Below are 144179 nucleotides of genomic sequence, written 5' to 3'. Positions count from 1 at the left end.
AGTTACAACAACTTCTTCGTTCATCGATAAATGCTCAAAATGGCCACTACGCCACGCCCACACCATTTGATGAAAAGTTTTTCCTTTTAATAACTTTTCATCTTTAAGGTGTTGAGATGGTACAGACCAAATTTGAAGTCCATCGGATTAAATCTCTAGGAGGAGTTCATTAAAGTATAGCACCTTGACTTTTAGGTCTACTTCCCGTTGCCACTAGGGGGCGCTATGACTTTGAGCCAATATCGGCCTGGAAATGTCATCAGGGTGGGACTCTTATGAATCCTGAAAAGTTTCGAGCCAATTGGACAATGTACACTCAAGTTACACCCACTTCCTGTTTCGCTGACAAAACGCACAAAATGGCCACCCTGCCACGGCCATGCCCTATGACGAAAAGTTTTTCTTTTAATAACTTTTCATCTTTAATGTCTTAAGATGGCACAGACCGAATTTGAAGTTGATCGGATGAAATCTCTAGGAGGAGTTCGTTAAAATACGACGTGGAAATGGCCAAAATCACACTCATTTCGAACTTTCAATTCAAAATGGCAGACTTCCTGTTGGGTTTAGGGTATGGCTCCAATGAGCATTTTTGTACATCTTGACATGCTACATATGTGTACCACGTTTTGTTAGTTTACGTTAAACGCACTGCAGGGGCTCAATTTTTGTAACTTTGTAGGGGGCGCTAGCGAGCCATTTGTGTGTGACTATTCCCGAAACCCTTAAAATATGTAGATTTTCACCAGGCTTGATGCAACCGCCACTTTTGGTGAATTTTTGAGTATGGTAAGCCCCTCAAAAAGGCAATTAATTTGCCAGGAAAATAATGCCTTCAGTTTCAATAGGGCCTTCGCCGCTGTCGGCACTCGGGCCCTAAATATGTCGAAACATCACATCTCAGCCACCTAGTGAAATGTCTTCAACATATTACTGATGTGATCTCTGTCCATCTGGTCAAAAGTATGTGGTCCACATACTTTAGGTTACTTATGGTTGTTTTTCATATTTTGGGCTAAACTGCTTAGATTCAATTAAGGCTAATTCCAATGCCACAGCATACAGTGATAAAAAATGGTTCACATGTTGTCATTACTGGTTAGTTTAATATTAGTAGCAAATTGCACATATTGGTCCATGGCCATGATTGTAATACAAACAATTAATAAAACATGTTTTCTTCGTAGCTGTAGACTTACATCTGATCCACCTGGTGTCCGTTATCACAATAAGAGCTTAGCATGTTTGTAATGATTACAGTGTCAAGTACCCTTTTTTAGCAAAAGATGCTTCAAATTGATTTTATATATTCGCTAAGCAACAACAAAAGCCAAAACCATCCCTTTCCACATACAACCTATTAGCACTACTGGCTAAAAAGTGGCCCCTGTTGGCACAATTGTTCTATGAGGGGCTGTGTTAGGTCAAGGCCACATTTAGCACTGCAATTAATAAGTGTTCTATAAATTGTATGGAAGGGTGAAGGGTAAAGGGAAGGAGAGAAGGATGATGCAGGAGGGAGATAGATAGACAGACAGACAGAGTGTTAATCATTTGCTGTGTGCTCTGTATTACCCTCTTCATAATCATGCTTTTCATTCAGGGCCGCATTACTATGGCACACACCCTACAGGCTGTCTGATTTCTCAAAGGGCCTTTGCATATTGAATCAAATCAAGTGAAACAGAGCCAGCACAACATAATGGGAAATGTTGCTCCTCCCGACAGGCAGAAAGGCGCTGTCATCATTTTAGCACATCAGAGAGTCTTCTGTATGACCACAAAACACATTCAATCACTCAATCCGAATTGACTAAACATGCAGACAAATGTTATTCCTGATTTAAATATAAAAGCAGATGAAATTGATTATGAAGTGGTTTTCACAGGAGTCATTTTAGAAGAGAGGCATTTGGAGTTCTCGACATCCTTCTGATTCTTTGTGCTCTTAGATGGTGTCGCTGACCGCGACAGCGACCCTAACCCTAACTCTAAGCCTAAGCCTAAACCTAAGCCTAAGCCTAACCCTAACCCTCTTCAGATAAGCAGGCTTTATTCCACTTTCTCAATTGTTATCTAACTATTTGAAAAACAAACCATCTTAGTTGCCTAGCATCGGTTAAACACCTCACTCTTGGATACTTTTAGGCTTTACAGGTTTGTGTGTGTTCCCTCTTCCCCTCAACTTGCTAATGATTTCCTGCTGCTACCAGTATTTAACTGTGGCCTATATGTTTCAGAGAGGAGTGTAAAATGCAACACGTCTTTTCGATGCATTCTGGTCTATTGAGGCTTCTGATGGTCTCTTTTAATCTATTTTTCTCTTTGTGTTTGACTTGCTCAGTGCAATATGATGAGTTGTCAGTACAAAGATGTGCTTACTCTTTGTCACCAATATTGCCCATTGCTGTTTTTCAAGTGTCTTATGAGAAAGTTTTCCTTCACAAAACAACAAAAGACTTAAATTGACCAAAGTGAAGATAGATTTGTATTCATTCAGACAGTGTGTAGGAGCTCTCCTGACATGTAAAGACTTTCAGCAAGGCCCATCAGTTACAAGAGCTGAATACAAAATGTGAGATATGAAACAATAATGATGCCTTTTATGGCGATATTTCTCACTTGCTTCTATGAAACACTGTCAATACTAATGATGTTTTTCCTGACAGAAAGGCAGCCGGCAACAGTGACCATAATTTGTTTAGCTGGAATCAAATCAATGAAGCAATTAATCCAGTAAGTGTATTATTTATGGGCAGAATAATACAATTAAATTCAACAGGGAAGTGGGATGATACTTCTGTAGAACCCAGCACAGCAAAAATCAATAGAATAAGTTATTTAAGGTGGCTGTAAGTCTTAAAAATCATAATTATCTCACCCGCGATAACATCTTAGCACTATTTAAAGTGCCCATATTATGAAAAAAAATCACTTATTCTGGGATTTAGGGTGTTATTTTGTGTCTCTGGCGCTTCCACACACATACAAACTTGGAAAAAAACATCCATGCTGTTTTGAGTAAGATACGGGTTTCTGAATGTATCCTGCCTTCAGTCTCCGGGTGAGCTGGTCAAAATCGGCAGGGCCGTCGACGTCATCGGCCGAAACATTCGGTGTGGGCTAACCACTTTAGCTAATACCACATCAGCTAGCTGTTTCTCCATCTTCGGTCAGTACAAGGCAGGATTAGCCGGGAGACTTCTTCTAAACGAGGGCGCACTTCCAACTTTGCGTGGAATACCTGCAGACGAGGGACATGTAAGTAGTTCTAGTGTTGTAGCAGTGTTTTGCCATTGAAAACGAGGTGGCTAACCGCTAGCAGCGCTAGCTTCTAGCTAGTAGTCCTTACCTAGCTACTGCGCATGTGCGACTCCCAACAAAGATGGGATAGAAGTGTGATGCCTTACTCTGTAGCTAAAACAGAGAGCTCAACACACAGGGTCAAAAGAGGAGCTGCAGCAATGTGCAGTACAACAAAAATATGGTGTTTTTTTTTAATTTAAACCATGTAAACCTATTCTGGTACAACCTCAAAATACAATTATGAACCTGAAAATGAGCATAATATGGGCACTTTAAAGATTTTGAATCCAAGTATAAATAAACGACTTTCTGAGATTCATGCTGCTTTGGTGCTCACAACCCTGTTTTAGTTATCCCTTTCTTATTGGGTCATACCCTTTGCATCCCCAGCTACCGGTCGATTAAACAAGAGACAGAAAGTACTAGACCCCCATGCATGGACATAAAATATTTAATAGTTTCAATGTGTTTATACAACATTATTTCAATCATGCTCTTTGTATTTAGCTTGTACATTCGTTGGCAGACATTACATCACCAGCTGGCATAGTAACAGCACTAATAGCATGTTAAGTTTCCAATTGTGGTTCATGGTGGCATTTACTAGTCACGTTGCAGAATGCATTTGCCACGCGAGGCGAACATCAGGATAGAAGAACATCCACCACGCTCTTACGTGAACTGAAATGTTGTCCTTTACGCAGGCACCGGTGTTTTCTTTTTTCTTTTGCTGGCTTGCCTCCACCTTCTTCGCTCCTTCAATTCCAATGTGCGACGTCAAATGTGTTTGTGTGTGGGGGAGTCAAAAATCCATACCACGTTCAGAACCGCAAATGTGGTTTGGTTGTAGTCTTGAAAGATTGTATTCCAAACAACCTCTCTCTTGTTTTAGCAACTCATGTTGTATGTGTGGTAAATGTTGGATGCCTGTCCTAAAATGGTGTTTCTTAGTTAACTATCTGAAGTGGTTTATGGCTCATCTAAATTCAAATTCTTAAAAGACGGGTATTAAATTGTTCTCTATCACTCCTTCCCTCTCTGGCACTGCTTATCTTCCCCCCTCTGCTGCTCCCTGCTGGGTTCTTAAACATTGGCATCTGTGTTTCTGTGGCAGGGTCGGTGGATCAGCTCAGCCGCCGCGGTGGCGGTCACAGCAAAGCTGCTAGCTCCATGTCAATAAGACCTAAGCTCAGCTTCTAGGCCCCCAGGCTGTCAGAGCGCAAGTCTCATCAGACTACATTGGGACCAGAGAAAACCTCAGCAGCTCATGCAAATGTGCTCTGGTTTGGATTTCTTCTGCAGTTATGTGGTTTGTGTGCAAAAACAGACCCATTATGAGGATGCTCATTGCACCAGGGTGTTCCCACAGAATCATATCATTACATGCTGACAAAATGACGACAAACAGTGGTCTGTTATATGATGTAAGGGGTGATTTTTAGACAACAATCAGAAAGACAGAGGGTCTGTTTGCCTTCCAGACCTGTTTATGGTGCAGACACAGCTCACAAAAAGACAAATCGATGCAGAGCTACTCACCGACTCCTATTACCCTAACAGGAGAATGATGATAGGGGATCATCTCCTGAGCCATACAAACCCCAGTGAGTTGTGCCTGAAGGCCACATTGTTCACTTATTTTCTCATTTTTCAGGGTTTTCTCAGGGTCTCATATATTCCAAACTGCTACAAAAGATGAGTAACTAAGCAATTACGTTGGTTTCTTGTTGGTCTGTGTTTGTTTATTGCACATGATCATTTGATGTGTGTAGAGAAGCTGCTTGACTACAATGGATGCAGAACCATTTTTTTTATTAAATGGTGAGAAAACAGACATTTTATTAATTGGTCGACAGACAAAAAGAGACCTAGTTCTCGCACATGTTAAATCAGAAGTCACAACTATGGGCATTATTCTAGACTCTGACCTAAATTTTAAATCCTACATAAAAAAGGTCACCAAAGCAGTTTTCTTTCATCTAAGAAAAATTGCAAAGGTATGAACCAGCCTACATTAATAATTATTTGTTGTTTTTCTAAGCCTTCATGGCCTCTTAGATCCTCTGCTGCCTGTTTTTTAAATGCAAACTATCACACAAATAAAAAAAATCAGCAGCTCAGCCTTTTTTTTAACACTACAACTATGGAACTCCCTATCCAAGGCTATAAGAGATGCAAGCTCCGTGGACATTTTTAAGCGACAATTGAAAAAAACGTATTTATTCAGCACTGCTTATAACTAATTGTCACTCTTCGTTCGCTTCATTATCATAGTTCACATGTTTTGTTGTTACTAAGCTTTCCCCTGTTTTATTTTGATCTTTCACATAGTCAACAGTTCTTGGCATATCTGGTCTGGATATTTGCTGCCTCTCATTACACATTCATTTGCTTGGTTTTATCACACAAGTGTCTGCAATTGTTTTACTTTGCGTGATTTTGTTTGTTTTGTGGTTTCTTAGGAATTACATGAATGACGACCACAGCCAAATCTACTACACCTCCTGTTTGCTTCACCCAAAGCATGACTGTGGTGCCCAAAACTCAGAAGCTATCAAAAATAAGAAACAAGAAAAATACACTGTCAAAACATTTTTTTGACAGCACTGATACTAGACCGTCTCATCATCATCATGGTTGTTATATTCCTAAATAACTGACTTTCTTCACTATCTCTTATTATTTTACTGATGTGTTTTGTTTAAAAAGGCATGCAGAGACCTACATGAAAAATAACAATCTCAAATTGCACAGCTTTTTTTTCTAATACAAACAAATAGTGCCTCTCATAAACCAAACTATGAATTTTCTGTGTAGCCTAACTCATCCTGAAATGACAATATAAGGTTAGCCAAGACATGTAACAATACCATAAACCGGGCAAAAAGAAGTGTACAAAGTCAAAACTGTATTTTTCAGTATTTCATAAAGTTGCATGTTTGGAGCCTCTCTTTACTGTGAGAACAAAAACACTCACAGTACGTACTTTTTTCTCCTTAAAAGCAGAAGCCAATAGAGAAGCAAGCCAGTATTAAAAAGGCCGAACAAAAATACAGGCATTAGCAAGATTGGAGACAAGAGCCAAAATGCTGTGTGGAGCAAAGCAAGAGGAGACTTCTTGATTTAACAAACTGTAAACACAGCAGCTTGTTGCTTCTGTGTTCTGGCATGAGATGACATCTATCAGTAGGAGATGAATTAATAGAACAATTCCACAGAGAATCTGCACTCATTTAGAGCCATCCTACTGAGTTCAATGCATGTGTCCCTGTAGCGCACGCGCGCGCGCGCGCACACACACACACACACACACACACACACATTTTGTGTGAGCAATGTCGTAGGTCATGGGGGTAAGAAGCTTTCTGATTTACTTTGGTAATCCCAGCTGTAAGTCCCCTTATGACTGCCAGTGTGCACTCCTAATGATAAATAAGAGAACAGAGTGGTAAAAATGCAATTACTCTAAATCTTTATTTCGTTTGAGGTAATTAGCAATGTGACATTACAGCCTTGGGAAGATTTGTTTTCATGCCACCATTTCGAAATGAAGTGATATTTACTGTACATTTACGGTCTTAGCAGTGCCTGCTAACCATAACCAATTACACGTGATTAGCAGTTTTGTGCTTGCGATATAAATGCCACTGTTACTGCTTCTGAGCAATCTAATTACCGTATAACTTTTAAAAAATGTGTCTTTTTTTCTTGTCTTTTGCCCTTGGATGTGTTTGGATATTTTCATTTTTTAAATGAAAAACAAAAAATGTTCATGCATATTAAATCTTGATAATAAATACAGATCCTCTGTTCTCAAAGAACATGGATGCTAACAGATTAATGATTATGAAGAAGGGAACATACTGTAGTTACAACCTCTTCCCTGGAAGGGACGATCAGGCTTGGCTTGCATGTAGGAAATTGTAACTCTGAGGTTGAGTTGAACATAATGCACTACAGCTATGTGCTGCACAGTAGTGAGAAAAAAAACGACTTTCATTAAGTTACACTGAAGTTAATACATCAGTGATGATAAGCTCTCTGAGGGGCCAGCCATTTCACCAGCCACAGGATTGAAGTGTCCCATCTCCCACAATATGAGGAACGAAATGAAATATTCTATTCCTTTTCTGCAGATGCATATGTAAAAGCAAATTAAATAAGAAGGTAAAGAAAAGGCAAAGTGACAGGCGAGTACAGGAATTTATTATGTTGTGCATCAAATGCAATAAGCACATAGTATACTGGGATAGAAACACAAGGATGCAGGTGCTTGGACAGTCTGCTCATCGCCTACACAGTGGAGCTTAATAATGAGTGTTATTACAAAGACCAGATGTTCAGTTCGTAATCCATCCTCTATTTTGATTAGCAAATTGTCAATACAAAGGCAGGCTCTTTAGGGAGACTGGATCGAGTTGCATCAAGCTCTAATTTAGCTGTCTGGTAACCAATGCAGCTTGTAGCAGCGGGGGGCACTGGGTCATGTGCATTTGCCAGCTTGTTCACCCTTTTACAGCAAATTTCAAGCATATGCCATACAGTGGTGCTCTTGTCATCCAAATATTGGAAGAGAGGTGTCATTACTTCTGTAGTCAGCATGCAAACCCATGCAGACAATGAATGGCAGTTACCCTGGATGCTTGTGAGTGTGACTGTCCCGCCATCAATTACAATTATTTACAGAGAGAAAGAAATGCCACAATGAAAGCAGGAGCGCCGTGCAATGATGGTTACACAGTTGATTTCTAACCAATTAAATCAAATTGCCTTTGCTCCGGTTTGATTGTCAGTTACACAGCTTGCATTTGATCTTCATCAACAGTAATTGCACTGCAAAAAGGGTAAAAGAGTGGAGGATCCGCCGTGACAGCTCAGGACACGGGTAATAGGCATATATGCAAAACAGTAGTAGTGGGGAGCAAAAATGGAAAAAAGATGAACAGCATGGCTGCAAGATGAAGCTAAAAATCTGGTTTCACACTTGCTCGCGTTCATCATCAGAGAGAGAAAGAGGCATATCTGACAGTTAAAGCAATCTGAAGAAACCAGCTTTCAGAAAAAAAATTACAAAATGTTAAGAATTAGAAGCATCTCAATTACATTCTCAAGCTCTGCAAAAGAATAGATGGATGTATCCAAAAGCTTTATGACTCAGTTTTGCAGTTTCAAGGGATAACAGGGTCCTTTTTGTGTCAGGAAAACACACTGTTTCCTATCCAAGTTTGTTGTCCCCATAGTGGCTTCGCATAAACCACATCTGACTGGAGAAGGCTGAGTTGATTTGATAGAGCTGAGGGTATTTATCGGTCAAGATTCATGACCTGCCATCTGTGGATCACTTTTCAGGGTGAAAGTGTTGTCAGTTAGACCGGACTGAGCTCCCTTAATTTACACTGCATCAGCACACTGTGTTACAGAAGAGAAATGTTACCAATAGTCCTGATGTGTTGTAAATCCTAAAAGTTCTTAAGGATGTGGTCACAGTTCTCCAGGGCCACAACAGCATTCAAAACTTAACTTGTGTGACTAAGGAAGTAAACAAGTGGACCTAATCTATGCAACCTGCATGTTATAGGCTATATTAGCCCTCCTACACAATCTGGAATGTGGCCAAAACATCTACATCTTATAACTTATTCCCTGTTATATATTATTCTTAAGGTCCATCCATCCATCCATCTTCGTCCGCTTATCCGGTCTCGGGTCGCGGGGGTAGCAGCTCCAGCAGGGGACCCCAAACTTCCCTTTCCCGAGCCACATTAACTAGCTCCGACTGGGGGATCCCAGGCCAGGTTGGAGATATAATCCTTCCACCTAGTCCTGGGTCTTCCCCGAGGCCTCCTCCCAGCTGGACGTGCCTGGAACACCTCCCTAGGGAGGCGCCCAGGGGGCATCCTTACCAGATGCCCGAACCACCTCAACTGGCTCCTTTCGATGCAAAGGAGCAGCGGCTCTACTCCGAGCTCCTCACGGATGACTGAGCTTCTCACCCTATCTCTAAGGGAGACACCAGCCACCCTCCTGAGGAAACCCATTTCGGCCGCTTGTACCCTGGATCTCGTTCTTTCGGTCATGACCCAACCTTCATGACCATAGGTGAGGGTAGGAACGAAAACTGACCGGTAGATCGAGAGCTTTGCCTTCTGGCTCAGCTCTCTTTTCGTCACAACGGTGCGATAAATTGAATGTAATACCGCACCCGCTGCGCCGATTCTCCGACCAATCTCCCGCTCCATTGTTCCCTCACTCGCGAACAAGACTCCAAGGTACTTGAACTCCTTCACTTGGGGTAAGGACTCATTCCCTACCTGGAGAAGGCACTCCATCGGTTTCCTGCTGAGAACCATGGCCTCCGATTTAGAGGTGCTGATCCTCATCCCAGCCGCTTCACACTCGGCTGCGAACCGATCCAGTGAGTGCTGAAGGTCACAGACCGATGATGCCATCAGGACCACATCATCTGCAAAGAGCAGCGATGAGATCCCCAGCCCACCGAACTGCAACCCCTCTCCACCCCGACTACGCCTCGATATCCTGTCCATAAATACTACAAACAGGATTGGTGACAAAGCGCAGCCCTGGCGGAGGCCAACTCTCACCTGAAACGAGTCCGACTTACTGCCGAGAACCCGGACACAGCTCTCGCTTTGGTTGTACAGAGATTGGATGGCCCTGAGAAGGGACCCCCTCACCCCATACTCCCGCAGCACCTCCCACAGTATCTCCCGGGGGACCCGGTCATAGGCCTTCTCCAGATCCACAAAGCACATGTAGACCGGTTGGGCATACTCCCAGGCTCCCTCCAGGATCCTTGCGAGAGTAAAGATCTGGTCCGTTGTTCCACGACCAGGACGGAATCCGCATTGTTCCTCTTCAACCTGAGGTTCGACTATCGACCGAACCCTCCTTTCCAGCACCTTGGAGAAGACTTTACCAGGGAGGCTGAGAAGTGTGATACCCCTATAATTGGCACACACCCTCTGGTCCCCCTTTTTGAAAAGGGGAACCACCACCCCGGTCTGCCACTCCTTAGGCACCGTCCCAGACTTCCACGCAATGTTGAAGAGGCGTGTCAACCAAGACAACCCCTCCACACCCAGAGCTTTAAGCATTTCTGGACGGATCTCATCAATCCCTGGGGCTTTGCCACTGTGGAGTTGTTTAACTACCTCAGCAACTTCCACCCGGGAAATTGACGACAATCCCCCATCATCCTCCAGCTCTGCCTCTACCATAGAGGGCATATTAGTCGGATTTAGGAGTTCCTCAAAGTCCTCCTTCCACCGCCCTATTACCTCCTCAGTTGAGGTCAACAGCGTCCCATCCTTACTGTACACAGCTTGGATGGTTCCCCGCTTCCCCCTCCTGAGGTGGCGAACGGTTTTCCAGAAGCACCTTGGTGCCGACCGAAAGTCCTTCTCCATGTCTTCTCCGAACTTTTCCCACACCCGCTGCTTTGCCTCTTTCACGGCAGAGGCTGCAGCCCTTCGGGCCCTTCGGTACCTTGCCACTGCCTCCGGAGTCCTCTGGGATAACATATCCCGGAAAGACTCCTTCTTCAGTCGGACGGCTTCCCTGACCACCGGTGTCCACCACGGTGTTCGTGGGTTACCGCCCCTTGAGGCACCTAAGACCCTAAGACCACAGCTCCTCGCCGCAGCTTCAGCAATGGAACATTGTCCACTCGGGTTCAATGCCCCCAGCCTCCACAGGGATGCACGAAAAGCTCCACCGGAGGTGTGAGTTGAAAGTCTGTCGGACAGGGGCCTTTGGGCTTACCAGGTCTGTCCAGAATCTTCCCCCACCCCCTGACCCAACTCACCACCAGATGGTGATCGGTTGACAGCTCTGCCCCTCTCTTCACCAGAGTGTCCAAAACATACGGCCTCAGATCAGATGAAACGATTATAAAATCGATCATTGACCTTTGGCCTAGGGTGCTCTGGTACCAAGTACACTTATGAGCATCCCTATGTTCGAACATGGTGTTCGTTATAGACAATCCATGACTAGCACAGAAGTCCAACAACAAACAACCACTCTGGTTTAGATCAGGGAGGCCGTTCCTCCCAATCACGCCTCTCCATGTGTCTCCATCATTGCCCACGTGCGCGTTGAAGTCCCCCAGCAGAACTATGGAGTCCCCCACTGGAGCCCCATATAGGACTCCACTCAAGGTCTCCAAGAAGGCCGAATACTCCAAACTCTTGTTTGGTGCATATGCACAAACAACAGTCAGAGTTTTCCCCCCCACAACCCGCAGGCGTAGGGAGGCGACCCTCTCATCCACCGGGGTAAACTCCAACGTAGCGGCGCTCAGCCGGGGGCTTGTGAGTATCCCCACACCCGCCCGGCGCCTCACACCCTGGGCAACTCCGGAGAAGAAAAGAGTCCAACCCCTATCCAGGAGTATGGTTCCAGAACCGAGACTGTGCGTAGAGGTAAGCCCCACCAGATCTAACCGGTAGCGCTCCACCTCCCGCACCAGTTCCGGCTCCTTCCCCCACAGAGAGGTGACATTCCACATCCCCAGAGCCAGCGTCTGCTGCCCGGGTCTGGTCCGTCGAGGCCCCTGACCTTCACTGCCACCCATGTGGCAGCGCACCCGACCCCAGCGGTTCCTCCCACAGGTGGTGGGCCCATGGGATGGAGAGATGGATGCCACGTAGCTTTTTCGGGCTGTGCCCGGCCGGGCTCCGTGGCAAACCCGGCCACCAGACGCTCGCTGACGAGCCCTCCATCTGGGCCTGGCTCCAGAAGGGGGCCCCGGGCTTCCTCCGGGCAGGGTCACTCCATCTCTTCCTCGGTCACTCATAGGGTTTTTGAACCATTCTTTGTCTGGCCCCTCACCTGAGACCACTTTGCCTTGGGAGACCCTACCAGGAGCACAAAGCTCCAGACAACACAGCCCTCAGGTTCATAGGGACACACAAACCTCTCCACCACGATAAGGTGATGGTTCCAGGAGAGGTTGTTCTTAAGGTATATTATTTATTTTCTTGTTTATCAAGCAATTCTATTATGTTTACATTTTTGTCTTTTCGTAGTTAATATTTAATAATAAGCTATTGCAGTGTTCAATCCCTGCACTGTTCACTTTTGCAATATCACCATTGCACACACTCTACCATAGCACCTTATCATGGTCATTGCATCACATGGTCAGTCCATACCAGACCTTAAATTGTTAACTCTTTAAATTTCTGTGAGTGATTTTTATGTATGTGAGATATATGTTTTCCCTCGGGAAGAATAAAGTATCTATCTATCTATCTATCTATCTATCTATGAGTATCAATCTTAGGTGTTAAAGTTAATGTACATTACTGTTTTGTAGTGAGTATGTATGCAAATGTATCAGTCAGCCTTTAGTTATGCAGGGAAGTGTGAATTTGAAGACAAATAGTCGTTGAAGAAAATTGGAAAGAGTTTGCCCAAAGTGTGACCCTTATCTTTGCTCAGAAACTTATTTCAGCTGTCTTATCAACATCCTTTTCATTCCTTCATCATTTCCTGTGTAAGCTGTTCTCACATTTGGAATACCAGTTCAAAGGAGGATAAGTTTACCCGGTACCTACGTTTGATAATGTGCGGCAGTTCACGGAGGGGGGTATTCATTTTGCACGGAATCTATTAGAAAGGCATCATATTGGATTGTGCGAATATGGATGGAAAAAAGAATAAATCTTTATTTCCATTTACCTAGCAGCCCGGACATAACAGACTGTTTCATAAGTTAATGTGGGAAATGACTTTGTTGAGGCTGACAGCTCTGATCACTAATGAGGATTTGGCTTTGTTCTGATTGAGGCACCCCCATTCTGAGTCAAACAATCGCAGATCAAATGGATGATGTTGTTTGCATTTGTTGCTTCCCCTGATGAGGGGGCAGGAAAACAAAATCTGTGTTTGAGTCATTTAACAACAAATTAGTCATAAAGCTTAGGCTTTAAGCACAATTCAAATGGACCAAATGAAAGCTCACAGTCCTCCCCACCAGGCTCTAATAAAAGAGCTGTCTTACTTCTGAGGCTCTTATTTTCACGCCACAATTTCATTAGCATCAGGTATAAAAAGACTCAACTCCTCCCATAGGAGCAAAGTGGTCATTATCAATGGTTAACACATTATAAGCAGCATGCTTGTCAGTTCTCTAAGGAACAGGTTGTTCTTCTGAATGCAAGACGCTCATCAGGGAGCCCATGATTCAGTTTCTATTTCAGAGTCAATGTGACATGACTTATACTCCCTTGTCATCTGCCTGTGAGGATTACGTGTTATGGCTGTCATACCAAATTGCAACTTTGTAGAGAGAAAAGGAGCATGAGCAACGCTTAGGTGACGGAGAGAAATAAGTCAGTTCAACTCGCTTTTGTGGCAGAGGCAGCCTCTGTGTAACTCAAGTAAATGTTGCTGAAACAGCTAGACGGATCTGTTGTGACCTGACACTGAGCAGAGACAAACACTAAAGCAAGGAAATAACAATAATCAAAGAAGAGTTAAGTTGGGTGTTTTGCTGTGAAGATAATTGTTGAAAGAAGTGGCTGCAAGAAAATGCTTTTTTTGAAAATTACTTTTTTAAGTTGATTTCTTTTGTCACAGTAAATGACATTGGTTTCTGTAGACTCAACAACACACATCTCATTTGTCTCTCTATCATCTCTTTCCCTCTCCTTTAACAGTACCTGACAGTTGTTTATTCATGCCTTAGTAAGACTTGCTGATGTAAGGCATGCAACACCAGCCACAAAGAGCATTTAAGAGCTGCTATACAAATACAGATGCTAAAGATGGTAATGGTTTCCTTATTATGACCACACAAATGTTTTGATGGCTTTGAGAGAAACAGAATGTTGAGATCATTTTTGATTCAAAGCTGCTCAATGAATGCAAGGCCAAACAACAGGGCTGTTTCAGGAGTAACCTTGGTGTAATGTGCTGTGATTTTACAGCCCCCTCTCTATGATATCTTAGCACAAAGTTCCTGCTTTCATTAAAATAGCTGCCATTTTCATCACAGCAGATGCCCCTGCACTCAGCATACGTGCAAGGTCATAAATCCAGATTACCTACTTCTTGTGTCGCTTCTTGGGCCATCTGGTGTGATTTAAGCAGTGGGCTACACTGTTTTCAACAACAGCTCCTCCCCGACCAAAGAAAAGGATGGCAACGGCTCAGAAATGACTTGGCCACAACTTCAGTCAATTAAAAAAAGAGCAAAACGCCATTAGTGAATTAATATGGTCCCTAGATTTTTCTTTTATTTATTTATTTGTGGAGTGTGTGTTGTGAATTGAAAATGTTAATATTGCACCAAAGACATTTTAAGAATATTCTTTTGATTATATTATATTGCAGAGTATATTCTTTTCCTATATTGAAAAGATTTTGGTACAGTAAAAGAGGATTCACTGGATTGCTGTAAATCAAGCGAGTGACATTTTGCCACAGGAAGAGTATTAAGAGCATTCATTGTTGTAGTAGTAGTAGCAGTCGTCGTAGTAGTAGTAGAGTTAAGACAAGGACATTTCACTGGGATGTGTGTGCTCCTATTGAATTTTCCATTAATGTCATGATATCATAGAGGATGCACTTTGAGGAAATCTATCAACAGAGATTTGAAATGTGCTTTTGGTTGAAATATCTTCAGGTGTAGTTTTTAACCAGTAACTTTTTTGAAGGATATAATTTGGACGGCCTATATACGGTTGCTGGAGTTCCTGTATTGAAATGTACCCCCTGGCTACTCTGTCTCATGATGAGCCAATGAAATCAAAAAGAAAAACAATGGCACCATATCAAACAGCCTGTAATGCTGGCTCAACCCAAAATGGAATCTAATCTTCTGTCTCTCCCTGTCTGGACAGATAACTGGCCTTGTGTTAGCAGAAACTTTATTTCCAGTTGTCAAGTCACTAGAAGATGAGAGACAAACCTGCCACATTGTGAGTGAGAATCAAAAAGTTTTAAATGCCAGCTCGAACGTCAATACACCAAATAAATCTAGTTTGGTGGGTCCATCTCTCTCTAGATGGAACATATGCTCACTGCACCTCAGGAAATGTGGGAGACTTTGTATTTCACGCTTAAAGGGATAGATTTTTTGAAGTGGGGCTGTGTGAGGTACTTATCCACAGTCAGTGTGTTACCTACAGTAGATGGTGGTCAGCACGCCCCCAGTTTAGAGAAGCAGGCAAGAGTACAGTCATGGAAGCTATGAAGTGTACTGCTGTGGACGGGGGGCAGCAGCAAAACATATTTTAGCCACCGAAAAACAATAGTAACAGTTTAAGTGTACACTTTATTTAGAATAATTTTAACGCTATACCTTGGTGTAAGAAAGTGTTTTCCGACAGGGGACTAAAGTCGTTATATACATCCATGCTCTCCTTAAAGCTACACTAAAGAACTTTTCCCGCTTTGGTCCCCCTACAGGTTGGAAGCGGAATTGTCCACTACATTACATTAAGCAAGTTTGCCAGATTGGGTAGTGGATCTGTAGTTCGAATGAACTGGACAATGTAAGCCATCAGTCTCTTTGACAAAAACAGCAATTTTACCTCGCAGAACACAGAGTTACTGGTCTTCCGCTGCCTCCATCGGTTACTTTGTTATAGTTATATTTATTGGTGAATCTAAATGAACTCTTTTACAAAAAACGAAGTCTACTTACTATGTTACATGCAGGCTCAGTAAAATACACTGTCCCCCAATCTGTGTAACTCCATGCATGGCTTAAAAACTGCATTTGCAAAGGTGCATGCCAATCAGAGCAGACTGGGCTTTTTGGTAGGGAGGCTTAAAGAGACAGGTGTCAAAACTGAGTGTTTTCGACAGAGGGTAACTACAAGTATAATCAAACAGGCATTTTGAGAAAAAATATTGTGTGTTTTGAACATTAAAGCATGTAAACATGTTGTGGTAGAAACCCTGGGTGGCTGAGGCTCAGGTGGTAGAACGGTCGTCTACCAATCGGAAGGACGGTGGTTCAATCCCTGGCCCTTCAGTACTATGTTGAATTGTCCTTGGGCCACCAGTGTATGAATGTGCGTGAATTGTGAAAGGTTCCTGTACAAAGTAAAAGCGCTTTTAGTGGTAATTAAGTCTAGGAAAGCACTACATAAATACAGTCCATTAACAAAATACAAGTATGAACCTGAATATGAGCATGATATGTCATCTTTAATATTTAGACTTGTACCCCCTAAGCAATGCTTCTTGGCACGGAGATAATCTGGTTGGGATCATTTTCCTTCTTTCTGCCAATATCCACAAACATTGTCAGACCACGGAAAATGAAATCCTATCAACCAAGTTAAAACCTGAACACACCTACATAGACCCATAAACCCAGGTCCAGAATGTACAGTATATTTTCAAGGTGCTAGCACTGCACCTCTCCTGGGCCTGGTTTCAGGTGCTTCACAGCATGACACTGTGTGTCCTTGTTACATAATGTTCTTGCTTAGAGCAGCTTTAATTTTGGTCACTGAGTTTAGAATAAAATCACACATTCCAGTCAGTGCAGGCAGCAGCGATAACTGTGCCAGAAGGTCTTCAGTATCTGCCAGGGACCATTGAGGATATGGCACTTCTTCAGTGTAGCGGACAGGGAGAGCTACTGACACCTTAGTAACCCTGGGCCCTGTGATGGAGCATCTCGCCTTGCCAGGTGGACATACTCATTGTCCGGCTGCCTTATCTCTTCAGGGCCATTCCTCCTGAAGATCACTGGGACTGACAGAGCAGAAGTGTTCCTGCATTCCTACAGATTTCTTTGGAGCAGGCAAAGCCCTGGGGAGAGTGTTGGCGATGCAAGCGGGGAAAATCTAAGGCATTTGGACTAAACAGTCTTCATGAGATTCAAAATCTAGTTTGTTAGTTACCATCATTGGGATATACTGTATTAGGGATGTTTTACTGATAAGGACAGTGAATGGAGGCTCTCAGCTGGACCATACACACATATAGGGAGGCTTAAAATTTAATAGATCAGCAATAAAAATTGTATTTGTACATTCATTATATCTGTTAAATAGGTTTTGACAGCAGGATTTGATGCTAATTATGTTTAAAGACAAATTGACAAAAACTAATTATTATTTCTAAAATAGATTATTTAACAATTAAATGAGTGGAGGGTTCAACATCAAACATTTAGCCACAGTTTTATGTGATTATGTTGCTGGAGAAACCCCCATTGTCTTGGCAGTGAATGACAATGACTAAACTCTAAAGTTACCCTGAGGCTTTCATCATGTATGTACGTTTTTTTTGTTTGATTTTTAAATTGTTCAAGCTGATAGCACAACAAAGTTACCTGAGAGACTGCCCAGTAATCAGCAGATTAGAGTGTACATTTCTTAAAGTGCTCATATTGTGCTTTTTGGCTTTTTCCCTTTCCTTTATTGTGTTATGTATCTTTTTTGTGCATGTTATAGGTTTCCAAAGTGAAAAGCCCAAAGTCCACCCCAAAGGGACTTACCATCTTCCAGAGAAAACACTGTTCACAAACTGCTCCAAACAGCTCTATTGTAGTCCAGCGTTTACTTCAGAGACAAACGTGCGTCACTTTGTAACACACCTTATAATGCTCGCCTAGCTGCTAGCGTGGCACTCCCTCATACGCAACTGACTAGCTAGCAGTACTTACTGCACATGTGCAACTCCCAACAAAGATGGTACAGAAGTGAGATGCCTCACTCTGTAGCTAAAACAGAGAGCTCAACACACAGGGTGAAAAGAGGAGCTGCAGCAATGTGCAGTAATGTGCAACAAATATGGTGTTTTTTGAAAATTAAACCACAGAAACCTATTCTGGTACAACCTCTAAATACAATTATGAACCTGAAAATGAGCATAATATGAGCACTTTAATATTAAATTTAAGGTTGTTCATACAAAAAAAGATATGTTAGGAATTATGAAAATGCATGTGTTTATATCCCTAAATTGATAACAGGGGTTATTCAGGTATTAATAGGAAGCCCTGGTAAAAGTGCATGGTCTTACAGACACTTCACACTGCCTGTTGATTTCCACATAACAAGCCTGCTGCTGCTGCTACTGCTGCTGCCCATGTGGGATTTTACCATCACCGCTACAGACTCCGAAGTCAACGCTTTCCGCTTCTGTGCCTGGAATGGGAATTTTATTGCACATTATACAGCTTAATGAGGTAAGAGATTAAGATGTTGCCCTCACATTGCAAAGGCTGTATTAGCACACTGGATTGAAAATGACTCTGCTCTGCGGCTACCTCCCGCGGCATTGTTTGGGGTGAGAGTGATGGAGTAGTTGGTGATTAGTCCACAAATCTCTAATTTGGATATAATTTCTAGCTGTGGAATTTGGAGTTAGTGGACAGGAATTTCTGTTGGCCTCATAAGTCGGCCAGACAGCTTTCATTTGATTTAAGTCAGAGGTTATTGCATGATGTAATTATACTATGATGATGTGCTGGTACTTTCAAAAGAATCTGTATATAACCTTTTATGTAGTGCTAAGGAGTTTTCTTCTTAAAAAGATGTCAAAAGTTTATTTATGTATTCATATACATCTTTTCTTGAACTAAAACTACACAATTCACACAATTCATGTTACAATTCCACAAAAATGAAATATTTTTGATACTATTTATGGTTGCATGTTTTTTTACATTCTGTAATTACCTTTCTACAACGTTTTCATTGACAGTGGCGGAGTCCGCCATACTTGCCCTGGATTCAAATTGCCTACATACGCATACCCACAACATTTTAGTTGCATTGTTAGCACATACTTCATACAATGCTTAAGGAGTTTTGGTGTGCACAGGTGTCGCAAACTCAACTAGGACTGAAATCGTAAGGAATACAACTTTTAAAGACCTCGAATGACAACAGTGACAATGACATTTGGGACTTTCAAATATTTCATCATCATTTCATTAAAATTAGACCTTGCATCTTGGAGAGAGCATTGTCTTTTCTTGGCCCAGTTGAAAGCTCAGAGGTGTTTTGAGCAGAAAGCTTCCCCAGAGCTGTGGCTGCAGACTGAAGAAAAGGAGGATGGTTTTCTGCTGCTATATTAACCTGGGAGGTAAAGGCCTCCTCCTCCTTGGGTCAGGATGCAATCGAGTGCCTGTGTTACATTGCAAGGCTGCAGGGATGCTATGGGTATGAAGTATTGATCGGGCTGGGTGTAAAGGCAACTGGCATGGAGTTCACAACTAATATACTGTAATTCTCTAATCTTGATCGGTATGCGCTTAGTATAGAGCCTCCAGTGTTTAAGTGTGATGTCAGGAGGTGTGAGTTTCTTGGAGTGGGGGGTGGGGGTGGGGGGGGGGGGGTAGCGTGACACTCCCTTGGGTGAGATGTTGACTCTTGATCTTTCTGGCAGTTTGAAGAGAGTGGCCTTTTGGAATCTGAGTTTGGAAGAGCTGCTCTCTTTTGTGTAGAGAGATCAGCAGGGGCGGCGTTTGACCTCATAAACCCTTGCATTGATTACATGTTGTTAAATGTTTACAGCCCTCGTGAGTGAAGCACTTATGTTTAGATTTATGGAATTCCCAAAGGGTTGACTGGAAATGTAAAGGTTTGGAGAGGAGAATGCACTATTAACACTTTGAAGATATTCATAAATCTACTGGTGGACCGCCCAACAAGGCCAGATTCAGTGACCTGACTTACAAACACTGCTTGTTAGGGTGGGTGAGAAGCTTATCCCACCGGATTCTCCCTGTCATTCTGCAGCACGCCGGCTGGAGGCCATATTTAGCAGCAGACGCTGACATGCTTGACCTCTGCTGGCAAGACACAGAAGCTGGATTACCTGGTGATTCGCTCCTGATTCTCTAATCCCAGATCTGTGTCTCAAAGATTAGCACAGGGGAAATCAACCACATGCAAGGCTAGGAAGTGACAAGCCTTAAGTGCCCAACACCCCCTACCATACTGTTTGTTAGTCTAATATTTTTTTCTTTCTTAAACCACACTGAAACTAGCTCATAGTAAATAGCTGCTGGAGTCAGTGGCATTCAAATATTCATTAAGCTATTTCCATCTTTCCCAAACATTGCTCTCATTAGATGATGATTTTTCCCACAAGCAGGAGAAGGCGGGAAGTTGTTTTTGTTGGGTTTCATCAAAACAAAAACATCAAGGAGATGTCACTTTTACATCTTTTTAGCAGCTGGTGGAACACTTTGATCTATGCCTAGACAGTGTATTTTACTTTAAAGTAAGTGAGTTTAAAAAATATATTTCAATTGGCATATATTATTGCCATTACTTGGCAGAGAGACATACCAGACTGCACGTTGGACCCCGGACACTGTCCTTCCCCCATAAAAGCTACTCGTCGTTTGTACAATCAGCAGTTACGTTTTATAGTGGCCATAGTAATTGAGACAGAAGCAAAGCAGGAAGTATAAGAGCGCCAAACCTCCGCATAAGGAGATACGTTGGGATGGCGGATGGGTTAAACAAAGACAGGACTATCACCCAGGAGGCTGGGGTCAGTGTTCTGTTTAAAAATCTAAGTGCAATGTACCTTTTTGTTAGCCTGGTCCGACCAGACTCTCGTACATTTCATTTGTACACAGAGTCTGGCCACTCTCCATTGACAAGTGTTGGATCTGCCCAGAGCCACTCTGGATCTGCCATAACCAATCGCTAACGTTTGGTCTAGACGTACCTAGCGTTCGCCTTAGGCACCTCCTTCACCACTGGAGCGAGCTGGAAAATAAAACTTTTCTTGAAGGGCCACAACATCATGGCCACCAACAAAACTCAGCAAAGATTGTTCTTGCCCGGGCTTTAACTTCTGGATATTCGGCAGCGTTGCCACAACGGACCGAATGGCTTCGCTCGCATCTTTCTCCGCCGCCATTACGGAACTACAACTCAAACTAGTGCAGGACCTCAACGTCATCGTTCTCAGCCACTCCCTCTGTTCAATGATTGGACAAGTAAAGATTGGCCGGAGAAAACCCCCAAATATACCACAAACCCAGACGACGTACTGAAGGAAAATGAAAATTGAGCGGAAGTACGTAGGAGGGCGGAGCCTGGCTACCTTTTTGTAACTTTTCAGAACAAATGGAACTCCGCCATGTTCTGCGTCAAGGGGTATAATTCAGATGTGAAGTATCTTAACAAATGTACTGAATTGAACCCAAATCAGGATATTTTTCTAAACTTAACTAAGCAGTTTTGTTGGCTAAACCTAACCAAACTGCGACCGTTACGTTTTGATATGACGACAAAAAACGCTCCTGTGGGTTGTATGTCCTGCCAATGCTAGGGGTGCTAATTTGTTTGACTTTAAATATAAATACACTATGTACAGTATTATTAACATTGTCTAAAATGTATAGTTACATTGTCTTTTGATGTTTTCCTAGATACCACACAGTCACAGTAATGTTCAGTATGTGCTTGTAAATGTGAGACATTTTCAATGCATTTAGAGTGTACTTTGGTGTTATATAGAACATAATGAGTGCTGCCTCCAGAGGAACATGCTGTGTGGGAGACGAGAACTAAAGCCGGACTCGCACAGATCAGGAAGCTTGAAACATTTGTGAACAGTCTCACTTCTCAGTGGGAGAGCATCTTGTTGCTCCAAGATTATGGAGCCTTATTCTCAAAGGAAAAGAGTGTGTATTGTGCCAAAGCAGCCATGACTGAAAGAGAAAAGGATTCTTTGTATAGTTGCATTTATATTGCCGATTTAAACCACGCCTGATCTGCACACTAAATGTTGCAGATGGAAGTAAACTTTTTTTTAAGATAACTTTTGTTCATGATGTCTTTTTGGAACCAGACTTTTGCTCAAAATGCTTATTTGTCTTTACTGAATATGAAAACAGGTATATATATATATATATATAAAAATGGGATCCAGTATGTAAAAATGCCCTTTTCTTTGCATTTGGTGTAATTGCGTGCTGACCAAATTCAGTCTCTAATCTGCAGAGTACTCAGGGCCAGATGTACGTACATTTGCGAAAGTAGCGTTATCAGCGTCACGGCCAACCCGCAGAAAGCGCATGCTGTGATACATCAACTTACGTCGTATTTACCAAACCTGCAGTTCATCAATCAGCGCCTTTCTCCGCCCACTATACCGTAAATTGGATGCATTTAAAAGCGCAATTGAATGGGCGATGTCAAAGAAATCCTGCTTGATGCGTGTTATTTCGGCATTAGTGGTGGGGAAATGTATGTATTGACTAGTGTGCTGTAGCAAAGCATTAAGTACTTGTGCTATGATACAGCTGAGTGCAGACTGCGATATTCCCACTGCTGATGCTATGACTGTTTGAAATGATCCTGATGCCAATATTTGTAATGTAACGAGGAGTTTAACAACTGCTGGAATGGAATGTGAACGCTGAGTTGGAGATTTGATGTCATCTTTGATTTCTTCCAGTAACTGTAATATTGCATGGATGCTTACTCTGTAACGCTTAATGATTTTGTGTTCACTCAACTGAAAAAGTGTGATCCTTGTGGCAAAAATCTTTGCAGCTCGTCTCCTTGGCCTATGTCTTGCAGCTGGTTTACACCTGCTTTTAAGAGACGGAGAATTTTCACCGCAAAATAGAGGCATGCTTTCACAGGCGTTTTTTGTACATACCGCGGAATACATAATTAGGCGCACTTTACGCTTCCCCTCCCATCTCTTTATGGGAAACTCCCACTTTCCCCTTCACCCTCCCATGAAGGCATATGCATGACACGGAAAAGCGCAATTTGCCATTTTCAGGCAGTCTGCACTTTTACCTCAGTGCGGCCTGTTTGTACATACCTCGCCATGCTTTTGCGCGCACGATGCGAAACAATTAGCCTGAAGTGGGCGCAAAAGCGTTAGTACATCTGGCCCTCAGTATCATTTACATTTACACACACTGTTGATAATATTGGTAATATAGGTCAGCAGAGCCAGATATTCCACCTAAAGTAGATTTTTGTTGTAACTCTCATTTAGCTTTGTGTTGTTGGGCGCTATAGGGATAATCATATAGAAGGCACAAGGTCAGAAAACACAGCTGATCCTAATGCTGCATGTGTTGTGGGCTTCTGGGTGTTTCACACTTGTGCCATAACGCCAAGGACAAGCCAATTCTCACACAAAAAGCCTTTGGCAGTGGGGGGAAGGAGGTGTGGATTGGCAGACAGTGTGATAAATGTATGGAGAAGTGAAGATGTGTTCTATACCAGTCTATACAGTCGTTGCCACTGGTGGGACATCATTATTTCTGACATCTGAACTTCTTATATCTATTCTGTAGCTTCACTATACTCATTCCTCAGCTCATTATTTTTTTTGTTTTCAGCTTTGTATTTTAGAGGGCATTTTTAAGCTTTTCGTGTTTTGTTTTGTTTATAATTGTGTGAATCTGATTTTTAAAATGTAATTTGCAGAAACACTATCTCTATCATTTATGGTTTTATTAATAACTTTGCTAATGAGTCTGGGCTTACAGGTCATTTCTACTTCCTATTTTTGCCTTTGCTCTCTGTTACCAGAAGCTATTTCCAAACTGTTGCCATTACAAGCGGAGCCTGATTACTGTAAACGTCTGTGGAAAGTTAGAATTGTTTAATCCGTGGGGACATATAATTGGGGTGTACATTTATCGCTGTCAAAGTTTTGTTAAATCTAGGCTTTTTCTTGTGTGAAAACAAGTTAAAAACTAACAATAATGAGCCTTCATTGTGTGCGCCAAACCTTTTGGGTTCTGTAAAACAAAAACCTGTCCCACTTCCTTCCTGTTTATTTCTGTTCATGGTCATGGGTGGGCTCGAGTCTATCCCAGCAGACAAAAGGTAAAGAAACTCACCCATTTTCTGTTAACAACAACAATGCAGTTCTTTTTAAATAACTCAAGGTTATACAATGTGTACTCCAAATGAGGCAGACTGGAATAATATGAACATTTAATAGAGGCAGAGCTGCTCTGTTGGCGCAAGTAATCTAATTAGTTGAGTTTGTTATTCAACAAAATTGAAAGCAGGAATTCTCAGAAACATATTCATTAGAGTAGAAATGGGTATGCCTTTTTTCTTTCATTCATGACCTACAGCAGCTATGGATCAAACAGAGAACTCCCCAGCAAACTTAAAGGATTACTTCAGCCTTCAAAATGACCATTTGTATTACAATTACTCATCTAGTGTTGCCTTGAAAAAAAGCTGTAATCGGGCCTTAAAAGTTCGGCCCGACAAGGCCCGAGCCCGATAGAATTCGGCCCGAGCCCGACAAGTACATTTTGATTGACAGCTTTTTAAAAGCCCAAACCCGTTTACAGCTCGACATTATTCAAATGTGCGCACGCACACAGCTATTTTGCCTTTTGTCAAGAATGAGTCATTTATACTTTTTTTTAACATAATTTATTCATGACTAACGTAGGCTATATGCCATTTGGAAGTTACAACAAAGAAATAAAATAAGTCCTCCAGAAGCCAGCCTCCGTTTCACCTCCTCAGCAGCCATTTTCGCGCTAATCGAAACACAAAACGCGCAACCTGTAGTGCAAGCCCGAGCCCGGCCCGAGCCCGTGTAAAATGATAGAAATAAGACCGAACCCAATGGAACCCATCGGGTCCCGTCGGCAAAGATCACCAGTTCTACTTGAAATAATTTACTTGTTTTGATTCTCCATTCACCGCTCCATGGGGAATAGAGAATAACAAACTGGAGAGGTTTTGTTGCATTGAAGAAATAGGGGTCCATGTTTAACAACAGCAAAACTATATCAGCCCTTTGACCCTTATTTTTTCAATGCATCAAGATGTTTCTCTGTTTCTTTGATTCTCCGTTGAGTCATACATAAATAACAAAGATTTCTTCATGAATTCAAGGCAACGCTTGGTGAGCAATTGATATACAAATGGCCATTTTAAGGGTGAAGTATTCCTTTGATATATGGCATTTTTTCTTGCTATATTTAGCAAGAAAAGTGTGGGTCTTCAAAATGAAACTTTGTATAGTGTTTGTATACCTAAAACTCCAGTCTGTTGAAAGGAATGCAGTGCTTTCCCTTTGTTATGTGACTTCTGTGTTATTACTTTCGGTCAACATTTCCTGTCTGCGGACTCTAGTCCTGGGGTCTAAGACAATTTGAGTGACGCAGGTGTCTCTACATTGCCTCCTCTTTATGTGAATGACATCTGACAGTGTCGATTTCCACAGAAAAATTTGATTCAGGCTTCAGGCACCTTTCTTCTCGTCTCGTCTACAGCAATTCCCTTTCAGACGTTTAGGTGGTGTTGCTGTAGAAAACATGCTTGTCACTTCATGTTTTATCAAATGCTCTTGATGCAGCATAATAAGAGAAGCTCTTAAAGCCACTACCAATATGTAACCTGTATCCATGCCAGTGATGCCCAGTAACTGTGTTCAACCATATAAGAGGCTGTAAAAGATACTGAAAGTTATCCTCAGGCCTATCAGCGTTAGTTTCTGTTTGTGAGACACAAGCTGAGACGGAGGCTGACTGGGACTTCAACGGTAAAAGGTTGGTCCTTTGAATGTTCCCCATGTATCCCTGCAATTCTAAGAAAATATTGCAATTTCAACTGTCACTAACTATTACTCTCATTTATTTTATGGTACACAATACCCACTAAAAGCTTCAGAGTGCTTATTTAGCAAGGGGATATCCTTTTCGAAAGTACCCTATATTCTGACAAATATGAGAAAGTACTATTTTCTGCATGTCCTCCCATCTAAAAGGTAGCACACTATGTTTTATTGTAAAGATCTGTACAGTAAGTGTTTGATATATGTTTCATGATTTCCTGAAAACTCCATTGCTATACTATTTTATTGAGTTAAACCATGTTTCACAAACAGTAAAACATGTTAGCTGCAGTATACGATCTATTTCACCAACCTTATATATCTATCAAGCCTAGTAAAGCTGATCTGCAGACAGAGACTGTGGCGAACACTGTCTGCCAGAGAGTGAAACCTTTTGACCCATGACCATTCGCCATCCATAAATCCAGCCATAAATATTACTGGACCTCTTTCTCACATAGGTCCCTGAAGCTCTTTCTTCTTCCCTAATAAAAGTCTAAAAGATCTAGGACATTTATTTAACATTTATGGTCTGGAATCCTGAAAGCCTGAAATCTTAAATAGAATTTGAGGTACTTTGAATTCACACATACAGTACAAAATACAGTTAACAGTTAACTTTTTTTTTTAAAGTGCCCATATTATGAAATAATCACTTACAAACAATCACAAAAAAACATCCATTCTGTTTTGAATGATATACGGGTTTCTTAATGTGTCCTGCCTTCAGTCTCCGGGTGAGCTGATAAAAATCTGTACGGCTTTCTACGTAACTAGCCGAGACGAGGGGCCTAGGGGGCTAACCGTTAGCATGCTAGCGCTAGAATGCTAGCTCGTTCTCAATGGCAAAACACTGCTACAACACACACAAATTCACCCTAATCTACAAAATAAATTGTATAGAATACTTACATGTCCCTGTTCTGCAGGTATTTCACACAAAGTTGGAAGTGCGCCCTCGTTTAGAAGAAGTCTCCCAGCTAATCCTGCCTTGTACAGGCCGAAGTTGCAGAAACAGCTAGTGAGCTCATGTAATCTTTACCTAGCTACTGCGCATGTGCAACTGACAACAAAGATGTTACAGAAGTTGTGAGGTCTCACTCTGTAGCTAAAACAGATACCTGACACAGGGTGAAAAGAGGAGCTGCAGCAATGCGCAGTACAACAAAAATATGTTTTTTTTTTTTTTTTAATTAAACCATGTAAACCTATTCTGATACAATCTCAAATTACAATTATGAACCTGAAAATGAGCATAATATGGCCACTTTAATTTGGTAACCCTTTTTCCCTTCATTTTTAACAGTACAAGTTGAGAAAATGAAAGGAAAGAGAAAAAAGAAGGTGACATGCAACAATAGTCCTCGGCTAGGTTTGGAACGGATGTTGCAGAGAATAGGATGTGTCTTAGGTCATTGTGACACTCTTAAAATACAGTAGACTCTGATCTGTTTCTACACATGTGGCCTATAGCTGATTCTCCAAATTTTCTTTCCATGTAGCCAAATTGTAAGCATAGTTAAATCATAACTAGCTACCTTTGAAGACTTAAACATGACATCCTCATTTACTATTGTGTGGCAGCATAATTTTTTTGCAGTCCCTAATTACAGAAAGTGTTTTATAAAAGTCTTCAATAAAATGTATTACAAGTTGTACTTTATGTGATACTTCAACCAAATCAAATCTAATCAATAACCCATTATGGAAGAGAAAACAATTCTAAACTTTCACAGAAACTTGTCAACCAATCAGCTAATAATCCACTTGTCCACTTATTAGCTATGTTCCTAATACGTCCCAAACACAAAATTTCATCAAAATATGACTAAATAGTTGTCACACATTCTCACTCCTAGCGCGTCAAAAAGCAACGCTTGGTCAGGTGCATTTTGGCATTAGTTACTGACGCAAAAAGTCTCCTTTAGCGTCCAGCCCTTTGGCATAATTTTTAGATGCGCTTAGTTGGGACTCTTGCCGTCACTTTTTGGCGCTTTGGGTCGGGACGTACGTTTAACTGACATGCAGCACAAGAACGGGACAGTTCAGGTTTAGGAAAAGATCATGGTTGGGGTTACAAAATGTACGTTTTAATGACACACAGGACAAGAGCGAAACACGGTCAGCGGTCTCCCGGTGTTGTTTGACTTCCTGCTTTGCTCACGTATTTTTATTACTTACTGCGGCCACTAGAGAGCGCTGCCGCTTCAAACGCAAGGATGGGTCGTGACTGCTGCTTGAACAAAAGACTTACGGGGTCGTTTTTTGGGGGAGGACAGTCTCGTTTAAGCACGGTATAGTACATGTTGCATAGTTAATGTACGAGTTTATGATTCTGATGTCTAATATCAATCCCTTGAGCAAGCGTATTTTTATGGTTGTTTGGTCAGAAGCGCTTTTTTCAACCCTGCTCATTGGCTAGCACTAACCTAGTGCTCCAATTTGTAATAGAAGTGCAGCGTCAATAAGTGAACTATGACAGAGCTTTTCTCTACACAAACAGTAATGCATGTTTGGAGTCACCTCTCGTTCATGTGCATTTCAACAATGTAGAGTCACTTAGTCATTGATATCCTCTATTATTGGCTGCACCACAAGGTTGTTGACCCTAAAGATAAAATTAATGAATCCTAATGCATTAGATGTTGACCATCATCTGCCATGCAATCTGTCATCCAGCTATTATTATGGAGGATTCAATGCCTTGTGGTCACTGTGCCTGCCCTGATATTAAAAATCCGACTTGGATTTCATCCACAGCTGCTGTACTTGGACTCAGTATTGATCACATCAGTGATTCAAAGGGCAAAGTCAGTCACCAGCAGCCATGAAATGACAATAACAAACACACATACTATTGTTAATAGAATTTAAATTTAGGGAGCCATTTTATTTCTATTTGGAGCTGTCAGCAAGGACAAAATACCTATAAACGGTCTTACTTACTCCACAAAAGGACTAATTAAGTGGAGTGAAGTGGATCATTTCAAAGGCCAAATGTGGTTTTGTGCTGTTTACTTCTCAGGAAAGTCTTTGTACAAACAGCAAGTTTTTCTAATTCCATCATTCCTCAAATAACTAAGGCACCGTGTCAACAGTCCTCCAGTTTATCAAGTAAGTTCTGTGTGTTTTTGGAAGGCGACTGACCTTAAAACCACTACCCACAATATTTGAGATGACGGAGGTGTAAGCCCTTTAATCCTGCTAAATGAGCTCTATCTCTTTCACTGTAATGAGCACAAAGCAGGCAGTTGTACTGCACAGCAATTTATATAAGAAAAAAAAACATGTTTATTTGGATTAGAAAACATTTATGTCATTCATTATTTAATATTTCAAATCCGATCTAGAGGCTATGTTTATAGGTTTCACTGGATAAACTGTAAAACATATGATTAAGCATTTATCTTTCTAAAGTTTAGTGTATAAGTAATCCCATACAGTTTTATTAACAATATATATCCTGAGATTTGAAAATGTATCAAAATATATATTTTAAGCTCACCACTGGGACTTTATGAGCTTGTTAACAGACATTAACAGACTGTCAGGTATTTACTGTAGGTTAACATATTTATAACACATGGGGACGCTGTGAGGCGGCACTGTTTGCACAATGGGGTACTTATGTTGTGTAAAAATGGTCTCATATTCTGTGGTTGCCACGCTGTGATACTGTGGTTGGGTACTGACTCATTACTTTGAATATAATGAGGGCCACACCAATACAAGCAGCTGTGTTCATGTACATGTTAGCAGCAGAGATTAAGTGGATTTTTGTGTCATAGCTTATGTCTTGTAAAGATAATTTATAGCAAAAAAGGGTTACTTATCAAACATGTTTATCCCCAATTGTTCAGAAGTCAAGTTTTTCATACATAATATAGGGAGTTCCCTATTAATTGCGTTTTTGTCTTTAGAGGTCGACCGATATGGGTTTTCTCTGGCCGATGCCGATCTTTAGAAATCAGGGTCAGCCGATGGCTGTGTTGAAGGTGTGTCACCGACTGTTGATTACATTTTTGGTTGTTTATAAGCCCATTGTTTTGTCTTTTGACCTCTGTGTCTTTTTGCAAAGAAATACAATTTTGTATGTACAAATAACATAAAGCCATTTAGAGGTGAGTGACATACCCTGATACAAGGGTGTGATTAGATGTTTAGCATTGCAATATTAACACTTAGTATTTATTATTTAATTGTTATTCTTATGAAGTGGGTTAGCTGAGTACATGCTCTTTTACAGCGCCCTGTAACACTTAAACACAATAACAGGAACACAATAAGAAGAACAGACAGTGGTTAATTATAGAGAAAACAGACAATAAACAAGGTACAAGCTCAGTGAAAGCAGCTAGATGGAGAACAGATCAAATGTGTTTCATATAGCAAACATCATCTGGACATTCAATTGAAAAATCATTTACAGCTTAAAAAACCCCAGATGCTTTCTCTTTTAGGCTAATCCAGTGAATTAAATACCTGCCAAACAAAGGTACTCCGTCACATTGATGCAAAAATCCTTTAAATCCACTGTTGCTATAAGTTATTAAATGTACAAGTACGAAAACTAAGTATTCAGGTCATTTAGTCAAATAATCACATAAATTGACATCTGTCATCTAAAACTTTTCAGAATTTGATTCATTTTTCTTTTTTTACAAATAATTCTCACTTTTTGTCTAAGCGGGAAACATAACTCTTTGAGTCAGACCTGATACTCTGGGTCTCTAAATGAGCTCTCTGTGCATGGGAGAACAGGGATCCTCGGGGCGCTGCCAGAGGCAGGAGCACACAGTAGTGCAGAGTTTACAACATTAACCTGCAAAACATGTATACTTTGTGACATACAGTTATCATTTCATCATCTGGCTGCAAATGTACCATTATTCACTCTAATGTAAGAACAACTGCAAGAAAAAAAAACGTCTGCCTACAATGTCACACAAACATGTATCACACAACATAGCATATCTAATGCTGTATACCTCAACATGTGAAATGTTAAATAATTCAATCACAGCTACATTTCAGTCTTATCAGACATCTTATCAGGATCGGCTATGTTTTTCTAACAAATCAATGGGTAAGGGTTTAGGATGCCATGTTACAGAAATAACAATGTGACCTTTCAATTGGAGTAAGACACAAAACAATACCACAATTGCATTTACATGTTTTCATGAGACAGAATCAAACTAATCTATAAAGTAGTATTTACATCCTTTACTTTGGTAAACGTACAACTACTTTTGTAGTACCACAATGGAAATATGCTTAAGTAAAAGGCCCACGTTTAAAATTTTAATTAGGTGAAAGAGTGTCATTTTAATTATTACTTGGGCATTAGTGAGAAGCATTTTAGTGCTGCATGCAGTGGCATAAGGTAGTTATGAGGGGCCCCAGTGCACACTATTATGAGGAGCCCTGTTCTGTTTGAAAGACATGGCTGCTCGCTCAACAGATCTGCTCATCTAGTCTTGAGATATGCGCCTAACTAGCTACTTATTTTATATCATTTCGTCACATGATCAAATAGAGACTTGACATTGGACAACATCAACATACGTATTACCCAGCAATCATCACTGCATATCTGTATGACAAAAATACCAAAGAAAATAAGAAATTATTGATCTAATTGACTATTTTACCAAAATAAATTAAAGCCATGCATTTGCCTCCTCAAGGGCAAATAAAGTAAATTGTATTGTTTTTAAGTTAACGTGACTTCTTCTTTGAACAGAGGCATATATATCGAGGTGGCAATCTTGATTATTTGCAATGGCCCATTCTCCGCCGAACACATTGTCGGTAGGGCCCCTCTCTATATTTACGCCCCTGCTTGCATGCTCAAGGTGGAGCACGGATGTGCTCCCATTCAGCCAGCCACAAGTACTTTAATGAAGTCTGCCACTGCTGCTGCGCGATAAGGTCTGGCTCACAGTCAGCTTTCCAGTTCATGTTCGATGGAGTTGAGGTCAAAGTTCTGTGTAAGCCAGTAAAGTTCTTCAACATCACAGGAAAACAATGGCATCAGTTTGGGGAAGGCCCAAGTACAAAGCCAGATCCATAGAGAATATGATTTTTCTTCATTGGAATCATAAAATTAGCTTAAGACCAAAAGCATGTGGATAGGGGTGTCCACATATGTTTGGCCATGTTTATCAAATTAATGTATTTGAGAAAAAGTATTAAGTAGCATAAAGTACATCACATTTGTATTTATGTAAATGTGAACATAGAGTATCCTTTTATATTCCTGCAGCCCCTCATTGTAGTACTGTAGATGTCTTCACATGTCAGTTTTTGTACAAAGTGTCAACTGATTGGAGCTTCATAAGATGTGAAAGCACCCACTGGAGAAGGTGAACATGGGTTGGAGGACAAAACCAGTATTCCAGGAATATCTGCTGTTATTTCACAGCTCAAAGACAATCATCAAGGTTGCCAGGTTGCCTTAGTATTTCTGAGGTTAGGATGAGAGTATCCCGTGGAGTTAAGCCTTCAGGTACAGTAGGATGGGAATGAGAGCGCTGGAGCCCGACTTATTATTGTGCATTATAGAGGTTTTCAAGGTCATTTCCTTCTCCTCTCTGCTTCATGTATATTTCACTTATCGACTGTGAAGTATCACCACTTTAGTAAATGAACAATGTATCTTTGACATACATAAATGAATCATAATGAATCACTTATTGACTAATCTCCGCCAGGGAGGTTATGTTTTCGGTTTGGTTTGTCCGTTTGTTTGGGTGTTGGTTTGTTTGCTTGTTAGCAAGATTACAGATAAACTACTGGCCCAATTGTATTGGAACTTGGTGGAAGGTTGTAGCATGGGCCAAGGAAGAATCCATTTTATTTTGGAGCGGATGTGAATCACTAGGTGGATACACTACTTATTTTTCACTTTTGTCAACATTGCCACATAGGGTATCTGTGCTGCATTCATGTGGTGTCGGAATAATTGGAAAATCAAGGAAAATTCACACTATATTAACATTGTGAGAGGGGCATGCCTTGGCGGACGTCTGCGCTCCCCAAGTGCACTTCTAGATCGTAAAAGTGATATCTCTGGGCATTGTGCTCTCGGACTGCAGACCATTCAATATTTTACATTATTCATTCAAGCAGTTTATGATGCAAACATGCTAAATGTTTGCCACTTCCATAAATGTGAGCATTTGCTGATTTACTTAGTTTCATATCCTTGTAAATTGATTATCTTTGGGTATTGGACTAGTGGTTAGACAAAACAAACAATTTGAAGGTGCCACCTTAGATTCTGGGAAATTTTGTTGGGTACTTTTTAATCTTTTATCATAAAAATAATAATTTTATTATAATGATTATATTATTATTATAAGTATTACATATTCCGTAGGGTTGGTGGTGGTCACGAATGGTGGCCATGTAAAGCACAGGACTTTGACGCCAGGTTAACACGGGTTAACCCTATGAGCCCGAGCTTGTCGTATACAACAAAAAACTGCATCGTTTTTTTGGGGTCTTTGTGCAACAAATCCAAACTGTTACATCCAAGATTGATACACTTTATGTACACAATTTATGAATTTGCGGTCGTTTATCGCTGTTAGCTTTGATGCTAACCGACATTTGGATTTTCCCATAATGCTCTGGGAGACCATTATGACCAATCAAAAGCTTGTTTACGTCTTGTGAACCAATGGAAGGCTGGTCCGTCATTGCAGATGACACAAAGATCGTATATAGTGAAGAGGAATCAGCTGAGGGTAGAATAGTTGGATATGACCATAATTTGTCAAAAATACCTTAAGGCTCAGAGGGTTAAGGTTAGGACGAAATCTTGGTTTTGGTGATTTATTAAAAACATGTCCTTTCTTGTTTCATTGTCGACTTTTTCAGTATTCAACTAAGATCACCATCTTCCCTGAACCTTATTCACGAGATTTGAATAAAATGATTTTTTTAAATTTTGCCTGAATGCTGATTAGGATTCAGTTGCCAGGAGCCAGAGTGAAAACTAATTAAATACATTGTCAGTTAATGTTTTGCAGATACTTTTAGTAAAGGAGTTTGTGACAGACACAGAAAACATTTCCTCATGTTGATTGGTGATATGTTTTTTTCACTATGTTTTGAAATTGTATGAATAGAAAAATCAACAGATTCATCAATAATGAAAAGGCATCATTAGTTGAAGCAGTTTATTTGGACGAGTTCTCCATACTTTGATAAGGAATTGAATGTCTTGACCCACTTCTATAAATGATAGCTCTTTTTTTCATTAGCAGTAGCTCCATTGTTCAGTCACGAGTGCACTCGGCCCATTAGTTATAACTCTTGACAGAGTCTCCCTACTCACACCATTTCCTGTGTTTAGTCATCACTAAGAGCAACAGAGCTGAGCCAATGCTGCCTCTCGATACATGAGTGCAAAGAAACTCAAATTTGAAAGTCAATGACTCTGCTCTGTCATAGGATTGCTTTTTTTCGTTCATTTCTTGTTCCAGTTGTTATATTTTCAATTATACGGCTATTATTTTGTGTCAAATGTGATTTGCAGTTACTGTCAGTTACTCCAACAGTTGCACTCTATCCATATGAGCTGAATGTAAATAAGGTGCGTGTAAACTTCCCCCTGTGTAAAACAGATTGACTCTTGACATACTCCCCTCCTTCTCACCCAGCAGTGCCTGTGTTTGTATTGTAAATCAGATCTTGTGAATTCATAATTAATGGCAGTATAAAATGTGGGTTGGGAATATGAAACCCTTGTGTTTTAAAGACAATACAATATATTCATCTGCTGTTTTAATTTGTGTGTTCGGTTCGAAAAAACAAGTTAAATATTCAAAGTTATGTCTTCACCAATGTCTGTGTTCTTTTAAAATGCTGTATATCCTTTACCTACTCGCAGCACATTTCCTGAAATGTTAACTGTACACATACTCAGTGTTCATATCTAACTGTAACCAGCCCATAAACCATTGTGCATGATTACCTGCCTCTAAAAGGCTGCATATTTTTCAGCAAGACATTTGATGCATTCAGTAATAGCAAAACCAACTATTTGTTTGATTCCTGAGCAGTAATTTGTTAAGGCTGGGAAAGAGCTCATGGGTAATAGTAATGACAGTATTCTCCACTGAGGGAAGAGTTGTATTTGGATTTTTAACGGCGAGGTAAGGGGTAACCTTGATGCTCGTCAACCACATATAAATTAGATGCGTTGCGGGAGGCAAACAAATTCCCAGTCATACCCTGCTGATATGTGTCTCCCAGCTCCAGCGGAGCTCGCTGCCTCTGCCATTTGTCTGTGTCCACAGCAGTTCCCGTGCACACACCTACCCGAACCAGCAGCTTGAAATGAGATTCACTCAAGTGCGTAATCCCTCAATTCTGCCTAGCTGAAAATTAATTGACCAAATATCTCTTATATATGGGAGCGTCCACAGAATCAGCTTGCACCATTTTAAAACAACAACATACACTGGCTATTTGGTACACCACAAAAATGTGCTCGCAAGTTAAACCGCTTGCAGACTTGTCCAGAGAACACATTGTAATTTCAGTTTATTGTGAAAAGTTCTTCAGCAATTAGCCCCCACGGCAAAATGATTTAACGACCTGTCATTAAAAACATGTCAAGGAAATAGACATCATGCAGAGAAATGGCCCTTTGGATCGATACCTGAGTAAGCCTTAGAGCACTGTGCAGCATGTTGTTAGGGAGAGGCATTTGTGTTTACAGAGTTTCACACTCATATATGTTAAAGGAAGCTCTTCCTCATTAATAAACCATCACTGAAAGCACTTTGCATTAGTGTCACACAGGTTTTTAGTCTGCTTACTACTATTCTTTTCCTCAAATCATTTTTGTCCATCCATACACTATGTTTTAACCTAACAACATCAAACCCAGACTGAAATGAAATGCTGCTGTAAGGTGATAGTGGCAGGTAATTGACAGGAAGTTGAGTGTGATGCACAAAGGATGTCAGCTATTAGTACAAGGTTTTGTTTCCTACCTATATGGGATGTTCCGCTATGACACATACATCTCATAGTCTGACTAACGCATTGTGCCTGCATGTTGTGCATAGTCTGGTAAACCTTCTTTGATCAACAGACGGTATTAAAAGGAATAAAGAAAGTGGCTGTGGCCTGATACCTTAATGTGAGATTCTTGGCAGAGATTTTTGAATTTAAATAAACAGTATGTGCCTCACTTATGTGCTGGTAACAACAGGGAAGAAGTGTTCAAATATGAGAACCAATCAAAACTCTTGCACAATGGCTGGTTAGATACTAATTGTGGCAGACAGATAGAAGAAGATAGAAGATACAGCTTGCTTTACCAGTCAGAGTTAGTAACACACCCTAACTTTGCTTATCCAATCAAAGATTTTACAGTATTTTATGAGTCAATGAGATGTTTCTGAACGCATGCACTGGTAAGAAAATTAATCTTAAACAATGATAAGATAAAAACCTGACAAAATCAAGTGAAAGTGAAAAAGGATCTTGCTCACAATGTCAAGCTAGCAGTACACATTTTGTTTTAGACAGAACAATCAGGGGTCGGACTGGGGGTAAAACCAATGCTGATTACCAGGGCCTAAGGGGAGAGAGGGCCCTTGAAAGTCCAGGTGAAAAGTTTCACCTGGATATTTTCATTTTCTAATTAAATTTCATAATGCATGTCAGATGAAATGTAAAGTTAGTGTATTGGCTGAATAACTTGGTTGATTGACTGACTACATTGTGTATAAAAAAAAAAAACTATCTAAGGTATCACCCACCAAATGGTTTAGTCCATCTGCACGCATTTTGTTTATGTTAGTTCAGTTGAGCATCTGGTGGAGCGCAAACTTCTGCTGTAGAAATGTCTTTCTCAAAGAAAGCCAAATCAGGTTACCAATAAGAAAGGAAAGACAGGAGAAGGAGAGAAAACTAAATGAGGAGAAACAATTGGTAACTGACTTCTTTTCAAAGAAAGGTGAGCACAAACTAGAAAACCAAATCCATGGTGCTAAACTGCTTGAATATCTCCGCGACCATTAGTGCTAAAAACGGACTGAGACAACCCATTGAAAGAGCAGAACATACACTTTCAAATGATAATTTAGTTATACATGTAATCTGAGGTAAAGGCTAAATAAATAAACTACACTAACAATGCTGTTTGCATATAACACCATTATAATACCCTAATTTAAAACATGTTTAATTTAAAATGAATAGCCTATAATGTCTATAATTAGCAATAATAGGCTAATCAGTGTCATAGGTAGCTTGGTAGCTCATCGGTAAATACATATCATGTCAACATTATAGTTATGTCAGATTCAGTAGAAGCAGATGTTAACATTGTGAAACACATGGCCCTCAGTTTCAGAAACTGTCCCACCAGGGAGTGGAGTAGCAACAGACCCCTCATCCTCCTCTTTGGATTTGAGACAAGGTGAGCTTATATCAATATTAAAGCAAACCATGTTTAGCCATTTTGACTGAAAGGTGTTAAGTAACACTAACATCTTAGTGTGTTTAATTATATATTAGGTTACAATTAGGATAAGAGGTTAATATCAAATGTATCCTTCATAGAGAAAGATGATAGAGACGATCTGATTGAGGATGATGGGAGTGACGACAACAGGGATGCATGAGTGTTGTTCTGAGCACAGTGTGGAAATGAGAGATGAGGAACTGGAAAGTAGGCAGAGCAGTGCAGACCAGTTTTTGCCAGAGGATCCAGGACTATGGCCAGATAAATTAACAGATGATCAGAGAGACACCATAGTACGCAGGCTGGCAAGTAAAGGTACAGAGAAAACAAACAAAATGTAGTAGTAACCACAGTAAAGTAGGCTAGAGAATGTTGAGAAAGGAGGTTTGAAATGTGTGCTATCAGGCTACTCTAAGCATTACAGTTAATAGTTATTAGCCTATGAACATCTAGGCCTACAGATTCATGTGTACAGAGGCCCGATTATTATTTTTTTTATTTTTTTTTGGGTGGGGGGGGCATGTTGAGGAACATGGGGGCCCATCAGGACTGCCTATGCATAGGGCCCAGGGTCTTGTGCTACGCCCCTGAGAACAATGATAAAGAATGTTTCGTCAGCCCTGCATAACATTAAATGATTATGTTTTGGTAAGTTTAATTAATCTTACATTATTGGCATTGCACCTGCATTTTGGCTAAGGGCTAAGGCTAGGCAGTAACTGGTTAAGATTTGAGAAAGATCATGGTCATGTTTTCAAAAAGCCAACCTAGATTGTTGGTCTGAGATGTGACACAGACTTTGAACAGAACATGGTACATGGTACATGCCCATCTACCACTTTACAATCACACCCTGACATTCAGCAGTAATGTAAAATTGGAATATCATAAAGTGTGATTCTTCTTTTTCTTCGGGTGCTGAGAATGAAAATACCTGTCTGCAGTTTCAAGGAGAGTCATTACATTTTTTGTTTTAATACACTGAGCACATCCACTTTAGAGCATGTTTGAAGCTGTGTGCCAACTGTGGATGAGCACCAGAGAGACAGTTGTGTTGGCAGGAAGAACTAGGCCTGGATGATAGATGAAGCTGGAGGCAGTGTGCTTAGGAGCTTCTGACGTCTTCAAGACCCCTGCCTCTCCATGTCCACTTCCTTCTTACTCTCATCCCGCCTCGTCTCCGATGCCTAATCTGTCTCCTCAGCAGGCACACTCTTTAGTTTATAGACCTAGCCCCCCCCCCGCCCCCCCCCTCCCCTCCCCTGGTCCATGACGCATCACCCTCCATTCTCTTCATGTCTCCTCTGTGGCCTAATTGATGGGTGAACACTAACAAGTCGCCCTTCCTCCATCCCTCCGTCGTGTCCTAGTCCTGAAGGGCCTCCCTCTCTCTCTCTCTCTCTCTCTCTCTCTCTCTCTCTCTCTCTCTCTCTCGTGCTGTCCATCTCCTCATCCTACACCCCCACCCTCCACTTCCACTGCTCTGTTCATTATTCATTAAGTTTCCCTTTGGATCCAGAGTGAGCAACAGCACAGCTGAATTCACGGGCAGACTCAACAGCCGGCCCAAGGGTACCTGAGTGAAATGAGAGAGAGAGAGAGAGAGAGAGTGTGTGTGTGTGTGTGTGTGTGTGTGCGTGTATGCGAGTGGAAGAGTGGGAGGAGGAGAGAGAAGTTGAACGAGAATGACTGACTGACTGACAGACAGACTAATCGATTGACAGAAACGAAGAGAAAACTGAAGAGTGAAAGTCAAAGAATAAGAGCGTCCTGAAAAAACTAAAAGGACTGTAATTGGGCTTAAAAATCAGGAAACGTAGTGCAGCCAAGCTGAGAAGTGCTGGTTGCAATAGGTGATTGCATTTTGAAATAAAAAAAGCAGTTGACCTGAACAGGAGAACTGACGGTAAGAAGGGTCTGCGACTAAAAATTTGAATGTGTTTAAAAAGCAATGTTTTGTGGAAGACTGGATAAGTGTGCCATATCTGAGTTTGATAGATTTGCTGTAGAATATTGCTGCATCAAATGAGGTTTCCTAAAATATATTGGATTTTGTAATTATTCTGAAAAGTGGATAATGAAGGGTTAAAATGCTACATGAAGTCATCCATTCTAGACATTAAGTACGTGATACTGAACACATTAGATGTCCATGATTGCTCAAGATGCAATCATTATTCCATCATGTCATCAAAACATCATCTATTGTTTTGATTTGTTTATTTGTAGTCAGTTTAAACAATGGTGTCTTTGTTTTACTGTTAGAGATAACTTGTAATGTAGCATAAAGATACACTTTGAGGTGTCCTGCTAGCCATCAAATATTTTTCAAAGCCATGTTTTTATAGAAGCAATTCAAATATTCAGATGCTTAATATTGTGCCTGAATATCAGGAGGCAATTGTATGTATGTAGTCATGCAATACGAGTGAAAAGTGAAATTAAAATGTTGAACCGAAAACATCAAAAATTATTGCCACGTGCATTATAAGTTGGGAAACATTTAGCTCAAATGACAACAAGTCAGTGGATATTGTGGCAGTAATATATTTAATTTTGAATTATAAATGTAGTTATATGAGATCTATACTGCAAAACCAAGATGATGTGACAAAAGCAGGTATGCCTGACACAGGGTAGATGGTTCTTTAGAGAACTTTGTGGGTTTACAGAACAATAAGTGGAACATGTTATTGTGGATCACATCTTTATGCAGCTTTATGTGTTGGTCTGCAGAAGAACAATGTGTGCCAGGGGCAATTCTAGGATCAGACCTTTAGGGGGGCTCAGCCTCTAATGAGAATGTGACACGTAGGGCTGGGCGATATGGAGAAAATCAAATATCACGATATTTTTGACCAAACACCTCGATATCGATACGGCAACGATATTGTACTGTGGACTATTGGTGCTTTCACAAAATATTTACACAATGAGATTTTTGATAAATAATCATCAGTAATGTGGATATAATGACTAAGTGGGTAAAGGCAAATAATATAACAGTTACAACGGTCTGGTAAGTTCAGAAAATGACATAACTTTACTGTAATGCAGCCTTTAAAACCAGGAATAGACAACACTTATGCCATATTACGATATCCAAAATCTAAGACGATATCTAGTCTCATATCACGATATCGATATGATATCGATATATTGCCCAGCTCTAGTGACACGGATACAGTTCCTTGCAAAAGTGTTAAACCCCCCTGCTAAATCAGTAATTTCATTATCTAATAATCTCTGCGCTAGCTACTAAACAACAATTTTAGCTAACGCTTTTTGACACTATGTAAACTATGATGGAACTAAACCTGACACTTTATAAGTCACAGTAATAATGACCAATTTGACACAATGTTTTAACATTCAGCAATTTTTGTTGCTTAAATTTCAATTTGGGTTCTAATTTGCACCATGAAATGACCAACTTCTTCTTTCTCTGGGGACTACCAACATTAAACGTCACCACCGCACTCCTGTTCTCCCTCTGACAGATCAGATAGAGTGAGACTCAGCCAAAGGCGGGAGTCTGGCACCACAACCTCCGATTGGCCAGAAATACGTTTCTGTTCTTGACGGGGTTACAGGTGCATAGCATCAGCTACAGCGACACAGGATATTAAACCTCTTTCAAGCCCTTTTAACCTGTAATTGTTTGTCCTAACAGACAAGTTTGCAAACTCTAACTTGAAGACTAAAATATTGGGGGGCTGAGGTGTGTGTGCTGTTAAAATCATGGTTTGAAAATTCTGTGTTATTGCTTGTCCATCACCATTGTGTGTCTGTGCATTCAATCCCCGGTCAGATTATGGTCATACATCGAACATCGTAATGGCGCACCCATATCACTCCTCTACTCTGCTCCCTTCACTGGCCAGCTGTAACCTACAGGATCCAATTAAAAATTCTCACCATAACCCATATGGCTCTACATGGTCAGGCCCCTGCTTATCTTGCCAACATAATTCACCTACACACCCCCTCCCGGTCTCTCAGGTCTATCAAACAAAATCTGCTATCTACGCCACGCACTCATCTGAAGACATGTGGGGATAGAGCCTTTGCCGCTATGGCACCCAGACTCTGGAATGCTCTGCCAACCAGCATTAGGTTTGCTGAGAATGTGGACTGTTTTAAGGGACAAGTGAAGACTCACTTGTTCAGGCTAGCTTTTGGGTAACCGATGTCTTTTAGTTATTGATAATTGTATCTGTTGTATTTGTACTTTATTCTATTCTTAGACTATTTTTCTACTATGTTTTATCGTCTATGCACATTGTAAAGCACTTTGTGACCCTGTCTGTGAAAAGCGCTGTATAAATAAATGTTACTTATTTAATAATACAGTCAAATATATTTTTCTTTTTCTGATTAACTAAAATCATGTCAATCAACTATAGATGTCTGGACCCTGATGTGATTGTCATTCTCCAGTGTGGCCCTTAGTAAAATTGATTTTGCTTTCTTATCTTTGTTTTAGTAAATGTTTCATAAAAACATTTGCATAGCAATTTATATTAATAGACACAAATGAAAGACTTGTTAACATCCAGCTGAAATACAGTAGATTGATCAATGCATGTGCTCCACTAGCATCCCTATGTTGTATGTCTTCACAGTATGAGTGTTAAGTTTGACTTCACAAAGAGCCTTTTGTGCTTAAAACTTTTCTGATTAAGTTGTGTTGGAGCATGTGGACATACTCTTTCCTTTTTCGAAGAATCAAAAGCCCCAAATAGTTTGCAAAATTGTTGTCTTAACTATCGAAAGCTAAACCTTTTCTTCTTCTTGGGCAAGGCTAGACAATCAAATTCAACTTTCTGAATCTTCAGACTATTTTTCCTGAATTCCACTGTTCACCTCACTCTTCTAAGTCTTCTCAACTCACAGGAGTAATTGGTAGCCGTGCTTTGCTTATGGCACTATTAAGATTCTCTGGGATGAAAGTAACTCAAGTCTTCAGGACAACAAAATAAATAAATCTAAACCAGATAACTGAAAGACACTTCATGTTTTGAAGAAATATAGGATTGTTAGACTATTTATGTCTTGATATGTTTATAGCTTTCAAGATTCCCAGATTTCCATCTTGGTAGGGATACAGAATAAAAAATAATCATTGTCATTGGGAGGAAGAATTATCTTGGCAAAATTATTTTTTTTTTTGTATCTGGACCTTTTAAAAGGATAATACTGGAACACAACATCCTATCACCTTACAAAAGTGGAGGTCTTCCCCTTGCTCCTTCCTTATTTCACTCTATAGCCACACTCACAGGTTGCATCTCATAGCCCTTAAATTGCCTTCCACTTGCCTCCCTTCCTGGCATGTCAGTCCCTCCCACCTAGGAGGTATGGGAGAGACGCGAGGATATCATGGGAGGAGAGAGGCAACCAGCAAATGTGTTTTAGAGGGATGAGACGTGCTTTCCTCTGAAGCGTCACATAAATTCGTCAGCTGTATGGGCGGAATTAGCAACTCCTTCAGCTGCACGGCTTCAGGAAAGGCAGCGCTCGTGTTTCCTCGGCTATAGCTCCTCGATGATCCCTCCTCTATGCTCGCTCCTCTGGGACGGCCTTCACTGAGGAGGTACATAACGACTTCCGGTTCAGCAGAGGACAGAGAAGTTGAGAAGCTATCAAATAAGGCTTATGAGATGAAGCCACACATGTCTACACAACTGCACTATATATTTAACCCTCAGTCCCTCTTCTTAAGTAAGGCTTGCACATGATCTAATTGGTGCATATCTCTGTCAGTCAGTATACTTCTTACAACATAATCCTTATAAGCAAAATAAGCTATCACACTTGGTTAAATCTCCTCCTTGTGTGTTGTTATGGAGATCCATTCACCAACACAACACCGTAATGAGTTCACTAAAGCCTATGATAGCCTATTGTTTTAGTGCTTTATTGACACCCCAGATTTAAAGAGAGGTTGACATGACATCATGAGTCTGAAATGCAATAATTCACATCGACTATTTTTTCATTTTAAAGCAGTCCATGTTATTCTAACGTTTAGTTTTTGGCATGGTTAAAGGGTTTTAAACACTTCATTTGTAGTTTTAAAATGAGAACAAATCTATGAAACATTAAGTCTGCAGCTCACACAGTTCTGAGCTGCTGCCCAGACTTTGAGCCACCATACATGCAGCGTTTTTTCCAATCTCTTTCCAATTGGGACAGTCAGGGAAGGTAGAAAATGGGATAGGGATAACGTATCTTCCTGATCACTATCTTATATAATCACATGTTAACAGAGAAAGAGAGGTGCCGAGGAGGAGAGGGAGATAATGGAGAGAGAGGTAAGGGGGAGGCCGGTCCGAGCCTGATAGCCATTGATTGATCTGGAAACCAACCAATCGGGAGCCTTTCTCGGCCTGAGCCGCCGCAGTACCCGGGCAGGATTGGAGGATGCTTTGGAGGAGAGATGCGCACACATTCACCGGCTCGGCTCGCTCGTCCCGTCGCCTGCACACACGGAGAGAGGGAGAGTCTCGGCTCTCCGCAAGCCGTGCAGTCAAGCTCTGCCCTGGAGAAGGATGGCAGCGTTACTTTGCAACTGAAGGAGAGGCGGAGGGAAAGAATAATGAGGGACAAACCCAAACACCTTTTTTTTTGCCGTTAATCAGCTGCCGTGTGTGTTCAGGGGAGTTCACGCGGACAGGTAAGAGAGAGAAAGAAGTTTGCCTGGCTTTCGGCTGTTATGTGTATTAGAGTGTTAAGTTTTGCGTTTGCACCTGTGCGCGTGACAGAGGCGCGGACGTGTGCCCCCGCCTATACTGTGTTGTGGTTGACAGAGCTGGCAAATGAATAGGAGTATTGTGCGTGAGAGCATGTGCGCGCGCCCGTAAGCGGTGAGTTTGACTCTGAGCGCATTTGTAATTGTGCCCCGTGAAATCAGGCACTAATAGATAGAAGTAGACAGGCGAAAAGAAGCAGAGGAGTGCGCACTTTCTCTTACTCATTTTCTCGGCTATAATGAGTGGATTTGGCTCACGCGCGCGCCTCCGTCTTTCCCCCTGGGGTGTTGTTGCACCCAGCGCCTCGGTGGAGTATGAATGATAGACAGGCTGCTATGAGAGAGTGGGAGTTGGAGGCTATCCGATACCTCTGATGCGTGTGCCGCACCAGACTGAAATTTACGCGCACTGCAGGAAACAGAGTCCACTCTGACTGCAGACTCTCTCTCTCCAAAAGTCGAGCTTTCTCTGTCTCCGCAACCAGATCCAATCTCTCTGTAGAGGGAGAGGCTTTGAGTTGAAAGCCTCAGTCATCTGAATGCTTTTACAGTCGGCGTGAGCCAAGTGCCAGATGCTTAGCTGTCCCTTTTAATGTTGCATTGATTGGCTTCTTGTGACCACAGAGGGAATTGCACTTTTAATAGTTAAATTTTTTTGCAAGGTGATCACCTCTCTGGTGTGTTTGCAAATGTTTAGGAAAAAGATGGCAAGTGCCATGTAATTCAGCAGCATGTTGTTGTGTGGAGGAAAAAAAAAAAGCTGTGGATGATATGTTTTTCCCATAATAGCTAGTAGTTTACAGAATGGCTCTGCTATAGGAATCATTTGGCTGCAATGGGCTCTGACCTCGATGCAGACAACGTGTAAATGTTATTTACATGTATGATCAGAAACACTGTGCCGAAGTAGAAGTTTAAATGATTTTATTTTCTTGGGGCCTAGGGGCATTGGTAGCAGTTCTTGTTAAGCCATTCGACTATAGGGCTATAGTACATTGTTATATTCATTAACACTTAATCTGTTGATTATCTTTTAGATAATTGGTTAATTGCTGAGTCTATACCATGTCTGAAATTAATTTTAAAAAAAGTCAATCAAATGTTGCAGGATCCATTGAAAATATAAACAGCAAAAATATAGATTTGAGAAGCTTTATTCTGCAAATGTTTGCATTTTCACTCGATAAATGTCTTAAAGAATATTCAGTCGTTAGTAATTGGTGATTTTGCAACAGAATGACATACCATATGTAATATCACATAGGCTTGTGTAGCATGTGCTTAAGGAATCAGCCTCACGCCCCCTGCTTAACATCCATCCTTTCACTGGTAATTTATTCCCATGTAAAAGTCATTACCACCCACTTTTCCCACATTTGAAATGTGCAAAGTTGGAAGATGTAACACCTGCAATACATAATTACTGACCTAAACTTTACATTAACCATCACAACTGCTAACACATTTACAGAGGTGAGTCATGTGAAGTTGAAAGCCATAATGCAGTGTGTGTTAGCTTTGGAAGCAGTCTGACCATCATCACTTCAATAGATGTTAAAGCAAATAGGGAAGCTCAATGAGTTCCAAAGAAGCCTAATAGTTGGTGCTTTAATTTGAGATTCACTGCTCACAAAAGGTAATCTGGCGAGTGGAGCAGTCTGGAATTGCATGACAACATATGAAAAACATAGCCCATCAGCTGAACTGGCAAAAGAAATGACTATGTTTAAATGCACTTAATATTCTGGTTTTTGCCCTTGTTCCGAAAAAGACGATATTCTGACTAAGCTGTTTACATTGCTAATGAAAGAGAGTAGTCCACTAATATTCCTGTTTACATGCAGCCGTACATAATAGGTTTTTGGAAGTTTTCCACCAGTGGCGGACTTGTACGACCATTCAAACACAGCCTCCCTCTTTTATTCCTTTAACCACCTTCTTGAAAAGGTCGCTGTTGCGATGTTTGCGCCTTTATAAAAAACCTGTTGATATCCAAGTCTTTCATAATGTTGAAAAGTAGGTGTTTTTCTGCTTTTCTTTTGGGAATCCTTCTCTACTGCAGCCTTGCAAACTGTTGGCTAGCTGGTTTGTGTACAACAACCATAGCAACGCACAGAGCTGACCGTAAGTCGTAAACTGGCCGCAAACTGTGGTAAAAACCCAGATTGAGACTCATATTCCGGATGTACTGTATACATGTCTGAAGAATGCTTCTAAAACCAGAATAATACCTGCATATCCCACATGTCTCAAACGGAAAATGCTAAATGTGGAAAAAAGGCCATATTCAGGATATCCAAACGGAATATGCTATTTACATGACCTGTATTAAATTCGGAACGTTGTCTTATTCGGAATAAAAGTGGAATGTTAGTGTACATGTAAACATACTCAATGTTTAGGCTTAGAGGAACAGGAATATATGAAGACTCAATAGCAACTGTGAGTAATGCTCCCTTTCATTGTTAATTGGTCTGATTTTTATAAACATGACAAAATCCAACAAGTTAGTAGAGCCAAAAGAGAGGCCTTCAAATTGCATAGGCAGTCTGACCAAACAAGAAAAAAAAACTTCAACAAGATCAACGAGAAAACTAGGGGTGTGCAATAAAGTTGATTCATATTCAAATCGCGATTCAAGCTCTACCTATTCAATATCGGTTCATTCCAAAAATCGATTCATATAAAAAAAATATTTTTTTTTTAAATTGCATGTCTACTGCAAGTACATGGGAAAAGTAACTACATTTACATACTGTGAATAATTTTTTTGAATCCAGAATCGTTTTTGAATCGAATTGTGAGCCTAAAAATCGATTTTGAATCGAATCGTGACATTTTCTGAATCGTGCACCCCTAGAGAAAACCCTCACAAAGCTGGTAATTTTTACTTGATAAATGACATATATATTAAATTATAGAAATTGTGTTTGACAGATTTTCTGGATAATCAGTAAATCAAATGATTAACTAGTTCTACAGTTAGGTGGGTTTGCTTAACACCACAACACATGGTGAATGTCCTCAATCAACAGACCAAATGATTATTTAACCTATGGAATGTTTTGATTCTTGCATTAGTGACTTGTAGGCTATCCCACTAGAATATCCCACTATACACAGGTCAGCAACTGCCTGAAAGCAATCCAGAGCGAACTACAAATGTTCTAAAAGGACAAAGGTGGCCTCACTACCCTTTATTAGATACTCTTTGTTGATATAATCGTGTGTTTCCCGAGCCTGTGGATGTTTCCTTGTTTGTAAAGGGCACTGAGCTAATTACACCATCATTAATCAAACTGAAGACAGCAGGGAAATGTCAGTTTTACCTACAAACAGACTCCAGTGTTTAACTATGTGTTGTCAATAACATGATAACTGCATTTAAGGTGCTGTAGGTAGGATTGTGAAGGACTTAGCCAAAAAATGTCAACATCGACAACTTCTCAGTCCCTCCCCCCTTTCCACTAAAGCCCAAAACGGTCTCCTAAGCCCCTCCCCCCACAAGAGAGAGCTGTGCAAGATGGAGCGCGTGTGAAGAGGGGGGAAGGGGAGGAAACCTATCTGCAGCTCGTGTGCAGGGAAAGGGGAGGGGAGGACGCTATGATATGTGTGTGCCTGAGCAGTCATTGACTCGCAGTTAGACACCCCCCCCCCCCTGGCCCTGATTGGTGCATCTGAACAGGGAGCGGTGGATTTTTGCGAATTGCACTACAGGCTGTAGGTGGTGCCAGAGGAGCCAGATTTTTTCATGTAGTTCTACTCGAACATAGGATCAGTTTCAGCAAATATGACAGAAATTTAATTTTATAAGACTTACCTACAGCATCTTTAAGGCCAAAGTGTACGTGTCACTTGAATCCCTCACTGCAGCTGTAAAAACAATCAATAAAGACAATCAGTCTTCGCGATGCACTGCGTATGGACACAACCCATCTATTATAGCACCTGAAAAATAGTCACATTGACCAAAAACGCATCTAATCTAATAAGTCTTACCCTCTTTCTTCTCGATCGACTTAGAGCTGAACTCTTCACAGCTTCCGCCTGCGGTGCAAGATCTGGTTGTTTATACCTGAAGCTCCTGCGTACTGTCTCGTAATATGTCTTACAGGGTGACTGCACAGATAACAAAAAGAGTATAATGTCTACAAAGAGATACACATACCTGCAGAAGACAATATCACATTAATTGGCTTCTGGTCTACGGTTTCCTTCTATCTGCACCTCTGCTCCTAAACATTAAATAACAGAATTTACACACTCAAAATGGTCTGCAGAGCCTCCGTTATTTACATTGCACAGAAACAGCGCAAAAAGAAAAAGAGTTAAACAAAGCATCGTTAAAACTTATATTTAACCCTAAAAACGGGACAAAATAGCTAGTTAATATCATATTAACTTTAAGGCAATAAATATTGAAGGGTCACAACACATTTTTAAAGAAAACAATAAAATAGCGCAGCAGCATTTTACACGCAACCTACCTCAGCAATACAAGACAGTGAGGAGGAAACGGGGAGCTCTGAATAACAGCAACTTAGGAGGTACAATAGAGGCGCAGTGCAGCAAAAACATCTCCGCAGGAAACAATAGCAATATGATAAATAAATTAAACTCAATAATATAAAATTCACAAATACCCAACAAATCATTAAATGATTAATTGGAAATTAGAATTAATAAAGTGCATTTTTAACTTATGCTTCTGCTCCAGAGTCATATCCATCAATAGACTGGAAGTAGCAGATGGATACCTGCAGACATTTCTCTCAAAATTTGGCGAACTGTTTGGCCCATTGCACTGCACCCCCAACATCCATCTACATCTTCATTACACACACAGAAAGAGTGCATGTTGGATTACGGACCAGTTTATTCTTTTTGGTGTTTTTCATTTGAGCGTTTTAATGGAATACTGGGAAAGTTTAATAATAGGACAATTGAAGTCCAGATTATGAGGCAATTTCAGCAGAGACAACTGCTTCATATGCCATGGACATGTGAATATGGTGCTGAATTTGCCAGTATTTTAGGAAGACAAACGGTTGGGACTTTGTCATACAATGACATAGCTGATATGCTTTATGTGAAGCACAGTGTTTTGGTGTCAGCAGAAAGACTTCTTAGAAAACCGTCCAGTATTGCCTCTGTCTCCATTCTACCAGACAATCTTGGATGAGCCTGACTAATTGTTTAAATAAATTGTTTTGTGTATTTTTTTATGTAACATTGGCCATTGCTAATGACATACACAGTAATTAATCTAGCATACTTTCATTAAATAAATCAATTCAAGCTAAAATTTAAGAGTCTATAATTAGGCTATACTGAGCCTGATCTATTTAGACCAGAGATTTTCTTAAAATGAAGTTAATACCTTTTAGAAAAATCTCACCTGGGGTAAAACTCCCCCTGCTACCCTGATTTGCATTTGTATAGCTCACAGCATTTTCATTTTCATGTTAAAGCCTCCCCTAGAATTAGGGGGAGGGGGGTCATGAGGGGACAACTGCCAAGCAAGGCCCACGTCAATTTCTGACAAGTCACGGCAGTTTTCAGTGTTGCCTGCAAATTGCCGTGTGCAGTCGTAAACCTGAATTTCCACGACAATCTACAGTGCCGCTTACTGACGAAAATCCCACTTTTCATGCAGTGCCTCATTTGATGCCAGTTACACAAACCCTACCCTGAAGTGTTGAGACAACTTAAGTGTGGACAATTGTGCAATTATCAAGTCGCTTATTTGCAGCCATCTTAAAAACGGTGTGTATTGCACTGCATGGTGGCAAGTTGCAATACCATAAAATAATTATTTGTCAAACTTTGCTCGATTTTAGATCACACGTTAACAATCCTTGTGAAAACTAGGGCTGCAACTATGATTTCCACTGTTGATTAATCTGTCGAATATTTTCTCTTTTTAATCGATTAGATGTTTGGTCTATAAAATGTCAGAAAATGGTGAAAAATGTTGATCAGTATTTTCCAAAGCCCAAGATGACGTCCTCAAATGTCTTGTTTTGTCCATAACTCAAGGATATTTAGTTAACTGTCATAGAGGAGTGAAGAAACAAAAAAATATTCACATTTAATAAGCAGTAATCAGATAATTTATTTATTATTTTTCATTAAATAAATGACTCAAACCGATGAATCAAAGATATCAAAATAGTTGTTGATTAATTGAATAGTTGACAACTAATCGATTAATCTTTGCAGCTGTAGTGAAAACCTCTACATTTAGTCACATACAGCTACTGTTTGGATCCTGAAAGGCTAATGTTGGAAGGTTTTTGATCAGAAGTTTGCTTGAAGTTGACTTGGTTATCAAGGCTTAAAATGGACACAGGATCATATTAACATGGATTTAAAGGTGCACTCCACCAGTTTTACAAAGATCAGTTTCTGTGGCTCTAGAGGAGTTGTAACCCTGATCATTAGGGATATCTTCTATTTTCCATTAGTGCCTAACAGAAATCCTCCATTGCAAAGTGGAGGTGTGGAGTTGAGCTTGACACATACTAGGGTTTAAATGTCAGGGCATCTCTGCATCTTATGCTTGGATTCCTCTCACAAGTACCCCAACATCATCAAAGTGCAATACTAAATTGCTGAAGCACCCCTGATAGTAACACATTCTCTAGATCGTGCCAAATCAATCTTAAAAGCAAGAAAGATGCATCAATAAGTCATGGTCCATGCAGAAATGATTCACCCCAGGATTGCTACAGTGTGATGGCCGCCATAGTGTTTTCAATCATATCACTAGCAGACTAGACAGGAAAAACAACAGTGGATTATGGTTCCAACAGTGCGGTTGGAGGGCCATTCAAAAGATGAATCATGCTTTTCTCCAAACATTAACAGTCTCTTCATAGATAGCAAACAAAGAGTGGTTGTTCACTGCCTCTGTCTGCCAACCAAGACTGGCAATGTAGGGGCTTTTGGCAAGTAAGCATTATAGCTTTGAAAAGGCAAGTGTTGAGCAGTCTTGTCAGTCATTTCATCATCTTTTAAATCCAGGATGAGACAAGGTAAACTAATCCCCTGCTTTTAATGCTGCAGTGTGATGTTATTGTGTGCTTTAAAAAGATAAATGATGGATACATTTTGTCATTCAATTTCTTATCAGACCAGCTTCCCTGATGGGAATGTTTACACACACATACTCACAAAAATAAGTTCTCACAGTGAGCATTAAACATGCACAAAATATTGTATTTTAGATCTCCGGCAGGGATTGTTAAAATTTAAGAGAATAAAGCCTAACGTGAGCAGGGCTGATTGAGGGGGGAAAAAAAGAGTGCCACGTTGTGAAGTTACTTAGTTATTTCTATGATTGTTTTGCATTATCGATCACACTGTGATTCTCTCAGATTTCAACTTTCATCTACCTGTGTTTCTGGTTCAATCTACAGTAAAACAGCTTCTCAGACAATATATGACTATCGGTATAAATGGATAAAAGCTGCTGTGCCTTTGCCATTTAACACGTTAATATTCAATGTTAGCAAAAAAAAAAAATAGAAAAGGGGTTGACTTTCCACGTTAAGAGTCACAGTATAAAAAAGCTTTGTTCGTAGGACCGTCATCGGCACAACTTACAGAGCATGTGGTTCTAGAGGCTTTAATAGGCCTCAGACAAACATGTCAATCAGGTAGAAGGTGTTTTCCATAAGCTCATCAGCTAGGTAAATGTGGCCAAAAGACCTACATGGCAATCATGCAGAAAGTGAGAACACCTTGGAGGCATTTGGCTTATCATGCTAGAGTTTTTTTCTTGATGGAAGCCAAACATTGAAACCTGGCTCATCAATACCATTATAAAAGGAAAAAACAGCACAACCTGTATGTCAAACTCGCCATTTCGTGGCCCGTTGTCATCTTGCTTTTCCTTTTTTTGATTTACTTTCCTTTTGTTATTGTGGGACACAGAGCAGACTGCATCATGCTGACATTATTGCACTGTGGTTTTCTTGGAATGGGTGAAAGCAACATTAGAATGATTCATCTCCTGCTCACACTGTCAGTGGCGAATGGGCAGCAAAGCATTTCCTTAAAAAACACTCAGCACTGTGAGAGGAAGTCTGAGTTTGATTGTGGCAGAGCATATTTATAAGACCATGGCAGTAGGGTGTTGTAATTTTGAACTTAGGAAAAACGATAGCTGTCTCTAATTGTCTAAAATAAATTAACTAATACATAGTGAATGGGCTTACTATTTTTGCGGCTTGCCTTTTCATGATATGATATAGAGTTGATGTGGTTTTTCAAGACTTTAGGATATATTTATTAATATATGTTATCCATGCTAAGTGGACGCTGAAAAAATAAATCTTCTTAACTTCCTGAAATTAACACTTATCCAGCCATTAAAAAAAAACAAAAAAACAATGTCTTACACGTCAACAAAGTCTGCAAGACATCACTGTTTAAGTAAGCAGAAAGGCTTTGGGTTGAGTGCCATTTAGCAGTGTTGAGAGTTACGTTTACATATAAAGTAAGAAATTAACACCTCCAATCAGTTTTTGCAGGATGTTTGATTAAAATGTAGACAACAAACAGCAGCAAAAGCTTCAAAGTGTGATGTAGCAACAAAAGAGAAAGGAAACGCAGCTGCAGAGAGATGTAGATTCTGTCTGCATATTTGTCCACTGTTTCATGGGAAGAATGTCTTTGAAAACCATGAAAGTCATTTTATTGCCAACATGCTGAATAAATAGTTAATGTACTATTCAGGGATCTGGTTTCCAACTCACATTTGCGAGTGTTTGCTCAGAGACTTTCCCTTTTTTAAATAGCTCTTTAAAATGAAATGTCATTATGTAATGGCTGCGCGTTTCTGCCTGGAATCCTCGGGGCTGCCTCTGAGTATTTTATTTTGTTCTCTGTTCAAAAGCATCAGGGTGGAGGGTATGCCTTTCGGTCACATTCGGTAGGTTTCAGCTTCTTCAAGGGAAAGCCTGTGTTTTATTCACCTGGGCACATCCTTTATCTTACGTATCCCCCTCTAGATTTACATTCTAAGCTTTAGGCATTTCGCTAACACGTTTATACTCAACAGTGTACACAAAATAAACTGGTAGACTTTCGGCATCTTGCTCAGGGAGCTAAGCAGAATATAACCGTGCTAGTAGAAAATATTCAGTGTTTTCTCTATAATTATAAAGGCCCACCATGCCTCGCCAGGCCAAAAGCAACGCCAAATATCCATCGTGTTTCCCATATATTCATTCTGCAGGTGCGCAGTGCCATGCACTGCAGCGATGCACTGCCGGGAGTCACTGAATGAGCCAACTGTCTGTGGTTAGTTCACGTCTGTAACAGCAGGACAGTCAAGTGTGTTATCTAAACTACCAAAGTCAGTTAAACAGGTGAAATTAAGCATTGCATTAGTTCATGCAGAACACAGAAGTCATATGCCCACTAATCACAACCAATCACAGCCATTTTTCACCGCCATAATGCCGTCCATTTAAATGTCTCCCAATTCCTCTCTGCTTCCTGCTACTCCAGTGCCGCTTCACACCGCTGCTGCTGGCAAAGCTTGCCTCCACCACCCCAGCCCCCACCTTCCTTGTTTAGAGTGTCATCATAACTTAAAGGTGCAGTAGGTAAGCCTTATAAAACTAACTTTCTGTCATATTTGTTGAAACTGACCCTATGTTCGAGTAGTAGCAGGTAATTTAAAAAAAATCCAGCTCCACTGGCACCTCCTACAGCCTGTAGTGCGATTTGCAAAAATCCACCGCTCCCTGTTCAGATGCACCAATCAGGGCCAGGGAAGGTGTCTAACTGCATGTCAATCACTGCTCATGCACACGCATTTCATAGCATCCTCCCCTCCCCCGCTCTATCGTGCACAGCTCTCCCTTGTGGGGGGAGGGGCTTAGGAGACCGTTTTGGGCTTTAGCGGAAAGGGGGGATGGACTGAGAAGTTGTGGATGTTCAAATTTTTTGGCTAAGTCCTGGATATTCGCAATCCTACCTACGGCATCTTTAGGTCTGAAATTGTTTTAATGTCTTGGATTGGGCCCACTCTTGTGTACAGGGGGGTCTCAGCAGCGTGCTCCCTGTTTCAGCTTAGCCTGCTGCTTGGCTGATCCAGGGAGCATCATTAGAACAGAGCCTTCATCGCCAAGTATAACTGTATTTCCATTTGTTGCAATAAATGGTTACATCTATGACAAGAGTGTTCCTGACTGAAGTGACGATAACGTTGTCAGTAACATTAGCCTGGAACATGTTCCGGCACCTCCAACGTTGGATCCGGAACCTTTTTTATTGGATCCGGCACCTCGTGTCACTATGAAAAATTAATCGCCTAAATGAAAAAAGTAAATTACTGTTTGTGTAGTGTTCAATGTTGTTATCTGTCTTGTTAGTCTTTATTCCCCATTGACGTTCCACAAAAATCTTGTGTTTGCATTTTCGATGCGTTTTGAGGTGAATTTTCAGGGTAAGACAGAGGGGGGAGAGGGACGGAGGGAGGGGAGGCACTTCAAGTGACACAAGCGCTTGTGCTGGTTGAAATTGCCTCACTTCACTCAGGGGAAAAATGTCAAAAAGACAACAAAGTTTGCTTAATTTTTTCAAATACGCTGGCCAGTCAGATCCCAAACAAGCAAAAACCGTTTCTGCCGATCAAGAAATGTGGAGACCACGGTGGGTTTTTTGATTTTTGACGATTGTTGCAGTGTATTTTTTTTTTTTTTACATTTCGCACCGATGCAGTGCATGTTCTGAAATAAAAATAAACATTGCCCTGATGTACACACAGCTTTGTTTAGGTTTTTGTAGTCAGAGAAGCTACGTAGGCGGTGTCATTTCTTTTTTTTTTTTTTTGTTCCGTTACCTCCAACCCTCGTTTTGAGTCGCCGGATGACAAAATGAAAAACAAAACAAAAACACAATAAAATTAAAATAAGAAAGATTTAAATATCAAGACAGCAGTATGCAGGCATAATTGGAAAACATGTATACAATACATACAAATAAGTTGTATGATGTCAGCACTGCCAAGATGGCAACAGCAGGGCGGCACGCTATGAGCCTCATTTTGGCTCTTCAGAAACCAATGGGTGACGTCAGACAATCTGTCCATAGTTTTGTACACTCTATGGGAAATAATGGGAGTAACAGGTGAACAAGCTTTAAGAGTGACATATTTCTGCTGATGTGAAAGGTTGTTCATGGGGATTTCGAAAAGTACCTGATACATATTTAAAGAAGTGTTACGTTGAGAACAGAATTTGGTGCGGTGGTATCAGCGTACCACCCCCATCCGCCAGGCTAAAGCAGCCAACCTAGTGGAAACACTGATATTGAGGTAACGGGCCAGTTTCAACTAGTTTTACCCCAATATGTTACAAAAAATTGAAAAAAGTAACCCATAGTGTGCAACATATTTAAAAGTATGAGACTAAAACAAATAAATCTATACATAATTTTCCTAATGAGAAAATAATATCACATTTCTCTTTAGCTTTTTCAAACCAAGTGGGTTGTGTAAAACAATTTTTAGCTGAAAGCTCTGAAGTATTGTTCATATTGTACTCTATCAGTATTGCAGAATATTTCCTTCTTTTTTTATATTATGTTTTTTGGCAATTCCGCCTTTAATCATCAGGAAAGGTTAGATATGAAAGGGGAGAGAGAGGGGGAAGACATGCAGGGAATTGCCACAGGTTGGATTCGAGCCCTGGGCCTCTGCATCGAGGAATAAACCTCCATACATGGGCACGCTCTACCAACTGAGCTATCCGGGCGCCCAGAATATTCCCTTTTAGCACCTGAAAATATTGCTTTTGGTGGATTTTGGACTCTAAGTTAAAAACCATGTAGTATCGTGATGGAGAGGAAAGGCCAGTCACGTCAGTTAGATGTCAGTGTCACAGTGCAATGGAAAACCCTGATGTGTGGCACTGGTAAAACATTAGTGTGCTGTGCGCCTGTCAGACCTGCTCACCCTTCACGGGAAGCGTTGAGATGTTTAAATGTGAGAGAGATGTTAATTGGACCAACGCTTTATGAGAGTGAGTCAGAGAGGGGGAAGAGATGGGCAGGGCGTCCCCACTGATTCACAGATCTGAGGTGGTTAAAAGGCGAGCTGCGGGGTAGGGGGCTGTCCACCAGAGCGAAGACGGCAACTGGAATTTAAATGCTGCTTGAATACATCTGCAAACAAATTAGTTCAGTGCTGTGTTTTATAAACACGCAATAGTTAACCTAGCTATATTCATGAAGTTTAAAATATTACACCATCTCGTACATGTGCGTGGTGTGTATAAGAATGGACACAGGAGCAAGAATAGTCAAAAAGTCGTTCCCTTTTTCCCCGTTTTCTATTTTGAGCTAGGAGCGCACGCCTTTGCTTAACTTTTGATACATTAACACACTATTTCTAAAGTAATGGAAAATAATGCCTAATTCATCAAACTGTCAGTCAACACTGACGATACTCGGTCGCTACCATTGCAGTTGAAGTAGTGTGTAAGCAGATTTTCTTCGAACTGTCTCCAGCACAGTGATTGAACCATTCACTTTGTAGCAACATCTGCCTGCTTCCTTGCCCCAAGGAATGTGCATGTAAGCTAGTGCACTGTTGCCAAACTGTCAAAGCACGTGTCAGACAGCTCTCCATGTATTGAAATAAATCTGCCAGGAGCCCAATTATCAGAACTAGCATTTATTTAAATTAGTTTCGCTATGGATCGGCACAGATTGTATAAAAAAAGTGAAGTGAAGTGAATTTAGTGTTATGCTTAAAGTCCGATCAAGAAATGACAATGACTTGCATATGCACAGGCACACTGAGCAAAAATGAAACGTATCTTTCAAATCTTCCAGCTGTCACTAACACAGTGAATAAAAAATAAAACAAAAACAAAAACCACATGAGTCAGAATCAGGGAAACCCCACTGGTGATTTAGATAAAAATGTAATACATTGTGAGAGAATCATAATCTTAATTCTACTAAGGAAGTCTTAATTCCCATGTGGCCTATAAATGTGCTCTTTTTCCTTATTTTCTTTCTTTTTCATAGTGCAGTAGATTCAGCTTTTAACAGCATTTGTAATGATGGAGAAGAAAAAGCGTGACAAAACTGTACACCCTCCTCACACGACCCTCCAACTCTGCAGTCATCGCCAACTTATTCTTTATTTGGACGATGAGGTGGCATAGTTGTCTGTTGCGGCTCCTAACACCCCCCCACAAGTCTCTGTGGGCACTTGAAAAGCAGTCTGGCGAGCATCTGCGAAACCCCCAAATCTCCTGCACTTCATCCTCTCACGAGGGAATTTACCTGGCAGCGAGAAAGCAAGCTTATCTGTGTATGAAATGCTAATGTGAATAGCCTCAGCTCTACTTTGTGGATGAGAACACGCGGTGCTCTCTCCTTGTTGTAAAACCCACCTGCTCTGTGTGTGTTAGCATGTGTGAAACGGTGAAACCTGCCAAACTCCGGTAGCCTCAGCCTGAATTTAGACTTCTCAGACACGAAGAGAACCAAGTGCTGGAGGTGAAATGAATATATTTCCATTCCGAATCTACTCTTGTGTCTTTTTCTCTAGTTCTATTTGGCAGAGGATGACTTAAATCCCAAACATATTAGACGCTCAACCAAGTAGTGCTGAAATGATTAGCCAATTCATGGATTAGTCAACTTAATAAATATTTATCAAAACCTATTATAACTGATTAATCATGCAAGTCATTTATCAAGCCGATATGCTAAACAATTAATCGGTTTGTTGTTAGGATAAATCAATCGTCAACAGATGAATCAATAAATAACGAACAGTCATGAGTTGGAGCCCCACAGCCAAACTTTTGCCAGGTTCCTGTATCTTATATGCATAATGCTGATGGACCCTTGTCTGGATATTGTGCTGCAGTGAGAGAAGAGCGAAATGATGATGAGGAGGCAAGTTGAAAAACTGCAGGTCTTTTTTCTTGCAGTGGCCAGCAGATGGGTGCTGTCTGCTCCATCCTGGCACTCCCGCTGTATGATTAGATCCCAAGAATCCAGCCATTAAACACACAACAGATGGGACATTTTCCATCTTCCACCCAGCTATCATTAAGCAGCTACACATCATATAGTTGGGTTGACGAGTGCAGGCATGTTTTTTTAATTTGACACCAACAAAAAACCCAGACAAAGAACTCCTCCTTTACGGATATAATAAAGGTTGTTTAACTTGGCATGTAAACATGAGGAATGAAACCATCAGAGGCTTCCCGCTCTCATCTCGGCAACCTTTGCCTTGCCGAGCCGTGTGAGGAGCAGTGCGTTTGGATTCGAGGTAATCAAAGCTGAGGGTTAGGACAGATGGTGTTTGGAGGGTAGCGTGCTGGAAGGACAAGTCGCTGTTGACTTTGGGAGACATGGTGGGAGGAGGTGACTGACACACCATCCAGCCCACATGACTCAGTGGGAGTCATTACTGCAATGGGCCTAATTACCTTCAGGCCTAATCTGTGTTTAAAAACCTGCTGCTTATTGCTTTATTGCCACAAGTGTTGGAAAAAGATTGAAATGCAAGGTTGGAGCATTTGTTTGTTTTGTTTTCTACATTTGTATGCACATGAGGGAGAGGAGAGACAGGAACTGTTAGAATATTTTATATTTTCCAGCTTCAGATGGCTAATTGTAGCATCAGTGTAGTCCTGTATTTTCTGGACTGTTTACACAGAGGGCTTTAACTGTCCTTGTACTATACAGCACAATTGTGTTTGTTTTTTTTTTAACTTTAAAATGTTACTCAGCTGTTGTAATGTCTGCAGCCTGAAAACTAGATTACTCTCAGCATTATCACTTTAGGCAAGAAGAAAGAGAGTTGATTCTCAGATCTTCAGATTTCGGTTTGACAAGAAGACAAGTTGAGGGAAGTGTTATAGAGCTGGGTCATGATTATTATTAGATTCTTTTAACGTTGTCTTTTGACGAACATGCTTGGCTTATGCAATGTGGTCAAAGCTCTATTCTCGCAAGTGTTTGAAAATGTGCTCAAATGAACTTGCAGAAGAAAATATCAATCATTCGCTTGTGGAAAAGTCAAACTGGCCGAATTTTCATTACAAGCAAGTATTCTAGTGAAGATGCGAGCAATAATTTTTGGGCTTGGGAAGCAGGAAGGTTGGGAAAACTGTGGCCATACCATGTGGGTTGCTCGTCTGAATCACAAGACATATTTCTGGCTCACTAAATACTCTTAAGGTGGGAAGAGAAAATGTGATATTCCAGATAGCTTACATCTGTTGTGTGGCTGTGTGGACAAAACTGTCATCACATCAATAGTGGGTGATGCTAATTTGCCAAAAAAGACAGAATGGAAAAGAATCCGGATATTACTAAAACATGTATCTCACAAACCCTAAACTAGACCAATAGTTGAAAAGTGCTCACTTGCTAAACAGTTTTTGTAGAAAAACAAACCACTAGAACAACTCATTCAACCAGGATGTCCTGTGTGTTTTCCAGTATGATGACATTGTGGAAATACTACAGTCTGGTTGGCTAAACCCCTAAACTGCTGGCACAATCTCTCCAACCTATTTGTCTCCTCCAATTTCGTGGAACCTCCAGGGTGTGCTGCACATTCAGAGGATTGCCCCGCTTGTGAAGCTGATCGTACTAATCTGCTTCCTTTCACAAACAATGAGCTCGGTCAAGTCATCCAATAGACTCAGGGCAAAAAGCCTTTTATTTTTAGAACAGGTCGAGATCAATCAAATGCATTATTGTAGTTTTGACACATGTGGCGTTATCACTAGGGTTGGGCATCGTTTGGATTTTAACAATTCTGATTCCAATTCTGATTCTTCCTTTCGATTACGGTTATTTGAGGGGTGGATTATTTATTTCACAAATAGGAACAGGAACGTTTTATTTTGATTCAATGGTGGTTTGCAGTTTTACAGGGCTTTTTCAATGTAAAATAAAGCCACACTAGAGCGCCGCTTACTGTGCTCCAAGGCTGCAACACAACAAGCGCCTGTCTGCTACAGAAACCAAAACTTGTGCATGTTAAATTCGGAACCGATGATCAGATTTGAAACCAAATTCTCCAAACGAATCCAATAAAGAAACGATTCCAATGGATTTGTCATTTTTGGAAGGATTCCAAGTAGGAATCGGTTCTCGATGCCCAAACCTAGTTATCACTTGGCATTGTCTCTGAACATAGTTTTATACAGCATTTAGCGCAAACATTCTGTGATGCATGCAGTCCATGAGGGATTATATTCGCACTTCAGCACTTGAGGTATATGATAGGTAAAGCTGCTTTTAATGTATATGTAATGGATTGTATAATAGTATAACACTTTTTGATGCTACAAAGAGCCAAACCGAGATGGACATTTTGATTTATATGGTCCTAATATGAAATAGAAATGAAGAAATAAATAAAATGTAAAACTACATATAATCTAAATATTAGTAGCAATGCAGTGCCATCGGGGTTGGAGTTGGATGAAGTGAAACATCTTCAGGTAAATACAGACAGTCTGGGCTGACAATGGATGCTGTAAGAAAGGCAACAAGACATTGCTTAGAAACAGGAAACCAAAATACATTTGTCAAAATAAATTCAAAGTCATTGTTTAGGTCAATGCAGAATGCTGAAATGCTTTTACACAGAAACAAAAAGAGATTTTAAACAATAGAAGAAAGGAAAAACTTTATAGACAAACACATTTGTTCTTTTGTTTCTGTGAACAGAAGTGACTCCCTTCGGACTCATTTTATGACTCAGCCTCAGACTCGACTGGCTCTTATAAAACAACGCTCAATCTATTGAGATTTCCAATTGAACCCAAGAGCACTTGCCTCTGCAGATAAACTTGCATAACTCTTAACTCAAAACAGTGCCTTCCAGGAGTGGGTTATATGGATGAAAGCCGCTTAAAGGCATGTCCAATTTTATATTGAGATTTTTTTCTTTAGGCTAATCCTGAAACACACCTGGAAATGTAAGTGACTTCATCACATTGATGCAGAAATCATATCAAAATCGATTGTTCCCATAAAACAATCCTTCTCATTGATTTGCAACATTGCAATAACAAAATACATCTAGAAATAATAAAAGATGATTGCGGTAGAACATTCTAGTACTTTCCATATGCGTTATATCATATAAGAATGGAATAACAGGATATCAGATGGGAACATGATTACTAAGAGGTCAGGTTGACCTGGACAAGCCAGTCCTTCATTTCCCATAATTTCTTTTTAAAGAATTATGTTGCAATAACAAGGGCTGTATGTGACTTTTGAGAGGGGATAACATCAGGCAGGTGGGATTTGATGATTTAATACTCTTCACAGTTTATAATAACTTGTATCTTGCACTTTTGGGGCAGTTGCTCTGCAGACTAACTCAGGTGTTTTCAAGATTCAAGAGGTTTATTGTCATATGCACAGTAAAGACCACTTACACCATGCAATGAAAATATTGCTTTTCCAGTCTTCCTTACACAATGAATAAAAAAGGATAATAAAATAAAGCTAAAACAAACAATACAAAAATTTTAATAAATAGTTTTGAAAAAAGATTAAAAAAAGATTTGTTCCTAAAATAAAGATCTCTATATTGCACCATCTCTGCCTCCTTGAATAAGTCGTCAACTTGGGAACGTCCAACAATAGTCGCCACTATTTGATCCAGACAAATGTATATTGTCTAACTGTTAGGGATTGACCAATTATCGGCCTGGCCGATTATCGGGTCCGATATTTGGCAATTTGCAGATTATGTGCATCGGGGTTTTATTTCACTGTTAACCGATAAGGTTAATTAATAAAAAAGTGCGCTACTTTATCTCCGCTTCAGTCTGCAACACTTGCAAACTTGAAAAACTTCAGGAAGCTATTTTTTTTACTGTGGTATTAGGTTTAAAGTTTCAGTTTTATGAAATAATTGCTTAAGGCATTTAAACAAACTAAAAAAGATTGGTTCCAAATATTTGTTATTGGTTTCATTAACTACTAATAATTGTATTGGTATTGGCCCTGAAATAACAGTATGGGTCGACCTCTACTTACTATTTATTGTTGAATCATCCCAATGACACAGTTGCATTTATTCCAATGCAGCCAAATTCAGTTGCCTTTCCCTGTTACAGTACAGTCTGTATAAAGCTACAGGCTATAAGGTAAAAAAAAAAAAACAATGTATTAATGGTTTTAGATCAGATGCTAGAGCACACATTGTATCTATTGGTGCATATGATGTTCTTAAGCTTGCCATCCATTACAGCAGGTTCATAGAGAGCTCCTTCTGATTCAGCAGAAACAACAAAAAAGAAAAATAAATTCACGTTCAGGCCTCAGGAACACTTCGCAGCTGTGTTACAGTCTGATTTCACACAAGCACATTTTGCTGTGTCACTAATTTTCTCCTGTGCTGTTTGTGTCTTCCTGTACTTACTTTAACACTCTTGTTTGTTTACCTCAGCTCAGTGTAACATAGCCGGAGAGTATAAAGGCAACACGCAGGCCCTTTAAATGGGTGAAAATGTTTGTTTTTCTTCCTTTTTCAGGTGTGGTGAAAAGTCAAGAGTCTCTTTCAGTGTGGTCTCTTTCTGACTGAGGATAGAACAGTGGTTCAGTGATATGTGTTTTGACCGGCCCCAGTCTTCTGCTATCTGGTGTTTGACACCGGCAGAAAGCGGATGCTGTGAAATCGAATGCAGTGGGTGAGCTCCCAGCAGGAGCCCTGAAACATTAGCTATAATCGGCAGGTGACAGGAGCCTGTACTCCCTCTCTGCCAGACTGAATTTAGGTGTCTCTCTGTTGCTCTCTCAACATCTCTCCCTCTCTGGCTGTCTTTCATTTTATTTTATCTTTCTGCCTTTTTAAGCATTTTGTCACCTGTGGTGTCATCAGTGGCTGCGGTGACATACAAGAGCTGTTGGATGTACTCCGGCTAAGGTCTTACTCAATTTTAGTTACTGTATTTACGTGACCACTTGATGACATGTTATTGAGTTTTCCTGTTTCCATGAATAATTGGAGAGACAAAGACACCATTTTTCTGTCTGCCTATAGTGTCCTAGCCACAGGTTGTACAGTCCACCAGTCAGAAAATAGTATGAAAAGGTTCAACGTACTACTCGGGGTTACAAAAGAGGGCAGGAAAAGGTACAATGCTGGGAATGGTTCTGTGGAAAAAATTAATAAAGGCTGGTCATAGGTGTTTTTGTGCAAGTGCACATACAGATGTGATAAATCGTGTGATGTAACCTTTCTCAAAGATATTAAATGATTCAGTACAATGAAAAAAAGTTGCAAGGTTTAATGGATATCTTTGTCAACTAAGCAGTGGGTTCTGGGAAACAAATGATCCAGCAACTTTACAGTGGAAGTCTTGAGTACAGGGTTGCATCTAATTAACATTTTCGTCATTGATAAGTTATGAGGATTTGATAAATCATTCAGTGTACGTACTATATGCACATCCCACATATAGTTATGATAAAACAGAGAAAAGTTAGTCCGTCTCTCAATATTTTCAAATTTCCCTACTTCATCTGTGACTCTCAATGGCAAGCACCTATTGAAGATGTACATCTTTGAAAATGGGTCACAGATATGTAATTTCAGTTTTTACAACAGCTGGACACTGTAGTTTTTAGCATATGCTGCTCAAGCAGCAGTAAAAAGTGCATTTGTTGGAAACTATTGTTTTTACAGCAGATAAGTAGACATTTGGTGCGCTAACAAGTGTTTCCAGCAGCAGAATGGTTCATGTGGGAAAGTAAACTACAGGCCTGTGTTGTAGCATGTCATCTAGTCAACGATTTGTCCCATTAACAAAACCAGATCAAAACAGAATTCCATGTGCATGTACAGTTAACACAATCACTTGTGCGTGCATCCGGCCAAAATCTCTGTGGGTGCCGCTGTGCATAACCCATCCTGTGAAACGCTGCACATATATAAACATGCCATGGGCAAAAGGCTGCACAAAACAATATCATCATCATAAACAGGGGGACATTTTTTCCATTGAGAGAGCCAGATGCTATTCATGAATTCATGGCTCCCTGAAATGTGTTTTATTGTGTGCATAGAATAAGCATGATAATAAGACAATTAAAAGACTGATTGAAGAGAGCCCCAAGAGGTGCAATTGAAACCACTGGAAAATATATTCTCGGTCTGAAACGGAGTCTGACTCACTCAGGTACCACGATAGTCTCACCGGTGCTTTGACTTTATATGGAGAGTTGCCAGAGTGTGGTTGAATCGTGACATTATTGAATCACACTGAACCAGGAGTAAAAACAAACTTAAAACCTCTGATATATCTTGTCCAAAGAACTCCATCAGTTTTCTTTGCAGGGCTTGGTATCATTTTCTCAGTTACTGGAAGAGAGCAGGGGAAGCAGGATTTGGGCGTAGCTCTACCTATGCAGATGAGAATCTTTTCCCAGATTACACGTGTTTAGTGTGTGGCTGAGTATTTATCGCCAGCTGCTTGAATCTAAGTCGATGTGGAACAGCTTGCCTTTGCTTTCACTGCCTGGGCTGACAGTAGGAATTACCCGTTACAAACCACCGCACCTAGTCAGCATCACCAACAACTATAGTTGAGCTGCATAATTTGCATGTCGAGATGTTTGAAACATGGGGATTAGTCAGGGGTTCTAAGCCAATCTTAATCCATATATGTGTAGAAATATTTATATTTATAGAAAAAAATACATAATTCAGTGAGTATCCTTCAAAGTATGTGACAGCCGTAAGTTGCATTAATGTCTCGTTTTAGCGGTTTTTTTATCCTAATGGTGTCACATTCATTGTATGAGATGGAGCGCAGCAGCCTTTGAAGTCTGTCAGCTTCTATATCCTATTAAATATCAAATACATGTGTTTGTCCTCCCGATAATCCCCACAAAGCTGCTATTCAACTTGAGCACTTTGAATGTTGGACCAACTCTCCTGCTTTAAGTCAGCTTTTGCGACTCTGGTACATCTTATTATTATGATTATTATTATTATTGTTATTTATTAGAACAACTTCCTTTTACTTTGTCTTGTTTGTTTTAAATTGTTGACTCACAGTTCACTCAGGTTCCCTTGTTAATGCAGAAAGTTAGCTTTCATTATTAAGGGGTGGCATTTTCCTGTTTTTGTGACAACTTGGTGTGATAACTGTGTTTCTAAGTATTACATTGGGGACATTTTTTTTTTATCAAAACAGATTGGCTGGCAGCATTATTTACCTTTACCCCTTGGCATACTAAAACACTGTCTGATGTGACTAAAACACTTGGTGACTGTCTCATGTTGCATTCTTTTCTGGACTTAATGTCAGTCAAAAGCCAGAGTATTATCCCAATTCAAAGTCTGCATTCAACCAACAGTGATCCAAATCCTTTTAAGTGTTCTTCCTTCACCTTATTTATTGAGGATGCTTTGGAAGCTTTGTAGCTGAGTGGCCATGGCAGAGAATACGAGCCAGACTTACACATTTTAAAATACTTTTGTTCTACATCTGTTACTGTGTCAGACCATTGAACAATTTTGAGACTAACAATGGAAATTAAACCATATACATTTTGAATATGTGGTTGATTTGTCAAAGGAAACTCAACTTCTCCAACATTTTCCTTTTTTTATTTAATTTAATTTATCGGTGGCAGTGATATCTCCATAGAGTTTTAAACATGTGATTTAATTAGTTTAGGATGATGAACTTCAGTCTCAATGTTAAAATCTACTATTTGTTGCTGGTAAAATTGATACCTCATTCAGTGATATATAGTGACTCACTACACAGACACAGATTTATTTAAATGAATATGTTCAAGACTATTACTTTAAGGTTTATGTTTTTATTGAAGTGTTAACAATGGACAGTGCTGCTGCCTCTGGGTACTTTTGGCTGTACAGATCTTGCCACACTTTCATAAAAAATAGAAGAAGAAAAAATGGTGGCAGTTCAGTGTTTATCACACTTTGTTTTATTCAGAACAAACATTGCAGAGTTAGTCTTAGTTTTAAGAAAAGGACTCAAGGAAAGGCAATTCAGTGTGCTTTCAATCCTTTCTTGAAAAGAGAGCGCCATTTAGTGGGTTCAGAAAATAAAGACAATGGTTCACGAAGCTTCATGAAGCTCCATTTGGCTATCGCTACCTGAATGAGATTCATGGAATCTGAATTGAAATGGTTATTATATCTCTAGTTGTCACACCGAAGGGCATCTCAGAACAGCAAAGGTCAAATGATGCAATCTCCTCTCATCCAAAAAAAAAAGTCAGCAGTGAGGATCGATTTCATGCTTCAGCAGCACATAAATAATACATCTAACTTTAAACTCCATCCCAAGACTAGACACCTCTCCATAATACCTCCTCTTTAAAGACCACAGAGTTGCACACGCAGGTCTAAAGCACATTCTTGCAAAAGACGAGCAGAGCTACACTTGAATGCTCAGTAACATAGAAATTCAACAAAGCTTGCAGTTGTTTTTTTACTACTTTAATGTCGTCTTAAATATACAGTTTTGATTTAGAGAAATGGTTTCCTTCTTTTTTTCCCATTCCATTCCACTGCCTTTTAAAAATCACCCTCTTCCTTACGTCTGAGTGTTTTGATGTCTGTCCTTATCATAGTACAGTAAATGTATTTCTTCCTGCCACGCACATTATTCACCGCGCTGAGGCACCCAGCCTGCTCTGATGCATGACCTCACAGAGCCGTATCAGTCACCACGCAGACATCCTTTTAATAGCACTGTGACTCCTCAAGTCTAAACTTAGTATCATCTGCATAATGGCTGGAATACTACACTAGATTTCTTGTTGCCTGTTTGTACTTTTTCACAGTCAGGGAGGGTATTGTGAAGAAATAATAAAAGTTAACTTGTGCCTAAGTTCAACAAAACAAGTCACACCAAGGCCCTGAGTAAATGCAATCACTAATAATGACTTTCTATACCATAAATAAAAACAATTAGTAATAATGACTTCCTGGATTATATGAGCAATCACTTTTAATAACTTTCTTTCTATGTAATGGAATGTTTCAATTTGGACTTGTTTCAATGAGTGTACTCATAGTGCAGATAAAGGGTTAACACAGCACAGAGGGAGATCATCCAATGAGAATTTTCAGAGAGGAAAGTTACAAGAGATGACGCCATCTGAACTATTGAACTTTGTCCAGAAAGAGGATGTGTGACTGGGAGAGGCGCGGGGATCAGGGAAGCTCCTTGACAGATGATAAACATGCCAGTCAAATATTAAAGGAACATACATTATATCTTTGCTTTTAGTTTGAACTTTTAAAGGGGTGATAGAATGATTATATAGAGTATTTCACACTGTTCCTTAAGGTCTCCTAATAGGGTATGTAACATTGGTTGGGCTGAAAATGTCCCAGGTTTTATTCTATGGGTCCTTATGCATCCCTGTGGAATGTCTCTATTTGGAACGACAGCTTTTCTTCCAAATATGGTATGCTCATGAATATTTAGATGAGCTGCGGGCTGATTGGTTGCACACACACAGACACAGAGCTGCCCGCAGCACGCAAACATACACACAACGCTGCCCGGTGCGCACACACAAACACACACACACACACACACACACACACACACACACACACACACACACACACATGCACACACAGACACACTGTCTGTTACCGAAAGTACAGACAGACATGCCCGGCCGCGAGCAGCGGCTGCAGCACGGCTAAAATATCTCCAGCTGGCTTCAAACTTCATTTCTGCTCCAACGCATAAACTCATCAACTAATGTTACTGTACAAAGCACCATATACACAGTTTAGTTACAGTTTCATCCTCCAGTGTGTCACGCACACACACACACCAATGCAAAGTTTTGACACTTTCGTTACAACTAGTGTTGTTGTAAGCCCGACACAGTCATACCAAATTTGCAATTGGCCATCAATTTTCGTAAAACGGCCCATATTTAAGCTCTACATAGTTGATTTCTCGCATAAAAAAGTCTCAGAAGTGAATTTAGTAATGAAATAGCAGACGAACAATGTATAACATTTCTGAGATCTGCGCGACCTAGATTAAGAAGACTAGCTGATCTCAGGTCAGTGGTGTATGTAAATTTTGGGGCGTGACACAGGTAGAGACTAGAGCCAAATAAGGTAGGAGTTGAGGAGTTGACGTCAACTTTTAGCTTTGTTGAGATTCGCCCGTTTTCAGCAGCAGTTTCAAATTGTGAGATTTGCAGAGGAAAGAGGTGTCAATGGGACTTTGAGGTTCTATGTATGCCTATTTTACCCACCGAACTGTCGTAATTCAACTATGACAAGGTAAAATCGGTTTTGCATTCTATCACCCCTTTAAGTGTTTTGCCACATTTAATACAACATTTAAAAACTAGGCATATCATGTTTCAAGGAGAATCCCTCCCCTCAGGAGACTGGAAAAGCCATTGGACCCACAAAACAGACTTGACACCTGCCGGAACCAATGAGAGAAGAACGCGCCCGAGTAGAATAGTATTTAAACTGTTTAGACAAAGGATTCGGGGCTCAGTTTGCAGAGCTTTAAGAGCGAAGTAAACTATTGCCCATAGCTGTGTATTCCTGTACCCTTTTTCTGCCTTATTGCTTGGAAATAAATCTTGAACAGAAAGAAAGAAGTTGTAGACTTTTTTATCTGAAGTTGGAGTGACTTTTTTACCTTCTTCTCAACAAACGAACACAGTATTAGTGGACATTTAGCTTCTAATATCCATCAAATTCATCTCTAACTCTGTGTTTCTCTTTCCCCTCCTCTCTCTCCCAGGAAATCCAGCATGGCTTTCAGGATTAACCTCTGCACTTGGTAGAACTACCCAGAAGTTCACGTCCGTTTGCACAGCATCTCACAGCCTGGAAAATTCCATAATGTAAATGTATCTTGCTTGTTTTTTTTCTCCGTTAAACCTTCCGCTTTGGGCCATGAACCTTAGAGGATCTACCGGGACCACTATTTCCTTAGTTTGGATATAGATTCCTCGTTTGCCTTGACTATTGCACAGGCCTGGAGCGGTGGCAAGTTGTGGCGGCGGCGGTGGTGGGAGGACCTTACCACCTTGGAACACGGGGATAACTTTTACAAAAGCACGCGCCACCATGAGGATATCCACCACCTCCTGTCTCTGTCCCTTTCTGGTCTGCCTCTGTTTCATCCAGAGGTGCTACGGGGCAAGCCACCATGTCCCTGCCAAAGTGCCCTCCAAGAATCAGACCAAACTGGCCAACGGGGAGACGGAGGTGCACCACAGGCCCAAGCGTGGCTGGATCTGGAACCAGTTCTTTGTTTTAGAAGAACACTTGGGACCAGATGCACAGTATGTGGGAAAGGTAGGACGTTTTATTGAACTGTACAAAACAAAGACATCTTTTTATCCCAGGGAACCTGCTTTTGAACAGCTTACTTGGCATTTTTCTCTCCCTGCGTGTTTATTGAGAAATGGGTTACAGCAGGAGCAAGCTGTTCTATTGAGGTAGATCGCCACGTCGGCATTGTACACCCGCTTTTTTTTAATCTTCTGATGTGGAAATTCAGGGCTCATTTGTTGAAGGTGTGTTTTTTTTTTTTCTTCTGTCTTTACAATGTCGGACCGAATACTGGTCCGATACCGTCATGATGATGTCTAAAGAATATATTATTCTTTGTAATCAAGGAGTGCCTCTCAGCATGTCTGCCACTCGGGGAAGCCAGCTTTGCAAGAGTGGATTAAGTTTGAAAGTGAGAATAGCCCTCTACATCAAGCTATCTTTGAACTGAAATATCAGATTGGGTGTCTCTGTGGAAAATGAACCCAAATTTGATCTCTTGGTGGGAAATGAACCACCATAGTAAGAAATAAGACAGTAGTGCAATGGGGTTATAGTAAGCCAGGGTGCCTCATAGTTGGAACATTTTATGAAGGTAATTTCAAAGTGACGGATGTCCCTTACAGTGGAAAATATATTGGTGGGTATTTTTTTCTATACCTGGGCGTAGGGTACGATGCATCCCTGTTGTTGGTGGTGATTTTTCTGTTAGCTCCACCATAAGCCACAGGGAGCTGGTTAAGTCCTCTGCTTGCAGATTGCCTGTCCTTATCTTCTGAAATGTTAAAATGTGTTTCTCCGCTGCAGTGATCATTATTCTCGGCACTCAGGCACAAACTAATCCCCTCAACTGCACTCCGAGAGAAAGGGAATGAGAAAGGCACAATGCTCCTCTGACTGCACATATGTCTGTATTTCAACAGCGGTATACCATTTGAAGGCAAAATGAAAGAAAATAGGGATGAAATGCTTGGAAAAAAACAACAACAGTAAATATAACTTTCTGCCTCAAATGTCTGTTTATTGAATAAACCTGGGTGTTTTAATCACACATGTACTTGCGAAGCCAACAAAGCAGAAGGAAAGGTTATTTATTGGTGAAACATGTTTTTTCCTAATATTATTTGACGCATGAATGAACCATAAAATCCCACAGTGCCAAAAAAAAAAAATCCCTCAGTATGTATGTATTAGACAATAACAAAGATATTTTGCAGCATATTCAAAGCGTCAGTTTGTCGATGCACAAACTGCACGAAAACAACGTTAATCATTTTAGATGTTAAATTTGTCCACTGCTGGGAACTTCTTGATTGTTTGGTTTGCTGGCTTGTTGGCTGATGTGCTAGTTCTACAGTACTCCTACCTTAAGGGTGTTGTTGTTGTCTGTCTGTGTGTGTGTGTGTGTGTGTGTGTGTGTGTGTGTGTGTGTGTGTGTGTGTGTGTGTGTGTGTGCGTGCGTGCATGCGTGTGGCGGTTGCCGCTGATGAAAGCAAAATAAACATAAACAGCTAATCCTGGATGATAATAAAGCACTGAGAAGACACATAAACATTATTATTCAATTTGACATGCATGTTTAAAGAGATGAGGTCTCCAGATGGTTAGCACAAAAACACATTTAATTATGTGGGTTGGGACTGGTGTGCTGTGTCCTAATGTGACCAAGAGACAGACTGACCCTTAATTAGACGAAGACAGGAGAGGAGGAGGAGGAGGAGGAGGAGGAGGAGGAGGAGGAGGATTAATGCAGTCGACACGTACCGCGCTGTATTGTGTTTTTTTTCGTCCTCCCTTTGCTTGATTAAAAACTGCACATTAGCGAGCAGCAAATGAGCAGTTCCACTACAGGGACTTGCCAACACAGTCTTTGTCGATAATTACTTTCATCAAAAAATGTAAAGTTTTGAAAGAGACGTTTCATGATAAGATGCCTTGGAATATTGCACACAGACATGGTGTATTAATTATTGCGTGGTCAACATGAAAGAGCAGATGTGTGCTAAAAAATGTGCAAGGTCAAACATTAACACAAGCATACCATAATGTAAGACCTGGCCTTGGCAGTTGGTAATGTTGTGTGTACTTTTTACTACTCTCACATAAAGGATAGCGTAGAGTGACTTCTGGGAATAAGTGAAGCGGCCAGTCTGTCAAGAACATTTTTAATCCCCCTGAGGTATCCCATAATCCCCAATGACACCTTTCTGGGGGGCTGATACTTTTGGGAAATGACAGCTTTGTGCATGAGTGAGACACAAATGCTTGGTAGAGGACAGGGCTTGTCCAGATACGAGACAGGAGACAACCCACTCTCCCAATGGGAGGTTTGAATGGCTTCATGTCAATCAGCTCAGCGTGGTGCTTTGAAGTAGTCAGGCAGGTTACAGACTGGATGGTGATTTTTAGAAGACGATGCAAATCCCAAAACCCTGAATGAATATGAACTAGGGGTGTTGAAATTAATCATTTCATTGCATCGATGCAGTGACAGACCATAACCGATTATTGCCTGACGATGTTACTTTGATTTTCCGTTGCTGCTTTTTGTGTTTTTCCCTTTTGTCTGTGTTCAGACTCCATTACATTCAGGAACTGTCTTTTTTGAGAGCAGATACAATAAAAAGGGGAGTTCATATATATCTTGAATTTGTTGATGAAAATCATGTGTTGCAATATATAATAATATTGAGGAGGTGACGCATCGTGATGCATCGGGATATCGAATCGATTTGAATCGTTGACAGGAGAATCGTAATCGAATTGTGAGACCAGTGAAGATTCACACCCCTAATATGAACTGCAGTGAACTGTCTGCTGTAACTTAGTTGGAGGATGTAGCGCAGCTGTTGGATGAAAAGAAATAGATCCTTGGTCAGAAATCCTTGAGTGGAACCATCATTGGGTGTCTGGCCCACATATACAATAAACATACAATAAATAATGTGAGATTTGACAGAATAGGTGCTTCAGCCCAGACTAGGAGGGATGCCCCTTGTCTTATCCTGTCTTCATTTGAGCAAAGTAGCAACCTCTAAGAAAGGTGCCTAAATGTTTTATTCATACATCTAAAAATATATTGTGCTGTGACAGAATCAGGCAACTGTCTTGTTGTATGTGTAGTAATGGCTCGACAGTGGGAAGAAGAAAAAAAATGAGTCTTTACATAAAATTGCTTTTCACCCACTCTTTGCAACGCAGGAAACAAGTGTGTGCAGATTGGAATGTTTTCAGTGTTAAAGCAGTGAGGTGTTACATGAAATAACAAAGAAAATTTCACAGCCAATGTCACATTATTACTCTGCATTGTTGGAAAGAGAAACATCCTGAAAATTGCTGAAATGTTATTTATCAACCACAGAGACATTTCTATGGCATGCATATGTGGGTGCGGAAGTGCCTCAATGTTTGTGTGTATGGTAGTGCTACAACTAAAGCTTTTTCATTATTGAGTACCCTTTTATTACTGTTTTTTTTATAATACAATGTACAAATGGTCGAAAATTTTACATTCTTTTCGTGCACCAACATGTACACTCAGTAAGAGTTGTGTGCGCATGTGTGGCAGAGAGATATCCATTGATTTTCCTCAGCTGTGTTTAAGGCAATTTGGATCAACAGTCTTTGTTTGGAATGGCTAATCTTTATCTGGTCGGACATAGAAATACACCTGCAGTGTTGTGCCCTTGATACGGTGACACTTTCACCTAACAATTGGTTATGAAAGAAATTTAGCTAACCCTGTGAATGACAGTTCATTCCATTGATTCAACAGTTGCAGAAAGTAACACAAGCATATGTCTGCAGCCATGTATAATATCCTAAGTGCTTTCCCCTGTCCTCTGGCTGAAACGTTCAAACATATTAGCACCATTAAGAGACTGAAGCCATGTGCCCTCCCTCACTGCCAGAGCACCAGGCAAAAACTTCATGTTTTTTAAAGCTCATCTGCTGACGGATTCATTTCTGTCTCATTCTGATATCAATTTTTAGAGGCAGAGCCATTAAATGAGTGTCAGAGTTGCTTCCCGGAGTCTAATAATCTCATTATTGTACATCAAGAAGTCAACCATCCTGCTGGGAAGACAACGATTCATTCTGTTTCTCCCCGCAGATGTCAAAACAGAGGACAACTATTAGGGCGGATCTCCGTGATGCGCATCTGAGGCACGTCTTCAGCACGCCCCTCATCACTGTCTCTTGATGTATGGTTATTAGGCGGGCGCTCCATCATCAGGGTTTACTGTGACTGTTGCAAATCAATCGAAGAGAAGGGGGCGCTCGGAGGAGTTGATTGGGAGGGAGCATGGTCAAAATGTGGTGATAATCAGACAATCAAGCACGCCCACATAAAAAGTGATTAAGTCCTCTTGAGTGAAGCATAAGAGCCGAGATTTAATCAAAAACGAACCCACCCCCCCTCCACTAATTGCAAATATGAAGCCAAAGCACTGATCATCAGCTAGGGCACACAGCCTGCTCATTTCTCCTTCTCTTCATCCCCCCCGCCCCCTCCCTGCTCCCCTCACCATGCACATTGTTGATGGAATAAATGCTCCAGATCCTGACTCCAACCTTCAACTCCCATTTCCGCATCAGCAAGGGCCTGCTTTCAATATCAAAGCGATGCAGATTTAATGAATCTTTCTGGAAACAACATGAAGTTAATGTTGCTACTGTTTGTCCAGTGCCAGTCTGATTACATGAATTGTGAAATCACAACAAAGAACACACAGATAAACAAAGATGTTGAGCTTGCAGTGATGCATGCGCAGCCATTTGGTGCATCTGTACAAATGTGCGGTGCCCTGGTGCAGACGTAGGCCCTTTTAGCTGTGTCATAAAGTTGATGTCTTGCTGAAAGTCTAACTCGCTGGGAAATCGATTATAAATCAGCATGGGATCAATCAGCTGAAAAGTAGCCACCATTTTGACATATTGTATGCTTTGTGCCTGCTATTTAATCGCGGATTTCATATAATTATCACATCCGGAGTTTTATGTCCTACTTATTCCATTCCAGGCAATTTTTCTGCTGAACAAATATAGAGCTGACTGACCACATGGTGCTGCATTAATCAGCCAAAATGCTTAGAAGTGGCTGCTTTTCAAACAGACATAACTCATGTCCCATTTCAGGTAGATTCAAGAAAACTACTTAAGCAATCAGCAGAGGATACAGTCTATTAAGTGCCATGCTGATACATTACGAATTGCTACACAGCTTGATCTTCCATGTATTTTTCTCCTCTACTTCTTCTTTCTTCTGTACCAGCTTTTGTCCTTTTTGATTGTACAGATCCTGGTAATGTATGTGCCTGGTTGGATTGCATTATCGGTGAATGCCATTTGTCTTGGCTTGGTCCTGTTCAGTGTAGAGATCCACATAATGTATGTGCCTAGCTACCCTTGTTCGCTCTCAGCTTGTATAAAAGGATGTGGCTTTACTGCTGTCATGTCCACTCATTGTGGACTGTGGGGAACGAGAACAAGAAGAATACCTCTATGGTGCAGGCAGAAAAGGAACATGTGGCATGGTGGCTAGGTTTAAACCAAGACCGAATCCTGTGATTGTGCATGCTGGTCTATTGGCCCAGAAATGAAGCATTTGAATCTTCCTTTATCTGCTATGGGTGAACAGGTTCATTGGTGGTTGTGCATCATTTCAGAAGGTCTGTGCTAATCTCTTCATTAATGTTTGTAAGACATTCAGTTGTCAATAGTTGGTTGCAAGGTAGCTCTGTTTGTGGACTAAATACTTGCTCGGTAAACAATTAAAATGAATCAGCAACTTTAAAATTCAAGCGACTACCAGATGAGTCGATAATGAGTCATTAGTTGCAGCCCTACGTATATGTAGTATACAGTATATGAAATAGAACACACTTTGATTAGGTTTAAAATATGATCAAACATGTTGAAGAAATGCTGCTACAGATACAATATCATCACAATATGACATTATCTAACAGGGCAAGATGATAAACCAAATCCATCAAATTATAGTGTGAATCTTTTTGCCAAACTAAATGTATTCTCATTGCAGTTTTTTCAATGAATATTGTAATTTTAGTTAAACCAGCAAAAATAAGTCATGCACTGATGTATTTAAAAATCTACATATCACATTAAATACAACAAATTGGTACTAGATCGAGCCTTATAATCTGCTTATTATTTCATAAACAATGTCTCATGACTTTCAATGAAGATTTAAAAAAGAAATTAACTCATGCAACATATAGATGTAATATATGTAAATGTGGTTATTGATTCATAGGTCTGTGTTGTTATTGAGTCAATTAAAACAGTAAAAATTATATCACAGTAATAGTGATTTTAAAAGGTCCTATAACATGCTACAGGTGGGAGGCTGACCACCTGGTGACCTGGTGCAACCAAAACAATCTAGAGCTCAATGCTCTAAAGACAGTGGAGATGGTTGTGGACTTCAGAAAGAACCCAGCCTCACCTGCCCCCATCACCCTCTGTGGCTCCACAATTGACACTGTGGAGTCTTTCCGCTTCCTGGGAACTACCATCTCCCAGGACCTCAAGTGGGAGCTGAACATCAGCTCCCTCGTGAAGAAAGCACAACAGAGGATGTACTTCCTGCGGCAGCTGAAGAAATTCAACCTGCCAAAGACAATGATGGTGCACTTCTACACAGCCATCATTGAGTCCATCCTCACATCCTCCATCACCATCTGGTACGCTGCTGCCACTGCCAAGGACAAGGGCAGGCTGCAGCGTGTCATTCGGTCAGCTGAGAAGGTGATTGGCTGCAATCTGCCGCCGCTCCAGGACCTATACGCCACCAGGACTCTGAAGCGTGCTGGAAAGATTGTGGCTGACCCCTCCCATCCCGGACACAAGCTCTTTGAGCCACTCCCCTCTGGCAGGAGGATGAGGTCCATCAGGACCAAAACCTCACGCCACATAAACAGTTTTTTCCCCTCCGCCACTAGCCTTCTAAACAAGGCCCGGAATCCATCCTGACTCTCTCCACACCCCACCTCTGGCTCCTCATGCCACTGTACCTACTCTGCTGTAGCGTTCCTTTTTACTACTGTTTAACTTATTTTACTATTTATTTAAATTTATTTTATCGTTATTAATACATACTGTGTGTATATGTTTATACTTATATTGTTTATATTCTTTTTATCCTTCTTATATTTGAATGTGTGACATGCTCCAACAACACCATGACAAATTCCTCGTATGTGCAACGTACTTGGCAATAAAGCCCTTTCTGATTCTGATTCTGATTCTGCTGCTTTTTGGATGCTTTTATATAGGCCTTAGTGGTCCCCTAATACTGTTTCTGAAGTCTCTTTCCCAAAATTCAGCCTTGGTGCAGAATTACAGCAACTACGAGCCAGTCCCACAATGAGCTTTCCTTAGTATGTGCCATTTCTGTGTCTGTAGCTTTAAATGCTATTGAGGAGGAGAGAGGGGGGGGGGGGATTCTCTGGGCGGGCAAAGCAAAGGGGAGATGACCTTTCCCCTTATGACATCATATAGGGAAGATTCCAGATTGGCCCATCTGAGCTTTCATTTTCTCAAAGGCAGAGCAGGATACCCAGGGCTCGGTTTACACCTATCACCATTTCTAGCCACTGGGGGACCATAGACAGGCTGGGGGAACTCATATTAATGTTAAAAAAACTCATAAAGTAAAAATGTTCATGCCATGGGACCTTTAAGAGGGCTGATTCTTTATGAGGTGAAAAGATTAGTTGATGATCAATTTGTAAATCAGAGACAACATTAATTGCTTAGCATTCTGATAATTGTGTATGTCATACAGGTGCTGCTCACAGCTTTTCTTTTTATTTATCATTGCAATTTCCACTCTGTGCTCTAGTAAGTCATACTTTGTGACTTCATTTTGAATTAACTCTGACAGACAAAATTACTGACTAAATAACTATAATTATAGGTTACAGCTCTAGTTTGATTACATTTGTGACACATTAACATTTTATGTTATTATTTTATCTAGCATTACTATATAAGTAAAAAACAACTATTTACTGTTGCAGAAATACTGTTGTCATGGCAGATATCTGTCAGGTTAGAGGATTGCTTTCCTCCTCAAATGTCTTCTCCCCTTAGCTGACATAGACACCTGATAAATGGTACGACAGGGCCAAAAGTAGACTCTGAGCACCAGTTAGCTTGTGAACACAAACAGTTTAAGGCTGCTCTCGACAATGAGTATACAGAGCCCAAACAGTGAAAACACGTAGCTTTTTGACAAAAAAAAGTGAAGAGACTTTTTCTCTCAGGTTGCTCCTCTGGGCATATGATGAAATTATAAGCGAGGTTTTCCTTGAGATTGGAGTGTTTTTTTCTCCAGCGACTTTAGAGCTCCAATATCTGATGATCTCTTTAAACTCCTCAGAAATGCATTGCCAGCTGCCAGCCGTCAGCCACATGCCAGTCATCTATTCCACTAGGCTTTAATAAAGTCACCCATAGAGACAGAGAGCTAAACACAATCCCTTGTTTTGATGCCCTGTGGAGGAAAAGGATTCCTCTAAATCCTTGCAGGGAGACAACAAAACAACAAGGTTGCAGGGGTCATAATTTCATCTTACTCATGATGTCTCGCTGGACTGTACCAATCAGTGTGTATGAGAGATTTGCACACATTTCCTTTCAATATATATTGCATGGACTGGACATTACTGCCATTTTCCTTCCAACCCAATTCCAGATTGCCACCACAGCTGATGTATGTAAAGCTCATATCAAGCTTGCTCTGCGGTGTAACAAAATTGACACTAATTACATCAAGGCCAGTTGCCATGAAATTTTCTGTGTGATCAGAATTAATGATGTATGAATAAAAATATCCCGACGCTGAAGTTGAAATGCAGTAGCAGCGCACTCTGCAGAGAAGTGGAGCCCCGCGTTTGAAATGTCACCAAAATTTTCCCCAAGCCCAGTTTTGTACAATCAGCTTTGAGCAAAAATGTGAAATACAAACTGTCCCCTAAACAGCAGTGTGGGAGGTCTCAGTCCAGAGAAACTGCTCCAACTGCCTTTTTTTCTTTTGCCTCTCCTCTCTTTGTTATCATCAAGCAGTCGCAGATGGTCAGTAAACATGAGAAAGTTGCGCAGCTTACTTACAGCCAAGAGGTATATCAGTGTTAAGATCTCTCGATATTGATTGTTGTATGTTGTCTTTTTCTGGTCCTCCACGCTGCAGTCGACTAAAATGATTTTAATTTACTTGACTGTTCCAATCAAGTTAACAGCAAATGCTTTTACCTGTTTGATCCTTTTCAACTTTTTGTCTGACCATAGCCACCCAATATACCCCAAATATTATTAAAGTACTACAAGTAAGGCTGGGCAATATGGCCAAAATCTTCTATCCCGATATAGGTCATTTCGTATCTCAATAACAATATATATCACAATATAGCATGTTTTCTGGTAATACAATAAATAGTCTGTTTGAAATAACAACACGGTGAAGCCTATTTTTGTATACTCCTGTGCAAATTAAATACTTGCAAATGAAAAGTATGAAGCATTAGATCACATTGTTAAAAACTTCAGTGCAATATGAACATAATGTGAAAGGTTCAGAATGTAAAGCCTCATCCAAATGAGGTAAATATTGCTGAATTGTGACAGCTGAACAGTAAAATGACACTTTTTAGAGAGTGTTTAGTGGTAAATCAGACCTCAGATATACAATTTTAGTTTTCTGTGTCTAGCTTTTTTTGCAGAATACTCAATAGTATGTCCATACCACTGAAGGTCCAAACCTAACTATTCTATAAGAGATGGGTTTTTTCAGATGATATCTGAAGAGTTCTGGATCCTCTGATCCCCACTGTAGTCTAGAAAGTTTTAGAAACATATTGATAATTGAAAAGTTTGGAATATGTGTTGCTCATACAGTATGTAGGACACATCTGTAATGAGTACACAGTGGACCATGGCATGGTATTGTGGAAGATAAGAGTGATTTTAAAATCAAAGACCACCACACTGAGAACACCTGGAAATACTCATATTCATGCATTAATCCTTAGAGCTCTTTTCTGATTTGAATGTTGAGTATCCTCATACACATTATTCACTCCCAGCTGGCCTGACACTGCTGTACCTTTGGCTGTGATGTTTGTGTAATAACACGCAACCTGTTGACACTTTTATAACCCATAGATTTTGGAAGGCACTCAATGCCATGTGCATCAATGGTCTGCACATTGCAAGGCATGATTTATTAGCTGCTGTAAAGGAAGTCAATGGTTAGATTAACACTATGACTGAAGGCAAAATTATATTTATGAGCAAAAGTTGTTGGAGTGCTGCTGAACAGAAGTGGATATATCCTAGTAGTAGTTATGGACATGGTGTATCAAGTGTGGTTTTCTGCATTTAAATAGTGCAGTGCCCGTTAAAGATGTGCCTGTTTGGAACGGGCCGATTGCTTGGCCTGTGGTATTGCTGCTTGTAGAATTCATCAAAACCAAATTGTACCCCAAAATTACTTACAGAAGGACCCCAAACCACTTCATATGCAACTCTCCTGTATACCCTATGTGTGTGTGTGTGTGTGTGTGTGTGTGTGTGTGTGTGTGTGTGTGTGTGTGTGTGTGTGTGTGTGTGTGTGCGCAGAGAGAGAGAGAGAGAGACGGTGTTGTCTCGTGTCGGATCGTTAACGAATTTAACATTTCAGCAGAGGTTTTAATTTCCATACAGGTTTAGTGGCTTGACAGTTAACGGTGAAGTAGGGGATTTGATTCGCGGGGGTATTTTGGCGACGGTAATGTTATTAGTTAGCAGTGTACTTAATTAACCCGGGGTGAGTCTAATGAAAAGTGCTGTGTCTGCCCGGTTCAGTTCTGAGATTTTCTCGCATTGCACAGCGCTGTGAAGGAATAATATCTGAGATTACTTTATATTCTGCCTCTGGTTAGAAGTGGTGAATGAAGGCTACAGCTCACAGCAACTTAGTACTATATAGTGTCTGGCTTTTGTTTGATATTTAGTGTTGGCTTTTTGTTGAGTTTCCTCTTAAAAAAAAAACTATACACAGAAAAGCGTGGCATCACGCTCTGTCTGCCACTTGTCTGTAGCTGGTTGTGCTTTGCATGTGTGGGATTCTGAAACGTCCTTAAATTCGGGAATTGTCGTTTGTTTATTCAAAGTCAAAGACAGTCCAAAGTAGTGCTACTTTGCACATTTTTGTGGGTCTGAGGTGCTGTGCTGTGCAGTGTGAGAGGGGGAGTGGCCAGCGGTTAGAGCGGCAAAAGCCAATGTGTGCTTCTTTTACCTATATATATTTAACAATATCTTTTGCATTTCTAATCCAAACAACGTCAAACTGGCACTGCACTTACTCGTGCCCGTAGCAAGACACCTGTCAAGTTTGAAGTCCATCGGACTAACAGTTCTAGAGATATGTGCATAAAACACACACACACACACACACACACACACACACACACACACACACACACACACAGACAGACGTTCCTGCAATTTATAGATAGATGTAGGAATGGAATGTATATGTAGGAATTAACTTTTAAACTAAAGCCAACACTGGAATCTACTATTTCTTAATGTCTTTTACTACATTAATTCAAAGAGTGCAACAACGGGCCAAAGCGTGTCAACAAAGTAATTGTTCCCATCCACACTGCATTTGATGTGTAAACATGTTCTGATTTCTTGCCTTGGAGGTTGTATTTCATATTAGTACAATCTAGCAACTGATTAACTACCTGATTCAACAGGATCTTTGACTCCTCATCTAATTACAGGCTTGATATTTACCGCGGGAAGGACATACGGCTCTCATCAAGAGTCAGGCCTGCAATCAACAGCGGCTTCCTAATTTATTTGCTAGTCCAGGTTTTGATTAGATGTGGCCTGAGGACCTTCGCCATTCACCTTGTTAAATAATTGGTAACTGTTAATGGTTGTGCATTCATACTAATAGTACTGTTTTTTTTTATATATATAAATGTGTACCTCTGTGGTTTTACTAATTTTTAAGTGATTGGAAAATACAACCAGGTTGACCCGAACTGAGCCTCAGGGTCAGTAAGGTAACACTAATTCATTAAGTTTTTTTTACACATGAATCCTAATGCACTCTACAGGTATACAGACTGTCAAGTCATGTTATATCTCCCAGCAGAGATGTCTGTCTAATGGAAGCTTAGCAGTGCTGAAATAATAATGAATCATGTAACAGACATTCAATCACAAATTAGTCAATAATGGGTGCATAGTTTAATGAAACTCAGCGGAAATTCAATTCAGGAAGATCCTCTTTACGCTCTCATTCATTCACAAATCTCTCTCACTCTGCAGGAAAATTCCTGCACTAACCATGGCATCACTACCCCCATAAATATGACTACGTACCGACTGGGTCTAAGACAACTTTTTTCATTCACTCTAAATCAAGTCTCTCCTGATTAAAATGATCATCATAACATTGGACAATATGATGATTGATTGTTTCTAAAGTTGGGTCACTGTGAAAGTATAGTGTCCTAATTCAGGGACGTAGTCACAACAAAATCACTGCAGTTGGTTGTCCAGTTATTTTTACAAACTTTACAAGGGGACATTATGTAAATCCTTATGTATCAATTACATGTAGGGCTGGGCGTTATGGCAAATAATTCATCAGGATATATAAAACATCAATTTATATCACTAAACACAATTCAATCAGGAGAGACTTCGTTGCAGATATGCAAAGATTTATTGTACGAATGCATGATATGACATGTACAGTCTTTGGAGATTAGACTCCATCATTATTAAATGATATATATATATATAATTAGGGGGTTAGAAGGCCAAAAGCTGATCCCCCGATGGAGTCTAGACACTGATGGCGGTGTGAGGAACCCGAATGTCGAACCGAGGAGCCGGCGCAGTCTGGTCGGAGGAGGAACCAGGAGCCGTGCGGGATGAAGGCCGGAGGAGCAAGGGGAAGAGGAGGGTTGTTCTTAGCCTGAAATGACAACTGAGCAGCAGAGAGACAGGTTTAAAACAGGGGTGTCATGCTGTGATTGGCTTGAGAAATTCAGGGCCTCTTCTGATTGGTTAGCTAAAGTGGGCGTCTCTAACATCTGTTCAGTTTAGAAGAGAGAGAAACATGATTAGTTTAGAAGTTTTCCTGTCAGAATTTTCGCTGAGCTCCATTAGCACAATACAAATTATGTCACTATTTATGCCGATCTTAAATAATGCATTAACCTTAACATCCACTTGTGTTATAATCTGCCCTGCTCCTGAAGTTGTTGTAAATGTTTTTATTTGTTTCATTTCATTTGGGTCCTTCCTTCACCTGCTGCGTGTTCTCCAACTGGGACAACTGATAGGCCTAGTACATTCGGAATCTAATTAAATTAATGCATTTACAAAAAATGTCTTGTCTCAACCCTGAAAGGTGACATTTCTACAGCCAGGAAGCGTATATGTTGGGTCAGTTATGTTCATCTGTTCTGTCAATTTCCTCATTTTCAAAGGTACCTCTGGAAATGTTTGTAGCTGCTGTGTTTCTCTAAGAACCTCGCTATGTACAGTATTTTGCTTCATTTATCCACAAGAAGTCCTTACATTTAAGGTTTTGGTGACTGTTGAGTCGTTTTTTATGCTTTCACGAAAAAGTTCCCTGAGAGAACGCTCCGTCTTACTATTGAACTTTTGCTACCAAACAATGACAAGACTTTAGTTGAGCCACCAGCTGTGCATATTTTAAGAAAATCATACGACTGGTTAGAAATTGTGTCGTTTCTCTGATTTGATTGGTTGTAAGTACATTGTCAAGCAATGCAACTTTTCAACAGTAGATTAAAGTTTCAAATTCTCAGAACGAGGACATTTTCTATCCTGATCAATGTTTGTTAATTTACATCTCCCAGACCTGATCAGGTGCATCAGCAAAATACAGTGACATTACAGTGACATTACAACATTACAATTATTTCCAATCAAAGACAATGCAGAAGTTACATAATGTTTTTGCTGATTCATATGTTGAGGCATCTAAGTTTGAATTTTAAATGTTTTTGTTAGATGTAAAACAGTGTGTTACCTTGTAAAAACTTGTATTTGGCCGTGTATGGTTGGACTGTATTACATAATTAGCACATATTTCAATTTTCAACGGTAAAGTCAAAGCATATCCCTGTTGCTTAGTCTCAACTTGTGACTGATGTTCCTTTGTTGTTCATACATATCTTTTTATTTTTTTACTGTTTTATCGAATACACCTGCAGTTCGAGAACAGGGTGTTGGATTTAGCCTGTGTGGAGCTCTGTTAGTTGTCTGATAGCAATATGAAAGTGCTGAGTGCCAGACCTCTGTTATATGCGACAGATGTTGCTAATTGGCATTAAACTAAAAATGGCCCACCTTTGTAGCAACGGTTGTAATTGTGATTTATTACTTCAAAGTTAAAGTCCCTTTTCATGCAATTTTACCATTTTTTTTGTCCCCCTCTACATTTTGGTACTTTGCACACAGGTTATTATAATATCCATGCTTATCCAGACTATGTATATATAATATTTTGAGGAATAGTAACATATTACCTCAATACAAATAGAGCATGAATTATTTATTTGCTCCATGTGTATCTAATGTTCTCCAAAGACTTGCAAACATCTTGTTTATGGCGATACAGAGTTGGAATACAAAGGTTGTGTTCACAGCTCATTGATGTGCATCTACAAACATGAAATACAAAAATACCACTGGTACCACCAGTACGTAAAGCGTTGCCAATTCACAATGAAATTGGATTGTTCTGTTATGTTCAGCTGTGACACTTCCCTGAGGAAAAGCACCCAAAAATAAATGCAATTGTGTTTCTTAACATGTTTAATTCATGGGCGGAAATTAAGTTGTTTCAATTATGATGTTACCATGGCATGTCCTGGTTTGCAAATTCAGTGGTATTTTAAAATATATTTATGAAGTCTAAAACTACAACCATCTGAGAATTTGGCAGGAAAGCCTTAATCCTCTTGGTATCAATTATGGCTGAAAAAGTGTCTCGGTCTTCGCTTATTCCCCCTTCTCTTGGTAAGAAAGTGTCAGTGCTCTTCTCGCCTTTAACAGTCTTGTAAGGATTTCCCCCAAAACTTTAATCTCTTAACATGAATTTCTTCAGCGATGCTCGGGTTTAGTTAAGCCTGAAAGAGAATAGCGCATGATGTAATGTCAGTTAGATGCTGGGAGTTTTTGGAATCTTAAACGTGGGCTGTGGACCACTGTGCAGTGCAGTAATGCAGCAGAGGTTACTGCTGTATAAAGCACAGATGTTTTAAAATGGCCTTGGTAGAGATTATATCAAAGTGTAGTACTTTAGATGCGTATCATCATTTCTTAATATAAAAACCCAGATTCATGCATTTGTACCAAGCATTTTATCAATATTTTAATTATTTTGTTGATTAGTCCCTTGGTTTTTTCTCAAATAGTAATCTCAAAAAAGGCAAATAGTTGTGAAAAATGCCTACTGCAATGTCCAAGAGCTGAAGCCATCGTCTCCAATTGGCTTTTGTTTTGTCAGTCCAAAATCCAAAGATATTCAATTTACAGTTATATAAGACAGATAAATACAAAAACACTTCACATTTGGGAAGATGGAAATAGATAATGTTTGGTATTTCTTTCTTGAAATTGATCAACCATTTGCCAATACTTACAGAATGATAAACTATGTCAGTTGACTAATGGATTAATCAACCAGACTAACCCTAACCCCTAACCCACCCTAATATGGACACCATAGTGGTCCCACTTCATGTATTTCTCATGCAGCTACAGTATATTACAACAGTGCACTGTGGCTGTTGTAAATTTTACCACCATGAATTTTGAACATTTTAAAACTGTGAATCAAAAGCAACTTAATGATTTTGGCAATGTTCTAGTCTCTGTATTCACACAGCCTGTCTTTGGTTTGCCTTGCAGCTTCACTCAAACTCGGATAAAGGCGATGGATCCGTCAGGTACATTCTGAGCGGGGAAGGAGCTGGGACTATATTTATCATCGATGAAGTGACAGGAGATATTCATGCCACAAAGAGTCTGGATCGCGAAAGGAAAACACATTATGTCCTGCATGCACAAGCCTTGGACCGCTACACAGAGGAGGCGCTGGAACCAAAGTCGGAATTCATCATCAAAGTACAAGACATCAATGACAATGCTCCCAAATTTCCAGATGGACCCTTTGTAGCTACGGTGCCCGAGATGTCTGAAGTGGGTGAGTAGTGCTACAAATTAAACTGGACCTTGAAATGATTGTCAGCAGCAGTGAGCCTTTGTTTGAATGTGTTGGAAGATGAAAAACCTGTCTGAACAATTTTTTTTTGCTTTTTAGATATTCTTCATGTTTTAATCCCTTTTATCTCTGCGCTAAAGAGAAACCTATTATGGCAAGACCTTTGACTACAGGACATTTTGTGTAAGGTTCAAGTAGACTTATGACCAAGTACTGCTCCGAGCTGGTTTAAAAGAAGGTATTAGTATGAAGAGTCGCGATCAAATATGTTATTGCCCTGTGCAGCATTCTGGTTTTGTTCACTCTATGATAATGTTCTCCAGAATGTTTGATGTTCTGTAAGCCGGCCTAGTCCTCTTTTTCATCTTTGTTTTCTGGTTGCTGTGATGGTTTCCCGGGTGGGAAGGTCTTTATAAAGCACTCAATAGTGCCTCCACAGCAATCCCCGCCATTGAGACAGTGGAGTCCTCCACATCATAGAAGAAAGAAAAGCCTATATCCACCTCCTCTGAGACAGTTGCTCCTCGTCTGCCCAGCATCATGTGGCAAACATCTATTTTTTATTTCTGTATTGTACCATTCTTTTTTTAGCCTGGGTGAACAAAAGCCCACATTTCCTCAGTCCAGTTGATTCTGCATCTCAGCACAATAGCTCAAAAGTAAGGGTACTTAACTATTTCACAGCAGTCCTTCAAAACATATGTAGGTTGTGGCCAAACTGCTGTCAGAGCGATTTCCCATCACATATACGAAAAGGTAGTAAGTTTGTGACAGTGACACTTTGTTGAAAACATTCCATTTGTATCTGTTTGTCTAAAATAATCCTTTCAGATGCTGAGAAGAAGCAGAAATACTTATTAAAAAATACCTCAAAGAGAGAATGAACAGCTTCATTGGCTTCTTGCAGCAAGAAGATGGAAATATGCAAAACCGATTAAGTATGCAAACCCCAATAGACCTGTAGGCGCCCTCTTTATAAACAGTCAATATCTCCCTAGTTGCATTCATGAATATTCATGAACAGACAGGCCTGTCACACATACAACTTTGCCAGTCAGTATATTTGTTCCTAAATTGGATGTGTCCAGTACATGTCTTAATCTCTTTTAAGTGTGCTAGACTGTATGTTCCGATGCTTTTTTATGTGGAATATTTATTGGCACACACTAAATATTTTTTCGTTAGGTTTACTTTAAGGTAGATAAAAGTTGCTGTTGCTACTGTAAGACAAACAATGTGTGCTTTAAAGGTCCAATGTGTAGGAATATCCCCCATCTAGTGTTGAGATCATATATCGCAATCAACTCTCTCGCACCACGCAGGTCAAAGTACATATTACAGCTACGGTAGCCTTCACGCTTCAAAAAGCCAGTCTCTTGCTCTTTTCAATATCCTTTTTCTTTTTCTGGGCGAAGAAGAAGACTCCTGTTCCTGAAATTTGGGATACGTGTGGTCCTCCATGTTTCCTTCTTCAAACTTGCTGGGTCCGGGAAGCTACGATACCCATTAGCAGCATTAGCAGCACCTGTGAGTTTATCATGTGACAGCGAAAACGCGAAAGGCGGAGCAGTATGTCCCTTACCGGCTAACGTATTTCAAGATGGCGCATGAATATGGAGCGTCTACCCCAGTTCATGCGAATGCAAATGTAAAATTGCAAGCCAAAAGGAATACTTGGAATTGATGGTGGTGGTAAATATTCATTATAAAGGACAAGTTTGTGAACAGGCAACACAGATTTTGATAATGAACAACTAAACACATTACACACTGGACCTTTAAATCTAACATAAAAAGGATAATTAGATACATCAGTTGCTGTAATCTTTATCTCTGAATGAGTGCATAATAAGGTAATGAGAATATACTCACAGCCCTAAAACGTTGCATCCTTCGTTTAGTTCTAACGAGACAACTCATTGTAAAGTTTCTATGTTCGCTGCAAACTTCATCATTGGGTGCACAAAAAGAATCAATCACCATTGATGACCCAAGGGAGGAAATCAAGAACTGTGAAGGGGAAAATAATTAGCCTTTTTTCCCGCCCCCTCTTTTGCTCATGTCCATTAAAGTAATTCCTGTTTGGTTCGGCATCTGCAGCGTCAAATCGGCTGTAACAATCAACTGTCCTCACACTCCAGAGCGCTAATCCCCCAGCATTTTGTCAATACTGGTGCTCCCAAGTGAAAGAAGAGGCTGTCTGGGCGTGTGGCAACTCATTTGCTGTGATGTTCTTTTTTCCTGTCTAAATTGATTAGCTGGGCATGTGCCACGTAGTCCAACGTCACTGTTTCATACCTAATACAATACAATAATATGTTTTAGAGTGCTACATGAAAGGAGTATCATATTCCAACTACTCTATATTTCCCAGTAGATATGTCTATAATGGACATACTGGAGATCTCGGTATCTCTGCATTTCCTGTCAACCATTTCACTTCTGGGAAAATCACTGGTTAATAGTCATTTCAAAACCCAGAGGCGAGGTGGTTGCTTGTTTAGATGATGAATAGTTACGATAAAATAAGTATTATCAGAACTAATGTACGGAAATTGAGCCAAATAGCACACGTGTTGAACCTTTATAAACAAAACAAAAGACATTCAGGGTTGTGTACAAAGGACTGAACAAATACTTTTGACTCATTTTCCCCTATTTTGTTGTTTCCAGTATATGCTGCTTACCATCATAAAGCACAGATAATTTTTTCTAATGGCAGGTCTTTCTAAAAAAAAACAGACTTGGCTGTGTATTGACACATTTTATCCCATTAAGATGGCATTTTATTTCAACCTATTTAGTCTCAACCAACATCTTGCTAACTAAATGCTGCTTCATTACAGTACTCGTTGAGGAAATGGGTTTCTTTCATTTCATGAAAGTGGGGATGAAGCAAATGGTACAAGAGCTGGCCTTGACTCAGACTGAGGGAGGTTGAAGAGAACCTTGTGTTTGTAATCTACCTTCAGAGACCAACCTAGATTTTTTAAAAGTACATCATGTCTTGTGGTTGCGGCAATGAGTCCAGCAGGGTCAGCAGAGATAGATGGATTGAAACCTAAAGGAGGTGATGATGTAAAAGTGGGAAACAGCATGTGACTTGCGCTGTAACTATTCTACATTTTGTCTCAGAAATAATTGTAATTAACAATATAATTGTCTCTTTCAGTCAAATTGAAATTTTTCTAATTTATTTATTATTTTTTTTTAAACAAGTTAAAGTTTTGAATGAATTCCAGATACATCTTTAGGTTATATCACTGTTATGTGACCCAGATAATGTAATAACTGCATACACTGCCTATGAAATAAACAACGCCTCTTTATTATCATAAAAATAAAGTCAAGAGTAGTGATGGTTATTTATTCCGCCGGTTTTTTGGGCAGATTTCCAGAAACATGGGCAAGTTCAATTTCTCTGGCTTGAGGCAGCTACAGCCCAGGATGTTTGGAGTTGCTATGGCAACAAGTGACAGCTGCCACTAGCATAGCTTTAGCTCAATGGGCCGACCAATAATTACTTATATAATCACAAGTTAGCATGTCTAAACAAAATCAACAATTACCATCACCAGCCATACCCCTTAGGACCTAAGCTAATGTTAGCAATTAATTGCACTTAAACAAAGAAACCATGATTACGTAAAATAATTGACAATAAGACAATTATGCAATAATTGTTACAAGCCTACATGTGACTGGGTTAATTTGGAAAGAACAATACCGTATGTATACATTGAACCAAGTACAGATTCCAAAATGTTTTTTGCAAGATATTCAGAAGACGTTTTCTAGCATAGTGTATTTTTTTAATAACCCTCACCGGCTGTTTCTACTTCACTAGCATTTAAAAAAAATAATACCCCTGTTGTAAAAGATAAATAATCCAGGTACAATGCAAAGTGAAGTATAAGTATGGTACAACTAAAACCTTAAATATAGGGTGCCTCTTTTCCTTCAAAGCAGTATGAGATACCATATATTCTTGAGGACTTGATATCAAATTCATTGCAAGGGCTCACCCATCAAAAATAATTAATTTGCTACAATTTACCACCTGCAAAAGGGGTTACATTTTAAATAGGGATACAACGAATCCAGGATTCGGGTTCGGGCTTTTTGACGGGGTTCGGTTTCTACCGAACCTTTGAATTTTTTTCCACCGAACCGAACCCTACTCGGCTGCTGCTCGTTAGCTAACGTTAGCTTTCTAATTTCACCCACCCAACATGCCTTCTGTAGTGGAATGGCTTCGAATGACGACCAAAAACGCTTGTCTTTTACTGTGAACCTTTACTGTTCAATATGTTGCAGTTTTACACACAAGAAAGTGAACAACTTAAGGTTGACGGACATGTTTTGCACCTAGCGTGTCACGTTCATCTCAGTAAGCTAGCAAGAGTACACAACAGACAACCTCCGTGTAGGCTACTTCAAAATAAAAGCACTTCCTGTGACGGTTTGCAGTAAAACTAAATTACTGTTAAACAAATAAGGTTGTGTACCTTTTGTGTACTGTAAATAATGTAAATAGTGAGTTTTAATCACACTATAATTTACCATTTCCTTTAGACTGTTATAAACTAAACAACATGAATTTCTTATTTAAGTGCTTTAAACAAACATTTCACAACACCATCATACACTGGTTAGCGAAAATTTGCCAAACAAAATGATCACTCATCTGGCGATAGCGATGTGCTTTCCTACGATGTGAAAAGAGCGTGTGAATTCAACATTAAGTTGTTACATTTAACTATTTTAGGGGTTGTGGACGTTGTATACTTCATTAATGTGTTTACTGTGTTAATGGATTGAGGATGGGAGTAGGATTCGGTATTCGGTTTCAGATTCGGCAGAATCTTAACCAGTGGATTCGGTATTCAGCCGAACCCCAAAAATCTGGATTCGGTGCAGCCCTAATTTTAAAGGGATAAAACACCAAAATTGGGATGAATCCAAAAGCTCTTCCGTCAGCAAAGTTTTGAATAATTGTTTCAATTGCTAGCACTAACAGAGGTTTCAGGCTCCTTGTTATAAGACAGACAACAAAAGTCTTGTTCGGTGGCAGTGCCTTTGTCAAAGTCTTTGTCAGAGCCTTTGTCTGGTTGTATTGTAAAGTGCTTTTACTCTCCAGGAAGCCTGTAACATAAAAACATTAAACATATTTTTACAGTGAATGTTTAAACAACATGTGCATACTGACTATTGACTCTTTTAATGTGGCACTCATCACCTAATAGTTCCAAATACAAAGTACTTGAACACTTAATTGAAGTGCATTGTGAGCAATATAAAACACATTTTACGAGTGCATAATGAATGCTTTATCAGTCAGAATATGCAATGGTATGAATCTGTTTCCACAATTTTAATAACCTGGAAGATAAAAAATATAGTGAATAAGTTACACAGAACATTTTACAGTCAGATTATTCACCATGGTGTTCACAAATATTAATCAAACAAGGTGATCATTTTCTTTACTTAAGCCATTGACACCGAACAATTCAAGGTCCATCAATTAAATTATGCACTAACTAATACGTTTTCCTAGACAGATGATTTGGAACCGTCTCGGCTTCCAAAGCAATCCCAGAATTGATTAAGTCCAAATAATTCCCATTGCAATTTTCGCTGCAAGGTTGACAGACATTCAGAGTGCCCAAGCATACTGTGGAGTACATGGCTCATTATGTGTGGCATTTCACTCTTCTCCTTCGGGTTTCTAAGGAAAAAAAAGAAAGTCATATCTGGCGAGACACTGTGGAGTTTCACTTGTTTAATTTAGTTTTATTCCCAGAGGGAGAAAAAAGCAAGTGTCCAGAAGTTTTGCATGCCTTAGGATGCATCATATAGCTTATATGTCTCCAGACACAGTCGTACTATGATTTTAACATATACTCATGCATTATGTAAGCTTGTTGCAGAATTACAATGCACTCATCATGTAATCATAATGGGTTAATGCTGTTGAGCAACAGTTTAAGTGTTAAATTGAGCCACCTTGGCTTTTAACAACGGATTTATAAATAACAGTGTTAATAATGAGCTACCCTTTTAAGTTTTGAAATCATTTGTCTTTGTTTTTGTCACCTTGTGCAATGAAAAATGCATCAAAACTAAGACCAGGGCCAGACTCATACCATTCATATTTCCCATAAAAGGTGTAACAGCTGAAAAATGTCCTGCAATGTAACTTTAATGTGACATAACACACACACACACACACACACACACACACACACACACACACACACACACACACACACACACAAACACACACACACACACACACACACACACACACACACACGCGCACACAAACACACAGACACACACACACACACACACACAAACACACACACACACACACACACGCACATGCACGCGCACACAAACACACAGACACACACACACACACACACACACACACACACACACTGTAGTCAGTGAATGTATTCCTATATGATTACTGTCTGTCATTACACAGACAGTTCATATCTGTTCCGATAATTTTTCATGACCTGTTAGCTAGGTAGCTAATCACAATATCTGCACAGATAACATACATTTTTACATGTATTTTAGTTTTTTTTAGAGATATGTTTTGTGCAGTGTTCTATCATGTGAAACACTGTCATAGTCCATGAGTCATGAAGTTATCAGTATTTGCCAAAGCATGCTAAATTAGCATGTTTTTTCTTTTGCATTTTTGAGCTAAATAAGGTGATCCTCTAAAAGCTACAACTCTTCTGTTTGTGTCCAGCATTTTAAGTAGCTGTCTCTTTTTAGTCCTGCTATCATATATTTAGATTTTGTGCACAGTAATTATCCTTGGATCTAAAGGCACCAGACATGGTTGCTAAGTGATTCCCAACACTTAGTGTAGCCATTGCCCGATTCAAGCACATCAATGTACTTCTTTCAACATTTGATAAACTTTAAGAGAGACAGTAAATACCTTGAAATAATTTTGCTGTGTTCTTTTGCAGGCACTTCTGTGTTGCAAGTCACAGCGTCTGATGCTGACGATCCCACCTATGGCAACAGTGCCAGAATAGTCTACAGTATTCTACAAGGACAGCCATATTTCTCCGTCGACCCCAAAACAGGTGTGGTATTACTGCGTGCTTGGGTAAAAATGCTTAGACAAAGTAAGCACTCCTGCTCTTGAAAACATGGTAACTATAAATGGAAGTAAAATTGTGCTATAATCTTTATTGTTGATCTCCTAAAGTGGTGTGTGTATCATGTGTGAAATATGTGCACCATACGCTTCCTTCAGTGAACATCCTGTTTGGTTATTGCAGCACGTCTGACATCATGAAAGCTTGAGCAGCCACAGTAGAGTTATGGACTACTCATACGACTGCTATATTGTTGAACACGCAATCCGCTTTTTGTGGGCCATAACTAAGTCCTCAGGGGTCAAAGAAGACATTTGTAGAGATGCCTTCAGAAAGCTATTGTTACTACCTTTTGAAAGGAGAGGGGAGAGGGGGGAGCCACAACAAGAGACACACACACACATGGCAGTGTTCAGTTTTCAAAGTCCATCTTTTGTCTGAGAGGCCACTGCTGGAATCTATTAAATGTTTATAAACCTTCCAAAGTGCAAGACATATAACTCATGATGTAAAAATGTTGTTGTGAGTGTGTGCTTTTTATTTCGGATCTCTCTTTGTCTCACAAGAGAGTGGGTATGTGCACGTGTATGTGCACGTGCACACCTCAAGTCTTGCATGCTTGCCTCTGTTTCTGCTGCTGCCGTCGGTTAATATGAACAACAATCCACTTGTATGAATTGATTCATTGCCGTCTGGAACAACTATTCTCCCCTTTGAGACCGTACCGCCCATGTAAAACATGAATTCTTTGCTGAATGAGCAACACAAATGAATTGCTGAATATTTTGACTTTACCTCAAGGGAAAAGGCAGTGGGGATTGATGAAGCAATTTCACAGCAGTGTAATGAGGCAGAAGAAATGCCAGTTTTTTTAAGGAAACTGAGCTTTTTTCACGCAAAGTCATATATTTAGTTCCATCAAATATGTTGTTTTAGTTAAAATCTATTTAAAATCACGTTTTGACTGTAAAAATGATTATTGTGCACTGCAGTCATTTTCTGTCAATTGTCCACAAGGCAGTGCGCTGTTGGACACATCAGATGGCTTGCTTTGCTTGAGCTGACTCGGCATCTTGTCTACATTGTAATTCAGCATGGGGCGTGCAGAGTAGGAGTAGGGAGGTGATCGAAGGCCCAGCCAGCTGCACTCCCACAAGTATTAATTTATACTATTATAAGTCGGCTGTTGTTTTTGCCGCTGGCAAACCAGCCTCCGACCTCAAATTAGGATGAGGAACTCCAGTGGTCAGTGGAAAATGTGCACATGGAGGAAGCTGCACCTGCATGTGATCTTTAATATGATAAGCCCAAAACATAAAGCAGTTGTGTTGGCATGCTGCCACATTTGAGCACCACACTAGGGAGTGGACACTGCTCCTGCATCTGTCTCACAGTGCATTAGCTTGCTTACACCTCTTTATAACCACATGCACCTGGCTCCCACTCAACACTGACAAATCTGCTTCTTTCCATTTGACCTTGGTCTGGAGGCCTGATACAAGAGTGACAGATTTTACAAGACCCATGAGATCATTTAAGGACAGAGGGTAATGAAAGCTTTGGCCTACACATATGGCGCTAAAGGAATCCCCAAAAGGACCGTCTTAGACTTGACCCAAATCCTCAGCAAGCAACAAAGTGAACAGTTTTACCTGTTTCTTCTCCCTGGCTTAGTGGTTTTATAGAGTCATCTCAAACCCACCAGTAACTGAAATGACAGGCCTGTCTTAATGTTTGGAAATTGTGGTAAATGGTAAATTCACAACAGTTTCAACCTTAGAACAGGACAAATGTATTATGTAACAGGCTGCCTTGGCAAATCAATCATTAACTTGAGTTTCAGCTCCTGTGACTTTAATAAAATATCTTATTAAGTATTTCTGATGCAGTCTAAATATTGTACATTAATGTCCCTAATCAAACATGTGCAGGTATTGCTATAATATTGAAAGAGTGTATTGCCATGCTATAGCTTAATTAGAGTTAAGTCTGTTTATTTTTTTTCAACAATAGGTTTATTGAATTTTGACTCTTACAAAAATAATAAAAGTAGAAATACAAAGTGACACGGACTGTGCACACATACATTAGCATTTTCTGTATGAGGTTTACAATCTTATACCAATTTATAAGCCCACTCATATGATCGCCCCATACTTACATTTGCTCACAAGAACAATAAGAACATAACAAAAAATGGTGGTTTAAAGGTTGCTTTCAGTAAAGGCATACAAGTCCATTAGAGTCCATCCAAATGACATAAAACAATCCAGATCTGCAGGTAATATGACCACTGTTGAGCAGAGCGTGTGGTTACTCTACTCCAGTCCTGTTCAATAAGTGAGATAAATCATTGCTTTTAATATAATCTATGTATTGTCCCAAAACTTTTCGGAGCGTCTGTTTATTTTGAAAAATAATGCATGACGTTTACTGGATGAGTAAACTTACGTGGAATAAGCACATTAAAGATTCAAAAGCAAAATCAGCCCATGGCTTTACACCCTATCCTGCTGATCCTGTAGATCCATTGAGTCCATTCTTTGAGTCTAAGATGAATTTAGGCATCCTAGATTGTAAAGACATCAAATATGATGTTCATCAAGACAAGATCTGAATAATAACATCATAAAATGTTGCAAAGCACAATTTTCCGGTTTATTTGCCTGACCTAACACCAGATACTAAAACACCAATAACTCTCTTAGGGCGTTTTCACACCTGAAAGTCCGAACCAAGGTCCGGACCAAGGTTCATGTTTTTGTTACACTATATACATTTGATCCGGAAAGTTTTAGTTTCACACTGCAGTTATGCAAGCGCACTAAAGATCTATACGTGACAAAACTACGTCCTGCCGTCATCACATACGTGAGCTGCGTCTCCAGATACTTATAAATGATTGGTTTGTAGACGGGCTTCCTCGTCCTCTCGTATCCTCTCTCTGTGTCGGAGTTTTTTCAGCTTACTGCTGCTCTCCCCTACTGCCGCGGCTCTTTTTGTTTTGTTGTGATGTTGAGAAGCAAGACACTGGTACTTTCTGGAGAATTTATTCAGAGACAAACGGAAACCTACACTGTACATTTACTACCACTTGAATACTGATGTATTCTCTCCTCTGACAGCCGACAGCTGTCTGCTCTGAGCGCATTCACCGTCACTCTCTCATGTAGCCTACGCACTAAGCACCAAGCTATTCTTTAAAGGAGCTTCCCCGGTCTTGTAACACAAGGAGAGCCTGCCAGAGCTTCTTGTATTTGGTCCGAAAGTCCGAACCATCCAAAAAATGCTTTCACAGTATAAACGAACCGGACCATGGCGACCTCTTTTTATTGGACCAAAATTTGGTCCTTTGATCCGGACCGTGGTCCAGGGGAGGTTTCACACCTGTAATTTTGGTTCGGATCAAACTGAAAAGTCCAAAAGTCCGGACCAAATGAGGTATGTGTGAAAACGCCCTTAAATATTTTACCAAAACAGAGGCAGTTTCCACTGGACATTTTAAAGTCAGATAACTCAGACAGACGTGCTGATAGCTCAATACGAAATAACACTGTTTTCATACTTCTTAACTGACTAATTAACTCAGAGAAGAAAATTAAGGCAGCTGCTTGTCTGCGCTGGAAATAAGATTCAATCACGGATGTAAAATTGAAATTGATGCATCTATGGCGGTGTCATGCGCCATGCAAACAAGGAGGGATAGGAATTTAGGATTAGATTTACTTGGCTGAAGAAATAAATGAGCATGACACAGACTTTGTAAATACAGAAATATAACTGATACAACTGATAATGATGGAAGGCCTGAAGGGAAAGAATGTGGGCAGAAGAAAACAAATGTGTCAGCTTTGCTTTGTGTTAGAATAATTTGAAATTCCAAAATATTTTGTATGCCTCTACAGTTCTTTTACATAAATAATGTTTTCAAAATTGTACATACAATGGCAGAGTTGTCTGCAAATATGGAAAGCAATACAAGGTGCAATTCCAATGATTTAACAGGATTTTCATTGTGTCAGTACATATTATGTGGTCGTGTGAGAGATTTACATTTATATCTTAACCACTCCGAATGACCAATGGTGAGTGTGGTCGACTACTGGTCTTTTCCTTAATGGAAAAAATCACTAATTCATGAAAAAAAGTAATTAAAGAGCAAATGTGAAAGTACAGGTGCTTGCTAAGGCAAGAGATGATGCATTTAAATGAAGTAGCTGTGTATTGTTTCATGATTTATTTACTAAGTATACAACATTCAAGCAACAAGCTTTCACCAGAGTTTTAAAATGAGAATTGATGAATGAATGGTTGAATTGTTTCAATCTATTAAATGAATTAGTCAAAAATCACACACAATATGTATGCCACACAATAAAGACTTAACAAAATAACACATTGTTCAAACCTCAACCTTAAACCATGTGCGGAATTGTGCAAACTCAAATATAGATCATGTCCACATAGCACATATAGCACAGTGACATGTGATTTAGAGGTGTGTCGACATTATCCACTTGTTGACTAGTGAAGCACAAAGATTCTGCATGTTTTTGTTAGAACATTTGGGAACATATTTATTGTGAATTATTTCTTTTGTTGCACAGAGTTAGTTGAGAAGATTACAAAAGAAAAGAAGTCTTCCAGCTAACAGTGGATCAAGCTAACTTTACACAATTATTTTACATTTTCAACATGTGTTGCATTTTACAAAGAAGCTGGATTGTGACAGAGGTTTGCTACATTCAAGAGTTCCAACAATAGCTACAAATCCTGGCAAGGTGTCCTTTATAAGGACCCTGAACCCCCTACCTGCTGCTTATGTTGTGACTTGTCTGGGGATTTTGGTCAATAACAAGTGAGGATGCACAAGGACAACGGACTATTTGACTGACAGACTAAACCTCTATCTGCTCAATGAATGTAAATGACTCAGGATAAAGTTGAAAATGGTGCCTAATAGGGAAGTCCCAATCAGGTTTTTTTGCCCTCGCGTCCGAGTCCGAGTCATTTGATTTTGAGTATCTACTGATACCAAGTCCCGATCCGATACTTCTATAATATATAAAAAAAGAATAAAGAAGAGCGAAAAAACAGATCCAAGATGTTGCTTATTTTTTATTTAATTCACCTTATTTTAACATTCAACAACTCTGTTAACAAACAGAGCACTTCTGTTACATATCTCACAGTTTGCTATGGCAATGTTGTTGTACCTCCAGACCACAGACATACTCGCGCTTTCTGCTTCAAGCTGCTTCCGTGTTCTACTTTGCCGGCATTTAACCAATAGCGTCTCTGCAAGAAAGTGATGTCATGCCGCACGCGTTGCTGTTTCTGTGTGGTGTCAAAAGGGTCTAACTCTGTGCCACCGCATAACTATAGATGTGTTAAAAAATAATGAGAATATATATACATATATATCCGAGTCCTGATCGGGAGGTAACGTCCGATTCCGATCGAGTCTGAAACCACGTGATCGGGCACGATTTCCGATCACGTGATCGGATCTGGACATCCCTAGTGCCTAATGTACATTTGACAGCTTCACTCTGGCAAAGCCCTGTCACTTTTACAATACTAGCTTGACACATCACCAGAGAAGTTAGATTTGCTAAGTGACATGCTAACTGTGGTATGAACATTTGCTACAATGGATTTACTTGATTAAATTGTTTGCAAATCTCAAAACTGCAAGCCAACAGTTTTATTAAGAGCTTTCCATTTCTCAGCAAAAGTACATCTTAGGCGGTGGCTGCATTTATCCTTTTTACAGTCGGGTCATAACTCCTGTCTTTCCAAACACCGCTGTGCATCTGTCACTTACCCGCAGAGACATCAAGGTTGTTCCTCTTGAGTCTCGTTGTCGATTGCTCCCCCCAACCCCACCTCACATCTGTACTGGCTCAGACACGCATGCAAAGACACACCAAACTGCAAAACCCCTATCTCCCTTTTGCATTCTAAATAGGCTAATTTCTCTGCTGATCTGGGATTTGGGAGTGTTCGAGTTTATTGAAGGAGCTGACACAGATCAAGTTTTTGCGGTTCATGGATTAAGTCTTACCTCTGGTTAAATCAAGGAAAAAGCTGTCACTGCGGCAATCAGTCATCTTGAGCGGCCCAATCAATTATTCTCAATCAGATATATGATCCAATAAATGAACAGAAAAAAAATCTTTGTATTATTACTTTGTATGTACTATTATGATTTCTATGATTTTTATATCTGCCCTGGTTGGTGTTATCTACATTTTTCTCCCGAAATGCTGTTAGAGTGCAGACACACAGGGATAACATTGTATTGGATGAGCCAAAAACCAAGATTCCTGAAGCTGGAGATTGAAGAGCACTTTCGTAATCTCCTATAATCCTTTTTGTTCACCCAGGAGATTGTCCTCCTTTAGAAGTTTCCAGCCAGACAAAGAGGTGGATAGTGTGATGGTATCAACTCTAATAGACTGGGGAGGTTGAGGAAAAGGCTAACCACCTCACTGTGTCAAACGGGCCCAGGTTCAAGGAAGTCAGCTCTTTCTCAATTATTTTCTAAATTAACGGACAAGCTCCATAGAGATTTAGCTGCAACTGTCTAAGGTATAACGGCTCAGAAATGGTCAGGAAAGAGAGTTCAGGGGTGTGATCCCCATGTCAAAGTACAGACCTCTCAGATACTTGCACTTTTCAACAAATACCTTTGTAGCCTTTTCCGTATTGTTAAAGAATTCCATTCAAAAATAAATCCAGTTCAATGAATGGATGTTTGTGATGTAGCTGCATTGCGTCAGCTGTGAATGTGTTCCTGCACATTCCTCTGTGGTCACAAATCTCTCTTCCTGTTGAGCGTTTTCTTTGTTTTTGAATTGTTCCGAAAGCAGGGCTTTAAATGTATTTGTTTTATGACAAATTATTGACAATGGATCATTCTCACTGGTGTGGACAACAGTGGAGTTCCCAAAGCCAAAAAAGAAAACCTCATACTTTTGGTGTGTGGACGTTGTTTCTAATCCCGCTGCTGTGAAATATTGTTCGGGACCGATGCGCCTTCATGAGTACGGGGGTAATAAGAGACTTGAAAGGTCAGATCATCTGTCTTGGTGTTGTTTTAATGGAAAGTGTGGCCACTTGCCAGGATCTGTGTGTCTCAAGGACCCCAGGTTAAGTAATGTTAAGTCTCCAGTTAATAACAAAGGTTTTCCAATAGAGTTTACAGAGCCTGCTTTATTACAAGAAGTGGCTGCAAGCACTTTGATTACTTTTGAAACTAAGAAAAGCAGCGGATCCATGCTGAGACCTGACATTTAAAAAGAACAGCATGGCAAAAACAAAATGCTTATATCCTGATTGTTGGGAAATGTTTTAATACACATGTAGGGTTGTGGAATGTAAAAAACAGACAGAGTATGTTTTTTTTTTCAGGGAGTTGGATTGAAATCAAATATTTTAATGATTCAAAAAATAAAACAGTCAGCTGCATGAGAAGAGTCGCCAACTGATGATCAAAGTGTTTTAAATGCACAATTTCAAAACTGTGTAATTGGTCCATTATCAAGAAATTGCTTTCATTATTTTATTTTCCCTGCGGCAAGAAGACAGATATTTCAGAGTCTTCATACAGTGGGTGTATATTGCCATGTTGGACTCTTTGAGATCACAGAGAACACATATTAATAGAGTCCTGGCATTTCCAACAGGGAGGGCAGCATAATGTTAATCTGTCTCGTCGACTCGGTCAGAGTTCAAACAGAGCACAGTCTGTCACTGTCTGCTTAGCATTTGAAGGCAGAATGTACCAAAGTATAATTCACCACGACCTCACAGGTCAGTCGGCTCCCATTTAGTTAGGCTAATCATAAAACTAGAACTACAGTTACAATATATAACCCTTGAATCAAGAACTAAATATAATACTAAATATAATGAACAATAACATGAAAAAAAAAATGCAAAAGCTGTTATACACATACATCTTATCGTGTCAGAGAAGAATCTACCTGGCAGTCAAAGCAAATTATTTGCTTCAATATCCCCAGGAATAAAGCCCTGCAACACAAACGTGTCTGTCTAGCTGGCTGCACCACTGTTATTTTGCAAGCAGAAGTAATATACATAAAATGACACCAGACAAGTAGAAGACACTGTCAGAGCAGGTGAAAAACTGAATCCCTGCAATATGTTTGAGAGTACCTAACAAAGAGTGGCTACGTTTTGTTTTGCTTTATCTCACAGTATCTGACTGTTTCTGTGTAGCATTAAAGAGGTATTTGAGGACACAGTTAACTGACATTTTACATTGAAAACTCTTTCTTATCACTAAAGTCAACTGATTCTGTCTTTTTTTATGGAAAAAGTCTAGAAGCATCAGCCACTAGAATAGTGGACAAGAGGAATGGGTTAGAGTGTATTCACACCACTGGCGATGCAGCGGTAGAGACTCTATTCTCAGCTCATTCACAGAAACTTCATCACCATGTCAAGATTACTTTTTTTAAAGTTTACATTTTAAAGATTACACAATTATATGACATTAAGTCAAGTCTCAAATGCAATTTTCAGCAGAACACTGACTCCTTTCTGCTCTTATAACTATTCTTTTATTTGTATTGCCTATTATAGTTATATATTCCATTCTGGTCTATAATGCCATTTATAATAGAAGTCCCCTTTTTTGTTGATTGACTACTGATGAGTTCAGGTTCAGAGGTAGGCTATGGGACCTCAGCCACAGCTCAGTGTGACAGATGATGTGTAACCTAAGATCCCCTGGATCTTAATACTGTTGGCTGCCTTGCTCCTCTGACCCACTTTTAATGATTATTCTGCTTTAGGAGAGTGGATTAGTTTCTGTCTATAGTCTTGAAGAAAGAAAGAGGAAATTGACCTATTGTATAACAGAGCTATAGCTGCCTCTTTTGTGAAATTAGGAATTCATAAAACTGCATGTGTTCACTCCTAAATGATTTTTTGTGACATTTAAGCTGTTATGGTTTGGACTGGAAACAGAGCACTGACAGAAGTGTTTGCATACATGATTATTTAATTGTGAAATCATCTGAGTTAGTTAACACTGTAATACAAATGCTTTTTTAAGAAATATACACAACATTAATTCATTATGTAAAAGTATCTGTATTTTAATATTTTGTCCAATCACAGTATCATCATGAGAACTTTGAAGATCATTACCATAACTGTAAGGAGAACTGTTAGTGGAGAAGGTCTTTGTTCATTTCACTATAGATGGTTGCTTTGTCTTAACAATAACAATTACAGTTTAAGTTGGCCAGCTAGTGGCCCCTTTTGTCTGTCTGTCATTTAGTGGATGGTTAAGGTTAGGGTTAGGGGTTAGGGTTAGATATAAGAAGAGTTATAACAAGGGCTTCCCCAACTTCGTCCGACGACTGAACAGTTAATGGGAAGCCAAAGGCAGATGCACTGGCCGGCGCATGTTATCTGCAACTTTCCATTCCTGCATTTCCCACACTTAATTATCTCTATGTCACATTGAAATTGAATGATCATACTTGTAGGCTTATATATATATATATATATATATATACAGTGTTGGGAGTAACGCAATTACAGTAATGTATTCCTTTTTGCTGTAACGCAGTAATATAATGCATTACTAATTAAATTTCGGTAATATTATACTCGTTACAATCTCAGTAACGCGAGTTACAACGCATTTTAACGCAACATTTAGTGGTGCATTGTTTTTTTAAAGAATTCACCAACACCGCACATTTCTTCACAGGAAAAAAAGCCGTATTATTTTCCTGTCGCTGTATTCGATGGTTGAGATGACTGCAGAGACAAATACATTTGCGATATGGATATTATTTTCAGGAGTTATTACGCTGCGTTGAAGTGAGCTGTCCTGTTTCTGTTCCCGTGGTCAGAGCCAGAACCAGAGACGGTACAGACAGCATGTATGTCCCAACAGGTGACGGTACGTCAGCGGCTGACAGATATAAACATGTCGGGAATTAATGTTGAGACTTGCTACACGTAAATATCATTGCATTTTATCAGCCGTGGAGAGTAACTCTGCCTGTAGTGGAATGGCTTCGAATGACGACCAAAAGCGCTTGTCTTTTACTGTGACCATTTACTGTTCAATATGTTGCAGTTTTACAAACAAGAAAGTGAACAACTGGAGCCTGATGGACATGTTGCATCTCAGTAAGCTAGCAAGAGTAGGCTACACAACAGACAACTTCTGTGTAACCTACTTCAAAATAAAAAGCACTTCCTGTGACGTTTTGCAGTAAAACTAAATTACTGTTAAATAAGGTTGTGTAGGCTACCTTTTCATAAATCAGCTGTAAATCAAGTACTGTAAATAATGTTAATAGTGAGTTTTAATCACACTATAATTGAACATTTCCTTTAGAGTGTTTTAAACTAAACAACATGAATTTCTTATTCGAGTGCTATAAACAAACATTTTACAACAATGTCGTACTTTTAATTGAGTATTTTCATTTTCTCCTACTTGCCTGTTATACGTTTTACTTATCTATTTTTTATAGCTTTAGTTACTTTGCATATTTATATTGATTATACAAAATATGAATAATCTATGATGTATTAAAGTGGATAAAGAGGAGACTTTATTGATCTGGTGGTGAAATTCACAAGCTAGCTGCCAAATCAAATTTCCCCTGTTATTTTGGTGAAAGTAACTCAAAAGTAATGCAAAAGTAGTGTAACGCATTACAATTCAGAGACAGTAATATTGTAATATAACTAATTACTCTCAAATGACAGTAACTAGTAATCTATAATGTATTACATTTTGGAAGTAACTTGCCCAACACTGTATGTATATATATATATATATATATATAGCTCTTTGAATCATATTCTCATTTGCAACATTTCCTTCCATTATTTGTTAGTGATGCCTAATTCATTTTCTAAAGCCCTCTTGTCAAACATCGTCTGTTGTTGTGTTTTCCACTCACAACATGAGGCAACAGCAGTCCATAATCATTTAACCTTTATTTATACTGGAGAAATCATTGAGGGGTGGTTACAATGAAATCCAGACAATTTACAAAGACAAAAACAAACCAACATCAAAGAAAAGAAGCAGATACCTGCTCCCGGTCAGCCATTGTGTGTTATTGCAGGGTTCACAAGTTCACAGGAACATAAGTTCAATGGTTGCCAGAGGGTCTTGTCTCTGGGGAAAAGCAATATTTGCAATGAACACTGATGTAACTGTTAGAACATATTAAATCAGGCTCCATGTGGTGATGTAGTTTCAGGACCTAAGATGGCAAATTAACCTTCCAGCGCAGATATAGACATACAAAAAACGAATATAGACAAACAGACATGTTAAGACCTTACACAAAGACACACACACACACAGACAAAAATATATGTGCATACGTACGTAATATGTACAAAGAAAATACTATGCCTGACTTTTTGGCTTGTTACTGTGTTGCAATGTACCTGTGTACAGTTTATCTGTAGTGGGCAGAGGTGCAGTCATATATCACTGAGTTAGCATTGTGAAAGTTCATGGTTTGTGTATGCTGTAGTATTGCAGTAATAAATGAGATTGAGGGTGTGCCTTTGAAAGTTGCATTTTCCCCGATCCAAGGTTGCATAGTCATTTCCGATATAATGAAAAGTGAAGAAAGGCTAACCTTGACAATAATCAAAAATGAAAGAATAACCGTTTTATAGTGTTTGTCTTGAGAGGTAAGGGCGATACAGTGCTGTATGAGTAGTCTGTAACTGAAAGAGGTTTTGGTGGGGGAAATATTGGTACAATGACAGTAACATCTCAACAACAGTAACAGTGTTATCTTCACTCTCTCAACATGTGATATATTTTTGGTCTTCATAAAAAAGCATTATTATGATTTTTTGGTTGATTTTGTTTTTATTTTCAAAATACCAAACTTTTCTTTTTATGGTGGGATATGTACTTTACTTTATTAGTTGAAGGTAACTACAAACTGATTATTATTTTTTATCCAAAATGGCTGGTGCCTATGTACCTATTTTGGCTCAAATTTGTTTTCCTCCATCCATGCAGGAATCATCAGGACTGCCTTATCTGACATGGACCGGGAAGCCAGAGAACATTACACCGTTGTTATCCAAGCCAAAGACATGGCAGGCCAGGTTGGAGGCCTCTCCGGCTCCACCACCATCAACATCACTCTGACAGACGTCAACGACAACCCGCCCATGTTTCCCCAAAGTGTGTATACATCATCACCTGAAAACGACAGCCCAGCTAACAAAATACAGGCTTAAGTTAACTATTTTGCAGAACAACCAGTAAAAACAACAGTTAAATTAATAATTATTAGGTTAGGAAAGACAACAGGAAGACACTACATTGTCTTTGGCCATTGCCTCTATTTGAAAACTCTTTACCCTGAGAAATCTGTATCTTTGCTTAACTAGCCAGGAGGCTAATTTAGCAAAATAACCAATGTTAATGTGTTACTAGATAGCTTATTTAATGGCCAAGCTGTGCCTGCAAATCTAATCAGCAGAAGACCTCCACTATAGATGCCTGAGGCAGTTCCATTACCCGAAAAACATTTGCTAAAAGAGTTCTTTACTGTATATCCCCCGTGGAAGTGGAAATATAGCAAGTAACTGTAAGAAAAGCCATTTTTCAAATCATGCACACTGTAGAGCCAAAGTCCTAATAGGTCCTCACATGAAAGGCAAGCAGATTATCCTTTACAGTGTATTCACTGTTCTAGCTTCTTGAATGAAAAGAAGAAACATCAACATCAGTATTTGCAGAGACAAAATTATTTTAATTATAATTTTTTCATGCATGCAATGATTAACCATATATCCATCCCCCGAGGGTTTAGAGAGCAAATCATGGATTATTGAGGCTTCCCCTTGTAGACCTACGCAGCATTCCTCACTATGATGTATTATACTTCATTATTGTGTGACTCAGTAGTCTAATATTGCAGTTAAATTTTCCATATTTAGCTACATTAGACTAGCATTCATCAAAACCCTCTTTTTTGCAGTCTGAATTTTCTCCATTTTAATGATACATTTAAGTGATGATAAAGTTGTGATCCGTTGTCTTTGAAAGTGCCTCATCGAGCACATCATTTTGTGCTGCAGTGAAAAACTATTTCAAAACCATCAACATTGTCTGAATAATCATCTGCTCCACTGCAGTGCTATGAACCTCGGCTCGGCATTTAGTGTCAATTGAGGCACTGCAGAGTATTTTTAATGACATTCCCTCAGGAACAAATGGTGACAAAATCAAAATGCTTAGCTAAGCCTTTTAAGGAGAACATTCAGACAACGTGGGGGCAGGTCAACTTGTGTTTAAAACCGTATTTTTTGCTATCTCGTCACATCATTGTTCATCCACAGAAAATTACCAGCTGTACGTCCCCGAATCAGCTCAAGTAGGGAAACCGGTGGGGAAAATCAAAGCCAATGATGAGGACCTTGGCATCAATGCAGACATCAAGTACAGCATCATTAACTCAGAGGGGGCCAACACGTTCTCCATATCCACAGACAGGGACACGAGAGAGGGGATCATCAGCCTCAAAAAGGTAAGAACATGCTGTCTGCACAGCAGAAATGTGATCTTTCAGAGACTCCTCAGGAGGAAATAGCCATCAGTCATTTGCTTGGACACTGATTTAAAGGTGTACTGTTGAGATTTTTGACCACAAGTAGTGCTGTAAAGAAAGTCCTCATATTGTTTGTATGAATTAATTTACCAGCATATGAGGACACTCATTCATACACAATTCTGCCATCTGCAGAGGGTGGTAAAAGTTGGTGGAAGAAATGTACTTTAAAAGGTAGCAATGCTCCAATAAAAGAGGAGTAGCTGCTGATGTACACTGTTCCATTCTCTTAAAGAATTATAGAATGGTATTAAAAAAGTAGGATTTGTTAGGGTTTAATAGGTTGGAAATGCATTCAAAATATAGGTCTAAGAGGCTTACAATTTTGTAGTAGTGTTGAGTTTAAATAAAATAAGTTGGTTCACAGTGAAAACTCCACACGGTTCTAACTATCATACACTGAAATTAGATTTGTCATCAACACACAACATTAAACTGACAGCTCTCAGACAACTCCTATTACATATGATTTAGTTTTGTAAATATTGGTCTATATTTTTTTTTATGTTTGTAATATTACTTCAGTTCAATGGTTCCTAAACATTTTCAAATCAAGGGCCCATAAACTGACACAAGTTAGACTACGGACCCCGTTTTGATCAAATTTTGTCCCAAGGTCCCCCATCTGATCTTTTGCTTTAGATGTTTTATTATAGGAAGTGTATGAAACCCATGGGGGGTTAGGGTTAGGGTTAGGGTTCATACATTCTGTCATTGTGTTACGTATGGATGGAATTATAGTGAAAATAAATAATTTCCCCTTTTTCTGGGGACCCCCTGGAACCTTCTCAAGGACCCTTTTTTTTGAGAACCACTGGTTCAGATTAAGAGCGGAAAATAGCAAAAACATAACAAGTTCTACAAACCTAAAATGATGATTATTTTCTGTCCAGTTTGTCTAACTGACACAAATATTGTAACTTAGTGAGCCCTAGGTTAGCATTCACTTCTTGGTTTATCCAGATAAAGTGTAACTACTTTGTACTATAAGTGTGATAATTATATTTCCCCATGGTGCCTTTCCCCCAACAGCCTCTGAACTACGAGAGAAAGAAGACCTACACTCTCCACATCGAGGGGACAAATACACATATGGATCCTCGTTTTTCCTATCTTGGCTCTTTCAAAGACACCGCCACCCTCAAAATCACAGTTGGGGATGTGGACGAAGCTCCTGTGTTTTCTATAGATCATTACATCATGGACGTATATGAGAACTCACCGAGTGGCACAGAGGTGGGCGTCGTAACAGCTCGAGATCCTGACAGCAGGAACAGTCCTGTCAGGTAAGACACTTTAACTCCTACATATCAATCTGCATAAATGAGTACAAATATTCAGAGGCAGTGCAGCTCTGTGGGCATGCTGTCTTATTAGTTTTGCATCATTGGATATAATTGAAGATCTACAGCTTTTCTTGTTAAGAAATATCAGACAAGCCCGCTGCAAAAGCAAAGGGTAAGAGAGGAGGTTGCGAATATTATGAGGCTTATTTTGAGGCTCAGTGCTCTTTCATTTGTGACCGGCAGCCAATGGAACTGTCACTTTGTCAACTAATTGGTTGCCAAAAACGTCATATATTTTTTTAGAAACATACCAGTCTTCGCCAGATGGATTTCTATGAAATTTCCAAATAGGCTGGTTACCATATCTGTTTGGATTAGCCCAGGTGGTAAAGCATATGTACTTTGATAATGAGAAAGTCCATTCTTACCAAACTTGTCCGCAGCTTAAAAGAAATGGTTTGCTTATTTATTCATCGTTCATCCAGAGTTTATTTTTTGACATTCAGGTTTACCAGTGAGATGTATTTTGCTCCAAAAAAACTGAGGTGCTTTTAATTTCCCCCCTGAGGTTTAACCAAACTAATAAGTTTTTGCCTCCAAGAAATATTTGTCTAACTAAAACTCCAATTTGCATGCCCCTTATAATTGTACCTTCTGTTGAAAAGCATTTTAAGCTATGACTTGAGACTGTATGTATATGTCAACATGCACTTATGATTTATGGTGCATGTTCAACATATGCAGTAGCCTATGTTTTTCGTCTTCAAGCACAGTATGACAATATTCTAAATATGGAGTCTGCCAAATTAAGGATTTTTCAGGCTTTGAACTATCACTATAGAGCATACTGTTAAATAGATTAAGAGATGTACTGCATTATGTTTAGTAGCCCCAGCCTTGTGTGTTCCTCCTACTTTACATTCCCTCTAAACATTAGCAATATGAAATTAGATAAATGGTTATTTTGTCTGCAAGATTGTGAAGTAACCCGAGGCAATACAACTGCTTAGCACATTTGTATGCTACCTAAACACATACAGTACTTGTGAATTGTTATGAAAAGATTGATATTGGCCTTAGGCAGTTGAATAATCCTAGGTTTAAGCTATGCACACGTACCTTGTTCCATGACATTACACTGAAGCAACTCTTCACTGCATGTATTAATTTGAATTCCCTAGATTGCCTCTGCGTAAATGATGGAGTAGCTGTAAACATGGAACTCCTCATGAGAGAAGGATTTGCTGATATATCAATAAGAAGCAATCTTCTGTTGCTGTTATCACAAAGGTTATAGGATCACAGTTTAAAGCCTTGCCATAGGCTGCAGAGCCCACAGGTTTTCTAAACAGCATTAAGCACAGTCTGTTTTGGAGAGGTGAGTTCTGTGTGTTTTTTAAAGATTTTTGTTGGGCTTTTTTGCCAATAGGACAGGTATAGACAGGAAGGGGGGGGGGACATACAACATACAGCGAATGGCCGCTGTGGACTGAGCCTTGGTACATGGGGCGCACAAGACGGGGTAAAAGTGATTCTTTGATTCATGTCAGAATCTTAAGAATTTGTGAAAGACTTGTTGTAAACAAGAAGGTAATCTACATATGAAAGAGTTTCCTTGCTCTCCTTGTGGGATACCTCCTCCTAGACCATTCTTACAGTACATCACTACCAATGATCACTACATAAAGAAGAAGGCAGTGGGAGGTATTTCCATGACAGCCACTTGAACCCAGAAAAAAAGCTAAACAACTGTGCCACTGCTCCCTGTGTTGATGCAGATGCAGAAGGGATCAGTAGGCTATTTGGCTCTCTTTGATCACCAGAAGTCTGCCCATGCATGCAATGAAATAAACATGTCATTGAAGTGACATTTCAAATGTTAGTCTGAAATTGACATCAAAATAGTCAAATAAAGTCTTGATGGCTCATTACCTCTAGTTGCTCTTTTACATTATCATAATCATCTGAGCAGTTGGGAAACTTCTTGGCCTGGTTACTTTTGACTTGCATGAGCCCCGTCTTCAGCTTATATTAACTTCCTTCAAGTGGAAACTGCTGTGCTATCAAATAAACTGATGGAAGTACTGAGTTTTGAATAGATACCAATGAAATGCCAGGGAAGGCTACCAAACAAGCAACCTGGTCTCACAGAATTCCGTGAAATGAACACGGCCCCTTAACTCAAAATCTGTGGCAGTTTCACGGAATCGCCGAAAATTCCGTGACGGGCCCACGGATGCGATGCCAATGTAAGTCAATGACAGGCATCATCCGTGGTCTACGCACAGATTCCCTGATCACAGCACTTTTCTTTCTTCCAGTCGGGCTGCAGCAGAGAAGCTGTATAGCTTTGCTATTATTGGTATTTTAGCTCAATAACTGCTGTTTTAATCAACATTTATCACCAGATCACCATGATACATGAAACTGTATTTTATTATTATTGTTATCTTCATTTTTGCCCCCAACTGCTCCTTCCAGGCAGCGCTGCGACCGCTGCCTTCAAGGCACCTAATCCTAACCTTAACCTTAACCCTAACCCTAACCCTAACCAGTGCCTAATGCTATAGTGCCTCCAGCGCTACCTGGAAGGAGCCGTTCGGGGCAAAAAACTGATATGAATGCCCACATTGCATTGTGGGAAATCGGCTTTGCATGCGCCCAGCTCGGATCATATCGTGTTCTGTCTTACAGCATACTGTAATATTTCACTGGTAATAAGACCGAAATAATATTATTAAAATAAAGAAATGCATACTATGATAACATCTAAATATATGTTGCTAGATGTAGCATTATAGTTTTAAAAATATCAATAAACAACAAAGTAATCCAGCTTCCCTGGCCGAAATAGACCGAAATAATAACATTAAAAGAAATACAAATAAACCATCATAAGATCTGGTGAATAAATGTTGATTAAAACAGCGGTTATTGGGCTAAAATACCAATAATAGCAAAGCTATACAGCTTCTCTGCTGCAGCCCGACTGGAAGAAAGAAACGTGCTGTGATTAGGGAATCTGTGCGTAGACCACGGATGATGCCTGTCATTGACTTACATAGGCATCGCATCCGTGGGCCCGTCACGGAATTTCTGGTGATTCCGTGAAACTGCCACAGATTTTGAGTTAAGGGGCCGTGTTCATTTCACGGAATTCTGTGAGACCAGGTTGAAACAAAACACTTGATTACACCCCAGTTTTAACATATTCTAGTAGTTTTACATTTAAATGAAATCGTAGAAATATACTTCTGAAAGTAGATTAGTCATTTAAAGGAAAAGTTCAACTCATTAATATTAATGATCCCCACAGAATAGTGTAAATCCCAATGACTTTGGAGATTGGTACTTCTTATTTAGCACCACCAACAGGTCACAATTCACTCTTGTCTGAAACTACCTCTAATGACTACATTACCATCAGCTATATATTTGTTTTTTGATGTCATCCAAGCATGCTAGCATGCTAACATTAGGCTGACAAAATGATACAGGTTTGACATGCTTCTCCAGGCTGCACATGAGTGAACCTGTGTGTTTTCCAGATGTGTCTCTTATACGAAAGTGAACATATTGTGTTATGGTTTCGTCTTACACCCACCTCCTGACAGAGAGTTGGATCAATCATTCAGCTTGTTTGTTGTGTAGGGCTGCATGCCGTGCTGTTCAGAGTTGGAAAGTGTACAGCAAAGAACAGCAAAGTTGCCTTTTAGTTTTTTTATCCATCTAACAAGTTTGTTTTTGTGCTGTGTAATAGGCATAACCGCCTCACTGGGCTTCAATACTAGGCTTTAGACTGATGTTTAGTGCACTCTAAAGCTTTTACAATTAGAAAACGATCTATCCACAATTACTGTATTGGAGTTGGATTTCCTACATTTACCAGAATGCCAGAGATGGGGGCTATGTGTACACATGCAGCAGTTCTTGTTTGATTCAGTCATGTCTGATAGCAAGCCTGATGTTAACTGAAGAAAAGACTTTCTGCTATCAAGCAGTTTTGGAAACTAATGTAACATCTGTACTTTTGGCTAGTTATCTGAAAAAATAAGAGAATAAATTACCAAAACACAAACTTCAAAGATTTCTCACCAGTAGCAGTAATTAAATAATGTTGTTAAGTGGATATTTCCCTACAAGCTATACAATAACACATTTATGCTTAGCACCTAAACTCACACTTTTACTGCTGAAAAGCCTTCATGCTCTTATGGGCCTGAGTATTTAATAAATCATGACAACATTTCCACTGAGGCTGTAGGCTACTCTTGTAAGCAATCCAAGCTAAAAAGAAAATAGTTCATTATTTCAAATAAATCCAATCCTAGCATTAATATCCCTAAACCGTTTCCTTCTCTCATGCCAATTGAAAAGTGTCGGCTATATTACTCAGGAGAATGAATGCTGGATTAAAGGTGTAAATAGGTCATTAAGAGATAAATTAGGGGATACACAGTCAATGCTCATTTCGTGCTTGAACTCATGAGGGGAGCAGCTGAGCCCATTTTCTGCTTTGTATTCCACAGGCTGCTTTGCTCCTAGTTTGATAACACCGTTGCTAGAAAGCCATTACAACAGTGTAAACATTGCCAGGAGAACATTGCCTTTTGTCATTATTAAATATTGAAGATAATTGCTCTCGACTTAGAAATATGTATTTTCAGAACATTCTGTCAAGACCTAAAGTCCGTTTGAAAGCAGTAAGGATTATTCTATCCATGTGCTTTAGAGCTGGGATGACACTTTGAAGATCACAGAAGCATAAGAGCATCCCCTTTGGCTTGTGCTGCGTTTGCACTTCATTCATTTCACAGCGTGGTTTTGGTTGACAGAATCTCGTATCATTAATGTAAGGTTTAGTTTTCTGGTTTGATAGATTTTGTTACCTAATAAATATATATTACAGAAGTACGTAAATATGTGTTTTCCAAGACCTTGGTGAACTAAAGCCAGGACTGAAAACACATCAAGTACCTGCATTGTGTTTTGAGGCATTTAACTAACTAAGTACTATTTGGCTTTAAAGGGGCACTCCACTTTTACACAACGGTGAGTTTACTCGTAATGAGCAGTAATTCCCAGTCTGTGAAAGCAGTTGTTTAATGTGCCCGGTGGCTCTAAAGGGAGCTTTCCAAAGTTTGAAAAAATAACCCTGATGATACCATCAGTTATCTCGGGTTGAGCTTGGATTGGATACTTCTAACTACTAACAGAAGGAAGAGAGACACACACCACTGTGTTGCAGGTCAAAATCATTTTTTTTCACTTTTATCTTTTGGATATTGTGTGTCCTTACTGGTGTGTGTTTGTCAGTGTGCAGATAGGTCTGTGTTGTTTGTCCTCGTCTGTTTTGGACCTGAACTGGGTTGGTTTGCGGGTGGGTAGGGGACTGGAGGGGAAGTGAAATACTGTTTTAACTATGCTTTGTTCACTTTGGCCTATGTTGTATGTCATTTATTGTTAAAATTTAAATAAAAAAAGTTGGAGAAAAACTAAATGCAGTCGTAAAGTTACATCTAATTGTCTTTTCAACAGAATTGCAATTACCATAATTTAATTTGTCTTCAAGTTCAAATTTAAAGTGCCCATATTATGAAAAAAACACTTTTTTCTGGGATTTGGGGTGTTATGTTGTATCTGTGGTGCTTCCACACACATACAAACTTCATAAATCCAATGCAAATCCATCCATGCTGTTTAGAGTGAGATACAGTTTCTGAATGTGTCCTGCCTTCAGTCTCTGGGTGAGCTGTTCAAAATCGGCACGGCTTGTGACGTCACAAGCCGAAACGAGCAGGCTAACCGCAACCATTAGCTCGTAGCGTTAGCATGCTAACGCTAATGCTAACGCTAGCATGCTAACGCTAGCATGCTACCTCATTCTCAATAGCAAAGCACTGCTACAACACCACACAAGTTCACCATAATCTACAAAAGAACTACTTCCATGTGCGCCCTCATTTAGAAGTCTCCCAGCTAATCCTGCCTTGTAACTGACCGAAGTTGTAGAAACAGCCTTTCTTTTACTGTCTATGGAGCTAGCTAGCTGACATGATCTACATCTGAGCTACTGGGCATGTGCAAGTGCAATCAAAGATAGTACAGAAGAAGAAGAAGAAAAGAGGTCTCACTCTGTAGCTAAAACAGAGACCAGCTGAAAAGAGGATCTGCAGCAGTGAGAGAGAGCGGTGCAGTACAACAAAAATATGGTGTTTTTTGAAAATTAAACCATGTAAACCTATTCTGGTACAACCTTAAAATACAATTATGAACCTGAAAATGAGCATAATATGGCTGCTTTAAAATAAATGCAAAAAAATGGTAATATATAGGGCTGGGTATCGTTTAATTACGATACCAATACCAGTACCCTATATCAATAGAGTACTTTATTTGATACCTTCTTTTTCTACCTCATTCAATACCTCATCTTGTGAATGGAAGCATCTCAGCATGCTGAACTGCCACCACTATTAGATATACTGTGCTTGACTTCGTATATGCTGCGCTAGTGGGCCAATCACACGTCACATTAAATCAAAAAACGCTTGCAGTGATTGGTTGCAGACAAAACCATAGAAATAGTCTTTTTTTTCTAGATATGGGTACAAAAAGGACCGAATGCAGGTACCATTGTATCGAAGTTCCGATACTACTTGGTACTGGGTTATTTCTACAGATACCTTGAAAAGGTATCCAGCCCTAGTAATATACAACCTACAGTATAACATAACCTTAACTTCACAACTACATTTATCACAGTTTTAACCTGAAAGTCCTGACATCTTTTGACCCGTAAATCAAGACAATTCATGCTTACTGGGCACGACCACCTGTGCCCTTTAGCCTGCAGATTATTTACTGCAATCTTTTCCATCACTGTGTTTTTTTGAAAAGTGGATACATAAGATCATATTTTCCTTTTCCTAATAGGTACTTTTTGGACAGCAAAGAGGAAGGAGTAAGGTACTTCAGAATCGATGAAATCAGTGGACTTATACGGACGACGCAGCCTCTGGACAGAGAAGACATGGCTTGGCACAACATCACTGTGATGGCCTCGGAGGTTGGTAGGTACCCAGGTTGCTTTCCATTAACAGAATGTTTACAAGTAGGCGAGTAAACGTAATGCACCTGGTGCATCTGTTTGCTCTTTTGTGATTCTTCATGCGTGAGCAGATGAAGATTTCCGATGCTTGCCATGTTGACATGGTTCTTACTTCCTATTGTACAAACAGATTATGATTTAATTTTCATCTTGGAAAGGTAAAGAAAGTCTGGAGACTTGAAAATGTTCTAGTTCTGTCTCAGTGCTAATGTGAAATAGCAATTTTATGTAACTTTATTTTAGAAATATATGTATATTGTATTTGTATATTTACATTAGAAATTTATATTAGATTTTACTATTTTGTAATACAGTAGGTTAAATAAGCAGATAGAGGTACGCACATGCATACATACTGAACATAATATACATACCATTCTCTTCATCTTCTGACATATGCATATTTAAAATAACCAGGGTATATTTCTCCCATGTTTGACACCTTCAGGGACTGTAGTAAACACATGAATTACTATTCATAGTTGCCTGAACGAGGCAGTTAAAAGAGATTGCTCCTTCTTTCCACAATCATCTTTTTTGGCCCCAAGCTAATATGAGACATTCTAAATCGTTATCAGAATTGCAATGAAATAATGGGTGAGCTTTGTGCCACAACAACAGGCTTTAAAGAATAGAAATTCAAAATAATGGTAGGTGCTATAGTTCTACCCTAAAGCCCCCCCCACCCTTTTCTACAAGATAACAAGACACCCTGAGGGGATCATATAGTCAGAGAATAGCCCAGGTCTTAAAATCAATATCAATATAAAGGACGTTCCATAAAAAAGAATGGTGTTATGAGTCTGTACTGCACACTCTCCCTTTACCTATGGAATAAAATCATTAGCACCATTTTGCTATATTATACAGAATTATATTACTCGTATACTTTTTTTTTACTCTGGTTCATTTTCCATCACAACCACAACTCAGTGATTACAACCTCTCGAATCTGTCACTGCAACTTCACATATGTGCTCTCTCGCATCACAAAGTGGCGAATCTGCGCACCTCGACTTTCACAACACTCTTGACGATACATTTGGTGCAAAACTAATTTGTACCTGTGGACTTAGGCTGTGGAGCTCTGAGCTAACAGAACGGAAAAAGCCTTCTTATATACAGTCTATGGGAAAAGCAGGGTTTCTATCGCCAGATGAGGGACAACTCTGTCTGGCTTATTTATGTAGCATGGAAACTTGGTGGAATAGCATGCTAGCGTTAGCTAACTAGCAGCCAGCCCGCTTCTAAATAAATACCTTTTAATTGTCTAAACATTTTTAACAGTCAAACTAAAACACTGGCGGTGAGCTCCACGGCCTGCAGCCGCAGACGGACCGTCATCAGTGGGTAACAGGTGCCAAGTTTCGCATCCCTGCCGAGAATTGCATCCACTAGGGAAAATAATGATTTTATAAGGCAAAGTACTGTTTAAAAACTAGGCAATAGTAAATCTCTTTGTCATGTTCATCAATAATGATTAGGATTTTAGAAGGTTTAGAGACATCAATGTTTTATCAGACTCTGTAGTAGCATTTCCTTGCTACCTAGATGCAATTTTCGGCAGCAATGAATTCTGCAGAAATGATTGTTTCTGCCTAAGCGGGTGCAATTCTTAGCAGGGATGCACAACATCAGCAAAGCAAGCTCTGGTCATGGCCAGGGGATGGGCCGCTGCTACCGGATGTGGGGCTCTCCGTGTCCCGCTGGAGCTCCGACTGCAGGTCGAGGTCGGCAGCGAAGCTTTCTGGCAAAAGCAGTGTTGCTACGCTGGTCGATCCCCACTGATGACGGTCCATCTGCGGCTGCAGGCCGTGGAGCTCACCGCCAGTGTTTTAGTTTGACTGTTAAAAAGTGTTTAGATAATTAAAAGGTATTTATTTAGAAGCGGGCTGGCTGCTAGTTAGCTAGCTAACGCTAGCATGCTATTCCACCAAGTTTCCATGCTACATAAATAAGCCGGACAGAGTTGTCCCTCATCTGGCGATAGAAACCCTGATTTTCCCATAGACTGTATATAAGAAGGCTTTTTCCGTTCTGTTAGCTCAGAGCTCCACAGCCTAAGTCCACAGGTACAAATTAGTTTTGCACCAAATGTATCGTCAAGAGTGTTGTGAAAGTTGAGGTGCGCAGATTCGCCACTTTGTGATGCGAGAGAGCACATATGTGAAGTTGCAGTGACAGATTCGAGAGGTTGTAATCACTGAGTTGTGGTTGTGATGGAAAATGAACCAGAGTAAAAAAAAAAAGTATACGAGTAAATGTTGCATTATAAGTTTGCAGCTGTCATTGTGTTCATGTAAATATCAATCTACACATTTGTGAATATCTTTTCTGTAACTTCACATTCAGAATACAGGTGTGTGAACATTTTCTACAAGTGCAAATTTCAACTTACAAGTTCAGATTTTTTTTTACAAGCTCTCATGTTTTTTTTCTTTGTATGACTTCAAATTCAGATCACATGTGTGTGAATATTTTTTACAAGTGCAAATTTTATTTTTACAAGTGCAAATAAAATTTGCAGTGCAAATTTTAACATACAAGTTCAGATTTTTTCTTCTGCAAGTTCTCACATTGTATTCTACAAGCTCTCCCTTTTTGCACCATATTTACCTTCATACACTGAGACTAAGCTAATAACGTTACCGTGGTAACTACCAGCAACGGGCAGAGTATGCATGCTGCCTACCGTTTATCTACATGCACATACCCAATATACGAGAATGTTGATGAGATATGGGCGTGTTAGTTTAAACAGAGATACGTTCTTCTACTGGAGCTAAAAAAGATCGCTTTTGGCTCAAAACTCTGCTTAAAAACCAAAACGTAGCCATGGAAATGTAGCCTCAGTCTATATAGCCTAACTGTCAGGCCACAATTCCACCAATTACACATTTGGAAATAATGCACAAAAACAAGAAACATAAGGCTTCACCAAAACTGCAATAAGCAGCTGTCGCCTGAAGCTATTCAGCCAACCAGTTTAGTGTAAGTACTTTCTTTTTAATCATTCCTCTAACTCTAACTAGTCTGCTAAATTGTATTTATAGATCACAGTGAAGAGTATGCAGCTCATTCCACATAGATGCATGTATTCTGCTCATTTTCTTGACTAAAACCAAGTAACACTCAAGTCTTTGTCACAGAATTACTTTGTTGAATTTAGAGAGTAAAATTAGGCTTATGCCGTGAAAATTTCCCATTTCAATGGTAAAATACAGCTTTCAACAAGGATAAGTATTAGTTTTGTATTGTATTATCATGATTCTTAATCAGTAACATGGTCAATCCAAGGACATTGCTTAAAATGTCCATCCCTGGTCAATAGTTAACAATAAGCCTGGTGCAGTTCATCACAGTGTTCCACTCCAGTTATTAGGGCAGTAAGATGTTTAAATAGCATTATTTACAGTAATATCACAATCACTAACGGTATTTAAACACACCCGACACCAGATGAGTTAATAGTGAAAGTAGCAATTAAAGTCTGGAGAAAACAAGGATGAAGGAGATCATTTACATATTGATTAGAATGTTTTCAAATAGGTTATAGAGTGTATTTTTCTTATAATTAACTACAAAATTAAATTAGTCCCAATTGTTTCAGTGTAATTTTCTACATTGGAAATTAATTAAATCAATGCAGGCCCTGCTAACTCCAAGAATTGCTATCAGGTAACTTGGTAATTTGTAATCACAATTAGGCAAATCTCTTGCCAACTGACAGAGGTGCTGCATGCTAATGTTTCCTTATCTCTTCACCTCTCCTTAGAATTCAAGGATACAATTAAATGCCAAGACACTGACAAAAAGGATACATCTTTACCACTTTGAATGACCAGGGACAAACAGTGTCATAGACAAAAAGCAGCCTGCACAGTTCACTGCAAACCATCCTTCAGAGACTTTACACTGCCTTCTAATGGCGGCCAGGAGTAGATGGACCATAGTGAGTGAGTGGATTAGAGAATTAAAGGTGCCCTGCCACACAAAACCGTATCTGCTTGCATTTTTTGAAATATGTTAGGTCCATTTGTTTGTGTTATGTTGTGAATGTGAAAATGAACTGCTACCTCCTCTGTCAGCTCTAGCCACTGAAAAGAAATAAGCGGAGAAATCAGGCCAATTACAAAAGCTGGTCAGTCTGACGTGGTGTTGCCTGAGCTCATTACTATTCATGAGCTCGCCCAGTTGCGCTGGGTAAAGGATGCTGATAGCCAGGCTTTCATTGGCTAGCTGTTAGCCAATCAGAGTCAAGCAGCTTAGCTCGTTGAATATTAATGAGAACTGGCACAAATCGAGCTGAGTCTTCCTGCAGGCTTTCTATACCACGCTAGAATGGCTTGAAACAAGGTAGCCAAGGCATTTTTTCCACAAAAAAATGTTAGAGTCCATGGTAGAACTTCAGACATTACCACAAAGTAATGAAATACGTGTGGCAGGGCACCTTTAATGCATGATTGAATTAGTTGTTGGATCATCTGGTACTTACCATAAAAAAGAAGAAACAATTGTCTAATAATACAGCAGGTGCAATGTAAGACTTGTCTTTAGGCACTGAAAAAACACCATACATGCAAGTAAATAAAAATCAGGAAACATTAGTTTAATAGAAAGACTGCCTGCATGACTTTTTCCTATTCAAGGAATTGCTGAGCGAGCATGCTATTTTTCAGCGTGTTCCTGCTACACATGCATACTGTAAAGCATACTCACACCTGGAAGCTACCGAGTAAAAACAGTCTTCTTCTCTTGGGGACTGAGGTGCCCCATGAGTTGAGAGTTAAATGCCTTGCTCTAGGACACATCAGTAATATTTCTGGGGTTAGGGTTAGTTTAACATCTTAACATCAATTAACATCTTAATTTAAGTACTAAAATACATATTTTAAAAGTTTGTAATGGTTACTTTATATTAAAATGATGAAGAGGCAGAACAGGAGGTAAAGCATATGATTTACTTGCTTCATGAGTTGCTCATGCAGCACAAGGAGCAAATAATGCATCACAACCAAGCACACCAACTTGGACAAGAAAATGCTGCATGCTGATGATCAGATGTGCTTAATTCCCTTCTGCAACATTGCATCCTTCAGTGCTTTTGTAGTGGAACAGCCTAAGACAAAACTCATAAGTAGTCTAACAAGAAGAGCACAGTGTGCCCCAGTTTAAAATAACAGTGTTGACGCTCCACTTTGTTATTAAGGCTTACATTTGACTTTCATCTTCTCTGTCACTTGTTCTCTCTCTCTCTGCTACAGACAACCCCAGCCTGCTCAGCCACGTTCCTGTTACCGTCCAGGTGCTGGACGTGAACGATAATCCGCCAGAAATAGCTACAGACGAGGAGGTCATTGTGTGTGAGAGCTCAAGGCCGGGGCAGGTGAGAAATTTTGCAACACCTATCTTCTATTTCTTTCCCTTTATCTCCTCACATATTGAAATCTCTCTACACCGCCGACACACCTGAGAGGGTGTTGAGAGCTGTGTGTTAACGTCAACTGCCTCCCTGCCTCCATGCATTCTGCACTGAACTATTGTTTTCCTCAGCAGTTTGGGTTGTTCACTGAGAGCTGAGCTGTAAGAAACTGTAAAGGCATTGGAGAGAGCTGCTTAATCATCCCACATTCAAAATGAGTATCTCAGCAGCAAACCATGACGGCTCTAAATCGAAGCTCATTCCAATTTGCTCTCAGTAGTCTTTGATTCATTCGAATTAAGAAGGTTTTTTGAGATATAGAGCAATCAGCAGCATGGAAATGGCTGAAAGGGCGGTTCGGCAAAGGATGATGGAGTAAAGACCGGGAAGCCACAACTAAATACATTTTTAATAGTTTTAAGCTTGTGGAAGAAAAGTTTGAATTAAGGTTTGCATTAAATTTGAATTAAGGTTGCATTACAGCCTCAGGGTTCTAGGTCCAGGGGATTAAGTGGGGAAAATTATAATGTGTTGAATGAGACAGTGGCACACCACCATTCAAATACAACATTTATGAAAGTATAGAGCTGCTTATTAATGTTTTACAATCTGCATTTTAGATTTCATACCGCAGACATGTATTTCTGATTGGTGTCCATCACAATTAACAGATAAATCTCTCTTCTAGTTCAATGCTCAAAGTATATTAAGGCCCTGACACACCAGCCAGACGGGCCGACCGTCGGCAGAAAAGCCAGTCGGACTGATCAGTCGGGACCCGAGGTCCAAAAAATGCCTCAGAACACACTGAGGCGACGCCGACTTGAGCGTACGCTCTGCGCGTGAGCGAAACGTAGTACGTCTCCATAGCAGCAGGCGGCGCTGCTCTGTATTGTTTCCATTAACAGTCTGATTATTTACCAGAAAATGAAGACCGGCAGCTGATTGGACGAACGCGTCACGTGGTTCTTTTTTCTCCGGAAATTCACAGACAGACTGTCATGGCGGCTTGTTCAGAATACGATCTCATATTGTACTAAAATAGTTCACCGAAATGTGTTTCTGAAAACATTTTAAGCGAGAAATAGGCCATGCAGTTGCTGAATCTGTCTTCATTTCAGATTGACAAAGGTCAGTTTAAAGATTTTCGTCAGATTTTGAGCGGCTCATCCGCTCCCCATTTCCGGGCGAGTCCCGACTGCCCTGTCCCCGACTGAACATGTTGGGTCGGCCCAAATGAATGCCGACGGCTCCTCGGACGGCCGACGGCACGGGACACACGGAACAGACTCGAGTCACGGACCTCGCCAGACGGCCCGACGCCCGATTATCGGGCTGGTGTGTCTTCTCTCTTAAACAGCAGGAAACCATAACAACAATACACCAGTAGAACTGACCTATCCGTTAATTAAAAAGACCACAAACACATGATGATCATTTTAACACAGCATCTCTTTGCCTATTAACATACACCATTATCACTTATGTAAAACATAGAGTCCCCATAAAACAGCTTCAGTGTTAAAAGGAACTACTGGGTTAGCGTTGTGTTAGCTACATTATTACCTTATATCAATGTATGACAATTCACAATATTCACACTTTGACTTAATTCAAATTTGGCAGTTAATGGCAGGTGGTTAAGGGTGTCTGCCAATAAATAATGAAATGAACTGATTTAGGGTCGGATTTTTTGATCTGGAGAGTGTGGAAATACAACACCTAGATGTGCTAACGGTGAGTGGAGGAATCATGCCAACCTTAACAATCATAGCACTGTACTGCTCAATAATTTGAAACGGTTAATTCCTTAATACGTGTTTTAGAGATATGGTACAGTACTTTAACATCAGACCTCTATATCTACAATTTCACCGAAATTCAAATTAGAGCAGGGACTTAGTCATATTCTTAACCAAAAATGGCATTATGGACAACAACTTTGCACCCATTTAGGAAACAACCAAGGGGTGATGCTTCCTCAGCCAGCCATTTTCAATCTTACAGCCAATTGTATCACTTCCGCTGGTTTTCCAGACATCCCAGTCTCCTAATTTTTAAGGGCAACCACGTGGCAGTTAGCTGCTTTTTCGCACTGATGGAAAACAAAATGATTACAACTTAACTTTGGAGCCATTGACACTAGAGGAAAGAGAACCCTGCTCTTTCCAGCCAGAATCTTCCACCATTGGCACCCTGTCAACCATGACAGCTACATAAGTAAATTCAAGCACCCAATAAGTACAGTATCTCACAAAAGTGAGTACACCCCTCAGAATTTAGTAAATATTTCATTATATCTTTTAATGGGACAACATTGAAGAAATTACACTTTGCTACAATGTAAAATATTAAGTGTACAGTTTGTATAACAGTGTAAATGTGCTGTCCCCTCAAAATAATTCAACACACAGCCATTAATGTCTAAACTGCTGGCAACAAAAGTGAGTACACCCCTATGATAAATTCCCATAGAGGCAGGCAGATTTTTATTTTTAAAGGCCAGTTATTTCATGGATCCAGGATACTATGCATCCTGATAAAGTTCCCTTGGCCTTTGGAATTAAAATAGCCCCACATCATCACATACCCTTCACCATACCTAGAGATTGACATGGTTTTATGTTGGATAGCCTAATAGCTGGTTTGATTTGCATTGAGAGATGATTTTATGGAAAGTACCCCATGCCAATCTCTAGGATATAAAAAAAGATATAATGAAATATTTACTAAAATGTGAGGGGTGTACTCACTTTTGTGAGACACTGTACATACTAGTACTGCAAAGTTAAAGACAGAGGCTTGTGCAGGTACACCAGGATAAAAAAAACACCCCCAAATCTCACATTGAAGATAAGAGCTCCCCATGGTGACAGGGGCTATCAGGTCGTTGTTCTCTCAAGGCTGGCTCTCTTGCACTCTTACTGTCTCTTTTAACAATTAAGGGCAACAAGCTGACAAAAGTGCCAGTGAGGTTGCCCTGTGAGCACCCCTGTCATTGTTAGATGCCAGTTCCCCCCCTGGCACAAGCCAAATATTTTGAAATCATAGCACCTCTTTTCCAGTCAGCATACAGGTAGAGGAGAAAATGATACAAGACCAGTTGGCTGTAGGTCAGAGAAAAACTGACTCTGACCAATTAGGAACAACAAGACATGCATCAGACACTAAACTCGTGTCCTGCATGCAATCAATGTGTAAAAGGGATTCCAAACTGTACAGCGGCTAATTCAATGTGTGTTTGCCTCTAAACAACAGGTGATCCAGACTGTCACAGCAGTGGATAAGGATGACTTTGCCAATGGACAGCGGTTTTCCTTTGCTTTGCCGAGCCAGCAACCAGTTAATCCCAACTTCACCCTGAAGGACAATGAAGGTAATTACAGAGATCAATATGTTTGTTTGCATTTCTTATGAGTGTTGCAGTCGGCCTTCAGGGCATGACTCCAATCTCATTGTTCACATTCCAACGTCCAATAAGCTGAACTGATTTCCTCATACCTTGAAGGTGCAATGGAAATATGTGATCTGTCAACTGGGTGCGGTAGATATCTGGAGATTCAAATGCCACCGGGATCCACTCTGAGTCTGGTCTCATGAAACACAAGAGTCATAAGGGTTTGGCATGTTTGCACATTGTGTTTGAAATGGAGAATCCGCTCTGGCACTCCCCCTTTTACCCCTCCTGTGTGCATTTTTTTGTGCCGTTACATGGCCAAAAGTGGGCGTTACCATGGCAACCATCTCAGTCTCAGGTGAATACCTAGCGCTAGGTCAGTCTGCAATCACAGGGCTTTTAAAAGCTCTCAGCCAGAAGATCTCACAGTTGCCCACTGAGAGGAGGAGTTCACAGCACTCCAAATGAATCTCTGAGCCAGAGAGGGGGAAGAAAACAGAGAGGAAGGGAGCGCGAGAGAGATCAAAAAAATCGATGTGATAATAGGAGATAAGTCTGTTTAGCCCTTGGTCCAGTTGCTTCCCACCACAAGCCTTGCCTTGCCTACTTCAACTACATTAAGTTACAGAGGCAAGTTTTGCTGCATTCATGTGAATGGCACATAAAGACATCCTTCACCTCCTGCTTAACGCCACTCCTAAGGGGCAGATGAATCAAACAAAGCAAAGATCGACTGCTCCAAAGTACCATATCTCCTGACGGACAACACATTATCATTTTTGAGAGTGCAAATGTGGTGTAAATAGCTTTATTCAGCAGAGGTTTGCTTCTGTTTTGCACATATTAACCCAGTAGAGCAGCTATGAAGTGAGCTGTTGAACATTCCCAAGAAGTGTGATGGAATTTGGGGGGGAGAGGATATACTATTTAGTTTTCCATGCTTGATCATTCATATTTTTTCATTCTTTAGTTACAGTTAGAGCTGCAAAGAATAATTTAAAAAAGAATCAAAATAATCGATTAATCAATTCGATGTCAACTATCAAAATAATTGCCAACTATTTTGATAATCGATTAATCGGTTTGATTTTTTATGAAACTAAAGTAAAAGCTTTCTGATTCCAGCTTCTTAAATGTAAATATTTTCTAGTTTCTTCACTCCGATTACAGTAAACTGAATAGCTTTGTGTTCTGGACAAAATGAGACATTTGAGGACGTTGGGCTTTGGGAAACACTGATCGACCATGATTTTCCACCATTTTCTGACATTTTATAGACCAAACAACTAATCGATAAATCAAGAAAATAACCGACAGATTCATCGACAATGAAAATAATCTTTAGTTGCAGCCATATAAACCGTATAGTCTATATTTATTATTATAGATATTACTGTCTACTGCAGAAGCCCACATTCCCCATGGGGTCCAAACATTTTACTTCTCCAAAACTTTGAAAAAAGAAACATTGGAAGTTTCTGGGCTTGGTATAAAACCTGAAGCCACAATCACACCCTTTTTATCTCAACTATTTGAGGACTTTTATTTTGGCATCTCTTCTTGGCGGACTATGCTGTATATGTTGTGACAAACACGTATTAAATATATATTTCTTATCTTCGTCACTTTGTTCCTCTCGGGTGTTTCTGTGAAACACGCAGAGATACACCTCCACTGTTGACTGCAAAACACCTCTTGCTGATTTTCCATATGCAGTGTTAGCGAATCACAGTGTGGACTTGAGAGAAAGCTAATATAAACTAATTCATTCTATGCTGCTCCTTGTTCTGCTTTCTGTATAGTACGATGTCTGCCAGATAATGTGAAGCATATAATATAGTTGTGGACAATACAATTTTAATTATGTCCTCCATGGCCACAAAAAGTAGTACTTTATGTAAAGGTATGGGGTAGCCAACATTTTCTAGAGTGAGTGTTTCATATTTATATTTTTTATATAATACATGAAAGACCTTGTGATCCTGGCAGCTTTTTGATGGGGGTAATAGTTCCTCCTAGGATCTTTCAGGACAATTCAATGTCCATGTGGGACCAGAGCAGGCATGGATTGGCCTTTGGGAGTACCAGGAGAGTTCCCGGTGGGCCGGCCTATTTGTGTGGGCTGCATGTTACTTGAACAATGACTGTAACCCTATTATTTCAAACCTCTATATTGACTGTTGATTTGTGTCTATCCTACTGTCTACTTTATTCCCTTATAATCCCCATATTTAATGCTATCTTTTTTATAAACTTTATCCTTGCACTGCTATATAGTTTTTATATTACTATGTCTACATTATTCTCTTATATTGTCCATATTTAATGCTGGTCTCTAGACTTTATCCTTGCACGATTGGACTTATTTGCACTACCACCATGACACACCCTCTCATAGAGCACCTTACCATGCAGACTGAATCACAGGGTTAGTCCCTGCCCTGTCACTGCAAGTGTCTCATGCTTATACATCCCTTAGTACATTCATGTGGATTTTTTAGTTAGTATTTTTTCTTTTATTGTCATATTATTCATGTGGATTTGTTATTTTATCATCCTGTTTATGATGTATGTGTATGTTATGTGTGATGTCTTTAAGCTACTGGGACCTTGAATTTCCCCGTGGGGATCAATAAAGTATCTTTCTATCTATCTATCTATCTCTCTGTCTCTCTATCTATCTATCTATCTATGTGCTGCACGCCGGTCAAAAGCTTTTTTTTGTTTGTGATCGGCCCATAGAGAGAAGAGAGACGATATGATTGGCCCACTTGTTGGCTGACAGCTTTCTGATTTATCCACATTCCACTAACACAAGTTGCATACTGTGTACACAATGCAGCTTTAGCTTAACTTACAGACTTCTCACTTGTTTACTATACCAGACATCTTGATGACACCCATGCTCCACCCTCAACCATTAGCCATCTAGCCAGCAAGAGCCAGGCAGCCTTTTTGACTCAGTGAGTACACTATCAAACTATTTGAATTACCACTCAGTATTAGAGGCTGGTATCTACATATGTTGAAGGGGAGTTCAAGCAATGGTGGTGTCCGGCTGATTGTGGTGGGCTGGTCTGGGTCTCAAAAGTCCAGGGCAGATTTTTTACCCCAGTCCAGCCCTGAGCCAGAGTAAGAGCAATTCAAAGCCCTCTATGGATCATTGTCTTTGGAAAGGTCTGCTTGGATCAGGGAAACCAGGGCATCCTGAAGCCAGGCCTTACAGACAAGTGTCTGGTGGGTAGGTTTAAACATTGGGACAGCTTGAGCCGGATCTACTTGGCCTTAGTCTCTTTAAGTGCATAGAAACTCTTAAAACACTAGATATCCAACCCAAATACCCGCCATTTGAAAATATCCCACACTTTTGCAAAGTGATTCTCTCAAACGTTGTTAGATTTATAACAACAGAGCCATCTGCAGCAAAAAAAAATATTCCCAAAGCATTCAGGAAGGAAAGCCTTCTTTCTGGAAAGATTGTTAGCAGTTGTTTCTGTTCATGCTGTTTGAGAAATGGTGCCTTTCAATTTGGATTTAGCTCCTGCGGCACACCATCCCACAGAATCTTGTTTTTCTCAAACTATATCTGTGATAAAATTCCATGTGGGATGGGCTGATTATGTGTCATGACATGGAAATAAAAAATAATTCATATTTGAATAATTTGTCAGAGAGGGCTTGAAATAAAAGTGAACTGGCGATGGACATGGAAATGAATCCCTCAGGGATAAATTATCCTTCTGGAATAAATAGGTAGTCCTTTCTGTTTCCTCACACAGCGTCCCTTCTTCAAACAAGAAAGCTGTTAAAGAGCTTGTTCTGATGTAGAGCAACAACCTGGATGGGTAGTTGACCACATGAAAGGGAGGCAGCCACCCAGCAAAGACTTTAACTTGTTCTGTTGACCAAAGAGTAGCTGCACTGGAGCAGTGAAATGCCTTGATCGAGGGCACTCTTTAAGCTATAGCTTTTAGACAAGAAAGGGGTTGTTTCTAGAACCACACACTATCAAACACACGCATACCAATGTTACATGCAGCAGCTTACCAATAAAGGAAAGTACCATTCTCAGGCCAAACAACCCAAATGACAAACCATCAATATTATTTTTCCCCTACCTTTCTGATTAGTTCTGCTGGGTCATTTGCTTGCTTACTCTTTTTATATTATAATTCCTTGTCCACCTAGAATGATTCATATCACTTAATAATTCCTCCTCGCTCATCCGCACTTCCAAAGCCCCAACCTCCCTCTTAATGTTAAGGCGCTGCACCCTGAGTTCAAGCTGCTTCAGTCATCTCCAGTCACCCGGAGCCTGCATTTGTACTAGCACTCAAAAGAGGTGTTGGAGTCATAAAGCGTTCTACTGCCACTGAGTATTAGAAGTTATTTGCTGTGTTCACAATATCTGGGTGAGAGAGAGGGGCGCAGTGCTCCATACTGTTGACTCCTGTGTCTGATAATTAAAGTAAGCTCTTCACACTAGAAACATTTTCCTTTCATCGCTGTTGTAGCAGTCCAACAGTTGGTAGCTGCTCTGTGCCAGCGCCTAATACCTCCCTCTGTTGTTGTGCAACTGACGAAAATCCCTCTCACACAACTAACTCTCTCATGACCTCCTTTCCTACTCACTTACAGATTGCTCACAATGGAACCTCGTGAAACTTGGATTTTTTGAGTTTTTGCAGAAGGCACTCTGATATGTTTTACTAGTTTAAAGGCATGATATCTGCAATTGATTCCTCGCTTATTTCAGGTAATTTAACAGTCATGACTTTTAAAAGAACCAATTAATGAAAGCATTATGGCTTTTAATAAAGTTTTTTTTCTGTCCTTGCAGTCAGATTTGTTAAAAGCTATTATCTTGTTACAATTGGTGCTTTTGCTACCGAGACCTGTAACAGCTCCAGCTCTGTTTAACAAAGTCAGATCAGCAAAGCGGTTGAGGGTCAATTTTTTGTTTTAGATGTATTCTGATGTGTGATGCAGCTGAAGTGCTGGATGTGCTACCTTAAATGCAGGTCAAACTCCTACAGCGTATTAGGCACCATTAATGCTGAACAACAAGGTGGATACTTCTGCTCATCTGCTCCTGGAAAGCACTTTGTGACAAACCAGTTCTGTTAAAAGCCCTTTAAATACATTAAACTTGACTATGCCTACTTTGCAATGACTGAAAATTGAATGCCTTTTTGATCTCGTTATCTGTCACATTGTGATGACATTTGCTTCTAAAAAGGCAATTAAATGGGGGCTATGATCTCTAAATAACCCACATACTTAAATAGATCAATTGATTTCTGAAGGCATCTTCTTCCAGTGTGCATTCAGAAGACCTTATAATATTACAGTTAATGGGCTGTGTTGAAAGAAGCGATGTTAAGCCATTGATATGTGGGACGTTTAATTAGCTTCTATGTCATTCACACTTAACTTGCAATGGGTGTTATACTGTACTTCTGGATTCCCATTATCTGCTGAAACAGCATGATTTGTGCAAAGAGGGCTTTGATAAGCTTTACTATTATTCAAGCAGTTCAGTTCAAGATATTTCCCTAATTACTCTGTGTTTATGGTTTAGGAAAAAGGAATAGAATTTGTTTTTATTATTATTATTAATCAATGTGTGTGCAGTTAGGCCTCAGCAGTCGTTGGTGCCACATCGGAGCTGTGGGCCTATTTGTTCCTGTGGAACAGAGGAACATATGAATAGTACTCTGCAGTCCCCTTTGAATGTTACTGCAGAAACGTACAATCCAACCCCTAATTAAGTCAAATACACAAAACACAACCTTATGGAACAAACATACCATACTGTGACAGTGTGAATCCAATGCATTGGATAAACATAATCATCTTTTATTTAAAAGCAGCCCGATCACGAACTGCTAGCTCTCATCACTGCCGGCCATATTTTGTTAAGCTAAGCCTTACTCAGTCAGACTAATCCTTATTGAATGCAGGGGCTTCTTTTAAAGGAGATTGGTATGTTTGTCTCTTGATCTGCTGTTAGTTATTCTGCATGACAGGCCTATTATTTCTACACTAAATGTTATTATTGTTTGAACAAGATTGAGCCATTGATCAATATTCAAAGCCATCCTATAATTATACCAGATGTGTAACGGTATTTGCCCAGGCCCCCAGGAAGTGCGCTGGGCTGTGAAGCAAATTGATCATAGAGGCTCAACAATGAAATTGCAACTCCTGGCCTGTCACATGATGATGCCCTGTGTTCCGAAAATACTTTTTCCCAATAGACTTACATGGAGAAAGAGATGTCTGTAAATCAGCGGATACATTTCTTTAAGCACCACAACCCCCGCAAAATGACTCGTTAGAGAGAATTTGATCCATTTGGCCCGATAACATTTGGAAATTCTAGAAGAGCTGCTCAATTAACTCCTTTCATCTTTATTAGGGATTAGTTAGCGGAGGACTAGTCTCGCATTGCCAAACCTTCCTCCACATCGCTGCGATGGAGCGTCTGGCTATTCCACACAGCATTCCAGAATGGGAGAAAAATGTGCTCTGGTTTATTGCCATTTCTTTAAACCAATCACAATCTTCATGGGCGGCACTAAGCACCGGAAAAAAGCCTCGGGAAGGAACTTGTTTTGGTGTAACGTGTACATTCAAAGGTTGTTTTAATCGTGCAACAGAAAACTGTTAACCATAGTCCTCATAAATCAACCAGAGTTTAAAATGCCATCACAAAGAAAGCGGAAGGTGACGGACATCCCGCCAAAATGAAGGACATCTGGCGGAATTTCCGGCAGCACCTGAACATTCCCGGAAATTAAACGTTGTCGATATAGACTTGCTGAGGGCTAAACCTGAAGTAGCCGATGGAGGTCTCTAGTGCGCTTGCTCAATGAGGAAACAGTGCCGGTTATCCGGGTAATTTCTGGCTCCTGATATGACATTATATATGATATTATAATAAACCTTGATATTAGGACCGATGATAATAGTGGGTTCACTGATGCAGCCCAGTCAGTTCAGAGCCTTGTAGTTAAAAATATAATCTGAAATGATTGTACCATTTGCAACAAATGCAAATTCCTTACGCTTATGAAAAAACCTTAGAAGATTTTAACAAAAATATGTTGCTATTTCTGTAAGCAGAAAGAACAGTTGTGTTTAGTTAAATAGCTGCAACACCTACACAATACATTTGACATTTGCAGCCTGTTTAAACTTGAGCCAACCCCAACATTATACCCACCGTGGAATTGACCGAATATATAGTCTACCCCAAAATAGTGTCACCACAATGCATATTGTGCTCCAAGTGGCAACTTTTCGTGCTGAATCCCATAAGCGGCACCTACACACACCCACTAAAGTTCATAAGGAATTCAGCTAAGAGCATGTGTAGGCAAGTGTGAAGTCTGTATAGATGTGGTTGCGTCGCATGTCTATTTTTGGTATATATTTGGTCTTTTTTTCAATCACACTTCATCTGTTTTATAGTGAGTCAGCTCTTTGACAAAGATATTTGCAATCCCCTTACATATCTTAAATCTAAATGAAATTGGGCATTTTTTATTGTATCAATAAGGTAAATCATGGATATTGTGGTTTTACATTTTTTTCAAATAGCTTCGTTGTCTTTTCATGACCATCATAACATGTTTTCAATCCAGAAAACAAAGCCTCAGAAAGAGTAGAAAGTGACCACAGGGATCCAACTGTTTTCTCTGCTGCTGTAACATTTTTTTAACATGCAATAAAAAAACAGACACGGGAGGGGGGATGACAAATTGTATGCTAGTGATGTGCAAAATAACACAGATCAAAAATATTTAGGATCAGTTTAAACAAACTGTGAAATGCTCTTAAAAGCATATTTTCCCTCATTTCCTGGGTGGTCATGTGCCTCGCATTGCAGGTAACGTCGCTTAGCGAGAGCTGTCACAACATGGTTAACCTGTGGCTGTGCTAACTCCTGCAGTCTCTCCTCTTACAGTATGTGGCTGCCACATGGATGGAGATGGCCCATCTTGCTGCAGCGTTAATCAACAAACGCACAGGTCTTCTGCAGCCACCTGCGACAAGAGGCGGTTTTAACGTGAAATTAGCATGACATAATTGACGTGCACTCCCTCGTTGTGGTCTGTACAATGACGTGGGTCTGTGCTTCGAAGTGTAAAGGCTGTGACGGCGGACACCGCGTACACACAGCTTGTTTGTTTCCCTCTATCTCAGCCTCAGTCTTCGTCCTCTCTGCTCTCTTTGGCTCACACACAACCTCTTCTATTCACCCCCCTTGCTTCCCCCCCTTCTCCGCTCATTCTCCAACTCCCCATCTCTCTTCCTTGTTATTTGCATCTCTCACATTGCACTCTCTCAAACCCCCTACCCATCTGCTTGCTGATACGGTGATACTGCGAGTCTGACTTAATAAAGCTTGAAGTACGTGTTGTCATTCCAACTGTCGATCATTGTAATTATTCATAGATGGAGCAGAGATTGGAGTGGGAGGCGAGGTCTCAGAGCAGCAGCACGATAGTACAGCGCGGCGGAGGTGTTTTCGCTGGGAGGAAAGGAAAAGGTTGCCCTGTGCACGATTCAGCATTTTCCCAACCCAGAATATCTTGTAAAAATATATCAGCGTGTCGTCTGCAAGGTTCTAGTTAGTAAATCATGTGAGGCACAAGTTAGTCATCCAGGCACCTGATTCACACAACAATACACTTTGAATGAACAGTGATGGATGAGAAAGTACTGTAGCTGTTAGTTTTCAAACATTATTTGATGCCATTTCTCAGAATACAACTATTTAAAAGGAACAGTTTGCCTTAAATTATAAATATGTCAGTCTGTGCTGTGTTAGTGCTCTAAAACTAAAGCTATTTGCACGCCCTTCATATTACAGACTGGTGATCTCCGGCTGAGGTAATCTCGCTCAAAGAGCCATTAAGCATCGCATGTTAGATTCTTAATGGTAAACCCTCAGACAAGCCCAGCACGTGAAGTGGTCGTGTAATGGCCTACGTCTTTGTGTGAGCTTCTTCGCATGCATGCCATTTGAAAAGAAGTGTCTTAACATTTCTTACAAATGGGAAATCATTTTAGTCAGTACTGCTGCAAGAAGAGACAACTGAACAGCATCTATTTTTGTGCAGATTGAAAGGTGCAGGTGAAATTAGAAACATCGTTGTGTGAGTTTGAGTGTAGGGCGCACTATAGCGGCACTATAGAGCCACTTACGTAGTATAGTTGTGACATCACAACCGTACAGAAATCCTGACGGCTCGTTTAAAAGGTACAGTTTTTGAATACGGGCTGTGTGCATTTCAGAAATCTGAATCATTAATATGAAATATACAGCCAATAAATACAGAAACAAATGTGCATATAACTGTTTTACATTAAGAAAAAAGAGGCTGCATGGATTAGTGCAGGATGTGCGAACATGTTGTGGGATATATCATTTGTACAATATAATAGTACATTTTTATAATAGGAAAAGACATGTAAATCTCACTTTTTACAATTTCAGTTATTAAGTTATTCAAAATATAGAATCACCATATTTGACTTAGTACTGTCAGTAAAGTAAATATCTTCTGACATTCTCCTCAATTGAAATGTCATTTCAAGCTCTGAAAAATAAATCTCATCTTACGATATACTTTATATCTGTTTGTATACATTTAAGTTCCAGATGCAGTGAATCAGTAGTCAGCCAATCCTGTTGGCATTGGTAGTTTCTTTGGCTCAGCTTTGGTAGGATTTGGTGAGCAACCGGACCATAAATGCCAACAGATGCCTAATCTTGTCTGTTGCCTGTTGCTGACCATGCATGAGCTTTATGTACTTCTCACTGCTGGATTGTTTTTGTAGCATATACGCACATTAATATATGTATATTTATGTGTATACATAATAACAGAGCTCCTTATTTATACAATCTCCATGTAGTTCCACAATGCACTGATTTCAAAATAAATTAAAGCTGCAAGCAGCGATGAACAGGCCCTCGCACTCCACGCACGTCGGGGGTGCCGGCAGCTCCCAGTCGACACGGCCGTGTATTTCCATGAGCGTCGGACACTACACGCAAGAGTTAGACTTCATTTCCTCCATGGAGTGCGTAGTGTTGGAAATATGTAGGAGGAGTGCGTTAAAGTACAACCCCTGAAAATGGTAAAAATCATCAAAAAAATGAATTTTCAATTCAAATTGGCTGACATTCTGTTGGGCTCAGGGAATGGCTCCGAAAGGCTTTTTTCGATATTATGTTTGGATATGATATACCTGCCAACCAAATGACATGCGTCTACATGAAAGTTAAAGGAGGGGGCAATAACTGCTAAACTGATAGGGGGCGCTATCAAGCCAATTTGCCACGCATCAGCCCGAGACCCATATCAGGCCGCAATTTTCACCAAGTCTAAAATGCGTACCAATTTCAGTGTGTTTTCGAGTAGCCTAAGCACCTCAGTTCTGCGCTCAAACACAGACGAATAATAATAATAAGAAAAAACATTTAAATTTCAATAGGGTCTTCGCCCCCGACAATGTCGGTGCTCTAATTACCCCTAATTAGCTACATATTGGCTACAGCAATATATATGACATTGGCAAGTAGCCTGCTCTGCATGTTTTACAACGAAAAACACACGGGAATAAGAAGAATTACCAATACATACTAAGAAGAATTCAGAACATCTTTCGTCGAGAATATTGCTGTGGAGTGGTTGTTCACAGCCCATCTGCTACAGGTGTGAGTTCCAATTAAGAGTAGTTTTATCGCAACACGTCATTGTTTGTTTGCCGTCACCTTTTTTAAGCGTATACAAGTGTTGCATCTGTGTGTTTATTTGCTTCCTCCTCTTTGATGAATGTTTTTCAGAAAACCTTCCTCTCGAGTTCTCCTGTTTGCTTTTTCTTCTCTACAAATTTAGCCTTGTCTAAAGCAAAAATAAATGCATGTATGTATCTACTAGATTTGACCCCCAAAACAGCCATGCGCTTTAAGGAAAAGCCACAAAAAAATAGTTGTTTTTAGACAGTATTTAAAAATGTTAAATTTATGATAAGGAATCTTTTTACAGTGGTTCTTGGTATGGCAAACCCTGACCTACTTGTTGGTTTGCTGTCACCCTTTTTTTACGTGTAAGTGTTGCATCTGTCTGTTTATTTGCTTTCTCTCTTTGCTGAATCGTTTCAGAAAGCTATCCTCTCTAGTTCTCTCGTTTTTTTTTTCTTCTCTACAAATTCAACCTTTTTATTACCGTTTAAGTGTTTTCTGCAGAGGCCAAGATGCACTGTTCTTTTGCAGCACATTTAAATAGTAAACAAACACCTTTGTAATAACTTAGCCTTGGCACACATGGAAGCCGCTATATGACAGTGAGAGATCTCTTCAAAAGGTCCAATTCACAATGGGAAATGTTGTGGATTGGATTTTTTTTTTCTTCTCTTTAGCTGACGAGTTTTACCCCTAACCTAAATGGCTCTATATAAATAGGCAATTGCAGGCTTCGCTGAAAGAGTGACGCAATTGAGAAGAAAGAGGAAACCATCAATAAGTCTTCTTAGCCAATGGGTCTTATTTTCCTAAACATATTTTTTTATTTTTTTGTCATTCTATAGACAGCACAGCCAGCATCATTGGCAGGCGGCGGCGTTTCAACCACCTGACCCAGGAGCTGTATGAGTTGCCCATTGTGGTGTGGGACGGTGGGGAGCCGTCCCTGAGCGGCACCAGCACCTTGACCCTCCGGGTGTGCCCGTGCCAGCACCACGGCAGGATCCGGATGTGCCAAGGCGAGGCGTTCCTCTCCTCGGCGGGTCTCAGCACGGGGGCTCTGATTGCCATCCTGCTGTGCATCGTCATCCTGCTGGGTAAGTTGGGACAGCTGCTGTGGGGACTGCAGCACGGGGGGAAGCTGTCCGGGGGGGGAATATCCTGAGGGCATGGAAGGAGGAGATGAACCATAGAGGAGCAAGGAAGGGTGGAAGGGTTTGACAAGGGCAGAGGAGGAGAGAGGGATGAAAAGACATATGAGGACACAGGTAGAATTAAGAATGAGGGTAGAAAGAGTCGGAGAGGGCAGGGGTGGATGAAAAAGAAAAGGGTGTGAAGGACAGAAGAGAAGGAGGACACAGAGAGAGGAGGCTGGAGGGGGGGTGACTAGAAAGGAGATGGCAGGGACAAAGACAGCAAAGAATTGTGGAATGGAGATTGCAGGGTCAGTGTGATTCAGAAAGGAGGTGCAACTGATAGAAATACTGAGAATAAACGTACAGTGGTTAGAGAGCGGAGACTTGAATCCTAGAGAAGGGAGGGTTCATATTCAGACAGGCAACTCAAATCAGAAAATTAAGATTAGACCTAAATCAATCAATTTGTTGACAATGTTGAATTCAATTCTCCTATTATGCAACTGAATCTTGTTCCCCATCAGTCCATGCCCGGCACATGTTTGACATGGCATGTTGTGGCTAGAAGAGCAGAGGACAAGCATGGAGGAATGTGGTGACAGCCAACATAGAAACCACTCTTGCTGAGATCATGTGTGACGGACGTGTTCTGCGCCATGAATATAAAACATCAGAATTACAGTGAAAATAAACAGGGCCACATCCATGTTACCAGCTCCTTGCAGCACCCAGAGAACATGTCCCCAGTCAATGAGTGTGTGTGCCTTGTTACTAAGGCAACCAGTCAGTTGCAGCGACAGCATATGATTATTTATAAACTTGCGAATATGATCGTGGCACTTTGAATTTGAATTATGGACAGTCAGCTTTACAGGTGGAAAATGTCTGAAAGATGGCACACCATCTAAGATCAAATATACCAAAGTCAACAATCTTCTGTCAGCAAAAGTTAGGAATGTCACAGTCTGATTCCTTCCTCGGAAAATCAAACTGCAGTAGGAAATGATTAGACAAAACTGTCTAATAACACGGCCTCACCACTGCGGCTCTCCCCTCCTCTCTTCAGTGATTGTCTGTGGACATTAGTGCATGAAGGTTATGCATATTCAAACTGGCTGTCTTCCTCCTCTATGCCCAAGCCTCTGGCTGAGGCGAACAAAAGGCCATCACCATTGTTCGGAAGCAAACGCTTGAGTGAGAGACACACGCTGAATCCCTAATCATCAACACAAGGCAGATACTAGTTAGGACAGGGAGAGAGAAAGAGAAATGGGGAGAGACAGCAACTGATCACACCTTCTTTTTTTTTTTCATTTTCTGACCCGTGTTGCATTTTGGGTTCACACTTTCTAGTTACAAGTGAAGTGTCTCACACGTAGCTTATCTACTGGACCAAGGTTTGGTAACCCCCAAGACATTGGAGATTTTGTCTGTGGGTGGCGGTCAAAATAAATCAGATTCCACTCCATTTAACAGGAAGTCATTTGACTTGCCTGCACCATTTTTCATAATTCACCATCTCTAGTGTACATTAAGAAATAGCTGAATGTGGGTGTCCTGGTGGAATAGTGGTCTAGGATGCATGCTAAGTAAGTGCAATATCCCTTTTGTGTTTGTTTCTTAACTGTATATAGTTACCCCTTACCTTTTTTTTTATACATTTTCTTTAGTTTTGGAGAGGTGATTTTAGCCTAATCCTTTCAATCACTATTTACTGTTGGAGTTTACACTGTGATATGTTTACAATTATTGTTTTTAGGATGACTGAAAAAAAAAAAAAACTACTACTGTTTGCATAGTTCTGGCATAAAGCATGTCAATATATATATAACTTTTTTTTTTTTTTAGCCACATGCTATAAACAAGCACACTTTCAGTAACTAGACAACGTTACCTTTCAAATTAAGCCTGATTCATGTATTTTGGCCTGGGCATGTTGTTGTGGGCTTGGGTAGGTAGCTTTATTGACCAAAATGAACTTGAAGAGCAAACTGCTAAAAGCTGAACAAAGTGAGAGTGAAAGAGTGCCAAGCTGTTTTTTCTTTTTTAATTTACACTAAAGTTGATTGGTTGACAGACTGAGAAGAGGTCGAGCCAGCGCATCAATATCTATATCACCTACACAGACATGACGCATATTTTTAATTCTTGCTTGGTTTGTGTCTGATTGTTTTCTGTCTGTCCGATTAATGTCCATGTTTTATCTCCGTGCCCTCCAATAAGCCACCCTAATTAAGCCTGCAGCAAACCAGAAAAGGGATACAAACTATCTCTTAGCTGGCTCACTTGATACTGGCCTTTTACACATGACTTAAATAACATAAAATATTCATAAGTAGATCATTTTGGGGATTTTACTAATTAAGTTTCAAAGGAAACGGTACAGTATTACAGTACTAATTGGGTTAAAATAAGAATTGGATTAGAAATGCAAGCATTACTTGCTTAATGTAGAATTAACCCAAGTGACTATGTATCAACACAGAACAAAATACTAATGGCACTTTAAATACCATGTCTTTGGTCAAATATCAAATGTATTGGTAATTTTTGGAACTTATTTAACACAATAATCCTTAGTAGTTCCTTCTCATTCCAGTGCCACAGCAACAAGTTAAAGGGCTAGTATGCGAACTGCCAGCATTAGTTTGATTGGGTCAAGATTACCTTTCAAGGACTCTTATTTTTCAAATATATACCACATGTAAAGCTGTTTTAAAACCAATTGTTCACACTTGAAAATGTAGGTTATGAATGACACGGTTTAAGAATTGATCATAGTAAATAAGTAATTTACTGTACTCGTAGTTTGAGAACATGAGATTGAAAAACAAGAGAAATGGACCTAAAATATTGCAAATGTGATTTTGTTTGTGTTTTTACTTATGTTCTATACGTTTGCTGTATTTGTGCTGAGGTCTGTGCCTTGAGAAGTTACATGGAATGCGCTCTTATTTGGATTAAAGACATTAGTTTATGAAACAGTCCTCTAGTCTTCCAGTGTAATCTTCCATAACCAGGATAAGTGCAGCATAAATTGCACTTCAGCAATGGCTACTGCTGCTGCAAATGTATATCTGTAGACTGGTGTAATGCTCCCTGGTGCCAAAAGTAGTGTACTGAGCAACAGTTAGACCTCAACTGGCCTTAAATGAAATGACCTGAATGGACCATTGAGGCAGCAGCAATGTAGAGAGTGTAATACAATAGGGTGTGTACAGTGGATAGAAATACATAAATAAAAGTATTATGAATTGTGAAAAGTGCATTTGGTGTACGAAATGCAAGGTAAATAATAAAGTTGCGTTAACTGAGTTTTTATTATTATTATTATTATTATTATTATTATTATTATTATTATTATTATTATATGTCTGTGTACCTCTAAACCACAGTGAAGTCTTAAACTGCAGATAGTGGCCAAAACAATTTAGCAGCTCGAAAATATGCATGCGGCAGTAAATGAAAAACCCAAATTCTTTATTTCCTAGTTCTGCTCACAGTGATTGACCCAGCTCACCCCGCCCACTCTCACATTCTTGCATTGTGTAATTGGTTGCTTTAAACAAGTCGAGCGATAAGCACTGTCCCACACAAATTGCGTTTTTTTCCACCCTCTCTAATCCCACTCGGGCAGTGCTAGTGCACCAGGTGGAGTAAAGTGAATTTTTTTTTCTCCAGAGATTAATCACATGTCGGTTAAGGGACATTTCATCAAAAACACAGGCAAGGAACCGCACTGAACAATGAAATATATGTAGATAGATGAATCTTTGCATAATTACTTTAGTCATAGGTTGTTTTAGGATACAGTCAAACACATTTTATACCATAATGGAAAAGTTTACTTCGTTGCAATTTTTCAGGGCTTGAGGAAGATTCCTCATGGCCTCATAAGTAGTTCAGTTACTACCACAGTTCAAACATGAAAAAGAAATAGCTGGAGATTTGATTCAGACTGAGTTAATTCATTTTATTATTTTAGGCTCCAAGCATTACTGCTGGCTATTATATGCCAATTATCTGTCTGCTCATACCCGGGGCTGGATTATGAGCTGGGCAAATGCTAATGAACTTTGCTACTTGGTTTGAGGTAGTCTCGCATTGCCAGTCCTATGTCCACAGCTCTGTGTCAGGGATGGAGTATGGTCTGGCTACATCACTCATGTATTCTGATACAGATATTCCACACCAATCACAACCATGCTGGGCGGCGCTAAGCCCCGATAGGGTAGCTAGTGAGAGGGGAGGGAAATCCGGTGCGTCTCTCACTCGCCGGATGTAAGGCTTTATCTCAGCAATGTACATCCGTTAAGCCAGACTAGATTTGAGGTTACTTGATTAATTGTACATTTATTGGGGAGAACACGTAGCAATAATGTACAAAATCAGAAATATAAGTATGAAGGTATGTTATTACCTGTCCACCTGTCCTATACAAAAATCTTAAGGCCTTGCCTTTTCTTGCATTCAGGTCCAAAATGGTCCTGCTTTACGAAATGCAAGGGTCTGCGTTGGTGGGGTTGTTTCAATGCTGGCAAGATGATAAAGTACGATATTGGAAGTTTAAAGAGTAGCAACCCCTGAAAATGGTGTCTCTGTTTACCTCCGGTAGTTTTACTTCTCACCTTTCTGCAGTGATGTACAGATGTACTCCAGGACACTGTGACATCACTGCTGGGTGTGGTTACAAGTGCAACAAAAACACTTTGTTGAAAATTAAGTCTGTTTCACCTTTGAACACAACCAACATTACTGCTGAGTGAAAATCTTAACCAAATAAGACAGCAAAACATTACTTTTTAACCAGGTGTTAAGTTGCTTTTTAAGTACTGAGTTTTAGGCCAATCTGATGCCAAAACACTGCCCAGCAGTTTGTAACACTATCAGACAAAGTTTATCACGGTGGCAATAATTGTATCTATCACTGGGGTGAACGTGAGGCTGCGTTATACTGTGGCAAAAATGGAGGCAGGTATTTGTTTTATTTTCTTCTTTACAGCGATCCTGCGTTGGCACCACACTGTCAGTGCAGTGGTCTCATTCAAATGTGACCACAATGCTTTACAGTAGTAGGGGACTACATCTAATTTTTGTTCATAGGGGCTCCCTGACGAGTTAATCTGTATTGCCCCCATAAAAGGGGGATTTATTGCACTGTATTTGGTTCAGGTTCCCAGTTGTTTTTTCAGTGTGTTTTGGTCCACTTATTCAGTACTACTACAGTTTGAATGGAGTTATTCTTACCTGCCCACGTGAACTGAAGGAATAAAGGCTCCAGTGTTTGACTAAACAGCTGAAGCTTGGTGTCCACACACCTTTAGTCTCAGTCTACTCAGGGGGCTTAAATCTACTCTTTGAAATTGCTTTATAGTCTGTCTACATCATTCCTTATTTACCATGTATAGAAAAATGTATTGCTTGAGTAAATAAAGTAGATTAGCCAAATGCATCATTACATCATTGACATAAATAAAATATATAAAAGCTGAAACCTCTACCTCCTGTTAATCCACCACCACCACCTCCCTGTCTCTCTGTTGAGCTCTCACCTTGAATGTGTTATAAGGAGTCTCATCCCGTGAGGCTTATTTAACGCAGTAGTGTTGTTGGTTACATAAATATAGCATATACCAGTTAACGGATGTGGAACGCCAGGATGCTGAAAACATTTACATGCACCTTTAAAAAAAAAAAAAGTGTTGTTCATTAGTTATATTTCTTGTTTTGTTCCTTTGAACCTTTGAGTTTCCTCCTGCTAATATTCAATGCAATTTGATTGTGAAGCAAAGATGCCTCTGCAGTAACACTGATCTAGCTGGCTCGTCTTTCAATGCAGCGTAATGAACTTCTTTTACATATTGCACTGCTGTACGAATGCACTTCCCTTGCTTATGCCATTTTATTAAATGGATGTTAGTGTTAACATCGTGCAGTGGTATCATTAACCCAAAGAACTATAACTCTCATTAGTTGTAGGAACAAGTTCCGAGCTGTAGCATGTCATCAAATATTACTCGGCTTTATGACTTCATAACCCGTTGGAAAATATGTTTCACACTGGAAGATTCTTATCTGCAGAGACATTTAGCAACATCATGCTATATTTTCTTTAATGTGCCACAACTGGCTCATTCTTTTCCGTCACTGGCTTCACCTAAAACTAAAAGATGATTACATGAGACATTCTTCCATATGCTGACACATGTTTGCTTTTTATATTTACAGGCTGTTTTGCATTTTGGCTGGATGTGAGATCAAATTTGCTTCTGCAGATGATGATAGTGTGTATATTGTCATCTCAACAGCTTGCATTCAAAGTAACATCAATGCCAATGTCGGCTATTTCGAATTATTGATTTACAACTCTTTAACGCTTGGATAGTTTTAGTGTCGGAAAATAGAATAAATATGCACATAAAGTTGGCTCGTCTTTATTTGGTCGGCTGTTTACTAAAACATGGCTGAGCATTGTAACCACATTCAGCTGTTTTGTGTTATGTGATGTGGTTCTGCTGAGTGGTTTGTCAATTTAAGTGTTGTTTTAGTGTAATTTTCTTTTCTGTCTGATTTTTGTCTACAACTATTAAGTCAGTTTGTTGTATAAAGATATTTTTGAGAATTATAATTATTTATTGTAACATAAGAATTTTTTTAAGGATGTTATCCTCAGAACTTTTTTTTTTTTAACTGCAAGTACTGATATAAAAAACATATTCTCTTTTGCAGCAATCGTGGTTCTCTTCGTCACACTGAGACGGAGCAAGAAAGAGCCCCTTATTATCTCCGAAGAGGACATCCGAGAGAACGTGGTCACCTACGACGACGAGGGCGGAGGAGAGGAGGACACCGAGGCCTTTGACATGATCGCCCTGCGCAACCCAGCCGCCGCCGAAGAGCTCAAGTTCCGGCGGGACGTTCGCCCAGAGGCGAGAAAACACTGCGCCACGCCCCGCAGCCGCCGGACCAAGGCGGTGGAGCTGGACGAGGTGGATGTGCACGAGTTCATCAAGCAGAGACTGGTGGAGGCCGACGTGGACACCAGCGTGCCACCCTACGACTCCCTCCAGACCTACGCTTATGAGGGCCAGGGCTCACCCACGGGATCCATCAGCCCTTTAGACACTCCCGGCACACAATCAGAGCAGGATTATAACTATCTGGACAACTGGGGGCCTGAGTTCCAGAAACTGGCAGAACTCTACGGAGAGGCAGATTCAGATGTGACGACCTAGTCTGCAATTTCGCTCCTGTGCAAACCAAATCCGTTTGAAATACGTTTTTTCAAATTTTCAGTGGACACTATAAACAAACAAAGATGCTTTCACACTGTTCTGGTGGTTTACGACTTTTACTGTTGAACTCAAAAGACTGCTCTATTTTTTTTTTTTATTTTGTCGCTTTGGATTATTGGTCGTTCATCTGGAAGTATTAAAACAGATTTTAAGATGGAAGAACAACAATATGGGGGAAAAGGAAAATTAAATTTTCCTTGGTGTATATTTTTTATTGCTCAATAAAGTCCTAAAATCCACATGAGTGGATATGTGAAAATGTGTACATTTGTCTTCTTCCTCCAAGAATGGATATACAATACAGCATACACTTAAGTTTATCATGGTGGGAGGCATTACCAAAGGTGCTTGTGATTCACCAAGCAGAGGATGATGCTATGCCAGCCATATGCACAATAATGACAACTCCAGTCTTACAATATGTTTTGCGTCATTTCTTTCATGTTGCCATTATCTTTTAAACACTCAGCAATCAGCCATATGTGTTAACATATGTACAATTTTTTCCAAGCTTCTTTGATATTAACTGAAAAGAGGGAAGTGGCAAATCCAACTTTAAGTGGAACACGTCACAGCTAGCATCTTTAATATATACAGCATTGTACTTATCAGTTAAAGGAGAACAATGAATATGATTTGACTTTTTCCCAAAGCCAAAAATGTTCACCCAACCAAGATGTAAAACACGTTGCTTCCCCACAAATAGCAGCAGCAGACTTTTTTTTTGGAGCCACAGAACCAAAATATAAAACCTTGGTATCCCACAGTTTCCCCCGGATCTCCTCATGGTCAGCTTTCCAATTCATGAGGCATCTGTGAGCCCCTCTATAGGAGCCAGTCTCTCTGCATCGGCTCATTAATTTGTTCGTGCGTGACGCTTTTCGCAATGGGACTGCTTAAGGAGATATCGGGTATACACTCTTTAGATGGTGCAGAGGAACTTTGATGCTGTGTCCTAAAATGAATACGTACTAATTCAAACAGGCTTTTCAGTGTAAAGTGTTGACCCTGGAGAAGTGACAAGTGTATAAGTGAGTATACTCAGTATGCATACTAAACTTGCACGGTTGTAAGTGTGCTGATGTTCCTTTCTTGTTAGTACAGTATAAAACGATTGAGTGTTTTCATTTCTTGTATTGAAATTGCCAAAACAGTATACTACAAAATTAGTATTACGTCTATACTGCATAGCACTAGTATATTGTTTTAAT

The 144179-nt window shown here is 40.0% G+C and overlaps 1 protein-coding gene and 1 long non-coding RNA gene across 2 annotated transcripts; both read left to right on the top strand.

Annotated features, from left to right (window-relative positions):
• Positions 1-36535: 36535 nt before the first annotated feature.
• Positions 36536-37703, top strand: LOC118494333. The gene is made up of 2 exons (XR_004896458.1): positions 36536-36871; positions 37265-37703. It is a non-coding gene; the product is annotated as an uncharacterized LOC118494333 (long non-coding RNA).
• A 6114-nt stretch (positions 37704-43817) lies between these two features.
• Positions 43818-143227, top strand: LOC116040056 (cadherin-18). Its single transcript, XM_031285290.2, has 12 exons — positions 43818-44060; positions 68939-69498; positions 85456-85750; positions 92767-92886; positions 104960-105127; positions 106291-106478; positions 107592-107845; positions 114782-114918; positions 120221-120342; positions 123637-123754; positions 135383-135634; positions 142403-143227. Exons 2-12 carry the CDS (start codon positions 69268-69270, stop codon positions 142906-142908), a joined length of 2391 nt encoding a protein of 796 aa, XP_031141150.1. The 5' UTR covers positions 43818-44060; positions 68939-69267; the 3' UTR covers positions 142909-143227.
• The last annotated feature ends 952 nt before the right edge of the window (positions 143228-144179 follow it).

Source organism: Sander lucioperca, chromosome 23 (genome assembly GCF_008315115.2).
Source record: "Sander lucioperca isolate FBNREF2018 chromosome 23, SLUC_FBN_1.2, whole genome shotgun sequence".
NCBI lineage: Eukaryota > Metazoa > Chordata > Actinopteri > Perciformes > Percidae > Sander > Sander lucioperca.
The sequence above is the reverse complement of the archived record's forward strand: the minus strand, read 5'-3'. Positions and strand labels throughout refer to the sequence as shown.

Bases quoted from the DNA above. Each gene is read 5' to 3' on its own strand.
- LOC116040056 (XM_031285290.2), top strand. From the start codon at position 69,268: ATGAGGATATCCACCACCTCCTGTCTCTGTCCCTTTCTGGTCTGCCTC. The intron at 105,128-106,290 runs GTGTGTATACAT...GTTCATCCACAG, and splicing joins CCCGCCCATGTTTCCCCAAA to AAAATTACCAGCTGTACGTC. The intron at 107,846-114,781 runs GTAAGACACTTT...TTTTCCTAATAG, and splicing joins AGCAGGAACAGTCCTGTCAG to GTACTTTTTGGACAGCAAAG.